Here is a 144,179-nt window from a genome sequence, read left to right as displayed (position 1 = left end):
ATCCACCACACACAGTATCCGTGATAGGGTTCGCAGGTGGACCAAGCACGCATTACGTCCTGACAAGTAATCGATGCTCGAAGTTTGGTCCACCAGCCGACTGGGTCCTCAGAGCCGTCCGCGAGGCGTGCATGTACACAGACATACAGAAAACACAGCAAGCGCTCTCCGAATCTGCAGGTGACTGGATATGCCTGGGTTACATTTACAGGCAATTTTAGAAAACAGAACGATATGTTATGTCACGGTCGCATGGATGGATCTGACATAAAATCGAAAGAAAAGCGAAAACTGATTAGCACATACGTATAAACAAACCTAATATACACCGAAATGTGGTGAAAATGAGGACGTGCTTGCTTATCTTCTGGTTCGCAGGGGGCGAATTGTACATGGAGTCAAGTATGCGGCAACAAGAGGAATGTAGGAAAACGATGATATCAAAGCGAGCAGAATCACGAAGATAGTCAATTTTTTTCTCGTTGAGTTCGTATTATAGTGTATGTCTACTGAGGTAGCAGTGATATTCGCGAGTTGAATTCTGTATTTGATGCTTTTCAGGAGGACAGAGAATCATTCACGTCTAAACTTACCCACATCTGTGTTAAATGATAACAGAGAATGTACGGGATGATCGATTGAGATAGATAACAAGGCACGATTTAAACGTTGTCTCATTTATTCTAGAGAAGGACAAGTTGCTGAAGGTCAATTTCTTTCCAGTGTTCTATCTGGATGCTTTAGTCACGTGATATAGCCTGGATTTTAATCGTATGCAGCTACAGTACTTTACACGTGATAGGTTGGATGATTTATGTAAAAATGTGTTGAACTACGTAGCGTATAAATATCACTCCGTTCTTGATCTTCTTAACTGTATGCTATTAAATTAAGGCATTTTGAGATCTGTTACTGTAGATCGATATAGTGTGCAAAGCTCCAAGACTTAGTTACATCTCTAGAAATGTGGTGCACTTGGAGGGGTTAGGACTAGGAAAGCTCTATTCAGTCCAGAGAAGTGAAGTGTAGCTATATTTGTCTGCTCGGTTGAGGATTAATTGGTTAGCGATGTTGCGGGGTAGGCTGGTCAATGGCGAGTAAGGTTGGTCTTTGAACATAAAATGGCGAGAATGCTCTGTGACTGCATATGGAGAGAGATTGATCGAGTACTATGCACGAGGTCTTAGAAATATGTATATCGTTGTCTGGCATGCTTTGATCGTTTTTATGTGTTCGAGAATAAAGTGTGAATGGACGAACTGAGCAGTCATCTATCAATGCTCACAACGATACTTGCAAAGTAGAGGAGGTATAGTTTAGCTATGATACTGAAAGTAGGAAAACATGATGTCACATGATTGGCCAGTGTTGGACCTACTGTAAAATTTTTCGCGATATCAGCTGTGATGGATAATATTACAGTAGATCGGTGGTGTCTTATCCATCGCATCCGAGCATTGGGTACCACGTAATGACTGAGTGACAAGGCTTGTTTGAGTTGGGGGAGACATTTTGGTTGATGGACCGCTAGTTGGGTTGCTAGCACCGTAAATTGTGATCTCGTACTTGTGTGCAAAATGAACAATCACTAGAAATGGAAAGCAGAGTTATCAACTATTGCGTCATTGTGACATATGAGTTTAAATGTAGAGGCCGTCAATCATTTTTGGGGGGTAGTTTGGAAAGTCGTCACAACACCACCAGGCTCTTCTAGTTTCCTTATGTTGTGGCTGTCCTTTATTTAAAATCATTGAATGTTTTGCTATCGACTGTAAGAATATGATTTTCAAGGTGCCAATTATAGTTTCCTGTGAGAGGCCGTGCATCAGTCTGTGTTAATGTCTGTGCAAGGCAGGAATTCTAGTTAGTCAGAGGTCTATGACACGCTAAAGTACTAGGACTGTGCTTAATATAGACGAGTATGAGGTGAATTTTATAATATTATATTAAAAATATTTTTGGTCTTCTAATATGTGAGTCTGGAGATGTCTGTAGAAACAGGAACAGGCTCTGATCAGGAAGACTGACGGGTCTCTGCGAAGGGGAAACGGCTCTCGAATTAGCTGAACTGTTCTGAGAGCGACTTTGGTCGACTGAGGGTGCCCTGATGTATAATGGTGATTTTGTAAGCTTTAGGTAAATGAAGTCTATCATTATTAAAACGAAAAGGTGCGCATCGGAATATTGTTATCATTCGTCTTTGCTTAAGTATATAATGTTAACTACCCCATCCTCATTGAGAGGAGTGTCTATGTCGGTAAAAGTATTTGCTTATTTGACTACATGCATGCGTAATTTAGTACGTTTAATTATTCATCGAATATGACTATCTGTGGAAAAAGGAATTATTAAGTTCTATTGAGCTGGGTTGTATGCGGGGGCGTAAATGCCTGTACAAAATTATTATTATAACGGGGTCGGTGGCATAAATGTAGAACAAGTTCTGTGAAAGCGTGTGTTGAAGAAGCGAGCGAGTGGATGACATAACTCATCTACGACAGTATCAATAGGACATGTAAATAAATGTCGGATAATCTAAATTGAGGTCTTTTTTTTCTTTTTAATCATATGTATGACTTCTGCTTGGAATTATGTTTGTCTATTTGTTCTAAATGCATACTCATCTGTTTGGAAAGGGAGAATGCTTTTTTATTATTAAGTAAGTTTTGATAGGGGTGAATAGGCTTTTATATATTTGAGTAATTAAGATTTGTGAGTGGAAATTGTCAGCGCAGCATGAATGACGTCGGGTTCGCTGGCTCGGGGAGACAATGTTTACATGTCGAGTAGCAGATGCAGGGGAAGTTAGAGATTTGCGCTATTCAGGAATCCATTTGTGCAGTGTATGTCATTAGACAATAGCTGGAGAGCAGGTATAGAGAGAGCCCACTTCGGCATGCTTGTCCTGGGGCTGAGCAGACGGCTGTTTAGATGGACAGATATGTGGCTTTGACATGCCACTGGCGGTGCTCGCATTTCCGGCGAATGGTCAAGACAAGGTCCTGTTGCACTGAGGTCGTTCTGTTTCTAGACAGGCTGCAGAAGGTAATGGATATGTCTTTCTCCGACTTAATTGCAGATTTCACATGCGCAAAGAGCTGGAAATGGGCTAAGCTCTACAACTTATTGGACGAAGCTTTGACAAAGAGATTTCAGCTTTATTTAAACATGTTCTGACATCCACATATTTCTTATTTAACAACGAATTTTTTGAACAGACGGACGGAGTCCGCATGGGTAGTCCCTTATTCCCTCTGGTGGCCAATTTATTTATGGAGGACTTCGAGGTGAAGGCGCTTGAATCTGCTGACTTGAAACCCACAGTGTTCTAGTGGTATGCTGATGACACCTTTGTAGTTTGGCCCCATGGTGAAGACAACTTGCAAGACTTCTTAAGACATCGGAACTCCCTCCACGATCAAATAAAGTTCACAATGGAAATTGAAAAGGAGGGATTCCTTCCATTTTTGGATGTTTTAGTTCGGCGCAGTGAGGATGGCACTTTGGAACATGAAGTGTATAGGAAGCCGACGCACACCGATCTATATTTACGTGCAAATAGCTGCCACCATCCTGCCCAGACAGTGAGTGTTCTCCGAACTTTGACTCAAAGAGCGCATATTATTTCTGACGGAAGCAGTCTGCAAGATGAAGTTTTTCACTTACAAAGAGTGTTTGAAGACAATGGGTAAACTCCACAATAAATACAGAGGGCACAGAAAATGAAACCGAAAGAGGCCATAAAGAAAGCAGAAGAAGATGAAGAAACCTTTAAATCTATGGCCTTCCTGCCATATGTGGGTAGCCTCTCATCAAAAATAGGACGCGTTCTCAGCAGACACAAAGTAAAAGTGATTTTTCGTCCTTCACTCAAGACAGCTGCGCTCGTGGTCTCCGTCAAAGATGATTTGCTGCTCCGAAAATCCGGAGTTTACAAAATTCCATGTGAATGTGGACTTTCTTACATCGGACAAACAACTCGTACTGTCCAAGAAAGATGTACAGAACACCGGAGGTACACACGACTTTTACATTCTAAGAAGTCGGCAGTGGCACTGCACTGTATTGATAATGGTCACAGTATGTTGTATGACAACGTCGAAATTTTGGGAACTACATCATCCTTTTGTGACCCGATAGGGAAGTAGGCAATTGAAATTCGCTTGACGGCGAATTTAATTAATAGAGATAGTGGTTTAAATCTTGATAAATCATGGAATCCAGCACTTGCTGTAAAAACTCGCAAAGACCTCGTCAAAGTGCAGGTCACAATGCTATATCGATTTGCCAACACAGATCAACTGCGGAGTCATAGATACAACTCGCGCATTATACACGTCTCTGCCGCCGACCAACGTCTCTGGCGCATTTGCATCTGTGGCCGCATGCGCAGTAGCAAGGTACGTTGTATGACAACGTCGAAATTTTGGCAACTACATCATCCTTTTGTGACCCGATAGTGAAGTAGGCAATTGAAATTCGCTTGACGGCGAATTTAATTAATAGAGATAGTGGTTTAAATCTTGATAAATCACGGAATCCAGCACTTGCTGTAAAAACTCGCAAAGACCTCGTCAAAGTGCAGGTCACAATGCTATATCGATTTGCCAACACAGATCAACTGCGGAGTCATAGATACAACTCGCGCATTATACACGTCTCTGCCGCCGACCAACGTCTCTGGCGCATTTGCATCTGTGGCCGCATGCGCAGTCGCAAGGTACGACAGTATAAAGGGACGAAGCGAGCACTGGAGCGGCAGTCTTGCGGCTCACTCTGAAGATGGCTGAACGTTATGCAGCCGAAAAATTAAAAGAAGAAGGATATTTCTTGCGGCTGCACACCCGAAACTTAATGGAACAGTTTTTGCGCCGCCAAAACCTGAAGATTCACATTAAACCTGATTTTTGTAACTTCCAGAAGAGCAGAGTACATTGGGATAACTATTTCTAGATCGAAAGGTAAGTCAGTTCCGTTCGAACCCACTAGCGAGAACAAAGAGAAAAGACCATTGGAGATGCAGTAACAGGAAATGTGATTAGAGTGTATTCTGGGATTGAAGAAGGGAAACTATTGTATCCTTTTCATGACTTTACCCCTCTTATCTTCAGATATCATTTTTAAATGACGAATGGTGGCCAGAGAAAAGTTGCTACCTCACAGCATCTCTGGACAATAGCTTTTCCTCTCAGTATAATTTGATGCCTTCATGTAAAAGTCCAATTTCAGAAGCTTCTCTGTCCTAGGGCGCCTGACTCAAATCCTTTAACATTGTCATTGTCCATGTCAAAGGAAGGTGCAGAGCACGTGATTTCTCCAGTTCTAATTCCTTGGATGCAGCTTTGGAGAGCTACAAAAATCCTTATGTTTTAAAAGCTTTAAAATAAACGATTGCGTATAAGAATTACAGAAACAGAATAGCAAACATACCGTGAAAAGTACTTTCATCAGCGTGATATCACTTCCTTCATTTCGGGATATTTCTCCCTTCTCAGAGAGCTTCTCGCACAAAGACATTCTAACATTGTCAGCTGCTTAGTTCAGCGACTATCGTTAGACTGGCTCATTCATCTAACAAGAGCATTAAGAAGACCACTTTTATTTACGTAAGTGAAATGTTCTTTCGCCGCATCAAAAGACCACGTACGTATGGACAATTGACGCATATATACTCCGCATTAAAATTATTTCCTAGCCTTGTATTTAGCATACGGCAGGAACAAATCAATCGTGAATATATCGCGCAGTGCCACGGCAATGTTGGTACCTGGATCAGTCGTGTGCTGCATGTCTTTCAAAGTAGAGTGGGTGATACCAAGAGACATAAATCGTCTAAATAATGCTCTTAGAATGTTGCCGCCCGTTTTTGGTTCACCTGAAAACTGAGTTGTAAACAAAATGCGAGATCTGAGAGTGCAGTTAATAAAACAGGTGACAGTACATGTGAGATAATTGTTTCTCCTCGCGCTGGATGTCCTCATTTCTGTAGTTGCTGAGTATTCACCTTCTGTTATATCAGCAATTACCTCAGGCATAATTATATGTCCTAGGCTTTTAGCACTTTTTCCATGTACCTCAACACAGTTGTGGGGTGAGATATAATGGCGTTTGCAGTGTCAACTATCATCTGCACAAGATCTGTAACACCTTCATCTCTTATAGTTCTGTACGACCTTATGTCTCGTGCCCACATAGCCACACTTTTATCGACAGTTATCTCCTGAGCAGATTTAGGAAGTCGTTTCTCGTCCACACAAGACCCTTGTTTATTAGACATGCATGTATGGCGAGAAATGTTTGAAGTGATACTTGACCCTTCAGCATGAGAGTAAATTTCACCGCACAGCGAACAGCAAACAAAATGAACGTTTTTCCTAACGCCATACACAATAGGCTTTAACACGGTCCAATTTGAACTTTTAAGGTTCGCTTCAGGATGCGTGGTTCTCTACTCACCACTCATTAGTTTTTCTTGTAGTTCCCTTTTTATTGACATGCGTTCCTTCTTCTGCAATGCATATTAGTTTCCTCACTCATTTTGTGCGTTACGACAAAAATGAGGAAATGACACCACTCCACTAAACACTGCTCCACTCACCGCTCTTAGGCCGTAGCTCGCAACTGTGGTGAGTACTACCAACAGCCCGTGGGCTGCGTCTCCATGCGCAGCTCTGCTAAGCCTGTCGCATACAGGGTCTTTCGCAACAACACTGCTCGGCCCTTGGGGTGACGTCAGGGACTCGCTCGGCCCGAGACTGCTGCAGCCCATTGCGACCGCAGCACGCGAGCCGGGCCACTGTGCACGACTCTACACCGTGCGCCCCGTCGGACGTCGATGCGGCTGAACTGGCAGCGCTAGGCAAGGCTCACACGGATGTCATGGCTACGCTCCTGCATGGGCTGTACCGCGATGTCCATCTGTACTGCAAACTGCACAACCAAAGCTCACTCTCAGCCTGTTCTCACCGACCGATTGACACCATACAAGCCAACTCCGATGTCTCTCCAGCAGTAGCAGCATCAATACCCACGGGCAGACACGTCACTGAACTGACTTACCCTCCTATCCTCAGAATAATGATACCTCTCAAATTTTAAGTTGGTGTATCTTGTACAAATATCTACCGAGCGAATGAAAATGATTTGTCAAACTGTTCATTTAAAACATGTCAGTTTGTGTATTGTTTTTCCTTGTATGCACCAATCTAGTAGTTTTGTTGTACTTACTACTTGAATGACCTTTTTTGTAATGGCGAGTGTCATAATCAAATGTATCATAGCCCAATATAAGACACCAAGAAAATTTTTCTTTTTTTATGTTTATGAAATGTGTTTATGTTTATGAAATGTGTGTGTGTGTAGCAGAGAGTCCACAAATGTTAATAAGTACTGGTAATACTTACTATGATGATAAAGAACAGAGAAGCCTTCACATTTTTTCTGCGATCTGCTAGGAAATATCGTCGTGTTTCTTATCGTCCATTGTTCTTCAGCTTTCGCTATGTAAGCATTTATCTTATTAGCTCGTAAGAACCATGAATATGTTTAAGTCTATTTAAATCAATACCTTTCAGATGTATTAATTTAACAAACTAAACATATCGCTTTGTATTAACGTCTTTATCAGCTTTGTGTGCATCTATTCATGACAGAAATGCAAAATTGCTGACTTGGAGCCAGTCTGCCATTGGTGTGATGCCTGTACCGACGCCGTCGCCGACGGCACCGCCATTTCGTGCCTTCAATCCTGACGTTGAACGCTGGCCAGAATACATCGTACAGCTCGAGGCACACTGCGCAGCTTACAACATGCCAGGTACAGAGCGGCTTGCGTTTTTCATTGTCAACGCGGGTGTTGTGTTGTACCGTGTGCTCGTGAAATTGTTTCCCACCACCCGCCCAGAAACTAAAACTTACGATGAAGTAATTGATGCTTTGAACTCCCACTTTCGTGATAGTGTAAATGTGGTAGCTGCACGCTACAAATTCTTTCGCCTCCGGCGTGGCTCTACTAGGCCAAATAAAGCTTGGTTATCGGGCCTTCAGGGACTAACTTCTGATTGTGACTTTAATTACTCGTGTGGACGCTCATATGCGGATGTAATTATTAGAGGCACTGTTGAGCAGAACGTGGCGTATCACTGCATCCGCGAACAAACCCTCAGATTTAAAAACCCGTCTTTGCAGGAAGTGGACTTGCTAGACAGACAAGATACATTAGACATGGCTACTTCTACGTTCCCCCGGGTGTGTGTACTGTTAGCACGGCACAACACGTGCCCTCCCACCCGCCAGCACGGCCAGCCACGCCGCGTCGCTCGCGCGCGAGTAAACAAATTTCACACCGGGCACACACTAAGAAACTGAAATCATGTCCGAACTGCTTTCGTGCCCACCCACGGGACAGTTGCGCATCCCGCCAAGCACTGTGTTATTTTTGTAATAAGAAAGTACATGTGAAAGCTGTGTGTAGTAAGAGAAACTCTAATTCACGAATTGTCTCGCGTGGCCGTCTCCGCAATGGCAACCGCCATGATCATGATTCACATTACCCTTTGGATGTTAATGCCATTTATTCAAAGCCTTCAGCTTCACGTACTTAGACAGCTCGTCGTGAGAATCAAGTTTTGCCAGTCACTTCCTCTCGCATTCAGCGTGTTGCTAGGAAACTTTTTGTGACTTTGCTCATTTGTGTTCGCTCTGTTCGCATGCAGCTGGACATTGGTGCGTCAGTTTCTTTACTGAAGAAATCGACGTAAGACTTGCTTTATTCACTCCCGCTTCATCCTTCACATTCCACGCTGACTACACTTACTGGACAGGAAATCTCAGTGCTTGGCGTGTGTAGTTTGCTAGCAACGTATGGTGCCACGACACGTACAGTGTCTTTCCATGTGCTCTGCTCTAGTGATGGTACGAATATTATTGGCATGGACACATTTGAACTTTTTGGCATCGCAATTCAGGACAATGTACTTTGCATCAACGCTATTGACCATGCAGGCAGTGTTGCCGCACTATGCGATGATTTTGCTGAACTCTTTTCTTATGGCCTTGGTTGTGCCACAGACTGTGCAGCGCATGTTGTAATTAAAGACAATGCCATGCCTATTTTCCATCGTGCGCGCCCAGTAGTGCACGCACTGCCCGACGCCGTAGCTTTTTAACTTAAGCATTTGCTAGACATTGATGTCATTGAACCTGTTTCTGCTTCGCCATAGGCTTCGCCTATGTGTGTGAAGAAACCAAACGGTCGTCTCCGTATATGTGATGACTTTAAGTCTACAGTATATCCACAGACAGTGGTAGCTACATTTCCCTTACTGTGTCCTGAAGATATTTTTGATAAGTTTGATGCGGGAAAATTCTTTTCCACTATTGACTTGCGGGACGCATACTTTCAGATTCCGCTCGATGAACAGTCGCAGCGCTATTTTGTGATCAACACCCACCTTGGATTGTTCAAGTTTCGCCGCCTTCCGTTCGGTTGTGCTTCGGCTCCTGCTATTTTTCAGTCTTATTTGCAGCAGTTGTGGGCCACTGTCCCTGGTTGCTCAAATTGTCTGGACGATATAGTGGTATCAGGTCGCACCCCTGACGAACATTTGCAGAATTTGCGTGAGTTATTTATTGCGCTTTTGCAGGCAGGACTAAAGCGTAACAGAGGCAAGTGCAAATCTTTTCAAACTGAGATTCAGTATTTAGGACATATGATTAACGAACAGGGTATCCATCCATCGCCCTCACATCTCAGTGCGATTAGAGACTTGCCAGCACCCAGGAACTTGAAAGGACTTCAGTCTGTGTTGGGCAAAATATCATATTATATTCGGTTTATACCAAATGCAGCGGAGATTGCAGCGCCTTTGCATCGCCTTCGGCGTAAGAACGTTCCTTTTGTTTGGTCTTCGGAATGTGACGATGCTTTCCACAAACTCAAATCTTCTTTGTTGAGTGATCGCTGTTTCATTCCTTTCGATCCCTCCAAACCAGTTGTTTTGGCTGTCGATGCATCTTCTGACGGCATCGGAGCGGTTCTCTCACTCCGCATTAAGTCCGTCGATAGCCCGATAGCTTTTGCCTCTAAGTTTTCAATTCTGCCCAGCAAAGCTATTCTCAAATCGAGAAAGAAGCTTTAGCTATTGTATATGGTGTGACAAAGTTTCATGATTTTTTGTACGGTCGCAAGTTCTATTTGGTCACCGACCATAAGCCTTTGACGTCGTTGTTCCACCCGTCAAAGCCAGTTCCGGACCATACTGCACAAAAGTTGCAACGTTGGTCTTTGTTTTTCTCTAACTGCACTTACGAAATTTAGTTTCGGTCCACAGTCTAGCATGGCGATGCTGATGCTTTGTCTCGTCTGCCTATCGGTCCTGACGAAGTGTTTGATTCTTCCGATTTGTCATGCATGTTTATTGATTCACAAGATAAGGAATTAGCTGATGGTTTTCCAGTGGATTTTCGTCGCATTGCTTCCGTGACTGCCACCGATACTTCTTTGCAGATTCTTTTGCAGTATATTCGTACTCAGTGGCCTCCATGTGCTACGCAGATTCGTGATCCACATGTTCGACCTTACTTTGCGCAATGTCACAACTTGTCTGTACACCACGGTGTTATTTGTTACGAACTGACAATGATCAGCCTTGTGTGGTTTTACCTCGTTCGTTTCGGTCGGAAATTCTCCGCTTGCTGCACGCTGCTCATTGGTTTATAGTGCGGATGAAGCAATTAGTGCGTCGTCACTGCACTTGGGTCGGCATTGATAAACGTATTGAGAATTTGCTTGCTAACTGTCGCTCTTGCGTGGAGCATCAATCTGCTCGCCGGCAGCGCTTCTTTGCGTGGCCGACTCCTACTGCGCCTTGGCAGCGCGTTCAAATTGATTTTGCGGGTCGTTTCTGCGACAGCCGTTTGATAGACATTGACGCGTACAGCAACTTTCCGTTTGTTCTACCTATCTCTTCTACTACATCTGCCAGTACTATTCGCGGTTTGACCACTATTTTCTGCATTGAGGGCTTTCCTGAAGTTATTGTCTCCGACAATGGCCCCCAATTTGTGTCCTCAGAGTTTGAAGCGTTCTGTGCTGCTAATGGCATTCGCCATCTGACCTCAGCCCCGTTCCACCCCTAGTGAAATGGCGAGGCTGAATGCTTTGTGCGTACGTTTAAGTCGCAGATGAGAAAGTGACGCGCCACACACTCTCACAAACACGCGCTCTGGTCTTTCCTTGTTTCATATCGCTCGCAGCCAATCAGAATCCGATCCCCAGTGGAACTGCTACATGTCCGCACCCATCTGTCGCTCCTGCAGCTATTGCGCCCGCCGCCTTGCGTTCCCACAGCTTCGCCGCGTTTTGGCTTGGCGCCGCATGATTTAGTGTTCTATCGAGTTTTCTCTGGCAGGCAGCGCTGGGAGCTGGGACGCATTCTTCGCCAGCTTGGCGCGCCTTATTTGTTATTTCAGGTCCCTCCAGCACTGACAAGCGACACCGGAACCAGAACCGTTCGTGCCGTCCTCGGTTTTCTGCCGTTGGTTGTTTTCCTGCAGGATTGGAGGCTTCACGGATTCCGCCACCTCAGCCCACGACTGCACTGGCGGCGCCTCCGCTGCTCGCGCCCCCGCCGCGGGCGCTCCTGCCGTTGTCCCCGTCGCCACTGCCGGTCAAGTCACCTGCTCGGGACGGGCGCCTCTCGCCGTCGCCACGTCCCCACCTCCGGCCGTCGCCGTCGCCGCCGCCGCCGCCACGTTCCTCCGGAACCGATGGACGCTGAGGCTGCCGTCACGCCGCTGCCGCCGTGGCCCATAGTGTTCGTTGCTCTGCCTCCTCATCCGAGCATACCCTGTGGTGGTGCGCGGCCTGGGCTGGCTTCGCACGGGGCGTTTTCCTCGCCCCCTCGCGAGCAATTCGGGGTCGCGGGTGGACAGCACGCCACGGCAGTTCCGCTGTCCACTGCGCTCCCCTGGGTCCCTCCACCTGTCGTCAGAAGCCCTACTCAATGACGGTGCATCGTTTCAGGGGGGAGGGATGTGGTATTGATAGCTACTATGCCACGGTGTAGGTAAAGTTCTTAAGTTGGTACTTCAACAGACACCGATGACAGCGCCCTCTAGCTGGTGCTGTGGAGGCCTACGAGCTCCGTGACAGATTCTGCCCATTTTGATCAAGAGAAGACGGCTGGGAGACTTTGCTTGCTATTGATACTATGTACTGCTTATGATGGGTCTAAGGGTTCGCATCTCAGTGCAAAGTTATGTATTAAGTTAATATTGTGATATAGTAAAACCATTTCTAAGACCAGTACCGAGAGATTTTCATCTTTTCCTGCTCGTACTCACTTCCTTCATTCGGCCAACCTTTCACTTTACAGCAGCAGACCCACGAGCTGCCTTCCACGCGGGATACAAAAGTGATATTGCCATGGATGTTGCAAAAGACTTAGTTAGTGGGCCAGCTCAGATCCGACAAAACTTCATTACGTAAGATGCAGCAATGCCACTGGCAGATTCCCACATTGTGTTCCAGGAATGGGGCTGGCACAGCCATTACAAAGACACAGCAGAAAGGCGTTTGTAGGCCAGTTAGTACACATCCAATCAACAGATTTCTTATGGTTTACATAGCTGCGAGCTGTGATTTGCAAAGCAAGAACGCACTGTCCCAACATAAATTACAGTTATATTCAGTCAAAGGTGTCTCAGACTGGTAGCTACTATTTACGAGGAGAGGTGTATGCCGCTCCTCGAGGCGACATGATGCTCCAAGCAGCAACCACGAGATTTGGCTTCCACTAATTGTGGGCCCCTGCTTCTGGTTTTAAGATCAGTGCTGTGGCTCAGCATCTTCCAGCCAGTGGACCACCTTCGGGCAAACCAACAGCTGCAAACAGCCTTCCGCCATTGAAGGCAGTCACTTGAGACCATGGACACTTGTTGCATCAGTTCCTTAACACTCGTTGTCTTCAGCACACGTTATGGAGGACGCTGCAACACAGAACGTTCTAGTTTGTTCTTCAGTAAAATGCATGACTAATAGCGAAGTTTTTTGAGCAGCCACCTATCATCATCCCGACAACAGTCCACCACCGCAACTCAGACCTCCACATGTACATCTACATCTACATGGATAATCTGCATATCACATTTAAGTGGCTGGCAGAAGGTTCATCGTACCACCTTCACAATTCTCTATTATTCCAATGTCGTATAGCGCGCGGAAACAATGATCACCTATATCTTTCCGTACGAGCTCTGATTTCCCTTATTTTATGGTGGTGGACGTTCCTGCCTGTGTAGGTTGGTGTCATCAAAATATTTTCTCATTCAGAGGCGAAAGTTAGTGATTCGAATGTCGTGAGAAGATTCCGTCGCTACGAAAAACGCCTATCTTTTAATGATTTCCAGCCCAAATCCTGTATCATTTCTGTGACACTCTCTCCCATATTACGTGATAATTCTAAACGTGCTGCCTTTCTTTGAACTTTTTCGATGTACTCCGTCAGTCCTATCTGGTAAGGATCCCACACTGTTCAGCAGTATTCTGAAAAATGACAGAATAGCATCGTATCCTCTTGTAGCGTAGTGTCTTCCTCAGTAGGTTTGTTACATTTTTTAAGTGTCCTGCCAATAAAACGCAGCCTTTCTTTAGCCTTCCCCACAACATTTTCTATGTGCTCTTTCCATATTAAGTTGTTCAAAAAATGGTTCAAATGGCTCTGAGCACTATGGGACAAAACTGCTGAGGTCATTAGTCCCCTAGAACTTAGAACTAGTTAAACCTAACTAACCTAAGGACATCACACACATCCATGCCCGAGGCAGGATTCGAACCTGCGACCGTAGCGGTCACGCGGTTCCAGACTGACGCGCCTAGAACCGGCCGGCGTTTATTTGGTATACATCTCTCAATTGCTGCCGATACTATTTCTTCGATTTTAAGCCACATCTGGTGTACACTTGCATTATTAATTTGAAATGAGTGGATATTATCTCAGGAAGGCGTGAAGTGAATTTTTTTCTCCTTTTTTGAATAGGTGTATTTTTCTCTCATTTTTCGAGAATTAGGGGATTACTATATTCAATCTCGCTACGACAACCCTGTGTTCACTAATCAGTATATCGGTTTTGATGCTCATTATTAACTCAGGATTATTTGTTGCTAAGAGGTCAAGTGTGTTTTCACAACCGTTTACTATTCGTGTGGGCTCATGAAGTAACTGCTGGAAATAATTTTCAGAGAACGCGTTTAGCAAAATTTCGGATGATATTTTATGTTGATAGGACTCTGTTGGATTCCTTTCATGTTAATTTCTTAAATCTGTTGTCATTTACATAATAAATTCCACTTCTGATTTTACTGTGGTGTTTCTGACTCTATCTGGGAGGAGACTGAGCAGTGGAGTATGTTACTTTTACACGTAATCAAGAACGATGTGTCACACTACTGCAATTTAAAACACAGTTTATATGTAATTCATGTCACACAGTCTCATACGGAACCCCTATCCGCTTTCTTTTATATATTGTATATGATGAGATACTGTCATTCCCCTTCCCTTCTGTGTGAAAGAATGAATGAGCAAATGTATTTCTAGTTGCGTGTTTGATGGTAGCAGACAAGCCTCTCTGCTAGATAAGAGTAGGACCAATGTCGGAACAGGTAGCTACGCTTTCTAAAAGCAAAGAGGTTTCTATTCTTAGTATGGTCCTGTCCGTCCCTCGTCATGTTGGAATAGGAAGCTGCCTCTCTGGTTACTTCCGTTTGTATCTGTGAAGCACCCTCGGTAGGGGCGCACGGCAGTCTGTCTGCGGCGAGTGTCTGAAGTGGTAAGATCTCCAGCTAAGTGCGTCTCTGCTAAGTCTGTAGGACAATGAATTTCTTAAGTTAAGCTTAAAATTTAATCACCTTTATTTCAGGTTTAGGTCTAAAATATCTTATGTTATCTTAAATTGCAATGCAGCGTAATTCTAGTGTGAAGTTCAGAATATCTTCCAGTAGCTGCTTTGTCACTATTTTGTCAGTAAAGTGGAACCACATGTTGATGAGCCATAACTCTAACTAAGATCATCAATCTTAAATGCGAATGTGCGTGAGATTATAACGTCTCGTGTTGACAATATTTTTCAATATAGCAACGTTTCTTTATGTTCAACCCACGTGAGGTGTACTTTGTGAGACCAGTACCAAGTGCTTATACACTTGTTTGACACATCATGTTAATGGTAAGAAGATAGTAACCAGTTCGAGGTTTTTCTGTTGTAAATTGCGTTTCGATGTAATTTAGCTTAATTATCAAAATTATTATGGAGTTACACTCTTTGTGTAAACCAAGTTGACCACGTGAAGCATGTGGTGTAATCATCAAAGTAGCCCTCAGCTATTCTTTTCGAGAAGATTTCACAGAGAGTTAGTATAAATTTAGTATACCAGTGCGTGGATTGCGCTACTAACGTAACTTCTTTGGGTGAAAATTGAATAGGTTGGTTGTGGTTAATTTCCTCTTGCATATGTTTCAACGTTCTTCGTGTGTTCTTTTATGAATGCAGTGTTGTATGCAGTCTCCCAATCTTGGCTCCATATTTGATGTGTTCCGTAAGATTACAAACCCACATCTTCACAATCCTAAATAAGGTACCAGTTCAGTTATGAATCAAATTTAATATGCTGAAATTTTAACGGAACAAAGATTAATGTTGAAATAAATGTCCAAATATAAACTGATTTATTTCTTTTTTTTTAAATTGTCTTTATATATATATATATATATATATATATATGTTGTTGTTGTGGTCTTCAGTCCTGAGACTGGTTTGATGCAGCTCTCCATGCTACTCTATCCTGTGCAAGCTTTTTCATCTCCCAGTACCTACTGCAACCTACATCCTTCTGAATCTGCTTAGTGTATTCATCTCTTGGTCTCCCTCTACGATTTTTACCCTCCACGCTGCCCTCCAATACTAAATTGGTGATCCCTTGATGCCTCAGAACATGTCCTACCAACCGATCCCTTCTTCTGGTCAATATATATATATATATATATATATATATATATAAAGACAATATATATATATATCACTGGTTGTCGTAAGATGACTATTAAAAGATTATAATTAATGCTGGTCTGATTGGGAATTTGGTAAGCTAGACAGACTACTTGGTGAAACAGTTGCTCAGTAATGCAAGGTTAACTTCCCCAGATAGCTCACAGCTTTTAACCCGCTTTTATTGTCGTGAATATCAGCACCGCTTTCAGAACAACTTAATGCATCAACATTACAATGTGCACTTCCGGAACTAAACATGTATTTTCGCCAATATATCGAGGGTAAATTAAAGTCACCACCAACTGTTATCGTATAAGTTTGGTACGTGTTTGAAATCAAACTCAAGTTTTCTTTGAACCTTTCAGCAACTGTATCATCTGAACTGGAAGGTCAGTAAAAGGATCCAATTATTATTTTATTCCGGCTACCAACAATGGCCTCTGCCCATACTAACTCACAGGAAGTATCTACTTCAATTTCGCGCCAAGTTAAACTACTTCTGAGAGCTACAAACACGCCATAGCCAACCGTGTTTAGCCTATCCTTTGGGAACACCGTTAGGTTCAAAAATGGCTCTGAGCACAATGGGACTTAACATCAGAGTTTATCAGTCCCCTAGATCTTAGAACTACCTAAACCTAACTAACCTAAGGACATCACACACAACCATGCTCGAGGTAAGATTTGAACCTGTGACCGTAGCAGTCTCGCAGTTCCAGACTGAAATACCTGGAACCACTCGGCCACCGCGGCCGTCACACCGTTAGGTTCTTCACAAAAATATCAACTGAGCTTATATCCAAAATTAGCCAGCTTTCAGTGCCTATAACGATTTGAGCATCAGTGCTTTCTATTAGCGCTTTGAGCTCTGGTACTTTCCCAACACAACTACGATATTTTACAACTGTTATAACACTGGTTCCTGTATCTACGTTCTTCCTGTGGTCAGCTTGCACGCTTTTTGACTGAAGACCTTCTTGTGTTTTCCCGAGGCCCTCTAACCTAAAAAACCGCCCAATCCACGCCACACAGCCCCTGCTACCCGTGTAGCCGCCTCCTGCGTCTAGTGGACACCTGATCTATTCAGCGGAACCCGAAACCCAACCACTCGTTGGCTCAATTCTAGGAATCAGCAGCCTACACGGTCACAGAACAGTCTGAGCCTCTAATTGAGACCCACCACTCGGCTTTGTACCAGAGGTCCGCAATCGGTCCTGTCGACTATCCTGCAAATGGTCAGCTCTGCATTCATCTTGGCAGCAAGACTGGCAGCCTTTACCACTTCTGTTAACCGCTAGAAACAAGAGAGAATCCCTTCTGATCGAAAGTGACACACATCATTGATACCGACGTGAGCAACCACCTGCAGTTTGCTGCACCCTGTGCTCTTCGTGGCATCCGGGAGGACCCTTTCCAAATCTGGAATGACTCCACCAGGTATGCACACGGCATGCACATTGATTTTCTTACCCTCCTTGTCAGCAAGGCCCTAAGGGGCCCCATAACGCGCCTAACGTTGGAGCTCCCAACTGCCAATAATCCCACCCACTGCGATTGTCCGGATCTTGCAGTCTGAGTGGTTTCCTTTGAAACAGGACAGGCGACAGCATCCGCCTCAGCGACAGTGTCAGCCACAGACAGCACCTGGAACCTGATTGTCAGAAAAACCGAAGAGGCCTTATGTGCGGCCGCTTGGGAAGTCTTTTGCTGCCTGCTTCGCCATGAGGTGACCTGTGCATTTTGATGTCAGAAGTGTGTGGCACCACGTAATTTCAGTGAAAGGAGGAACCTTACCACCAACCCTCCCTGCAGACGATGACTCTCGACTACCTCAGGGTTACAGTTTTGTCGACAGACAGCATCACTATGGAGTGGGTGATTGCATTGACTGTTCTTTTTTCTGCCCCTGCGAGTATCATTAGAGTCAGTCCACCTATTACCAGCTTTTCTGTTCTGTTTTCATATATGACATGTAGCAAGTAAACTCCGACTCTATTCTGAGGATGTGTACATATGAACGTTATTTTTACCTATCATCAATGGATGTGGCTCATTGTCTGGAAGGATATAAGGTGTTAATCATGTGTAGCTTCTTAGGAGGGGAAGATGAGATTTGTTTAGAAGTCGGAGTTTTGTGGTACTTTACGCAGTTTTGATTGGGGATATATTTCATTTCGAGTAATAAATGTGGATCATTACGTTTAAGCACGTAAAGTAGTAGTCATGAGTACATGCTCAAGCCGAAAACTTAAGTTACAGTAAGTGTTACAATGGAATTAGATTAAGTGTCCTTGTCGTTGTACTGTTTTGTTCTCCTCGTTTGTTGTTTGCATAATTAGTAGGTAGACCCTAGTGCAGAGGTTGCGAATTTCAGCAGCCTGGACCACATGTTCAGGGAAGCGCGTGTGCCGATGATTTTTTTGTTTTGCAGAGTGCAACTGCCGACAGTAATTTTATTGTAGACACTTAGGAGGTGACACAGAAAGCTATCAATAAGGCTGATTGTATTGCAGATGTTTTGGGTACTGAAATGGTACAGACGCATTTAGTATTTCCGAAGAACGCAGATTCGGCACCATCTGTGACGTCACTGCCTCCTCAGAAGGTGGGAGGAGAAGAAACAGGAAATGTGTTTGTAAGGTTTATGATTGGGCCGACAAGGCTTGTGCCAGTGGGTTAGGAGATTGACAAAAGTAACAACACTTGCAGTGTAATGGGTGATGCAGGCGAAGGCTGCTGTGCAATCCTAGGGCTAGACTTTCTCATCAAGCATCATACCAATACTGACTTGTGATGACGCGCGGTGGAACTCAGGGGGATAACGTCTAAGCTGGGGGAAGCTGTCACCACTGAAATACTGTCGCAAAGTTCGTTTATCATGATAGGACAAATGCGGGCAAAATCACTAAGGCTTAATCTGCATGATATAGTGCCACAAGGCACTGGGAAGTTGCTTTAAGTGACCGAAGGTGTTGCTAACTTATACGTCTCTGAACTTTGCCTTCGGGTAGGGAATCGTCGTTAAGTCCGCAGCGTTCAGTGACTGAGAGCACTTCTCCTGTCTATACTCACGTTGAGACGTTATCTGAATTCCGTCCTTGTGGCTGGGAATTCACGTTTCTTGTCTGTAGAATACAGAGAAAAAAATGGCTCTGAGCACTATGGGACTCAACATCTTAGGTCATAAGTCCCCTAGAACTTAGAACTACTTAAACCTAACTAACCTAAGGACATCACACACACCCATGCCCGAGGCAGGATTCGAACCTGCGACCATAGCAGTCCCGCGGTTCCGGACTGCAGCGCCAGAACCGCACGGCCACCGCGGCCGCCTATAATACAGAGAGGAGAAGATAATATTATATTATACCAGTCAAAGGACCGCCTTCTGCCGTCCTAGTGTTTAATGATTTTATCTTGTGGTCGTGCGGTAGCGTTCTCGCTTCCCACCCCCGGGTTCCCGGGTTCGATTCCGGGCGGGGTCAGGGATTTTCTCTGCCTCGTTATGGCTGGGTGTTGTGAGCTGTCCTTAGGTTAGTTAGGTTTAAGTAGTTCTAAGTTCTAGGGGACTGATGACCATAGATGTTAAGTCCCATAGTGCTCAGAGCCAATTTTGTTTAATGAGTTTTTTATTTTGTGGCTTGAGTTCTTCCATCGTCGCAGCCGTGTACGAGAACCATCACTCCGACGCAAGGGACGCAGTACATTCGGTGATATTGCTAACTGATTCGGCTTATTAGGGCTATAAAGGTGAACAACTGTGATAATGTAAGTTTCATTTCCACTGAGGTTGCACACCACTGTAGATCATCTTTGATAGTAGTGTCTTCTAGTGTTTGGGACGTAAATGATGCCAGTCATCTCACGTTATTTATATTAGATAGCGTAGCCATAAAAAGGGGCAGATTGGAGCAACTGACCGATAATGTTAGTCAGGAAATTCATTTGTATCTCTTTATGTCCATTGCACACCGACATATAAACATTTGTAATATATACAGGGATTTCAATCTACAATAATTGTATAAGCAGAAACAACATTAATATTTAGCCGTTACTAGTTCCCTTAAACATTTATTTATTTTTAAGTTGCAATTTATACGTTAAAGAGCAAAAAGGTGGAAAAATATCGCCATAAGAGATCCTAAGATCTGCTTCAGGGGGTAGTTAGACAAGAGCAAATCTTTATATTTGCGTTTAGTATTTTATACTGCGCACATTCATTTTTACATCCGCCTCGAGCAGCATCTTGGAAACCATACAAATACCTTCAAGAAATACAGGGTTATTACAAATGATTGAAGCGATTTCATAAATTCACTGTAGCTCCATTCATTGACATATGGTCACGACACACTACAGATACGTAGAAAAACTCATAAAGCTTTGTTCGGCTGAAGCCGCACTTCAGGTTTCTGCCACCAGAGCGCTCGAGAGCGCAGTGAGACAAAATGGCGACAGGAGCCGAGAAAGCGTATGTCGTGCTTGAAATGCACTCACATCAGTCAGTCATAACAGTGCAACGACACTTCAGGACAAAGTTCAACAAAGATCCACCAACTGCTAACTCCATTCGGCGATGGTATGCGCAGTTTAAAGCTTCTGGATGCCTCTGTAAGGGGAAATCAACGGGTCGGCCTGCAGTGGGCGAAGAAACGGTTGAACGTGTACGGGCAAGTTTCACGCGTAGCCCGCGGAAGTCGACGAATAAAGCAAGCAGGGAGCTAAACGTACCTCAGCCGACGGTTTGGAAAATCTTATGGAAAAAGCTAAAGCAGAAGACTTACCGTTTACAATTGCTACAAGCCCTGACACCCGATGACAAAGTCAACGCTTTGAATTTTCGGCGCGGTTGCAACAGCTCATGGAAGAGGATGCGTTCAGTGCGAAACTTGTTTTCAGTGATGAAGCAACATTTTTTCTTAATGGTGAAGTCAACAGACACAATGTGCGACTCTGGGCGGTAGAGAATCCTCACGCATTCGTGCAGCAAATTTGCAAATCACCAAAAGTTAACGTGTTTTGAGCAATCTCACGGTTTAAAGTTTACGGCTCCTTTTTCTTCTGTGAAAAAAACGTTAGAGGACACGTGTATCTGGACATTCTGGAACATTGGCTCATGCCACAACTGGAGACCGACAGCGCCGACTTCATCTTTCAACAGGATGGTGCTCCACCGCACTTCCATCATGATGTTCGGCATTTCTTAAACAGGAGATTGGAAAACCGATGGATCGGTCGTGGTGGAGATCGTGATCAGCAATTCGTGTCATGGCCTCCACGCTCTCCCGACTTAACCCCATGCGATTTCTTTCTGTGGGGTTATGTGAAATATGCAGTGTTTAAACCTCCTCTACCAAGAAACGTGCCAGAACTGCGAGCTCGCATCAACGATGCTTTCGAACTCATTGATGGGGACATGCTGCGCCGAGTGTGGGAGGAACTTGATTATCGGCTTTATGTCTGCCAGATCACTAAAGGGGCACATATCCAACATTTGTGAACGCCTAAAAAAACTTTTTGAGTTTTTGTATGTGTGCGCAAAGCATTGTGAAAATATCTCAAATAATAAAGATATTGTAGAGCTGTGAAATCGCTTCAATCATTTGTAATAACCCTGTACTTCCTAACACTTAAATTTATGTTAGATGTTAGCAAACCCCTCTTTTCGTTAATACTTTTCTTGCTATAGTCAGTCTTCATTTCATATCCTCTCTACTTTGGTCATCATCAGTTATTTTGCTGCACAATAGTCCGTTTAGTGTCTCATTTCGTAATCAGATTCCTTAACACTACCTGATTTCACCCCCGCAATACCAATAGAGATGGAAGGGGTACTTTATGCCTACCTTTTTAGAATACTGTAATCTACTCATGTACATTATATTTTAAAATTGTGAAAAAATATATTTGTGATTTTTAGTGATTTCTTGTACCAGATTCTGTAATTGTTTTAAAATTTTCAGTAAAACGTAGCGTTAAAATTTAGGTCTTGACAGTGGATGTGAATTTTCAGAACGGGTGTTATATTCGTATTTTCAGGTTTAGGACCCTTCTTACAGATAAATATATCTTTTAAAAGTGAGTTGTGCTTAAAAGAGAACGAAAATTAACGAAAGCAGTATATCTTAGTGTTGGTCGTATATTACGACACCCTTTTGTTGTACACGTTATGGAAAATCCGTTGGTACTCCTATGTTTAATTCGAATACGTTCCATTACCTTTCATTTAGTTCCATTGAGTAGTATCTTACAATCCCTTTCCAGGGCACTATCTATTCTGTTCAGCTGTAATTCCAAGTTCTTTGCTGACTCTGACAGAACTGCAGTGTCACCGTTAAACTTCAGAATGTTTATTGCACCTCCCAAGTATTTAATTCTGTTTACAAATTTATCCTTGTATGCTTTATTGCTTGTTCGGTGTAGATGTCGAATGGCATCGAGTGTAGGCTACCCAAATTTCCAGCCACATTACAACTCTCTTCTTTTTACCTGAGGGCGGCAAAATTCATATTTCAGTGCATATACGGAAAAAATTCAAACTTTCATTTAGCTCAACATGGATTCCCAAGGATTCACGTGTTACCAGTTGTGGAGGAACATTTAGGGACGAGCGTCTCTCCTATTTTCGAACACTAAATGTTTTTCTTGTGACTTCCAGAAGAGGAGAGGACATTGAAATATCTATTTCTAGATCGAAAGGTAATCCACTTCCGTTCGAACCCATTAGCGAGAACAAAGAGAAAAGACCGTTGGAGATGCAGTAAAGGGAAATCCTTTTCATGATTTTACGCCTCTTATCTTCAGATATCATTTTTAAATGACGAATAGTGGCCAGAGGAAAGTTGCTACCTCACAGTATCTCTGGACAAATAGCTTTTCATCTAAGTATAATTCGAGGCGTTTATGTAAAAGTCCGATCTCAGAAGCTCCTCTCCCCTGGGGCGCCCCACTCAAATACTTTAACATTGTCATTTTCCATGCCAACAGAAGGAGCAGTGTAGGTGATTCTCCAGTTCTAATTCCTTCAACGCCGCTTTGAAGAGCTACAAAAACCATTATGTTTTAAAAGCTATAAAACAAACTATTGCGTATAAGAATTACAGTAACAGTATAGCATACATACCGTAAACAGTTCTTTCATCAGCGTGATATCAGTTCCTTCAATTTGTGCTATTTTTCCATTCTCAGATAGCTTTTCGCACAAAGACATTCTAACATTGTCAGCTGCTTATTCCAGCTAGTATCGTTAGACTGGCCCAGTGATCTATCAAGAGCATTAAGAAGACCACTTCTCTTTACGTAAGTGACGCGTTCTTTCACCACAGCCAAAAGTCCATGAACTTAGGGACAACTGACGCATATACACTACGCATCAAAATTATTTCGTAGCCCTGTATTTAGCATATGGCAGGAACAATTCAATCATGAATAATCGCGCAGTGCAAAGACAATGTTGGAATCTTCATCATTTGTATGCTGCATGTTTTTCAAAGTAGTGTCGTTTATACCAACAGACATGAATCGTCTACACACAGTCCCTGCTACCCGTGTAGCCGCCTCCTGCGTATAGTGGACACCTGACCTATTCAGCGGAACCCGAAACCCAAACACCAGTTGGCGCAAGTCTAGGAATCATCAGGCTACACAGTCACAGAACCGTGTGAGCCTCTGATTCAGACCCACCACTCGGCTCTGTACCAGAGGTCTGCAATCGGTCTTGTCGACTATGCTGCAAATGGTCAGCTCTGCTTTCATCCTGCGAGTGTCTCGTCGAGTCAGTCCACCTTTCAATAGCTTTTCAGTTCTGTTCTCATGTGTGACATGTGGCAAGTAAATTCACGTGGGTTCTGAGGATGTGTAAATATGAACGTTATTTTTCTCTGTCATCAATGGGTGTGACTCATTATCTGGAATGGTATAAGGTTTTAATCATGTGAAGCTTCTTAGGAGGGGAAGATGAGTTTGTTTAGAAGTCGGAGTTTTGTGGTAGTTTACGCCGTTTTGAATGGGGAATGTATTTCATTTCGAGTAAAAGATGTGGCTCACTACGTTTAAGCACATAAAGTAGTAGTCATGAGTAGCCGCTCAAGCAGAGAAGATATGTTACAGTAAGTGTTAGGATAGAATTACATTAAGTGTTGTAAGGTGACATGATTTTGAGCCACATTGCAACTACCACTCCGGAAAGAAGACCATTTAATAGTATGAACATCGAGACAGGAAACCATTAACGATACTGACATCGGCTAGGGATCTTAATTTGTAGCAGAATACCTGCACGTTGGGCGGTAGTGAAGCGGACGGAGACGGGAGGCTGGCAGGAGAACGGGAAAGACACAAGCGAGGCAGGCAGGCCTGAGATATGTAGACAACATCGAACGTAAGCTCCTGGAAAACCCAGGCTGGTGGTCCGCGGCTTAGCGGGAGCCACGTGTCCGAGGACAAGGAGAAGACACAAGGGCTCGCTCACAAAACGCGTGGCGGCGTGTAGGTGGTTTTCCGAACGGCCGGAGCAGAAGCTTCTGGAATAGTCTGGAAACTTATAGAAGCTTTGGTCGATAACAAAACTGAGATTGGTCGGCGATCGGAAACGAACGCCTTCCAGCAACATGATTAGCCATACACATTAAAGGGGGGAATGAAAAAGAACAGGAGCTACGAAAAAGCGTTGCGACTGTGCAACACTTGCTCCTGGGGTGTCGAGGAGAGAGGTTGGTCCTGACCTCGTTACTGGGACAGAGTACTTGTAGCGAGTGCCTGAGGATCGTTTGGTGTTCCACGGCTGCCGCAGGGGTGCCTACGTAAGCTTTCGGTGAGGTAGAATTTATGTTATCTCGCTGAGGCGACAACCTTTGCAGCGATAAGCGTTAGATCACTGTAGCGGTCGTGCATTCGCAACGGCGGTTAGGGAAGTAAAGTAAATTGCTGATCACGTGTCTTTTTCGTTCTATGCTGAGGTTTCACGTTGCTAGTCGTGAGTGTAGTTCTAAATTTAATTCCAATTGCCATAGCTGATGTCAGTATTCCGCGCTTGGATTAACAACCGCGAATATATCACAGGAAAGACGATTACCAAATGTGAATAGGCAGAACTAAAATGTTGCTCGTACTGTGTAATCTTGTATAGGGTAAATTGCAGAAGAGTGAAGATTTTAACACGACTGAGAGTGTCATTTGATAGTTAGTACTTCCCTTTGTCATTTTATTATCTCCTTATTAGTGTATTTCATGTTTGCAACCACCTGGTGGAGGTAGTGTTTGTAGGTCAGCACATCTCAACATTCTAGCATATACTGAGGATATTGTTAGAAATCAACCAGATTTGCATACGACTAGTTGATGTCACATGTAGAGCAAAGGATAAGCTTACCATTCTGGAGAGCGTATGAGTGTCAGGGCAACTAATTAGCGTTATAAAATCCGTTGCGCAAAATTTTTCGCTAATACGTTCGGCTCCCAGGCTTACCCATCAGCAGAAAAGAGCAAAACATAAGCGGTAGCAAAATGGTTCAAATGGCTCTGAGCACTATGGGACTTAACATCGGAGGTCATCAGTCCCCTAGAACTTAGAACTACTTAAACCTAACTTACCTAAGGACAGCTCACACATCCATGCCCAAGGCAGGATTCGAACCTGCGACCGTAGCGGTCGCGCGGTTCCAGACTGAAGCGCCTAGAACCGCTCGGCCACTCCGGCCGGCAGAAGCGGTAGCATTCAGTGTCCTTGTCGTCGTACTTTTTTGTTCTCCTCGTTTATTGTTTGTGTAATTAGTGATGTATACCCTTTCAGAGAGGTTGCGAATTTCTGCAGCCTGGACCAGATGTGGAGGGAAGTGCATGTGACGATGATTTTTGGGTCTTGCAGAGTGCAACTGCCGACAGTAATTTTCTTGTAGATACTTAGGTGGTTGCACAGAAAGCTATCAATAAGGCTGATTGTATTGCAGATGTTTTGGGTACTGAAATGGTACAGACGCATTTAGTATTTCCGAAGGACGCAGTTTCTGCACCATCTGTGACGGCACTGCCTCCTCAAAACGTCGGAGGGGAAAAATGACGAAATGGGGTGTAATGTTAATGATCGGACCGACAAGGATTGTGCCAGTTGACCAGGAGATTGACAAAACAGACAACACTTGCAGTGTAATGCGTGATGCAGGCGAAGGCTGCTGTGCAATCCTAGGGCTAGATTTTCTCATACGCATCATGCCGAAACTGACTTTCGAAGACGTGCGATGGAACTCAGGGGGATAATGTTTAAGCTGGGGAAAGCTGTCACCAGTGAAATACCGTCGCAATTTTCGTTTGTCATGCCAGGACAAATACGGGCAAAATCACTAATGCTTAATGTGCATGATATAGTGGCGCAAAGCACTGGGAAGTTGCTTTAGGTGACCGAAGGTGTTTCTAACTTATACGATTCTGGACTTCGCCTGTGGGTAGGGAATTGTCGTTGAGTACGCAGCGCTCAGTGATTGAGAGCACTTCTCCTGTCAATACTAACATTGAGACGTTATCTAAATTCCGACCTTGTGGGTGGTCGCGTTTCTTGTCTGTAGAATACAGAGAGAAAAAGATAGTTTTAGATTATACTAGACAGAGGACCGCCTTCTGCCGTCCTAGTGTTTAATCAGTTTTTTATTTTGTGGCTGGAGATCTTTCATCGTCGCAGACGTGTACGACAACCATCACTCCGACGCACCGGACGCAGTGCATTCGATGATATTGCTAATTGCTTCGGCTTATTAGGGCTATAAAGCTGAACGGTTGTGATCACGTCAGTTTCATTTCCACTGAAGTTGCACATCACTGTAGATCATCTTCGAAATCAGTGTCTTCTAGTGTTTGGGACGTAGATGATGTCAGTCATCTCTCGTTATTTATCGCGTAGCCATAAATAGGTGCAGATTTGGGGCAGTTGATCAATCATATTAGTCAGGAAATTCATTTGTATCTTTTTATGTCCGTTGCACGTTGACATATAAACATTTGTAATAAATAAAGGGGTTTTAATCTACAGTAAATGTATAAGAAGAAACATTAATATTTAGTAGTTACTAGTTCCCTTAATCATTCTGTTACTTCTATGTTGTGATTTATACGTTAAAGAGCAAGATGGAGGAAATAATATCACCGTTAAGAGATCCTAAGACCTGCTTCAGGGGGTATTCAGACAAGGCCAAATCTTTATTTTTGCGTTCAGTATTTTCCATTGCGCACATTCATTTTTACACCCGCCTGGAGTAGCATCTAGGAAACCACACAAATAACTCCAGGAAATACTTCCTAACACTTAAATTTATATTTGATGTTAGCAAATCCCTCATTTCATTAATAGTTATTTTGGTATAGACAGTCCTTATTTTATATCCTCTCTACTTCCTCCATCATCAGTTATTTTGCTCCCCAATAGTCCTAGTGTCTCATTTCGTAGTCTGGTTCTCTTAACACTACCTCGCATTACCAAGAGGGAGGGAAGGGGTACTATATTCCTACGTTTCCAGAACACTGTAATCTAGTCATGTGCATTATATTTTAAAATTTTGAAAAAATACATCTTTATCATTTTTAATGATTCCTTCTAGACAGCCGGTGTGGCCATATGGTTCTAGGCGCTTCAGTTTGGAACCGCGTGACCGCTACGTTCGCAGTTTCGAATCCTGCCTCGGGCATGGATGTGTGTGATGTCCGTAGGTTAGTTAGATTTAAGTAGTTCTAATTTCTAGGGGATTGATGACCACAGATGTTAAGTCACATAGTGCTCAGAGCCATTTGCACCAACCATTTCATTTCTTCTGCCAGATGCCGTGATTGTTTTAAATTTTTCAGTAAAACTTAAAGCAAAAATTTAGGTCTTGTCAGTGGATGTGAATTTTCAGAACAAGTGTCATATTCATATTTTCAGGATTAGGACTTTTCTTACACATAAATACATCTTTAAAAAGTATGTTGTGTGTAAAAGACAACGAAAATTAACGAAATCCGTATATCTATATATTGGTCATTCACTACGCCCCCATTTTGTAGTACACGTTATGGGAAACACATTGGTAGTGCTAGGTTTAATTCAAATACGTTTCATTACCTTTCATTTAGTTCCATTGAGGGTTATCTTATAATCCCTTTTCAGGGCACTATCTATTCCAATCAACTGTTATTCCAATTTCTTTGCCGTCTCTGACAGAATTTGAGTGTCACCAGTAAACTTCAAAACGTTTATTGTTTCTCCCTCATATTTAATTCTGTTCACAAATTTATAATTGTTTTCTTTACTTCTTGTTCAATGTAGATGTTGAGTAACATCGAGTGTAGGCTACCCGAGTGTCTAACTCCCATCTTCAAATTGCACAACTAGAAATCCAGCGGATGGAGTAGCAGAATTTATGTGCTTCAACATGATTTGTTTTTTTTTTTTCTTTTGGGCGGAGAGGGGTGTGGGGAATCTGAAATACATGTCCAGCCTGTTTATACACCTCTTCTTTTTACCCGAGGACAGCAAAATTCAAACATCAGTGCCAATATGGCAAAAATTCTAACTTTCATTTAGGACAGCATGGATTCCCAAGAATTCACGTGTTACCAGTTATGTGGGAACATGTAGGAATGAGCGTCTCTCCTATTTCAGTGCATTAAATGTTATTTTTGTAACTTCCAGAGGAGCAGAGTACATTGAGATAACTATTTCTAGATCGAAAGGTAAGCCAGATCCTTTCGAACCCACAAGCGCGAACAAAGATAAAGACGGTTGGAGATGCAGTAAAGGGAAATGTCGTTACAGTGTATTGTGGGATTAGAGAAGTATGAGGAAGGAAAAAGATTGTATCCTTTTCATGACTCTACGCCTCTTATTTTCAGATATCATTTTTAAATGACGAATGGTGGCCAGAGGAAAGTTGCTACCACACAGTATATCTGAACAAATAGCTTCTTATCTAAGTATAATTTGAGGTGTTTATGTAAAAGTCCGATTTCAGAAGCTACTATGTCCTGGGGCGTTTGACTCAAATGCTTTAACATTCTCATTGTCCATGTCAACAGAAGGTCCAGTGTAGGTGATTCCTCCAGTTGTAATTCTTGGACGCCGCTTTGAAGAGCTACAAAAACCCTCATGTTTTAAAAGCTTTAAAATAAACGATTGCGTATACGAATAACAGCAATAGAGTAGCATAAATACCGTGAAAAGTTTCTTCATCAGCGTGATATCAGTTCCTTCATTTCGGGCTATTCTTCCCTTCTCAGAGAGTTTTTAACACATTCTCACATTATCAGCTGCTTATTCCAGCGAGTATCTTTGACTGGCTCAGTGATCTATCAAGAGCAACTTTTGTTTACATCCTCATAAGACCCATGTTTATTAGACACGCATGGATGGCGAGTAGTGTGTGAAGTGCACCTTGATCCATTAGCATGAGAGTAAATTTCACAGCACAGCGAACTGCAAACAAAATGAACGCTTTTCCTAACGCCATCCAAAATAGGCTTTAACACGGTCCAAACTGAACTTTTAAGATTCGCTTCAGGATGTGTAGTTCTCTACTCATCAGTCATTAGTTTTTCTTTTACTACCCTTCTTCTTGACATGCGCTCCTTCCTCTCCAGACCAAGGTTAGTTTCCAACATCATTTTGTGCGTTACGACACAAATGAAGAAATCCCACCATCCCACTAAACACTGCTCTACTCAAGGCTCGCAGTCCGTAGCTCACAGCTGCGGTCAGTGCTATCAACAGCACGTAGGCAACAGCACCCCAGCGCTTGCGCAAGGCACCGATGCAGTGACGTCACAGCCTCGCTCAGTGCGGAGCAGTGAGGCCGCGGCCCGTGGGCTGTGTCTCCATACGTGACTCTGCTTAGCCCATGGCATACAAGTTGTTTCGCAACAGCACTGCTCGGCCCTTGGGGTGACGTCAGGGACTCGCTCGGCTCGAGACTGCTGTAGTCCAGTGTTGCCGCATGACTCTGCACCATGCGGCCCGTCGGACCTCGATGCGGCTGTCCCGCCTGTACAGGCAGCGCGAGGCAAGGCTCGCACGGCTGTCATTGCTACGGTCCTGGATGGGGACGCGCCTCGATGCCCACCTCTGCTACGAAGAGCTCAACCAAACTCACACTCATCCTGTTGTCACCGACCGATTGACATCATACAAGCCAACTGCAATGTCACTCCAGCAGTGGCTGCATCAATTCCCATGGGCAGAAATATCCCTGAACTGACTTAACCTCTTATCCTCAGAACAATGATTTCTCTGAAATTTTAAGTTACTCTATCTTGTAAAAATATCTCCTGTGCCAATGAAAATGATTTGTTTATTTACAACATGTGAAAATGTGTATTGTTTTTTCTTGTATACACCAATCTTGTAATTTTGTTGTACAGATGGCTTAAATGACTACTCATGTAACAGCCATTATCGTAGTAAAATATATTGAAGAAAATGTAAGACACCAAAAAAATTTTGTTCCTTTATGTTTATGAAATATTTGTGTACCAGAAGGACCACAGATGTTAATAAGTACATGTAATACTTTCTACGATAATGAACAACAGTGAAGCATTCACATTTTTTTCTGCCATCAGCTTCCAGTTTCGTATCGTCCTTTGTTCTTCAGCTTTCGCTATAAACGCATCTATCTTGTTAGCTCTTAAGAACAATGAATATACGAGGGGCGTTTGAAAAGGCCCTGCAAGGATCCAATGCTGTTGTAATTTGTTGATCCCTTCGAAATAATAGGAATTGTCCAACGCTGCAAATAGCTAATAGTTGCTGCATTCACCTCCTCGTTTGAATAAAATATATGTTCCGCCAGCCATTTCTTCAAATTGGGGAACAAATAGTAGTCTGAGGGAGACAAGTCTGGAGAATAGTGGGGTATGCTAAACGAGCTGGAATCATATTCCCATTAATTTTGCCACCAGAATTGCTTAGGTTTGTCCTGGTGCATTGTCACGATGGGAAAGGACGGTCCTATAACAATGAATGATATTCACCTGTAATACTTTTACCCTTTTCCAAATAGTCGATGAGGATTATCCCTTGCGCATCCCAAAAGACAGTCACCATAACCTTTCCGGCCTAAGGAATGGCCTTCGCCTATTTTGGTGCAGATTCTCCCTTGGTAACCAATTGTTTAGATTGTTGTTTGGTCTCAGGAGCATAGTAAGGTATCCATGTTTCATCCACAGTGACGAAACGACGATCAAAGTCCTGCGGATTCTTCTGAACAGCTTCAACCATCCTTGCAACACTTCGCAAAATTCCGTTTTTGGTCAAGCGGGGGCATTCGCGGAACGCATCTTGCGGATAGCTTTCTCATGTCCAAATGTTCACGCAAAATATTATGTAACCGTTCCTTCGAGATGCCCGCAACACTAACAATCTAACGCACCTTAACTCTTCTGTCATCCATCACCTTATCATGGATTTTATCAATGATTTCTGAAGTCGTAACCTCCACAAGGTATCCAGAAATATCAGCATCAAATGGCTCTGAGTACTATGCGACTTAACATCTGAGGTCATTAGTCCCCTAGAACTTAGAACTACTTAAACATAACTAACCTAAGGACATAACACACATCCATGCCCGAAGCAGGATTCGAACCTTCGACTGTAGTGGTCGCGCGATTCCAGACTGTAGCCCCTAGAACCTCTCGGCCACTGCGGCCGGCTCGTACAGCATTACTTGTGTCCATATGGCCACTCCTAAAATTTTGAAATCACTTATAAACTGTTCTAATCGAAGGCGCAGATTCACCGTAATGTTTATCAAGCTTCTGTTTAGTCTCCTGAGGCGTTTTGCCTTTCGTAAAGAAAAGTTTGATCACCACACGAGATTCTTTTTCGTCCATTTTTTGACAATCACTCTACTTCCTTGACTCACACGAATGCATAACACAAAGAAATAGACCGACATTACTGAAACTTGGTGTGCGCTCTTTCCAAACATGCTACTAACTAAACATGACCTCGTTAGGCGCCGGTGGTGGCATCTCTCAGACTTTCCACAGACTTTTCAAATGACCCTCGTATTTACGTATATTTAAATTAATACCTTTCAGATGTATTAATTTAACAAACTAAACATTTCTCTTTGTATTAATGTCTTTATCAGCTTTGTATACAGGTATTCGTTAAAGAAATGCCAAACTGCTGACTTGGAGCCCGTCCTCCGTTGGTGTGATCCAAATACTGATCAGCATTTTATCAGATCTTTTATGGTGCACCAAAGAACCTACAGTCTTTCGGAAACGAAGTTCGATACTCAATTTACTATACCGCATAATGCGATTGGCCGATCAAGTTATGCACCTCCCTTACGAAAATTACATTGGAGCCACATCTGTAACTTTGCGTTTCTCTCGAACACCAACCTGGAGTAACAGGAAATCACAAGAGAAATTAACAACCACAGCTCGGTTAATCTCAATTGACATTACTGAGCTGACTACCTGCTGGTAAGTGGTAGGTGACCACGACTATTTTCTTTACATTCTCTATCTTCCTCCACCTTCGCAAGCAGGCAAGGTAACAGTTACAGCTCACAGCTTCCACTCCCCCATCCCCCATGATGCTATTGTTGGATAGGGACCACTCATACTGTGTTCACTCCATGTGTGGTTGCAGTTTAACGTCATACCAGACATACTTCTGTTTACAACAACAAAATTATACAAGAACCGTTACATCAGTTGGTTGCATCGGCCAACAGTGTGAGATAGGCAGCGCCGTTAATTTAAAACAATATAAATAAGTATTTTGCCATTTCAACAGCCGAGGGCGCTGAATCACATTAGTTCTAACTTACTCGCTACTTGTCCCAGTAAAGAACTCGCAAAATTGTGGACCAGAAGCCTACCTCTCCCTGCTGCCCCCTTCCGCAATGTTGTTATTGTGGTCTTCAGTCTGAAGTCTGGTTTGAGGCAGCTGCCCAAGCTAGACTATTCTGTGCAAGCCTCTTCAGCGCTGCACAGCTAACGCAACGTGCATCAGTATGAACCTGCTAACTGTATTCAAGACTTCGTCAAACTCTACAATTTTAACACCCCCCCCCCCCTCCCCAACACCCACATATACACACATCTCTCCATTACCAAACTGACAAGTCCTTGATGCCTTAGGATTTGCCAATGAGACGAAGTTGTGCCATAAAATTCTTGTTTTTCTCAGTTCGAATCAGTATCTTCTTATCAGTTATTCGATCTGCAGTGCCCCCACTATTTTTCGGCGCTACTGAGTAAAATTGTGGTTTTGCCATGGCTGTTGCAAAAGATCTTGGGAATGGGCCAGCTGAACGCCGACGTAACACCATTACGTCAGATACAGCAATGCCACTGTCAGATTCCGACATTGTGCTCCCGGAAAAATAGCTGGCACCGCCATAACGATGACACAGCTGAAATTCGTTGGTAAGCCAGTAACTACACATCCAATCAGCAAACTTCTTATCGTCTACATGTTTGCAATCTGTGATTTGCAAAGCATGTGCGCTCCATCCCAAAAGAAATTACCATTATTTTCAGTAAAAGGTAACTACTATTTAAGAGGAGAGGTGTTGCCGCTCCACGAGGCGAGATGAGACTACCAGCAGCCATCACGAGATTTGGCCTCCACTAACTGTGGGCCAATGCTGCTGGTTTTAAGATCAGTGCTGTGAACTTAGCATCTTCCAGCCTGTCGGCCAACTACCAGGTGCAATTAGCCTTCGGCCATAGAAGGTAGTCGTTTGAGACCATGGCCACCTGTTGCGTCAGTTCCATAACACTCGGACACAGCACGCACTAAGGAGAACGTTGCACCGCGGAATGTTCTAGTTTGTTCTTCAGTAAAATGTATGACTAACAGTGAAGTTTTTATGAGCAGCCATCGATCATAATCCCAACAACAATTCACCTCCTCAACTCAAACCTCCACGTGTAGAGGCACTCCATCGTGGACCTCCACATTATGATGTCATAAGTGTGTGTCACGTCTAAATATCAGTGACAGGGGAACCTTACCAGCCACCCTCCCTGGAGACAATGACTCTCGACTACCTCAAGGTTGCAGTTTCGTCGACACACAGCAACAGTATGCAGTGGGTGAGTACACTGGCTGTTCTAATTTTCCCCCTATGCGAGTATCATGTCGAGTCAGTGCACCTCTTAGCAGCTTTTTAGTTCTGTTTTCATGTGTGACATGTGGCAAGTAAACGCTGACTGTGTTCTGAGTATGTGTAAATGTGAACATTATTTTTGCCTATCATCAATGAGTGTAGCTCATTGTCTGGAAGTCTATAAGGTGTTAACCATGCATAGCTATGGAACCCAGGGGGATAATATCCAAGCTCGGGGACGCTGTCACCAGTGAAATACTGTCGCAGATTTCGTTTATCATGATAGGACAAATGTGGGCAAAATCACTAAAGCTTGATTTTCATGGTATATGGGCACATGGCACTGGGAAGTTGCTTTAGGTGACCGAAGGTGTTGCTAACTTATACGATTCTGGACTTCACCTCCGGGTAGGGAATCGTCGTTGAGTACGCAGCGTTCAGTGATTGAGAGCACTTCTCCTGTCTATACTCACGTTGAAACGTTATCTGAATTCCGTCCTTGGGGCTGGGGGTTCGCGTTTCTTGTCTGTAGAATACAGAGAGGAGAAGACAGTAATAGATTATACTAGTCAGAGGACCGCCTTCTCCCATCCTAGCGTTAATGAGTTTTTTATTTTGTGGCTGGAGTTCTTCCATCGTCGCACACGTGCACGAGATCCATCACTGCACTACATTCGGTTATATTGCTAATTGCTTCGGTTTATTAGGGCTATAAAGCTGATCAGCTGTGATAGTGTAAGTTTCATTTCCACTGAGGTTGCACATCACTGTAGATCATCTTTGAAAGTAGTGTCTTCTAGTGTTTGGGACGAAGATGATATCAGTCATCTCGCGTTATTTATATTAGATCATGTAGCCATAAATAGGTGCAGATTTGGGGCAGTTTATCAATAATATTAGTCAGGAAATTCATTTGTATCTCTTTATGCCCATTGCACATCGACACATAAACATTTGTAATATATAAAGGTGTTACAATCAAAAATAATTGTTCAAGCTGAAACAACATTTATACTTTAGCAGTTGCTAGTTCCCTTAATCATTCATTTATTTTTATGTTGTAATTTATATGTTAAGGGCAAGGAGGAGGAAATAATATCACCGTTAAGAGATCCTAAGACCTGCTTCATGGGGTAGTCAGACAGGGCCAAATCTTTATTTTCGCGTTCAGTATTTTCCATTGCGCACATTCATTTTTACATCCGCCTGGAGCAGCATCTTGGAAACCGTACAAATACCTTCAGTAAATACTTCCGAACATTAAAATTTATATTCGATACTAGCAGATCCCCTTTTCTTCGATAATACTTTTCTTGCTATAGTCAGTCTTCATTTTATATCCTCTCTACTTCGATCACCATCAGTTATTTTGCTGCCCAGTAGTCCGTTTAGTGTCTCATTTCGTAATCAGATTCCATAACACTTCCTGATTTAACCCACGTGATACCAAGGGAGTGGGAAGGGGTACTATTTGCCTACCTTCTCAGAATACTGTAACCTAGTCATGTACATTATATTTTAAAATAAAAAATATATATTTGTTATATTTAATTATTTCTTCCACCAGATATCGTAACTGTTTTAAATATTTCAGTAAAAATTAAAGGAAAAATTTAGGTCTTGTCAGAGGATGAGAATTTTCAGAACAGGTGTCATATTCATATTTTCAGGTTTTGGACACTTCTTACGCATAAATACATCTTTAAAATGTACGTTGTGCGTAGAAGACAACGAAAATTAACGAAACCCGTATATCTTTGTCTTCATCATATACTACGCCCACAGTTTGGTGAACACGTTATGGACAATCCGATGGTACTGCTAGGTTTAAGTCGAATACGTTCGATTACCTTTCATTTAGTTCCATTGAAGGTTATCTCATAATCCCTTTCCAGGGCACTGTCTTTTCCACTCAAGTGTTATTCCAAGTTCTTTGCTGTCTATGACAGAAATGCAGTGTCATCCGTACACTGCAAAATGTTTATTGCTTTGAGAGGCACCCATATGCCTTGCTCATACTGTGGCATCAAGCAGTCAGGCCTGCAAGATGATTGGTCTGCCATGTGAGTGGATTTATTCTAATTTATCGCAAAACACCAGTGACTGATTGTGAGCTCTAGTAACCACAACTAAGCTACAAATTAATCTCCGGATAACGCACATCTGACTATTAAAAATGTATACAACTCTGATTGTTCACTACGCACTGGCAATACCACATTTTCTTTCTCACCCAACGGATTTGATCAACACGTAGTCATCGCACTGAATATGAATGGCGCACACGTTATAAATTCTGGATATCATGACTACACACTATTCGAAGAACAAGGCCACCAATGTTTTTCTTTTAACTATCATTTTTATTCAGATAAATTCTATTATGGTTCACAGATAACCTATAAACACCATTACATTTTATACTACAATTACACATGAGAAACTCCGCCCAGAGGGCATGGCTATACATTGGTGATTCTCTATCTTATGGTTTTGTAATTATCTAACGCTACAGTGCACTTTCCTTACAGTACCCACCACGTGGAAATGCCCGTCTCTAATTTCAAGTCCCGCACACGCCATTTCTTAAATATTTCCAAATTATAGTACACACGCCAGTAATTCAGCTTAACTTTAGCACTCGAAAGTATTTCTACTTAGTACTAGCACTCGCAAGTATTTCAACTTATTGCTACACGTGTTTTCATTGTGACCGTTCGTCACTTCCGAAGAGTACTACAATCCCCTTTATATTATTTGCCTGACATTTAATTCTCCCCACAAAAGTTCCTGAAATAGATAAATAATAATTCCACACTAATCTTAAGTATTTCACATGCATACCATCTCTCCACTCTTTTGTCTTTTATGCAGCACACCTAAGACAGTTCTTACCAACACAAGATCCAGCGCCAGAGTGCTGAAACATGGCCGTTCTTCAGGCAGCTCGCACCTCCTTCAAGGTGGGGGAGCACCATGTTACCATATTGGTCAGCCACATTTCAGGTGCTCAAATCTCTGGTAAATTTCACCTCTTTGGTGCCACCATAGGTGACCAAAGGACCGTCTCAAAGATGATCGTATATTGCACATTCACTATCTGCAGTTAGCAGACGACCATACATTCATTCATTTCACAGGTCTCACCAAATTGGATGTAATGATTTATTTTGTGGGAGTGCACATGTGACCAATTAAATAAATAATTTGTCATTCTTTCCTACAGTGGTATCCGGCTTCGGTGTATTAAGTGAAATTGAGTTATTACCCACAAAAAAAATGTTTTTCTGACAAGAAAAACGAAGAATGTTGTACCTATTTTCAATGTTGGGCGGTACTGTACCCTTTCAGCTTCTCCCTAACATTCTCCGTAATATTCTGTTTACAAATTTGTCCTTGTATGCTTTACTGCTTTTTCGGTGTAGATGTTGAATGTCATCGAGTGTAGGGTACCCGAATGTATCACTCCCATCTTCAAATCGCACGACTAGAAATCTAACAGATGGAATAGCAGAATTTATGTGCTACAATAAGATTTGTTCTTTGATCGGGTGGGGCTGTGAAATACATGTCCAGCCTTATTATACCTCTCTTCTTTTTACCTGAGGACAGCAAAATTCATATTTCAGTGCATATACGGCAAAAATTCAAATTTTCATTTAGGACAACATGGAGTCCCAAGGATTCACGTGCTACCAGTTGTGGAGGAACATGTAGGAAAGAGCATCTCTCCTATTTCAGAACAATAAATGTTATTTTTGTAACTTCCAGAAGAGCGGAGTACATTGAGATAACTATTGCTAGATCGAAAGGTAAGGCAGTTCCGTTCGAACCCACTAGCAAGAACAAAGAGAAAAGACGGTTGGAGATGCAGTAAAGGGAAATGTCGTTAGAGTGTATTGTGGGATTGGAGAATTGTGAGGGTATCATATTCATGACTTTACGCCTCTTATCTTCAGATATCACTTTTAAATGACGAATGGAGGCCAGAGGAAAGTTGCTAACTCACAGTATGTCTGGACAAATAGTTATTCATCTAAGTATAATTTGAGGCGTAAATGTAAAAGTCCAATTTGAGAAGTTTCTTTGTCCTGGGGCGCCTGACTCAAATGCTTTAACATTGTCATTGCCCATGTCAAGAGCAGGTGCAGTGCAGCTGATTTCTGCAGTTCTAATTCCTTGGACGCCGCTTTGAAGCGCTACAAAATCCCATATGTTTTAAAACTATAAGATAAACGACTGCGTATAAGAATTACAGTAATAGAATAGCATAAATATCGTGAAAAGTTCTTTCATCAGCGTGATATCAATTCCTTCATTACGGGCTATTTCTCCCTTCTCAGAGAACTTTTCGCACAAAGATATTCTAACATTGTCAGGTGCTTATTCCAACGACTATCCTTAGAATGGCTCAGTTATCTATCAAGAGCATTAGGAAGACCTCTTTTCTTTACGTAGGGGAAGCGTTCTTTCGCCGCAATCAAAAGACCATGAACTTATGGACAACTGACGCATATATACTCCGCATTAAAATTATTGGATACCAAGGGACTTAAATAGTGTAAACAATTCTCTTAGAATATTACCGCCCGTTTTTGGTTTATCTGGAAACTGGGTTATAAAGAAAACGCGAGATCTGATAGTTCAGTCAATGAAACAGGAGACAGTGCATGTCAGATAATGGTGTCTTCTCACGCTCGCGCTGAACGTGCACATGTCCGTAGTTGCTGAGTATTCGCCTTTGGTTATATGAGCAATTACCTCAGGCATAATTATATGTCGTCGGCTTTTAACACTTTCTGCCACGTACCGCGACACAGTTGTGGTGTGAGATATAATGGCCTTTGCAGTGTCGATTAACATCTGAACTAGATCCATAAGACCCTCACATCTTATTGTTCCGTACGACCTTACGTCTCGTGCACACATAGGAACGCAATTATCGACAGTTAGCTCCTGAGCTGGTTTAGGAAGTCGATTCACGTCCACATAAGACCTTTGTTTATTAGACACGCATGGATGGCGAGAAATGAACGAAGTGCCACTTGACCCTTCAGCATGAGAGTAAATTTCACAGTACAGCGAACTGCAAAGAATAAGAACGCTTTTCCTAAATCCATCCACAATAGACTTTACCAGGGTCCAAAGTGTACTTTTAAACTGCTCCAGGCTGTGTGGTTCTCTACTCACCACTGATTAGTTTTTCTTTTACTTCCATTTTTCTTGACATGTGCTCCTTCTTCTCCAAACCACGTTTAGTTTCCCGCTCTCATTTTGTGTGTTACGAAAAAAATGAAGAAATCCCATCACTCCACTAAACACTGCTCTACTCACCGCTCGTAGCCCGTAGCTCGCAACTGGGGTCAGTGCTACCAACAGTTCGTAGGTGCAGCACACCAGTGCTTGCGCAAGGCACTGTTGCAGTGACGTCATGGGCTCGCTCAGTGTGGAGCAGCTGAGCCGCGGCCCGTGGGCTGCGTCTCCCTGCGCAACTCTTCTGAGCCCGTGGCATACAGGTGATTTCGCAACAGCACTGCTCGGCCCTTAGGATGACGTTAGGGTCTCCCTCAGCCCGATACTGCTGTAGCCCAGTGCGGCCGCAGCTCATGGGCCGAGCCTCTTCGCACTACTCTCCCAGCGGACCTCGATGGGGCTGCCCCGCCTGAAACGGCAGCGTGAGGCAAGGAACGCACGGCTGTCATGACCATTGTCCTGGACGGGCCACACCTCGATGCCCACCTCTGCTGTGAAGTGCACAACCAAAGCTCGCACTCAGCCTGTTGTCACCGATCGATTGACGTCATACAAGCCAACTGCGATCTCACTCCAGCAGTGGCTGCTTCAATTCCATCAGGCAGACTCGTCACTGAACTGACTTATCCTCTTATACTCAGAACATTGATACCTCTCAAATTTTAAGTTTGTGTATCTTGTACAAATATCTCACGTGTCTATGTAAACTATTTGTCAAACGGTTTATTTCAAACATATCAAATAATGTATGGTTTTTGTTGTATACACCAATCTCGTAATTTTGTTGTACACGACTTGAATGAGTACTCATGTATCAGCCAGTATCGTAGTCAAATGTATCGTAGACAAACGTAAGCACCAAGAACATTTTTCTTTCATTATGATTATGAAATATGTGTTTACCAGAGAGCCCACAAGTGTTAAAAAGTACATGTAATACTTTCTATGATGATAAAGAACAGAGAAGCCTTCACATTATTTCTGCAATCAGTTGGCGGATGCCTTCCTGTTTCGTATCGTCCTTTGTTCTTCTGCTTTCGCAGTGTAAGCATCTACACTACAGGCCATTAAAAGTAGTACAACACGAAGACGACGTGCTACAGACACGAAATTTAAACGACAGAAAGAAGATGCTGTGATATGCAAATGATTAGCTTTTCAGAACATTCACGCAACGTTGCCGCCGGTGGCGACACCTACGACGTTCTGACATGAGGAAAGTTTCCAACCGATTTCTCATACACAAACAACTGTTGACCGGCGTTGCCTGGTGAAACGTTGGTGTAATGCCTCGTGTAAGGAGGAGAAATGCGTATCATCACGTTTCCGACTTTGATAAAGGTAGGATTGTAGCCTATCGCGATTGCGGTTTATCATATCGCGACGTTGCTGCTCGCGTTGTTCGAGATCTAAAGACTGCTAGCAGAATATGGAATCATGGGGTTCAGGAGGGTAATACGGAACGCCGTGCTGCATCCCAACGGCCTCGTATCACTAGCAGTCGAGATGAGAGGCCTCTTATCCGCTTGGCCGTAACGGATTGTGCAGCCACGTCTCAATCCCTGAGTCAACAGATGGGGACGTTTGCAAGACAACAACCATCTTCACGAACAGTTCGACGACGTTTGCAGCAGCAAGGACCATCAGCTCGGAGACCATGGCTGCAGTTACCCTTGACGCTGCATCACAGACTGGAGCGCCTGCGATGGTAAACTCAACGACGAATTTGGGTACACGAATTTTTTCCGATGAATCCAGATTTTGTTTACAGCATCGTGATGGTCGCATCTGTGTTTGGCGACATCGCGGTGATCGCACATTGGAAGCATGTATTCGTCATCACCATACTGGTGTATCACCTGGCGTGATGGTATGGTGTGTCATTGGTTACACGTCTCAGTCACCTGTTGTTCGCACTTTGAACAGTGGACGTTACATGTCAGATGTGTTACGACCCGTGGCTCTACACTTCTTTCGATCCGATGCATTTCAGCAGGATAATGCACAACCCCATGGTGCAGGACCCGTACAGGCCGTTCTGGATACAGAAAATGTTCGACTGCTGCCCTGGCCACCACATCATGCAGATCACTCACCAACTGAAAACGTCTGGTCAATGGTGGCCGAGCACCTGGCTCGTCACAATACGCTAGTCATTACTCTTGATTAACTGCGGTATCGTGTTGAAGCTGCATGGCCAGCTGTACCTGTACACGCCGTGCAAGCTCCGTTTGACTCAATGCCCAGACGTATCAAGGCCATAATTACAGACAGAGGTGGTTGTTCTGGGTACTGATGTCTCACGATCTATATACCCAAATTACCTGAAAATATAATCACATGTCAGTTCTAGTAGAATATACTTGTCCAGTGAAACACGTTTATCATCTGCATTTATTCTTGGGGCAGCAATTTTAATGGTCAGAAGTGTATGTTATTAGCTTTTAAGAACCATGAATATATTGAATGTATTTAAATTAATAACTTCCAGATGTATTAACTTAACAAACTAAACATATCTCGTAGGCTAGGCGCAAATTGAGACGCGCATAGCACGTGTGACGTGACACGACACTACAGCGCGACACGCACGTGCCGCACGAGTCGCGCGGGTGTAGCGCATATTGCGACGCGTACACCATACTTCACACGCGCCGACTGAAGGCGCTCTGCGCAGACAGAACCGAAGCGCGCACAACCTGTTACATTCCTCAAACGATTTTTCAGAAACTATTCACTGAAAATAATTGATTTTTGCCTTACTTGTAACGTTATACGTGAGCTTCGTGGCGAAGTGCCCATCATCTCGCTAATAACAATTCTTATGGTGATGTACACATTTTGGTAAGACACTACGCAAAACTCAAAAAGTTTGCAAGGAAAATTAGGGGTCGCTATGATTTTGCGTTTGGTGCGTATTACATCATATGTTGCTGCGTATGAAATTTAGCTATCATGTCGAATTTTTGTTTGGACTTGGGAGGAGGTCTCTATCTGCCACCGATCTCGAGAAAATGGATCCTATGTAGCGCTCTCACTTCCGATCTCACGCCCGCGAGAATGAAGTACTCGCAACATTTCTCATATCTCCTAAACCACTAGAGACATAGAAACGAAAGTTTGGCGAATGATGGCACACAAGGAGGAAAGTGTTTTGTCAATTCTTTAACACATGGAACATCCTGTCTATGGCGATATATCAGTACTTAACTTACTTTTTATTTATTTCACTCCAGTGACTAATTTTTTAAGAGTCATCGACAGCTGGCGAAACAAGAGCTTCCTAGTATGAAAATAAACATGAAATTTCTTCTCTTACGTTACTGCAAACCGACACTATGAGGTTTTTCGTAAGCTATTGAGCTCTGTGACTGCCAATTACTTGTTTAATGAGACATTCCGTTTCAGAATTCTGTCTGAATAGCTGCTGTGAGGTGAGTTTGGCAAATTACAGTGTGACAAAGGAAGTACAATTAAACCTGTACCAACAGAAATGTGGCCGTTACTCGTAAATGGTGATGCTTCCTCGAATGAGAAAAGGTTAACTGCCGCAAAAATTGATTGCCAATTCTGTTGGAATTTTGGTGGAATCCCCGTAACCCATCGTATTTTTAAAAGTGAGTGATTGGAATGGAAACTTACCAAAGGATTTCATTCCGTCTCCTGATCTGAGCAATATTAAAATAATGACGAGCGTTCCTTCGGGTGGCAGAATGATAGGCACATGCCAGATACTGGTTACTCACCTACGGTTTGCCAAACTGACAATGTGTGATCGCGAATTATATAGTTGTTATTGAGAAAAATAAACCATTGATCTGTCGCACAACTCAATGGCCAGCGTAGTGTCAGCAGCGGAGGAAAACGCGCGAGAAAAGAATGCAGAAGCTAGCCATGTGTGCCTTGTGAGCTGAAGTTCGAAAAGCATTGTCATGAAAGAAGGTCTGCCTTTGTCAGCAGTACATTTCAACAAATTAAATCTATCTAATCATTATACTCTTTTAGGATATTCCTACTTTCGTTATAATACCGACCATTTTCTTCATTTGTGTAGCGTGTAGTATAATTAGTTTATTAATGCTAATAATGTGCATGCAACAATTAAAATGCTAAAGGCCTTACATTAATTCTATATACGTATGTTACAATTTTATTAATTATTACAGCATCATATATGTTAGCAAAGAATTCAAACTCATCTGTAATATCATAGTGCTTCAGAGTATTAAAATTATGAGCATTTTCATCATATTTGTCGGTAGCACACATTTTTCCATATTCAAATCTGACACCATCTGTTTGCGTATATTCGGTCGGCCACTTGCACATTCGACCAAACTACGGCCTAGTCAGAAGAACACGACGGCGTATCCAACGCCTCGGACGTGCACGGCGATTCCGGCCCATCGTCTTCAACCGACGATATGCAAATAGTCTCCGCTTCGGCCTCCACGTCCGACGTGTCCGACGCCATTTCCTCCTTAACATTTAAACAGTGAATTATATGGCAGTCGGCGCGTACAACATCTAGTCGTGAAATAAGAGCTTCGTCACCAATATTAAAGTCATTGGACACAAATATTACAAGTCCTCTATGCTTAATAATCATACCAGGTTTGTTTTTCACATTAACGGTGACAGGACGTCCTTCAACAATACGCTTCAAAGTACAAGCAAAAGGACGCCAACGCAACCAGTCAAATTCCTCAAACAATATAACATTGTGTATGCGAGGATCGTAACCTCAAAAACCAAATTCTGAACAAAAAGGCATATAAACATGTTGCCTAAGTGAAAGCACCTTTTCAATTAAGGTGATTGAACATACCACCTAGTATTACTATGTGTCTCCATATCCCTATATGGAGACACAAATATTAGGAAATCCACCTTAATTGAAAAGGTGCTTCCACGTAGGCAACATGTTTATATGCCCTTTTGTTCAGAATTTGGTTTTGGAGGTTACGATCCTCGCATACACAATGTTATATTGTTTGAGGAATTTGACTGGTTGCGTTGGCGTCCTTTTGCTTGTACTTTGAAGCGTGTTGTTGAAGGACGTCCTGTCACCGTTAATGTCAAAAACAAACCTGGTATGGTTATTAAGCATAGAGGACTTGTAATATTTTTGTGTCCAATGACTTTAATATTGGTGACGAAGCTCTTATTTCACGACTAGATGTTGTACACGCCGACTGCCATATAATTCACTGTTTAAATGTTAAGGAGGAAATGGCATCGGACACGTCGGACGTGGAGGCCGAAGCGGAGACTATTTGCATATCGTCGGATGAAGACGATGGGCCGGAATCGCCGTGCACGTCCGAGGCGTTGGATACGCCGTCGTGTTCTTCTGACTAGGCCGTATTTTGGTCGAATGTGCAAGTGGCCGACCGAATATACGCAAACAGATGGTGTCAGATTTGAATATGGAAAAATGGGTGCTACCGACAAAAATGATGAAAATGCTCATAATTTTAATACTCTTAAGTACAATGATATTACGGATGAGTTTAAATTCTTTGCTAACAAATATGATCCTGTAATAATTAATAAAATTGTAACATACGAATATAGAATTAATGTAAGGGTTGAACGCTTAACACTAGATGATAGAGCAAACAAAAAAATATTCGAAGATCAGGGTGCGTTAGAAAAGGTTAGATTAGCATGTACTAATAAATTGGGGCCGTTTAGTCTAAACCCGGATAAATCATCTGGTGTACCTGGGAGAAAATATAGTAGGCGTAATGCATTTAAGTTGGTAACATATTGTATGCCTGAAACAAGTGCTGAAATTGGTAAAGTAAAGTCATGGGTAGATTTAGAAAATCAAAATACCGCTGCGCACATCGTATACCGTTTGGCGTAAATACAAATTCCCTGTACGCGTCACTAAATTGAAGTATCAATTGATGCAAATTTGGCTCATAAAACCACAATTCTTCTAGAATAATAACAGCAGTGGCATAGTTTATCTTATTCCCGTAGAATGTTAATGCTAGATCGTCGATACGTTGCTGCGTAGTAGGACGGTGACAGGACGTCCTTCAACAATACGCTTCAAAGTACATGCAAAAGGACGCCAACGCAACCAGTCAAATTCTTCAAACAATATAACATTGTGTATGCGAGGATCGTAACCTCCTAAACCAAATTCTGAACAAAGAGGCATATAAACATGTTGCCTATGTGAAAGCACATTTTCAATTAAGGTGCATTTCCCAATATTTGTGTCTGCATATAGGTATAATTGCTTTTTACGCACCACTTTGGACCAAAAGGCCTCATCATACCAGCGGACCACGCGACCCGCCCAGCCATTATATGTCAGATGGCACTCGGTTAGGCAACGTGCAATACACTTCTTACCCTGAAACGATTCGAAGTACTTCTATATAAACCTAACACGAGACCAATTATTTACAAGAAAAGGATCTGTATAACCTTTGAAATCAGTACGTTCCGCCCAACGACGTTATCCTACATTAAATGACAAGGCCGATTCATTACAATTGGAAATAGGTTCAGCATCTGCTTTGGTTATATAATTCAAAGCATTTTTCCTACTACGGTATTTTTGTACATCGAATACACCAGTAATGGTACCAAACATAAATTCGAGGCCTGTTCTAACTTCTGGAAGTAATTTGGCCAATGATAATTTCAAATATGCATGTAGATGTGTGTTGTTACCTTTAGCGAACAATTCTTCCGCAACACAATATTCAAGTACCTTCCAGATAGCCAACACAGTGTTAATAAAATGTTGTTTACCACCAACAGACTCAGAATCCACTGTAATAAGAAAGACTTCTCCGCGCCTTTTATACCGGCCCCTGCTAGCAGTGTTGCAAGAATCTGGAGCATGTCCAAGCCGGGCAGGCACGTCTGAACCTGCGGGTGGCCTTGAAACTATTGCGCAATCGCGAAAACACTCGGCCCACAGGTAATACTAGGTGGGCTCGAGTCGCTTTCTAAAGGGGCCCAAATGGGGACGCTTCGAAGCGGGTGATCCTCCATCTCGGTGTAAGTGCGCTAGCAAGCGCAACAGCGGCCCCTCCCATCCGTCGTTAAACTTGTGTTGTGCAGCTTCTTCATGTAACCTGTCTGCCTCTGTACTATTATTTGAGTGATGTTCATCGGTTTGGGCTTGTTCATGACGATGGGTAGCATCTTCATACATTCTTCTTGTGTATCCCAATGCGGAACGCAAGTGGTACACCACATTGCAATTCCCAAAACATAAAAGAGCCTAGATAGCCACTGCCAACGATAGTGTAAACATAGTTCGTACATACATGTACATTGCCACCTTGGTTTTTCTTTTTTCAACTTGTGTACAAGCCTATACTTCTTTTCACCCTGCCAGGGAGACCTCACTGGACGTGAGGCCATTTCCTAGGATGGCCTACGGCTGTGTGTCTGAGAAGGACTGTGTGGTAACTATTGAGGCTATAATAATTGTACCACAGTGGTCTGTATCTACCCTGTCTGAAATCAAAATACCGCTGTGTACATCGTATACCGTTTGGCATAAATACAAATTCCCTGTAGGTGACACTAAATTGAAGAATCAATTGCTGCAAATTTGGCTTATAAAACCACAATTCTTCTAGAACAATAACAGAAGCAGCATAGTTTATCTTATTCCCGTAGAATGTTAATGCTAGATCGTCGATACGTTGCTGCGTAGTAGCAACCAGGAAGGCGAGGTGTAGGTCATCAGGATAATTTCTTATGTGTTCCCAATTGGCATAAAAAAATTCCTACGCAGACATGAGCTGTGACAATAATCTTCATTTAGAACGTGACAGTTCCCTTTCTTCTACAAAACGTCATATACACTCTATTTCTTACAATGAATGTAACATATTTCACTTCACTTTGTACTACATCATTTTTAGCAGGTTCGTCGCCTGCGATCTGTACACCGATATAAAATGGGTTTACTCCTTGAAACAGTTTATTCTTACATTTACATTCATTTTCTGAATCTACCCGTGACTTTACTTTACCAATTTCGGCACTTGTTTCAGGCTTACAATATTTTACGAACTTAAATGCATTATGCCTACTATATTTTCTCCAAGGTACACCAGATGATTTATCCAGTTTATGACTAAACGGCCCCAATTTTTTAGTACATGCTAATCTAACCTTTTCTAACGCACCCTGATCTTCGAATATTTTTTTGTTTGCCTTATCATCTAGCGTTAATCGTTCAACCCTTACATTAATTCTATATAGGTATGTTACAATTTTATTAATTATTACAGCATCATATTTGTTAGCAAAGAATTTAAACTCATCTGTAATATCATAGTGCTTAAGAGTATTAAAATAATGAGCATTTTCGTCATATTTGTCGGTAGCACCCATTTTTCCAAGAGGAGACTTTTTTGCATATCGTCGGATGAAGACGATAGGCCGGAATCGCTGTGCATGTCAGAGGCGTTGGATACGCAGTCGTGTTCTTCTGACTAGGCCGTATTTTGGTCGAATGTGCAAGTGGCGGAGTGAATATAAGCAAACAGATGGTGTCAGATTTGAATATGGAAAAATGGGTGCTACCGACAAATATGATGAAAATGCTCATAATTTAAATACTCTTAAGCACTATGATATTACGGATGAGTTTAAATTCTTTGCTATCAAATATGATGCTGTAATAATTAATAAAATTGTAACATACGTATATGGAATTAATGTAAGGGTTGAACGATTAACACTAGATGATAGAGCAAACAAAAAAATATTCGATGATCAGGGGGCGTTAGAAAAGGTTAGATTAGCAAGTACTAATAAATTGGGGCCGTTTAGTCTAAAACCGGATAAATCATCTGGTGTACCGTGGAGAAAATATAGTAGGCGTAATGCATTTAAGTTTGTAACATATTGTAAGCCTGAAACAAGTGCCGAAATTGGTAAAGTAAAGTCATGGGTAGGTTTAGAAAATCAATGTAAATGTAAGAATAAACTGTTTCAAGGAGTAAACCCATTTTATATCGGTGTACAGATCGCAGGCGACGAACCTGCTAAAAACGATGTAGTACAAAGTGAAGTGAAATATGTTACATTCATTGTAAGAAATAGAGTGTAGATGACGTTTTGTAGAAGGAAGGGAACTGTCACGTTCTAAATAAAGATTATTGTTACAGCTCATGTCTGCGTTGGAATCTTTTTATGCCAATTGGGAACACATAAGAAATTATCCTGATGACCTACGCCTCGCCTTCCTGGTTCCTACTACGCAGCAACGTATCGACGATCTAGCATTAACATTCTACGGGAATAAGATAAACTATGCCGCTGCTGTTATTGTTCTAGAAGAATTGTGGTTTTATAAGCCAAATTTGCAGCAATTGATACTTCAATTTAGGGACGCCTACAGGGAATTTGTATTTATGCCAAACGGTATACGATGTGCGCAGCGGTATTTTGATTTCAGACAGGGTAGATACAGACCACTGTGGTACAATAATTAGAGCCTCAATAGTTACCACACAGTCCTTCTCAGACACACAGCCGTAGGCCATCCTAGGAAATGGCCTCACATCCAGTGAGGTCTCCCTGGAAGGGTAAAAAGAAGTATAGGCTTGTACACAAGATGAAAAATGAAAAACCAATGTGGCAATGTACATGTATGTACGAACAATGTTTACACTATCGTTGGCAGTGGCTATCTAGGCTCTTTTATGTTTTGGACATTGCAGGATGGCGTACCAATTGCGTTCCGCATTGGGATACACAAGAAAAATGTATGAAGATGCTACCCGTCGTCATGAACAAGCCCAAACCGATGAACATCACTCAAATAATAGTACAGAGGCAGATGGGTTACATGAAGAAGCTGCACAACACGAGTTTAACGACGGATGGGAGTTGCCGCTATCGCGCTTGCCAGTGCACTTACACCGAGATGGAGGATCACCCGCTTCGATTGTGTCCCCATTGGGGGCCCCTTTAGAAAGCGACTTGAGTCCACCTAGTATTACTTGTGGGCCGAGAACGTGTTTTCGCGATTGCGCAAATGTTTCAAGGCCACGCGCAGTTTCAGACGTGCCTGACCGGCTTGGACATGTTCCAGATTCTTGCAACACTGCTAACAGGGGCCGGTATAAACGGCGCGGAGAAGTCTTTCTTATTACAGTCGATTCTGAGTCTGTTGGTGGTAAACAACATTTTATTAACATTGTGGTGGCTATCTGGAACGTACTTGAATATTGAGTTGCAGAATAATTGTTCGCTAAAGGTAACAACACACATCTACATGCATATTTGAAATTATCATTGGCCAAATTACTTCCAGAAGTTAGAACAGGCCTCGAATTTATGTTTGGTAGCATCACTGGTGTATTTCATGTACAAAAATGCCATAGTAGGAAAAATGCTTTGAATTATATAACCAAAGCAGATGCTGAACCTATTTCCAATTGTAATGAATTGGCCTTGTCATTTAATGTACGATTACATCGTTGGGCGGAAAGTACTGATTTTATAGATTATACAGATCCTTTTCTTGTAAGTAATTGGTTTTGTGTTAGGTTTATTGAGAAGTACATCGAATCGTTTCAGGGTAAGAAGTGTGTTGCACGTTGCCTAAACGAGTGCCATCTGACATATAATGGCTGGGCGGGTAGTGTGGTCCGCTGGTATAATGAGGCCTTTTGGTCCAAAGTGGTGCGTAAAAAGCAATTATACCTATATGGAGACACAAATATTGGGAAATCCACCTTAATTGAAAAGGTGCTTTGACGTAGGCAACATGTTTATATGCCTTTTTGTTAAGAATTCGGTTTTGGAAGTTACGATCCTCGCATACACAATGTTATATTGTTTGAGGAATTTGACAGGTTGTGTTGGCGTCCTTTTGCATGTACTTTGAAGCGTATTGTTGAACGACGTACTGTCTCCGTTAATGACAAAAACAAACCTGGTATGGTTATTAAGCATAGAGGACTTGTAATATTTGTGTCCAATGACTAATATTGGTGACGAAGCTCTTATTTCACGACTAGATGTTGTAAACGCCGACTGTCTTATAATTCACTGTTTAAATGTTAAGGAGGAAAGGGCGTCGGACACGTCGGACGTGGAGGCCGAAGCGGAGACTATTTGCATATCGTCGGATGAAGACGATGGGCCGGAATCGCCGTGCACGTCCGAGGCGTTGGATACGCCGTCGTGTTCTTCTGACTAGGCCGTAGTTTGGTCGAATATGCAAGTGGCGGACCGAATATACGCAAACAGATGGTGTCAGATTTGAATATGGAAAAATTGGAGCTACCGACAAATATGATGAAAATGCTCATAATTTTTATACTCTTAAGCACTATGATATTACGGATGAGTTTAAATTCTTTGCTAACAAATATGATGCTGTAATAATTAATAAAATTGTAACATACGTATATAGAATTAATGTAAGGGTTGAACGCTTAACACTAGATGATAGAGCAAACAAAAAAATATTCGAAGACCAGGGTGCGTTAGAAAAGGTTAGATTAGCATGTACTAATAAATTGGGGTCGTTTAGTCTAAAACCGGAAAAATCATCTGGTGTACCTTGGACAAAATATAGTAGGCGTAATGCATTTAAGTCCGTAACATATTGTAAGCCTGAAACAAATGCCGAAATTAGTAAAGTAAAGTCATGGGTAGATTTAGAAAATCAATGTAAATGTAAGAATAAACTGTTTCAAGGAGTAAACCCATTTTATATCGGTGTACAGATCGCAGGTGACGAACCTCCGAAAAATGAAGTAGAATAAAGTGTCCCCCAATGGGGACGCATTCGAAGCGGGTGATCCTCCATCTCGGAGTAAGTGCGCTGGCAAGCGCGACAGCGACACCACCCATCCGTCGTTAAACTCGTGTTGTGCAGCTTCTTCATGTAACCCGTCTGCCTCTGTACTATTATTTGAGTGATGTTCATCGGTTTGGGCTTGTTCATGACGACGGGTAGCATCTTCATACATTCTTCTTGTGTATTCCAATGCGGAACGCAAGTGGTACGCCATCCTGCAATGTCCAAAACATAAAAGAGCCGAGATAGCCACTGCAAACGATAGTGTAAACATAGTTCGTACATACATGTACATTGCCACCTTGGTTTTTCATTTTTCAACTTGTGTACAAGCCTATACTTCTTTTTACCCTGTCAGGGAGACCTCACTGGACGTGAGGCCATTTCCTAGGATGGTCTATGGCTGTGTGTCTCAGAAGGACTGTGTGGTAACTATTGAGGCTTTAATAATTGTACCACAGTGGTCTGTATCTACCCTGTCTGAAATCAACATACCGCTGCGCACATCATATACCGTTTGGCATAAATACAAATTCCCTGTAGGCGTCCATAAATTGAAGTATCAATTGCTGCAAATTTGGCTTATAAAACCACAATTCCTCTAGTACAATAACAGCAGCGGCATAGTTTATCTTATTCCCGTAGAATGTTAATGCTAGATCGTCGATACGTTGCTGCGTAGTAGGAACCAGGAAGACGAGGCGTAGGTCATCAGGATAATTTCTTATGTGTCCCCCAATTGACATAAAAAAATTCCAAAGCAGGCATGAACTGTAACAATAATCTTTATTTAGAACGTGACAGTTCCCTTCCTTCTACAAAACGTCATATACACTCTATTTCTTACAATGAATGTAACATATTTGACTTCACTTTGTACTACATCATTTTTAGCAGGTCCGTCGCCTGCTATCTGTACACCTATATAAAATGGGTTTACTCCTTGAAACAGTTTATTCTTACATTTACATTTATTTTCTAAATCTACCCATGACTTTACTTTACCAATTTTGGCACTTGTTTCAGGCTTACAATATGTTACGAACTTAAATGCATTACGCCTACTATATTTTCTCCAAGGTACTCCAGATGATTTATCCGGTTTTAGACTAAACGGCCCCAATTTATTAGTGCATGCTAATCTAACCTTTTCTAACGCACCCTGATGTTCGAATATTTTTTTTGTTTGCTCTATCATCTAGTGTTAATCGTTCAACCCTTACATTATTTCCATATACGTATGTTACAATTTTATTAATTATTACTGCATCATATCGACGATCTAGCATTAACATTCTACGGGAATAAGATAAACTATGCCGCTGCTGTTATTGTTCTAGAAGAATTGTGGTTTAATAAGCCAAATTTGCAGCAATTGATACTTCAATTTAGGGACGCCTACAGGGAATTTGTATTTATGCCAAACGGTATACGATGTGTGCAGCGGTATTTTGATTTCAGACAGGGTAGATACAGACCACTGTGGTACAATTATTAGAGCCTCAGTAGTTACCACACAGTCCTTCTCAGACACACAGCCGTAGGCCATCCTAGGAAATGGCCTCACGTCCAGTGAGGTCTCCCTGGCAGGGTAAAAAGAAGTATAGGCTTGTACACAAGTTGAAAAATGAAAAACCAAGGTGGAAATGTACATGTATGTACGAACTATGTTTACACTATCGTTGGCAGTGGCTATCTAGGCTCTTTTATGTTTTGGACATTGCAGGATGGCGTACCACTTGCGTTCCGCATTGGGATACACAAGAAGAATGTATGAAGATGCTACCCATCGTCATGAACAAGCCCAAACCGATGAACATCACTCAAATAATAGTACAGAGGCAGACGGGTTACATGAAGAGGCTGCACAACACGAGTTTAACGACGGATAGGAGGTGAGGCTGTCGCGCTTGCCAGCGCACTTACTGCGAGATGGAGGATCACCCGCTTCGAGTGCGTCCCCATTGGGGGCCGCTTTAGAAAGCGACTCGAGCCCACTTAGTACTACTTGTGGGCTGAGTACGCGTTTTCGCGATTGCGCAACCGTTTCAAGGCCACGCGCAGGTTCCGACGTGCCTGACCGGCTTGGACATGTTCCAGATTCTTGCAACACTGCTAGCAGGGGCCGGTTTAAAAGGTGCGGAGAAGTCTTCCTTATTACAGTCGATTCTGAGTCTGTTGGTGGTAAACAACATTTTATTAACACTGTGTTGGCTACCTGGAACGTATTTGAATATTGTGTTGCGGAAGAATTGTTCACTAAAGGTAATAATACGCATCTACATGCATATTTGAAATTATCTGAGGCCAAATTACTAGCAGAAGTTAGAACAGAACACGAATTTATGTTTCGTAGCATTACTGGTGTATTCGATGTACATAAATGCTGTAGTAGGAAAAATGCTTTGAATTATATAACCAAAGCAGATGCTGAACCTATTTCCAATTGTAATGAATCGGCCATGTCATTTAATGTACGAATACGTCGTTGGGCGGAACGTACTGATTTTATAGATTATACAGACCCTTTTCTTGTAAATAATTGGTCACGTGTTAGGTTTATTGAGAAGTACTTCGAATCGTTTCAGGGTAAGAAGTGTGTTGCACGTTGCTTAACCGAGTGCCATCTGACATATAATGGTTGGGCGGGTCGCGTGGTCCGCTTGTATAATGAGGCCTTTCGGTCCAAAGTGGTGCGTAAAAAGCAATTATACCTATATGGAGACACAAATATTGGCAAATCCACCTTAATTGAAAAGGTGCTGTCACGTAGGCAACATGTTTATATGCCTTTTTGTTCTGAATTTGGTTTTGGAGGTTACGATCCTCCCATACACAATGTTATATTGTTTGAGGAATTTCACTGGTTGCGTTGGTGTCCTTTTGCATGTACTTTGAAGCGTATTGTTGAAGGACGTACTGTCACCGTTAATGTCAAAAACAAACCTGGTATGGTTATTAAGCATAGAGCACTTGTAATATTTGTGTCCAATGACTTTAATATTGGTGACGAAGCTCTTATTTCACGACTAGATGTTGTACACGCCGACTGCCATATAATTCACTGTTTAAATGTTAAGGAGGAAAGGGCGTCAGACACGTCGGACGAGGAGGCCGAAGCGGAGACTATTTGCATATCGTCGGATGAAGACGATGGGCCGGAATCGCCGTGCACGTCCGAGGCGTTGGATACGCCGTCGTGTTCTTCTGACTAGGCCGTATTTTGGTCGAATGTGCAAGTGGCGGACCGAATATACGCAAACAGATGGTGTCAGATTTGAATATGGAAAAGTGGGTGCTACCAACAAATATGATGAAAATGCTCATAATTTTAATACTCTTAAGCACTATGACATTACGGATGAGTTTAAATTCTTTGCTAACAAATATGATGCTGTATTAATAATAAAATTGCAACATAAGTATATAGATTTAATGTAAGGGTTGAACGCTTAACACTAGATGATAGAGCAAACAAAGACGTATTCAAAGATCAGGGTGCGTTAGAAAAGGTTAGATTAGCATATACTAATAAATTGGGGCCGTTTAGTCTAAAACCGGAAAAATCATCTGGTGTACCTTGGACAAAATATAGTAGGCGTAATGCATTTAAGTTCGTAACATATTGTAAGCCTGAAACAAGTGCCGAAATTGGTGAAGTAAAGTCATGGGTAGATTCAGAAAATGAATGTAAATGTAAGAATAAACTGTTTCAAGGAGTAAACCCATTTTATATCGGTGTACAGATCGCAGGCGACGAACCTGCTAAAATTGATGTAGTACAAAGTGAAGTGAAATATGTTGCATTCATTGTAAGAAATAGAGTGTATATAACGTTTTGTAGAAGGAAGGGAACTGTCACGTTCTAAATAAAGATTATTGTTACAGCTCATGTCTGCGTTGGAATTTTTTTATGCCAATTGGGAACACATAAGAAATTATCCTGATGACCTACGCCTCGCCTTCCTGGTTCCTGCTACGCAGCAACGTATCGACGATCTAGCATTAACATTCTACAGGAATAAGATAAACTATGTATCTTCATACATTCTTCTTGTGTATCCCAATGCGGAACGCAAGTGGTACGCCATCCTGCAATGTCCAAAACATAAATGAGCCTAGATAGCCACTGCCAACGATAGTGTAAACATAGTTCGTACACACATGTACATTGCCACCTTGGTTTTTCATTTTTCAACTTGTGTAGAAGCCTATACTTCTTTTAACCCTGCCATGGAGACCTCACTGGACGTGATGCCATTTTCTAGGATGGCCTACAGCTGTGTGTCTGTGAAGGACTGTGTGGTAACTATTGAGGCTCTAATAGTTGTACCACATTGGTCTGTATCTACCCCGTCTGAAATCAAGATACCGCTGCGCACATCGTATACCGTTTGGCATAAATACAAATTCCCTGTAGGCGTCCCTAAATTGAAGTATCACTTGCTTCAAATTTGGCTTATTAAACCACAATTCTTCTAGAACAATAACAGCAGCGGCATAGTTTATCTTATTCCCGTAGAATGTTAATGCTAGATCGTCGATACGTTGCGGCGTGGTAGGAACCAGGAAGGCGAGGCGTAGGTCATCAGGATAATTTCTTATGTGTTCCCAATTGGCATAAAAAAATTTCAACGCAGACATGAGCTGTAACTATAATCTTTATTTTGAATGTGACAGTTCCCTTCCTTCTACAAAACGTCATATACACTCTATTTCTTACAATGAATGTAACATATTTCACTTCACTTTGTACTACATCATTTTTAGCAGATTCGTCGCCTGCGATCTGTACACCGATATAAAATGGGCTTACTCCTTGAAACAGTTTATTCTTACATTTACATTGATTATCTAAATCTAGCCATGACTTCACTTTACCAATTTCGGTGGTAAAGAACATTTTATTAACACTGTGTTGATATCTGGAACGTACTTGAATATTGTGTTGCGGAAGAATTGTTCGCTAAAGGTAACAACACACATGTACATGCATATTTGAAATTATCTGAGGCCATATTACTTGCAGAAGTTAGAACAGGCCTGGAATTTATGTTTGGTAGCATTACTGGTGTATTCAATGTACAAAAATGCCTTAGTAGGAAAAATGCTTTGAATTATATAACCAAAGCAGATGCTAAGCCTATTTCCAATTGTAATGAATCGGCCTTGTCATTTAATGTACGATTACGTCGTTGGGCGAAACGTACTGATTTTATAGTTTATACAGATCCTTTTCTTGTAGATAATTGGTCTCGTGTTAGGTTTATTGAGAAGTACTTCGAATCGTTTCAGGGTGAGAAGTGAGTTGCACGTTGCCTAACCGAGTGCCATCTGACGTATAATAGCTGCGCGTGTAGCGTGGTCCGCTGGTATAATGAGGCCTTTCGGTCCACAGTGGTGCGTAAAAAGCAATTATACCTATATGGAGACACAAATATTGCGAAATCCACCTTAATTGAAAAGGTGCTTTCACGTAGGCAACATGTTTATATACCTCTTTGTTCAGAATTTGGTTTAGGAGGTTACGATTCTCGCATACACAATGTTATATTGTTTGAGGAATTTGACTGGTTGCGTTGGCGTCCTTTTGCATGTACTTTGAAGCGTATTGTTGACCGACGTCCTGTCACCGTCCTACTACGAAGCAACGTATCGACGATCTAGCATTAACATTCTATGGGAATAAGATAAATTTTGCCGCTGCTGTTATTGTTCTAGAAGAATTGTGGTTTTATAAGACAAATTTGCAGCAATTGATACTTCAATTTAGTGACGCCTACAGGGAATTTGTATTTATGCCAAACGGTATACGATGTGCGCAGCGGTATTTTGATTTTCTAAATCTACCCATGACTTTACTTTACCTATTTCGGCACTTGTTTCAGGCATACAATATGTTACCAACTTAAATGCATTACGCCTACTATATTTTCTCCAAGGTACACCAGATGATTTATACGGTTTTAGACTAAACGGCCCCAATTTATTAGTACATACTAATCTAACCTCTTCTAACGCACCCTGATCTTCGAATATTTTTTTGTTTGCTCTATCATCTAGTGTTAAGCGTTCAACCCTTACATTAATTCTATATTCGTATGTTACAATTTTATTAATTATTACAGGATCATATTCGTTAGCAAAGAATTTAAACTCATCCGTAATATCATTGTACTTAAGAGTATTAAAATTATGAGCATTTTCATCATATTTGTCGGTAGCACCCATTTTTCCATATTCAAATCTGACACCATCTGTTTGCGTATATTCGGTCGGCCACTTGCACATTCGACCAAAATACGGCCTAGTCAGAAGAACACGACGGCGTATCCAACGCCTCGGACGTGCACGGCGATTCCGGACCATCGTCTTCATCCGACGATATGCAAATAGTCTCCGCTTCGGCCTCCACGTCCGACGCGTCCGACGCCATGTCCTCCTTAACATTTAAACAGTGAATTATATGGCAGTCGGAGTGTACAACATCTAGTCGTGAAGTAAGAGCTTCGTCACCAATATTAAAGTCATTGGACACAAATATTACAAGTCCTCTATGCTTAATAACCATACCAGGTATGTTTTTGACATTAACGGTGACAGGACGTCCTTCAACAATACCCTTCAAAGTACAAGCAAAAAGACGCCAACGCAACCAGTCAAATTCCTCAAACAATATAACATTGGTTATGCGAGGATCGTAACCTCCAAAACAAAATTCTGAAAAAAAAGGCATGTAAACATTTTGCCTACGTGAAAGCATCCATATAAACCTGCTAAAAATGATGTACTACAAAGTGAAGTGAAATATGTTACATACATAGTAAGAAATGGAGTGTATATGACGTTTCGTAGAAGGAAGGGAACTGTCAAGTTCTAAGTATAGATTATTATTACAGCTCATGTCTGCATTGGAATTTCTTTATGCCAATTGGGAACACATAAGAAATTATCCTGATGACCTACGCCTCGCCTTCCTGGTTCCTACTACGCAGCAACGTATTGACGATCTAGCACAAACAATCTACGGGAATAAGATAAACTATGCCGCTGCTGTTATTGTTCTAGAAGAATTGTGGTTTTATAAGCCAAATTTGCAGCAATTGATACTTCAATTTAGGGACGCCTACAGAGAATTTGTATTTATGCCAAACGGTATACGATGTGTGCAGCGGTATTTTGATTTCAGACAGGGTAGATACAGACCACTGTGGTACAATTATTAGAGCCTCAATAGTTACCACACAGTCCTTCTCAGACACACAGCCGTAGGCCATCCTAGGAAATGGCCTCACGTCCAGTGAGGTCCCCCTGGAAGGGTAAAAAGAAGTATAGGCTTGTACACAAGTTGAAAAATGAATAACCAAGGTGGCAATGTACATGTATGTACGAACTATGTTTACACTATCGTTGGCAGTGGCTATCTAGGCTCTTTTATGTTTTGGACATTGCGGGATGGCGTACCACTTGCGTTCCGCATTGGGATACACAAGAAGAATGTATGAAGATGCTACCCGTCGTCATGAACAAGCCCAAACCGATGAACTTCACACAAATAATAGTACAGAGGCAGACGGGTAACATGAAGAAGCTGCACAACACGTGTTTAACGACGGATAGGAGGTTCCGCTGACGCGCTTGCCAGCGCACTTACTCCGAGATGGAGGATCACCCACTTCGAGTGTGTCCCCATTGGGGGCCCCTTTAGAAAGCGACTCGAGTCCACCTAGTATTACTTGTGGGCCGAGTACGCGTTTTCGCGATTGCGCAAACGTTTCAAGGCCACGCGCAGGTTCCGACGTGCCTGACCAGCTTGGACATGTTCCAGATTCTTGCAACACTGCTAACAGGATCCGGTATAAACGGCGCGGAGAAGTCTTTCTTATTACAGTCGAATCTGAGTCTGTTGTTGGTAAACAACATTTTATTAACACTGTGTTGGCTATCTGGAAGGTACTTGAATATTGTGTTGCGGAATAATTGTTCGCTAAAGGTAACAACACACATCTACATGCATATTTGAAATTATCATTGGCCAAATTACTTCAAGAAGTTAGAACAGGCCTCGAATTTATGTTTGGTAGCATCACTGGTGTATTTGATGTACAAAAATGCCGTAGTAGGAAAAATGCTTTGAATTATATAACCAAAGCAGATGCTGAACCTATTTCCAATTGTAATGAATCGGCCTTGTCATTTAATGTACGATTACGTTGTTGGGCGGAACGTACTGATTTTATAGATTATACAGATCCTTTTCTTGTAAGTAATTGGCCTTGTGTTAGGTTTATTGAGAAGTACTTCGAATCGTTTCAGGGTAAGAAGTGTGTTGCACGTTGCCTAACCGAGTGCCATCTGACATATAATGGCTGGGCGGGTAGCGTGGTCCGCTGGTATAATGAGGCCTTTCGGTCCAAAGTGGTGCGTAAAAAGCAATTATGCCTATATGGAGACACAAATATTGGGAAATCCACCTTAATTGAAAAGGTGCTTTAACTTAGGCAACATGTTTATATGCCTTTTTGTTCAGAATTTGCTTTTGGAGGTTACGATCCTCGCATACACAATGTTATATTGTTTGAGGAATTTGAGAGGTTGTGTTGGCGTCCTTTTGCATGTACTTTGAAGCGTATTGTTGAAGGACGTTCTGTCACCGTTAATGTCAAAAACATACCTGGTATGGTTATTAAGCATAGAGGACTTGTAATATTTGTGTTCAACGACTTTAATATTGGTGACGAAGCTCTTATTTCACGACTAGATGTTGTAAACGCCGACTGCCATATAATTCACAGTTTAAATGTTAAGGAGGAAATGGCGTCGGACACGTCGGACGTGGAGGCCGAAGCGGAGACTATTTGCATATCGTCGGATGAAGACGATGGGCCGGAATCGCCGTGCACGTCCGAGGCGTTGGATACGCCGTCGTGTTCTTCTGACTAGGCCGTATTTTGGTCGAATGTGCAAGTGGCGGACCGAATATACGCAAACAGATGGTGACAGATTTGAATATGGAACAATGGGTGCTAATGACAAATATGATGAAAATGCTCATTATTTTAATAATCTTAATCACTATGATATTACGGATGAGTTTAAATTCTTTGCTAACAAATATGATGCTGTAATAATTAATAAAATTGTAACATACGTATATAGAATTAATGTAAAGGTTGAACGATTAACACTAGATGATAGAGCAAACAAAAAAATATTCGAAGATCAGGGTGCGTTAGAAAAGGTTAGATTAGCATGTACTAATAAATTGGGGCCGTTTAGTCTAAAACCGGATAAATCATCTGGTGGACCTTGGGAAAATATAGTAGGCGTAATGCATTTAATTTCGTAACATATTGTAAGCCTGAAACAAGTGCCGAAATTGGTAAAGTAAAGTCATGGGTAGATTTAGAAAATCAATGTAAATGTAAGAATAAACTGTTTCAAGGAGTAAACCCATTTTATATCGGTGTACAGATCGCAGGCGACGAACCTGCTAAAAATGATGTAGTACAAAGTGAAGTGAAATATGTTAACTTCATTGTAAGAAATAGAGTGTATATGACGTTTTGTAGAAGGAAGGGAACTGTCACAGTCTAAATAAAGATTATTGTTACAGCTCATGTCTGCATTGGAATTTTTTTATCCCATTTGCGAACACATAAGAAATTATCCCGATTACCTAGGGCTCGCCTTCCTGGTTCCCACTACGCAGAAACGTATCGACGATCTAGCATTAACATTCTACGGGAATAAGATAAACTATGCCGCAGCTGTTATTGTTCTAGAAGAATTGTGGTTTTAAAAGCCAAATTTGCAGCAATTGATACTTCAATTTAGGGACGCTGTTATTGTTCTAGAAGACCAATAACTAAAGGACTAGGAAGGCGAGGCGTAGGTCAACAGGATAATTTCTTATGTGTTCCCAATTGTCATAAAAAAACTCCAATGCAGACATGAGCTGTAACAATAATCCTTATTTAGAAAGTGACAGTTCCCTTCCTTCTACAAAACGTCATATACACTCTATTTCTTGTAATGAATGTAACATATTTCACTTCACTTTGTACTACATCATTTTTAGCAGGTTCGTCGCCTGCAATCTGTACACCGATATAAAATGGGTTTACTCCTTGAAACTGTTTATTCTTACATTTACATTGATTTTCTAAATCTACCCATGACTTTTCTTTATCAATTTTGGCACTTGTTTCAGGCTTACAATATGTTACAAACTTAAATGCATTACGCCTACTATATTTTCTCCAAGGTACACCAGATGATTTTTCCAGTTTTAGACTAAACGGCCCCAATTTATTAGTACATGCTAATCTAACCTTTTCTAACGCACCCTGATCTTCAAATATTTTTTTGTTTGCTGTATCATCTGTTGTTAATCGTTCAACCTTCATATTAATTCTATATACGTATGTTACAATTTTATTAATTATTACAGCATCATATTTGTTAGCAAAGAATTTAAACTCATCCGTAATATCATAGTGATTAAGATTATTAAAATAATGAGCATTTTCATCATATTTGTCAGTAGCACCCATTGTTCCATATTCAAATCTGTCACCATCTGTTTGCGTATATTCGGTCCGCCACTTGCACATTCGACCAAAATACGGCCTAGTCAGAAGAACACGACGGCGTATCCAACGCCTCGGGCGTGCACGGCGATTCCGGCCCATCGTCTTCATCCGACGATATGCAAATAGTCTCCGCTTCTGCCTCCACGTCCGACGTGTCCGACGCCATTTCCTCCTTAACATTTAAACAGTGAATTATATGGCAGTCGGCGTGTACAACATCTAGTCGTGAAATAAGAGCTTCGTCACCAATATTAAAGTCATTGGACACTAATATTACAATTGCTCTATGCTTAATAACCATACCAGGTTTGTTTTTGACATTAACGGTGACAGGACGTCCTTCAGCAATACGCTTCAAAGTACAAGCAAAAGGACGCCAACGCAACCAGTCAAATTCCTCAAACAATATAAGATTGTGTATGCGAGGACCGTAACCTCCAAAAGCAAATTCTGAGCAAAAAGGCATATAAACATGTTGCCTACATGAAAGCACCTTTTCAATTAAGGTGGATTTCCCAATATTTGTGTCTCCATATAGGTATAATTGCTTTTTACGCACCACTTTGGACCGAAAGGCCTCATTATACAAGCAGACCACGCGACCCGCCCTGCCATTATATGTCAGATGGCATTCGGTTAGGCAACGTGCAACACACTTCTTACCCTGAAACGATTCGAAGTACTTCTCAATAAACCTACCACGAGACCAATTATTTACAAGATAAGGATCTGTAGAATCTATAAAATCAGTACGTTCCGCCCAACGACGTAATCGTACATTAAATGATGAGGCCGATTCATTACAATTGGAAATAGGTTCTGCATCTGCTTTGGTTATATAATTCAAAGCATTTTACCAAACTACGGCATTTTTGTCCATCGAATACACCAGTAATGCTACCAAACATAAATTCGAGGCCGGTTCTAACTTCTGCAAGTAATATGGCCTTAGATAATTTCAAATATGCATATAGATGTGTGGTGTTACCTTTAGCGTCTCCATATAGGTATCTGACATATAATGGCTGGACAGGTCGCGTGGTCCGCTGGTATAATGAGGCCTTTCGGTCCAAAGTGGTGCGTAAAAAGCAATTATACCTATATGGAGACACAACTATAGGGAACTCCACCTTAATTGATAAGGTGCTTTCACGTAGGCAACATGTTTATATGCCTTTTTGTTCAGAATTTGTTTTGGAGGTTACGATCCTGGCATACACAATGTTATATTGTTCGAAGAATTTGACTGGTTGCGTTGGCGCCCTTTTGCATGTACTTTGAAGCGTATTGTTGAAGGACATCCTGTCACCGTTAATGTCAAAAACAAATCTGGTATGGTTATTAAGCATAGAGGACTTGTAATATTTGAGTCCAATGACTTTTATATTGGTGACGAAGCTCTTATTTCACGACTAGATGTTATACACGCCGACTGCCATATAATTCACTGTTTAAATGTAAAGGAAGAAATGGCGTCGGACACGTCGGACGTGGAGGCCGAAGCGGAGACTATTTGCATATCGCCGGATGAAGACGATGGGCCGGAATCGCCGTGCACGTCCGAAGCGTTGGATACGCCGTCGTGTTCATCTGACTAGGCCGTATTTTCTTCGAATGTGCAAGGGGCCGACCGAATATTCGCAAACAGATGGTGTCAGATTTGAATATGGAAAAATGAGTGCTACCGACAAATATGATGAAAATGCTCATAATTTTAATACTCTTAAGTACAATGATATTACGGATGAGTTTAAATTCTTTGTTAACAAATATGATGCGGCAATAATTAATAAAATTGTAACATATGTATATAGATTTAATGTAAGGGTTGAACGCCTAACACTAGATGATAGAGCAAACAAAAAAATATTCGAAGATCAGGGTGCGTTAGAAAAGGTTAGATTAGCATGTACTAATAAATTGGGGCCGTTTAGTCATAAACCGGATAAATCATCTGGTGTACCTTGGAGAAAATATAGTAGGCATAATGCATTTAAGTTCGTAAAATATTGTAAGCCTGAAACAAGTGCCGAAATTGGTTAAGTAAAGTCATGGGTAGATTCAGAAAATGAATGTAAATGTAAGAATAAACTGTTTCAAGGAGTAAACCCATTTTATATCGGTGTACAGATCGCAGGCGACGAACCTGCTAAAAATGATGTAGTACAAAGTGAAGTGAAATATGTTACATTCATTGTAAGAAATAGAGTGTATATGACGTTTTGTAGAAGGAAGGGAACTGTCACGTTCTAAATAAAGATTATTGTTACAGCTCATGTCTGCATTGGAATTTTTTTATGACAATTGGGAACACATAAGAAATTATCCTGATGACCTATGCCTCGCCTTCGTGGTTCCTACTACGCAGCAACGTATCGACGATCTAGCATTAACATTCTACGGGAATATGATAAACAATGTCGCTGCTGTTATTGTTCTAGAAGAATTGTGGTTTTATAAGCCAAATTTGCAGCAATTGATACTTCAATTTAGGGACGCCTACAGGGAATTTGTATTTATTCCAAACGGTATACGATGTGCGCAGCGGTATTTTGATTTCAGACAGGGTAGATACAGACCACTGTGGTTCAGTTATTAGAGCCTCAATATTTACCACACAGTCCTTCTCAGACACACAGCCGTCGGCCATCCTAGGAAATGGCTCACGTCCAGTGAGGTCTCCCTGGCAGGGTAAAAAGAAGTATAGGCTTGTACACAAGTTGAAAAATTAAAAACGAAGGTGGCAATGTACATGTATGTACGAACTATGTTTACACTATCGTTGGCAGTGGCTATCTATGCTTTTTATGTTTTGGACATTGCAGGATGGCGTACCACTTGCGTTCCGCATTGGAATACACAAGATGAATGTATGAAGATGCTACCCGTCGTCATGAACAAGCCCAAACCGATGAACATCACTCAAATAATAGTACAGAGGCAGACGGGTTACATGAAGAAGCTGCACAACACGAGTTTAACGACGGATGGGAGGTGCCGCTGTCGGGCTTGCCAGCGCACTTACTCCGACATGGAGGATCACCCACTTCGAGTGCGTCCCCATTGGGGGCCCCTTTAGAAAGCACATTATTTGTGACTGTTTTTCTACTGTTTCTGGCTTGTAGCGGAAATGTGATATTCACATGCATGTAGTACAGTGTGTCGCATTACATTATTATACCCATATCCAAGTATTCACAGTGAGATTTCTATACTTCAGATCTTCGACGCTTTTACCATTTTACCCCTTTCCAAATTTTTGTAACAGATCGTACAGATACGCCAGCATACGAGGCAGCGAGAAGATAACCTTGTTTTACTTTCCTGCCTTGCTTCTTAATCACATGATTTCATAATATTCCTTGCTTCCTTATTCACTACCCTCTGTCCCTTCTACATCCACATCTACATGATTACTCTGCAATTCACAATTAAGTGCTTGGCAGAGGGTTCATCGAACCACAATCATACTATCTCTGTACCATTCCACTCCCGAACAGCGGGCGGGAAAAACGAACGCCTAAACCTTTCTGTTCGAGCTCTGATTTCTCTTATTTTATTTTGATGATCATTCCTACCTATGTCGGTTGGGCTCAACAAAATATTTTCGCATTCGGAAGGGAAAGTTGGTGATTGAAACTTTGTAAATACGAGGGCGGTTCAGAAAGTAACCTCCAATTGGTCACAGTGCGGGTTGTGGGGGGAGTAGCGACGCCATTTGTGCGTTCACACACTCAACAGGTCAGTCGGCATCAAGCCGTGGTCGAGTGAACGTCGTACCTGCGCTAGTTTAGTTTTTGTGGCAGTTTGAAATGTGCGCTGCAATAGAAAACCCCGCCAATTGTGAAGTGCGTGCTGTCATAAGGTTTTTTACAGCTAAAGGATATTCTGCAGCAGCTATTCATCGTGAGCTTTGTGCCGTGTACGGACCAAGAGTTATGAGTGAAGGAGTTGTCCGTGAATGGGTACGTTTATTTAAAAGTGGACGAGAAAACGTTCATGATGAAGAGAGGAGTGGTAGACCATCATTGGTGACTGACGAACTCGTTCAGACAGTTGATGCAAAAGTTCGTGAAAATCGACGTTTCTCAATGTCGGAGTTGTCTACTGGTTTTCCACAGATTTCTAAGACTCTCTTGTACGAGATAGTGACAGCAAGATTGGGTTACCGTAAGTTCTGTGCATGATGGGTGCCCAAAATTCTTACCGACCACCACAAAACTCAAAGAATGGCCTCTGCATTAGACTTTCTGTCACGTTATGAGGACAAAGGAGAACCATTGTTAAACAGAATCGTGACCGGTGACGAAACCTGGATTAAGTACGTGAACCCCGAGACAAAAGAACAATCAAAGATGTGGGCACATTCAAATTCGCCTACCAAACCAAGAAAAGCCTCGCAAGATTTTTCTGCCAGAAAACTGATAGCAACGGTGTTTTGGGATGCCAAAGGGGTGTTGTTGGTTGAATTCATGGAACGTGGTACGACCATTAATCAAGACGTGTACTGTGAAACAATAAAAAAGTTACGACGGGCTATACAGAACAAACGCCGTGGTATGCTGACTTCCGGGATCGTTTTTTTGCACGATAACGCCCGTCCTCACTCTGCTCGCAGAACAACGGCCCTTCTTGAGTCCTTCAAGTGGGACGTTATCAACCATCCACCTTACAGCCCAGACCTGGCGCCAAGTGATTATCACCTCTTCATGCATTTGAAGAAATGGCTCGGGTCACAGCGGTTTGATGACGACGAAGAGCTCAAAGATGCGGTCACAGGCTGGCTCCAGGCACAAGCAGGTGATTTTTATGCAGAAGGAATTTCAAAGCTTGTGAAGAGGACGATAAGTGCCTCAATCGCTATGGAGACTATGTAGAAAAATAGTGCAAAGATGTAGTTGTAAGATGTATATATTAAAATATTTTTATTTAACTTGGTGTATTTTTTTAAATCAACCGGAGGTTACTTTCTGAACGGCCCTCGTAGTTCTCGCCGCGACGAAAAACGTCTTTGCTTTAAAGACTTCCATCCCAACTCGCGTGTCATATCTGCCACACTCTCTCCCCTATTACGTGATGATACAAAACGAGCTGCCCTTTTTTGCACCCTTCGATGTCCTCCGTCAATCCCACTTGGTAAGGATCCCACTCCGTGCAGCAATATTCTAACAGAGGACGAACGAGTGTAGTGTAAGCTGTCTCTTTAGTGGACTTGTTTCATCTTCTAAATGTCCTGCCAGTGAAATGCAACCTTTGGCTCGCCTTCCCACAATATTATCTATGTGGTCTTTCCAACTGAAGTTGTTCGTAATTTTAACACCCAAGTACTTAGTTGAATTGACAGCCTTGAGAATTGTACTATTTATCGAGTAATCGAATTCCAACGGATATCTTTTGGAACTCATGTGGATCACGTCACACTTTTCGTTATTTAGCGTCAACTGCCACCTGCCACACCATACAGCAATCTTTTCTAAATCGCTTTGCAACTGATACTGGTCTTCGGATGACCTTACTAGATGGTAAATTACAGCATCATCTGCGAACAACCTAAGAGAACTGCTCAGATTGTCACCCAGGTATATAGATCAGGACCAGCAGAGGTCCCAGGACGCTTCCCTGTTGAACACCTGATATCACTTCAGTTTTACTCGATGATTTGCTGTCTATTACTACGAACTGCGACCTTCCTGATAGGAAATCACGAATCCATTCGCACAACTGAGACGATACCCCATAGGCCCGCAGCTTGATTAGAAGTTGCTTGTGAGGAACGGTGTCAAAAGCGTTCCGGAAATCTAGAAATATGGAATCAACTGGAGATCTCCTGTCGATAGCGACCATTACTTCGTGCAAATAAAGAGCTAGCTGCGTTGCACAAGAACGATGTTTTCTGAAACCATGCTGATTACTTATCAATAGATCGTTCCCTTCGAGGTGATTCATAATGTTCGAATACAGTATATGCTCCAAAACCCTTCTGCAAACCGACGTCAATGATATAGGTCTGTAGTTCGACTGATTACTCCTATTACCCTTCCTAAACACTGGTGCGACCTGCACAGTTTTCCAATCTGTAGGTACAGATCTATCGGTGAGCGAGCGGTAGTATATGATTGCTAAGTAGGGAGCTATTGTATGACCGTAATCTGAAAGGAACCTAATTGGTATATAATCTGAACCTGAAGACTTGCCCGTATCAAGCGATTTGAGTTGCTTCGCAACCCCTAAGGTATCTACTTCTACGAAACTCATGCTAACAGCTGTTCGTGTTTCAAATTCGCGAATATTCCATTCGTCTTCCCTGGTGAAGGAATTTCGGAAAACGTCTTGCAAACTGAAAACATCGCGGAGGCATATGATACAATTCCAGCGGCCAATAGCTCACCAGTTACTGAAGTATGCATTTTTCTTGACAGAAGAAAAAAAACTATACGGATATAAATAACAGAAAAGCATAATGTACTAACGAAGAAAGCTGGAGCGTTTAATTGGCGAAAATTGAAACACAACCCAAAGGCAATAAAATTTAGTATACAGTAAGGCAATATTTATCGTATGGGCAATACTACCACAGCTCATATGCGCTGTGCCGATGTGAGCATATGGCCGGAGTACTTTTCCGCTCCCGCCTCAAATTTCCCAGGGTGCTAGCGAGGCACGCGCGACGCGCGGCGCGCGGCGCGAGAAACTGTGCAACAACCACAACGCCGCGCCACCTGGCGCAGGCACTTGTCGCGTCCCAGTCGCGTCGCGTCGCAATTTGCGCGGTCCCATTTGAACCTCTGATGTTACAAAAAGAAGCGCTGAGCTGCGCCGCGCCACACGCGCTTTACGCGTCTCAATTTGCGCCTAGCCTTAGTATAATGTCTTTATCAGATCTGTGTTCAGCAATTCGTGAAAGAAATGCAAACCTGCTGACTTGGAGCCCGTCCACCTTTGGTGTGATCCAAATACTGAGTAGCAATTTATCAGATATTTATGGTGCAGCAACGAAACTGCAGTCTTTCAGAAACGAAGTACGATACGCAATTAATTATGCAGCATAATGCGATTGAGCGATCGTGTTATGCAATTGCCTTATGAAAATTACATTGGAGCCACAACTGTAACTTTGTATTTCTCTCGAACACCAACCTGGAGAAATACGAAATCACAACAGGAATCATGAAGCAATGCTCGGTTAATTTCAATTCACATTACTCAGCTGACTACCTGGTGGTAAGTGGTAGGAGATCATGACTATTTTTTTTACATTCTCTATCATCCTTCCACCTAAGCAAGCAGGCAAGGTAACAGTTACAGCTCAGAACTTCCACTCGCTCATCCACCTACCAGAGAGGTTGTTGCTGTCGTTGGATGGGGACCACTTATACTGTGGTCACTCCATGTATGGTTGCAGATTAACGCCATAACAGAAACAATTCTGTTTACAACAACAAAATATACTACAACCGCTACTTCAGTTCGCTGCATCGGCGAATAGTGTGAGCTAAATAGTTTTCCACATACGGGAATGAGCGGCACCGTTATTTTAGAGTAATATAGAGAAGTCTTTTGCCATGTCAACAGCCGAAAGTGGAGAATCACACGAGATTTACCTCACTCAGTAGTTCTCCCAGGAAAGAACTTGCAAATTTATTGACCAGAAACCTACCTTTCCCTCCCATCTCCTTCCCCAATGTTGCTGTTGTGGTCTTCAGTCTGAAGACTGGTTTGATGCAGCTGCCCAAGCTAGTCTATTCTGTGAAAGCCTCTTCAGCGCTGCACAGCTAACGCAATGTACATCAGTTTGAACCTGCTAACTGTATTCAAGACTTTGTCTCCCTCTACAACCCCCCCCCCCCGGCCCCGGCAACAACACCCACATATACACCCTTTTCTCCATTACCAAACTGACAAGTCCTTGATGCCTTAGGATATACCAATGAAACGAAGTTGTGCCATAAATTTCTTGTTTTCCCCAGTTTGACTCAGTATCTTCTGATCAGTTATTCGATCTGCAGTGCCACCACTATTTTTTGGCGCTACTTAGTAAAATTGTGACATTGCCATGGCTGTTGCAAAAGATCAGCGCCGACCAAACACGATTACGTCAGATGCAGCAAAACCACTAGCTGATTCCCACATTGTGCCCCAGGAAAATGTCTGGCACCGCCATAACGACGACACAGCAGAAAGGCGTTGGTAGGCCAGTAACTACACATCCAATCAGCAGACTTCTTATCGTCTACATGGTTGAAAGCTGTGATTTTCAAAGCAAGTGCGCTCTGTCCCAACATGAATTACCATAATTATCAGTCAAAGATGTATCAGTCAGGTAGCTAATATTTAAGACGAGAGGTGACGCTCTACGAGGCGACATGAGGCTACAAGCAGCCACCATGTTACTTGGCCTCTACTAACTGTGGGCCCCTGCTGCTGGTTTTAAGATCTGTGCTGTCAGCTTAGCATCTTATACCCTGTGGACCAACTACCAGGTGCAACCAGCAATCGGCCATAGGAGGCAGTCGTTTGAGGCCATGCCCACCTGTTGAGTCAGTTCCTTAACACTCGCAGTCTTCAGCACAAACTATGAAGTACGTTGCACCACAGAATGTTCTGGTTTGTTCTTCAGTAAAATGAATGACTAATAGTGAAGTTTTTATAAGCAGCCATCGACCATCATCCCTACAACAATCCACCACCTCAACTCAGTCCTCCACATGTAGACGTCATCCATCCCGGACCTCCACATTTTGATGCCAGAAGTGTGTGTCACATATAATTTCAGGCCGACAAGGCTTGTGCTAGTGGATCAGGAGACTGACAAAAGTGACAACACTTGTAGGGTAATGGGTGATACAGGCGACGGCTGCTGTGCAATCCCAGGGTTAGACTTTCTCATCAAGCATCATGCCGAAACTGACTTTCGATGACGTGCAGTGGAACTCAGGGGGATAATTTTCAAGCTGTGGGAAGCTGCCAACAGTGAAATACTGTCGCAAGGTTCGTGTATCATGATAGAACAAATGCGGGCAAAATCACTAAGCATTAATCTGCGTAATATCTTGCCACGAGGCACTGGGAATTTGCCTTAGGTGACCGAAGGTGTTGCTAACTTACACGATTCTGGACTTCGCCTCCGGGTAGCGAATCGTCGTTGAGTACGCAGCGTTCAGTGATTGAGAGCACTTCTCCTGCCTATACTCACATTGAGACGTTATCAGAATTCCGTCCTTCTGGCTGGGAGTTCGCGGTTTTGGTCTGTAGAATAAAGAGAGGAGAAGATAGTATTAGATTATACTAGTCTGAGGATCGCCTTCTGCCGTCCTAGCGTTTAAAGAGTTTTTTATTTTGTGGCTGGAGTTCTTCCATCGTCGCAGCCGTGCTCGAGAAGCATCACTCCGACACACTAATGCAGTACATTCTCTGATATTGCTAATTGCTTCGGCGTATTGGGGCTACAAAGCTGAACAGCTGTGATCAGGTAAGTTTCATTTCCACTGAGGTTGCAAACCGCTATAGATCATCTTTGAAAGTAGTATCTTTTAGCGTTTGGACGTAGATTATATCAGTCATCTCGTGTTATTTATATTATGTCGCGTAGCCATAAGAAGGGGCAGATTTGGCTAGTTTGTCAATAATATTAGTCAGGAAATTCATTTGTATCTCTTTATGTCCATTGCACATCGACATATAGACATTTGTAACATATAAAGAGGTTTAAATCTACAATAAATGTATAATCAGAAACAAAAATTAATTTTTAGTAATTACTAGTTCCCTTAATCATTCATTTATTTTTATGTTGTAATGTATATGTTAAAGAGCAAGAAGCACGAAATAATATCAGCGTTAAGAGTTACTAAGATCTTCTTCAGGGGGTAGTCAGACAGGGCCAAATCTGAATATTTGCGTCCAGTATTTTCCACTGCGCACATTCATTTTCACACCCGCCTGGAGGAGCAGCTTGGAAACCATACAAATACCTTCCAGAAATACTTCCTAACACTTAAATTTATATTCGACGTTAGCAAATCCCTCGTTTTCATTAATACTTTTCTTGCTGTTCACTATTCATTTTGTAGTCTCTCTACTACGGCCATCATCAGTTATTTTGCTGCCCAATAGTGCTCTTGGTGTCTCATTCCGTAATCAGATTCCCTTAAGACTAGCTGATTTAACTCTCAGAATCCCAAGGGAGAGGGAAGGGGTACTTTTTGCCTACCTTTTCAGAATGCTGCAATCTAGTCATGTACATTATATTTTAAAATTTTGAAAAAAATGTATTTGTGATTTTTAATGATTGCTTCTGCCAGATTACGTTTTAAGTTTTTGAGTAAAAATTAACGCAAAAATTTAGGTCTTGTCAGTGGATGTGAATTTTCAGAACATGTGTCATATTCATATTTTCAGGTTTATTACTCTTCTTACACATAAATATATCTTTCAAAAGTATGCTGTGCCTAAAAGACAACGAAAGTAAACTAAATCCGTATATCTTTGTGTTGGTCATATATTACACCCCCCTTTTGTAGTACACGTTATGGTAAATCCGTTGGTACTGCTAGGTTCAGTTCGAATAGGTTACATTGCCTTTCATTAAGTTGCATTGAGGGTTATCTTATAATCCCTTTCCAAGCCACTGTCTATTCCAATCTCTGACAGAAATGCAGTGTCACCGGTAAACTTCAATATGTTTATCGCTTCTCCCCGATATTTAAGTCTGTTTACAAATGCATCGTTGTATGCTTTACTGCTCGTTCCGAGTAGATGTTGAATGAGATCGATTGTTGTTCTTGTTGTTGTGGTCTTCAGTCCAGAGACTGGTTTGATGCAGCTCCCCATGCTACCCTATCCTGTGCAAGCTTTTTCATCTCCCTGGAACCTACATCCTTCTGAATCTGCTTAGTGTATTAATCTCTTAGTCTCCCTCTACGATTTTCACCCTCCACGCTGCTCTCCAATGCTACATTTGTGATTTCTTGATGCCTCAGAACATGTCCTACCAACCGGTCCATTCTTCTTGTCATGTCGTGCCACAGACTTCTCTTTTCCACAATTCTATTCAATACCTCCTCATTAGTTACGTGATCTATCCATCTAATCTTCAGCATTCTTCTGTAGCACAACATTTCGAAAGCTTCTATTCTCTTCTTGTCCAAACTATTTATCGTCCATGTTTCACTTCCATACATTCCATTATCTTCGTTTTGCTTTTGTTGATGTTCATCTTACATCCACCTTTCAAGACATTGTCCATTCCGTTCAACTGCTCTTCCAGGTCCTTTGCTGTCTCTGACAGAATTAAAATCTCATCGGCGAACCTGAAAGTTTTTATTTCTTCTCCATGGATTTTAATACCTAATCCGTAATTTTCTTTTGTTTCCTTTACCTCTTGCTCAATATGCAGATTGATTAACATCGGGAAGAGGCTACAACCCTGTCTCACTCCCCTCCCAACCACTGCTTCCCTTTCATGTAACTCGACTCCTATAACTGCCATCTGGTTTCTGTACAAATTGTAAATAGCCTTTCGCTCCCTGTATTTAACCTCTGCCACCTTTAGAATTTGAAAGAGAGTATTCCAGTCAACATCGTCAAAAGCTTTCTCTAAGTCTTCACATGCTAGAAACGTAGATTTGCCTTTCCATAATCTTTCTTCTAAGATAAGCCGTAAGGTCAGTATTGCCTCACATGTTCCAATATTTCTACGCAATCAAAACTGATATTCCCCAAGGTCGGCTTCTACCAGCTTTTCCATTCGTCTGTAAAGAATTCGTGTTAGTATTTTGCAGCCGTGACTTATTAAACTGACAGTTCGGTAATTTGCACATCTGTCAACACCTGCTTTCTTTGGGATTGGAATTATTATATTTTTCTTGAAGTCTGAGGGTATTTTGCCTGTCTCATACATCTTACTCACCAGATGGTAGAGTTTCGTCATGACTGGCTCTCCCAAGGCCGTCAGTAGTTCTAATAGAATTTTGTTTACTCCCAGGGCCCTGTTTCGAGTCAGGTGTTTCAGTGCTGTGTCAAACTCTTTAAGCAGTATCATATACGTATTTCATCTTCATCTACATTCTCTTCCATTTCCATAAAATTGTCCCCAAGCACATCGCCCTTGTATAGACCCTCTATATACTCATTCCACCTTTCTGCTTTCCCTTCTTTGCTTAGAACTTGGTTTCCATCTGACATTCCTACAAGTGGCTCTCTTTTCTCCAAAGGTCTCTTTAATTTTCTTGTAGGCAGTATCTGTCTTACCCCTAGTGAGATAAGCCTCTACATCCTTGCATTTGTCCTCTGGCCATCCCTGCTTAGTCATTTTGAACTTCCTGTCGATCTCATTTTTGAGATGTTTGTATTCCTTTTTGCCTGCTTCATTTACTGCGTTTTTATATTTTCTCCTTTCATCAATGAAATTCAATCTTTATTCTGTTACCCAAGGATTTCTACTAGCCCTCGTCTTTTTACCTACTTGATAATCTTCTGCCTACACTACTTCATCCCTCAGAGTTACCCATTCTTCTTCTACTGTATTTCTTTCCCCCATTCCTGTCAATTATTCTCTTATGCTCTCCCTGAGTCCCTGTACAACCTCTGGTTTAGTCAGTTTATCCAGGTCCAATCTCCTTACATTCCCACCTTTTTGCAGTTTCTTCAGTTTTAATCTACAGTTCATAACCAATAGATAGTGGTCAGAGTCCACATCTGCCCCTGGAAATGTATTACAGTTTAAAACCTGATTCCTAAATCTCTGTATTACCATTATTTATATTATCTGATACCTTCTAGTACCTGCAGGATTCTTCCATGTTTACAACCTTCTATTATGATTCTTGAACCAAGTGTTAGCTATGATTAAGTTATGATTTGTGCAAAATTCTACCAGACGGATTCCTCTTTCATTTCTTACCCCAATCCATATTCAACTACTAGTTTCCTTCTCTTTCTTTTCCTACTCTCGAATTCCAGTCACCCATGACTATTAAATTTTCGTCTCCCTTCACTACCTGAATAATTTCTTTTATCTCATCATACATTTCATCAATTTCTTCATCAACTGCACAGCTAGCTGGCATATAAACTTGTACTACTGTAGTAGGCGTGGGCTTTGTGTCTATCTTGGCCACAATAATGCGTCCACTATGCTGTTTGTGGTAGCTAACCCGCACTCCTATGTTTATATTCATTATTAAACCTACTTTCGCATTATCTCTATTTGATTTTGTATTTATAAGCCTGTATTCACCTGACCAAAAGTCTTGTTCTTCCTGCCACCGAACTTCACTAATTCCCACTACATCTAACTTTAACCTATCCATTTCCCTTTTTAAATGTTCTAACCTACCTGCCCGATTAAGGGATCGGACATTCCACACTCAGATCCGTGGAACGCCAGTTTTCTTTCCCCTGATAACGACGTCCTCTTGAGTAGTCCCCGCATGGAGATCCGGGACTATTTTATCTCTGGAATATTTTACCCAAGAGGACGCCATCATCATTTAACCATACAGTAAAGCTGCATGCCTTTGGGAAAAATTACGACTGTAGTTTCCCCTTGCTTTCAGCAGTTCGCAGTACCAGCACAGCAAGGCCGTTTTGGTTAGGGTTACAAGGCCAGATCAGTCAATCATCCAGACTGTTGCCCCTGCAAATAATGAAAAAGCTGTGGCCCCTCTTCAGGAACCACACGTTTATCTGGCCTCTCAACAGATACCCCTCCGTCGTGGTTGGTCCTACGGTACAGCCATCTGCATCGCTGTGGCACGCAAGCGTCCCCACCAACGGTGAGGTCGATGGTTTATGAGGGGAGGACAACGAGTGTAGGCTACCCGAATGTCTCACTCCCATCTTGAATTGCACAACCAGAAATCCAGCAGATGGAGTAGCAAAATTTATATGCTTCAACATGATTTGTTCTTTGGTGGGGTGGGGCTGTGAAATACATGTCCAGCCTAATTACTCCTCTCTCCTTTTTACCTGAGGACTGCAGAATTCATATTTCTGTGCATTACAGAAAAAATTCAAACTTTCATTTAGGACAACATGGATTCCCAAGGATTCACATGTAACCAGTTCTGGAGGAACATGTAGGAATGAGCATCTCTCCTATTTCCGAACATGAAATGTTGTTTTTGTAACTTCCAGAAGAGCAGCGTACATTGAGATAACTATTTCTAGATCGAAAGGTAAGCCACTTCCGTTCGAACCCACTAGCGAGAACAAATAGAAAATACGGTTGGAGATGCAGTAATGGGAAATGTCGTTAGAGTGTATTGTGGGATTGGAGAAGTATGAAGTAGGAAAACTATTGTATCCATTTCATGATTTTACGCAACTTATCTTCAGATATCATTATTAAATGACGAATGGTGACCAGAGGAAAGTTGCTACCTCACAGTATCTCTGGGCAAATAGATTTGAATCTTTTCATTTAATTAAAATTTGAGGCGTTTATGTAGAAGTTCGATTTCAGAAACTTCTCTGTTCTGGGGCGCCTGACTCAAATGCTTTAACATTGTCATTGCCCATGTACACAGATGGTGCAGTGTAGGTGATTTCCCCAGTTGTAATTCCTTGGACGCGTCATTGAAGAGCTACAAATCCCTAGTGTTTTTGAAGCTGTAAAATAAACGATTGCCTATAAGAATAACAGTAATCGAATAGCATACATAATGTAAAAAGTTCTTTCATCAGCGTATTATCAGTTACTTTATTTTGGGCTACTTCTCCCTTCCCAGAGAGCTTCTTGCACGAAGACATTCTAACATTGTCAGCTGCTTATTCCAGCGAGCATAGTTAGACTGGCTCAGTTATCTACCAAGAGCATTAATTAGAACACTTTTCTTTACGTATGTGACGTGTTCTTTCGCCACAGTCAAAAGACCATGAAGTTATGGACAATTGACGCATATGCACTCCGCTTTTAAATTTATTTCGTAGTCCCATATTTAGCATATGGCAGGAACAATTCAATCGTGAATAGTCATGCAGTGCAGCGACAATGTAGGTACCTTGATCAGTAGCGTGCTGCATGTCTTTTAAAGTGGAGTGGTGGATACCAAGAGACATAAATCGTCTAAACAATTCTCTTAGAGTGTTACCGTCCGTTTTTGGTTTATGTGAAAACTGGGCTGTAAATAAAATGCGAGATCTGAGAGTGCAGTCAATGATACAGGAGTTAGTACATGTCAGATAATTGTTTCTTCTCGCGCTGGATGTCCACAAGTCTGAAGTTGCTGAGTATTCACCTTCTCTTATATGAGCAATTACCTCAGGCATAATGATAAGTCGTAGGCTTTTAGCACTTCATGCCATGTATCGCGACACATTTGGGGGTGAGACATAATGGCCTTTGCAGTGTCAACTAAAGTGTGAACAACATCCATAAGACCTTCACCTTATATAGTTCCATAAGACCTTACATCTCGTGCACACATAGCTACGCATTTATTGGCACTTATGTCCTGACCAGGTTTAGGAAGTCGTTTCTCGTCTACACAAGACCCTTGTTTATTAGACGTGCCTGGATGGGGAGAAATGTGCGAAGATCCACTTGACCCTTCAGCATGAGAGCAAAATTCACTGCACAACGAACAGCAAATAAAATGAACGGTTTTCCTAACACCATCCACGAGAATCTTCACCACAGTCCAAACTGATCCTTTAAAATTCGCTTCAGGCTGTGTGGTTCTCCACTCACCACTCATTAGTTTTTCTTTTAATTCCCTTTTTATTGACATGTGCACCTTCTTCTGCATACCAAGCTTACTTTCCGCGCTCATTTTGCCTAATGACCTAAGCAGTTAAGTCCCATAAGATTTTACACACATTTAAACATTTGAAATAACTCAGCTCTACTCACCTCTCGCAGTCCGTAGCTCACAACTGCGGTCAGTGCTACGAACAACCGTAGGCCGCAGCGCGCCAGCGCTTGCGCAAGGCACTGCACCCTGCTGAGCCCGTGGTATACAAGTTCGTTTCGCAACAACACTGCTCGGCCCTTGGGGTGACGTCAGGGACTCGCTCGGCCCGCGACTCCTGTAGCCCAGTGCGGCCACACGACTCTGCACCGTGAGCCCCGTCTGACGACCATGCGGCTGCCCCGCTGGACGGGCAGCACTACGCAAGGCTCGCACGGCTGTCATGGTCACGCTCCTGGACGCGCCGCGCCTCGATGCCCACCTCTACTGCAAACTGCCAAATCAGTTGTCACCGACCAATTGACATCATACAAGCCAATGGCGGCGTGACTCCATCAATGGTTGCATCAATTCCCTCGGGCAGACATGTCCCTAAACTACATTAACCTTGTTGTACATGACTTGAATGACTACTCATGTAACAGCCGGTATCGTAGTCCAATATATCGTAGGAAACTATAAGACACGAAGAAAAGTTTTCTTTCTTTATGTTTATGAAATATGTGTGTACTAGAATGTCCACAAATGTTAATAAGTACATGTAATACAGGCCGATAATGAAGAACGGAGAAGCCTTCACATTTTTTCTGCAATCAGCTAGGAGATGCTTTCCTGTTTCGTATCGTTCTTTGTTCTTTAGTTTCGCTATGTAAGCATCTATGCATCTGTCCTATAAGCTATTAAGAAACATGAATGTACGAGGGGCCATTGAAAAATCCATGAAAAAATAAATACTGCTTACAAGTTTGGGGTAAACAATTTCTATTTTCAACATTGTCTCCTTTTAGACGTACACGCTTCGTCCAACGCTGTTCTAATTTGTTGATCCCTTCCGAATAATAGGAAATGTCCAAGTTTGCAAAATAGCTACTAGTTGCGGCAATCACCTCCTCGTTCGAATAAAATCTTTGTCCCGCAAGCCATTTCTACAATTTGGGGAACAAATAGTAGTCCGAACGAGCCAGGTCTGGAGTACATGGGGGGTGGGGGATGTGAAACGAGTTGGAATCCTATTTCCATTAGTTTTGCGACCACAACTGCTGAGGTGTGAGCTGGTGCATTTTCTTGATCGAAAATGACGGTCCAATAACGATGAATAATATTCACCTGTAATAGTTTTACCCTTTTCCCCATACTCAATGAGGATTATCCCTTGAGATTCCGCAAAGACAGTCTCAATAACCTTTCCAGCCAAAGGAATTGTCTTCGCCTTTTTTGGTGCAGGGTCTCCCTCGGTTCTCATTGTTTGGATTCTTGTTTGGTCTCAGGAGTATAGTAATGTATCCATGTCTCATCCACAGTGACGAAACGACGCACAAAGTCCTGCGGATTCTTCAGAACAGCTGTAAACCATCCTTGCAACACTTCGCACAGTTCCGTTTTGGTCAAACGTGAGAAATCGCGGAACGCATCTAACGGATAGCTTTCTCATGTCCAAATGTTCATGCAAAATATTTTGTACCCGTTCATTCGAGATTCCCACAGCACTAGCAATCTCACTCACCTTAACTCTTCTGTCATCCATCACCATATCATGGATTTTATCAACGATTTCTGGAGTGGTAATCTCCACAGGGCGTCCAGAACGTTCAGAATCACTTGTGCCCATGTGGCCACTACTAAAATTTTGAAATCACTTATAAACTGTTCTAAGCGTTGGCGCAGAGTCACCGTTGTGTTTATCAAGCTTCTCTTTAGTCTCCTGAGGCGTTCTGCCATCCATCAAGTAATGTTTAATCACCACACGAAATTCTTTTTCGCCTAGTTTTTGACAATCACACGACATCCTTGATTCACACGAATGCCTAACACAAAAAAATATACCAATATGACTGACACTTGGTGTGCGTTCTTTCCAAAGATGCTACTAACTAAACATGACCTAAATAGGTGCCGGTGGTGGCATCTCTCAGACTTCGCACAGACTCTTCAAACGCACCTCGTATTCAAGTATATTTAAATTAATACCTTTCAGATGTATTAATTTAACAAACTAAACATATCTCTTTGTGTTAGTGTCTTTATCAGCTTTGTATACAGCTATTCGTGAAAGAAATGAGGCCGTCCGTTCGAACCCACTAGCGAGAACAAAGAGAAAATACGATTGGAGTTGCAATAAAGGGGAATATCGTTAGAGTGTATCTGGGGTTGTAGAAGTATGAGGAAGGAAAAGTATTGTATCCTTTTCATGACTTTACTCTTCTTATCTTCAGATACCATTTTTAAATGACGAATGGTCGCTAGAGGAATGTTGCTACCTCACAGCATCTCTGGACAAATAGCTTTACATCTAAGTATAATTTGAGGAGTTTATGTAAAAGTCCAATTTCACAAACCTCTCTGTCCTGGGGGGCCTGACTCAAATGCTTTAACATAGTCATTGTCCATGCCAACAGAAGGTGCAGTGTAGGAGATTTCCCCAGTTTTGATACCCTGGACACCGCTTGGAAGAGCTACGAAAACCCTTATGTCTTGAAAGCTATAAAAGAAACGATATGGTATAAGAATTACAGTAATCGAATAGCATACATAACGTAAAAAGTTCTTTCATCATCGTATTATCAGTTTCTTCATTTTCTGCTATTTTTCCCTTCTCAGAGAGCTTCTTGCACAAAGACATTCTGAAATTGTCAACTGCTTATTCCAGGCAGTATCGTTAGACTGACTCAGTGATCTGTCAAGAGCTGGAAGGTTGAAGGATGATAGAGAATGTAAAGAAAATTGTCGTTATACCTACCACTTACCAGCAGGTAGTGAGCTCAGTATTGTCAATTGAAATTAACTGAGCAGTGCTTGTTGATTGCTGTTGTGACTTACTGTTACTTCAGGTTTGTGTTCGTGAGAAACGCAAACTTACAGATGTGGCTCCAATGTTATTTTCATAAGGCAAGTGCATAACGCGGTCGGTCTACCGAATTATACTGTATAGTTAAATTAGTATCGGACTTCGTTTCATAAGGACTGTAGGTAGTTTGGTGCACCATAAAAGATCCGATAAATTACTAATCAGTATTTGGATCACTCCAATGGCTGATGGGCTCCACGTCAGCAGTTTTAAATTGGTTCAAATGGCTCTCAGCACTATGGGACTTAACATCTGAGGTCATCAGTCCCCTAGAACTGAGAACTACTTAAACCTAACTACCCTAAGGTCATCACACACATCCATGCCCGAGGCAGGATTCCAACTTGCGACCGTAGCAGTCGCGCAGTCCCGGACTAAAGCGCCTAGAACCAGTCTGCCACCACGGACGGCCTCAGCAGTTTTGCATTTCTTTCACGAATAGCTGTATACAAAGCTGATAAAGACATTAATACAAAGAGATATGTTTAGTTTGTTAAATTATTACATCTGAAAGGTATTAATTGAAATATACTTGAATACGAGGGGCGTTTGAAAAGTCTGTGCGAAGTCTGAGAGATGCCACCACCGGCACCTATTTAGGTCATGTTTAGTTAGTAGCATCTTTGGAATGAATGCACACCAAGTTTCCGTCATATTGGTCTATTTCTTTGTGTTTGGCATCCGTGTGAATCAAGAAAGTCGAGTGACTGTCAAAAAATGGACCAAAAATAATTTCGTGTGTTGATTAATCATTACTTTATGAACGGTAAAACGCCTCAGGAAACTACAGAGAAGCTTAATAAAGTTTGCGATGACTCTGCGCCTTCCATTAGAACAGTTTGTAAGTGATTTCAAACTTTTAGGAGTGGCCATATGGGCACAAGTGTTGTTGAACGTTCTGGACGCCCTGTGGAGATTACCACTGTAGAAATCATTGATAAAATCCATAATATGGTAATGGATGACAGAAGGGTTGAGGTGCGTGAGACTGCTAGTTCTGTGAGCATCTCGAATGAACGGGTACATAATATTTTGCGTGAACATTTGGACATGAGAAAGCTATTCACAAGATGCGTTCCGCGCTTGCTCGCGCTTGACCAAAAACGGAATAGTGAGAAGTGTTGCAAAGATGGTTTCCAGCTGTCCAGAAGAATCTGCAGGACTTTGAGCGTCGTTACATCACTGTGGATGAAACATGGATGCATTACTATACTCCTGAGACCAAACAATAATCTAAACAATAGGTTACCAATGGAGAATCTGCACCAAAAAAGGCGAAGACCATTCCTTCGGCCTGAAAGGTTATGACGACTGTCTTTTAGGATTCGCAAGGGATAATCCTCATCGACAATCAGGAAAAGAGTAAAACTATTACATGTGAATATTACTCATTATAATAGAACCGCCCTTTTCAATCATGACAATGCACCAGCACAAACCTAAGCAGATCTGGTGGCAAAATTAATGGAAATAGGATTCCAGCACGTTTCCCATAGCCCCCTATTCTCCAGACTTGGCTCCCTCGGACTACTATTTGTTCCCCAATTTGAAGAAATTTCTGGCGAGACAAAGATTTTATTCAAACAAGGAGGTGATTGCAGCAACTATTAGCTATATTGAAGACTTGGTCAATTCCTATTATTCGGAAGGTATCTACAAATTAGAACAGCGTTGGACGAAGTGTATAAGTCTAAATGGAGACTATGTTAAAAAAAATGGTTTACCACTAACATGTAAGCACTTTCTATTTTTGCACGGATTTTTCAAACGCCCCTCGTATATTCGTGGTACTTAAGAGTTAACAAGATGGATGCATACATAGCGAAAGCTGAAGAACATAGGACGATACGAAACAGGAAGGCATCTCCGAGCTGATCGCAGAAAAAATGTGAAGGCTTCTCTGTTCTTTATTGTCGTAGAAAGTATTGCATGTACTTATTAACATTTGTGCACTTTCTGGTACACAAATATTTCCTAAACATAATGAAACAAAAATTTTCTTGGTGTCTTACATTTTCCTGCGATATATATGACTTTGATACTGGCTGTTACCTGAGTAGTCATTCAAGTCGTGTACAACAAGGTTATGTCAGTTCAGGGATGTGTGTGCCTGTGGGAATTGATGCAGCCACTGCTTGAGTGACGTCGTAGTTGGCTTGTATGATGTCAATCGGACGGTGACAACCGGCTGAGAGTTTGCTCTTGTTGTGCTGTTTGCAACAGAGGTTGTCATCGAATCGCGGCCCGTCCAGGATTGTAGCCATCACACCCATGCTAGCCTTGCCTAGCGCAGCCGGTGCAGCTGCGGCAGTCGCATGGAGGTCCGACGCGCCGCACGGTGCAGAGTCATGCAGCCGCACTGGGCTACAGCAGTCTCCGGCCGAGCGAGTCCCTGACGTCACCCCAAGAGCCGAGCAGTGCTGTTGCGAAACAACTTGTATGCCACGGGCTAAGCAGAGTTGCGTATGGAGATGCAGCCCACGGGCTGCGGACTCACTGCTCTGCACTGCGCGAGGCTGTGACGTCACTGCATCAGTGCCTTGCGCAAGCAGTGGCGTGCTGCGTCCTATGTGCTGTTGGTAGCACTGACCGCAGCTGTGAGCTACAGGTTGCGAGTGGTGAGTAGAGTAGAGTTTAATTCAATGTTCAAATGTTTGTGAAATCTTTTGGGACTTAACTGCTAAGGTAATCAGACCAAACACCATTTCGTACAATGCAGATTCCCACATTGTGCTCCAGGAAAGAGGGTGGCACCACTGTAACGATGACACAGCAGAAAGGCAATGTAAGGCCAGTTACTACACATCCAATCAACAGACTTCTTCTGGTCTACATTGTTGGATGCTGTGATTTGCAATGCAAGAGCATTCTGTCCCAACATAAATTACTTTCAGTCAAAGGTGTCTCAGTCTCGTAGCTACTATCAACGAAGAGAGGTGTATGCCACTCCTCGAGGCGACATAATGCTTCAAGCAACGAAAACGAGATATGGCCTCCACTACCTGTGGCCCCCTGATGCTGGTTCTAAGATCAGTTGTGTGGGATTAGCATCTTCCAGCAAGTGGGCCAACTACCATGTGCTACCAGCCTTCCGCTATAGAGGGCAGTCGTTTCCGACCATGGCCACCTGTAGCGTCAGTTCCTTAAAACCCGCTGTCTTCAGCACACACCATGGAGGACATTGCACCACAGAATGTTATAGTTCATTCTTCAGTAAAATGTATGACAAACAGTGAAGTTTTTATGAACAGCCACGGATCATCATTGTGACAACAATCCACCACCTCAACTCAGACCTCCACATGTGGAGGTCATCCATCCTAAACCTCTACGTTTTGATGCCAGAAATGTGTGTCACGTGTATATTTCAGTGAGAGAGGAACCTTACCAGTCAACCTATGTGGAGACGATGGCTCCCGATTTCCTCATGGTTGCAGTTTCTTCGACACACAGCATTATTGCGCAGTGGGTGAGTGCACTGACTGTTTTATTTTTTTTTTTCCCTTCGAGTATCACATAGCGTCGGTGCACCTTTTACCAGCTTTTCTGTTCTGTTTTCATGTGTGCCATGTGTCAAGTCTCAGACTGTGTTCTGAGGAAGTGTAAATATGCACGTTATATTTGCCTATCGTCATTGAGTGGGGCTCATTGTGTGGAAGTGTATAAGTTGTTAACCACGCATAGCTTCTTAGGAGCGGAAGGTGATTTTTGTCGGGAAGTCGGAGTTTTGTGGTAGTTTTCGCCGTTTTTAATGGGCAATGTATTTCATTTGGAGCAATAAATGTGGCTCACTACTTTTAAACACGTAAAGTTGTAGTCATGAGTAACCGCTCAAGTGGAGAAGTTAAGGAACAGTAAGTGTTAGGATAGAATTAGATGAAGTGTCCTTGTCGTCGTACTGTTTTGTTCTCCTCGTTTGTTGTTTGCATGATTGGCGGAGGGATTCCCTGGCAGAGAAGTCTCGAATTTCTGCAGCCTGGACCAGATGTGGAGGGAAGTGCATGTGCTGATGATTTTGGTGTCTAGCAGAGTGCAACTGCCGACTGTAATTTTGTTGTAGATACATAGGAGGTGACGAAGAAAGCTTTCAATAAGGCTGATTGTATTGAAGATGTTTTGGGTGCTGAAATGCGGGTGTGGAAATGAATGTGCGCAATGGAAAATACTGAAAGTGAAAATAAAGATTGTGCCCTGTCTGACTACCCTGGGAAGCAGATCTTTGGATCTCTTGGCGGTGAAATTGTTTCCTCCTTCTTGCCTTTTAACATGTAAATAACAACATAAAAAATGAATGATTAAGCGAGCTAGTGACTACTAAATATTAATCTCGTTTCTGCTTATACATTTATTGTAGATTAAAACCCCTTTATATATTACAAATCTTTATATGTCGATGTGCAATGGACATAAAGAGATACAAACTCCAGCCAAAAAATAAAAAACTCATTAAACACTAGGACGGCAGAAGGCGTTCCTCTGACTAGTAAAATCTAATACTATCTTCTTCTCTCTGTATTCTACAGACAAAAAATGCGAACTTCCACATTCGCTGCGTACTCAACGACGACTCCCTCACGCTGCGTACTCAACGACGATTCCCTTCTCGGACACGAAGTCAAGAATCATGTAAGTTAGCAACACCTTCGGTCACCTAAAGCACCTTCCCAGCGCCTTATGCCCTATAACATAATAATTAGGCATTAGTGATTTTGCCCGCATTTGTCCCATCATGATAAACGAACCCCGCGACAGTATTTCACTGGTGACAGCTTCCGCCAGCTTGAACATTATCCTCCTGGGTTCCACCGCTCGTCATCTAAAGTTAGTTTCGACATGATGCTTGATGAAAAAGTCTAGCCCCGGGATTGCGCGGCAGAGTTTGCCTGCATCACGCAGTACACTGCAAGTGTTGTCACTTTTGTAAATCTCCAGATCCACAGGCACAAGCCTTGTCAGGCCGATCACAACACTCATAAACACATTTCCTGTTGTTCTCCTCCTTCATTCTGAGGAGGCAGTGCCATCAAATATGGTGCCGAAACTGCGGCCTTCGGAACACTAAATGCGTCTGTACCATTTCAGTATCCATCTGCAATACAATCAGCCTTATTGATAGCTTTCTGCGTCACCTCTCAAATATCTACAACAAAATTACTGTCGTCATTTGCACTCTCCATTACGCAAAGATCATCGGCACATGCACTTCCCTCCACATCTGGTCCAGGCTGCAGAAATTCGCAACCTCTCCGCCAGGGTATACCTCACTAATTATGCAAACAACAAACGAGAAGAACAAAACAGTACGACGACAAGGACACATAATCTAATTCTACCCTAACGCTTACTGTAACTTAACTTCTTCACATGAGCGGCTAGTCATGCTTAAACGTAGTGAGCCACACTTATTGCTCAAAATAAAATACGTTGCCCATTAAAAACTACCACAATACTCCGACCTCTCGACAAAAATTATCTTCCCCTCCTAAGAAGTTACGCATGCTTAACACCTTACACACTTCCAGACAATGAGCCACACTCATTGATAATAGGATAAAATAGCACTCATCCTTACACATCCTCAGAACATGGTCTGAGTTTACTTGACACATGTCACACATGGAAACAGAACTGAAAAGATACTAGAAGTGCACTGACTCGGCGTGATACTCGCAGGAGAAAAAAGTAGAACAGACATTGCACTCACATACAGCACACTGATGCTGTGTGTCGACCAAACTGCAACCCTGAGGTAGTGGAGAGTTATCGTCTCCAGAGAGGGTGGCTGGTAAGGCTGACATCAAAATGTGGAGGCCCTGGATTTATGACCTGTACACGTGGAGGTCTGAGTTGAGCTGGTGGAGTGTTGCCGGGATGATGATCCGTGGCTGCTCATAAAAACTTCACTGTTAGTCATACATTTTACTGAAGAACAAACTAGAACATTCTGTGGTGCAACATCCTCCATAACGTGTGCTGAAGACAGCGAGTGTTATGGAACTGACGCAACAGGTGGCCATGGCCTCAAACGACTGCCTTCTATGGCGGAAGGCTGTTTGCACCTGGTAGTTGGCCCACACGATGGAAGATGCTAAACTCACAGCACAGACCTTAAAACCAGCAGCAGGGGCCCACAGTTAGTGGAGACCAAATCTCGTGGTGGCTGATTGTAGCCTCATGTCGCCTCGTGGAGCGGCATACACCTCTCCTTTTAATCAGTAACTACGAGACTGAGATACCTTTGACTGAAAATAATGGTAATTTATGTTGGGACAGAGCGTTCTTGCTTCGCAAATCATAGCTTGTAACCATGTAGACCATAAGAAGTCTGTTGATTGTTTGTGTAGTTACGAGCTTACCAACGCCTTACTGCTGCGTCGTTGTTATGGCCTTTCCTTTAGCACAATGTGGGAATCTGCCAGTGGCATTGCTGCATCTGACGTAATGGTGTATGGTCGGCTCTGAGCTGGTCCACTCCCAAGATTTTTTGCAACAGGGATGGAAACATCACAAATTTACTCAGTAGAGCCGAAAATTAGTGGTGGCACTGCAGATCGAATACCTGATAATAAAATACTGAGTCGAACTGGGGAAGACAAGAAATTTGTGGCACAACTTCGTTTAATAGGGTATATCCTGATTCATCAAGGACTCGTCTGTTTTGTATATAATTTAATTGATGACAGTTGAAAATACAAATACGCATTAAATAAAGCAGGCAAAAGCTAAGCAGGGATGGCTAGAGGACAAATGTAAGGGTGTAGACGCGCATATCACTCGGGGTAAGTTAGATACTGCCTACTGGAAAATTAAAGAGATCTTTGGAGAAAAGAGAACGACTTGCATGAATATCGTAAGCTCAGATGGAATTCCAGTAATAAGCAAAGAAGGGAAAGCAGAAAGGTGGAAGGAGTATACAGAGGGTCTATATAAGTGCGATGTTCTTGAGGACAATATTATAGAAATGGAAGAGAATGTACATGAAGATGAAATAGCAGAGATGATACTGCGTGAAGAGTTTAACAAAGCAATGAAAGACCTAAGTTGAAACAAGGTCCCAGGAGTAGAAAACATCAAATTGGAACTAATGACAGCTTTGGGAGAGCCAGACCTAAGAAAACTCTACCACCTAGTGAGCAAGATGTATGAGACAGGTGAAATACCCTCAGACTTCAAGAAGAATATAATAACTCCAATCCCAAAGAAAGCAGGTGTTGACATATGTGAAAATTATCGAACTATCAGTTTAATAAACCACGGCTGCAAAATACTAACACAAATTCTTTACAGACGAATGGGTGAACTGTTTGAAGCTGACCTCGGGGAAGTTCAGTTTGGATTCCGTAGAAATATTGGAACACGTGAGCCAACACTGACCCTACAACTTACGTTAGAATAAAGATTACGGAAAGGCAAACTTACGTTTCTAGCATTTGTTGGCTTAGAGAAAGCTTTTGACAATGCTGACTGGAATACTCTCTTTCAAATTCTAAAGGTGACAGGGGAAAAATACAGGGAGCGAATTGCTATTGACAATTTGTACAGAAACCAGATAGCAGTTATAAGAGTAGAGGGGCACGAAAGGGAAGCAGTGGTTGGGAAGGGAGTGAGACAGGGTTGCAAGCCTATCCCCAATGTTATCGAGCAAGCAGTAAAGGAAACAAAAGAAAAATTCGGAGCAGCAATTAAAATCCATGGAGAAGAAATAAAAACTTTGAGGTTCGCCGATGACATTGAAATTCTGTCCGAGACACCAAAGGACCTGGAAGAGCAGCTGAATGGAATGGACAGTGCCTTGAAAGGAAGATATAAGATGAACATCAACAGAAGTAAAACGAGGATAATGGAATGCAGTCCAATTAAATCGGTGATGCTGCGGGAATTAGGTTAGGAAAAGAGACGCTTAAAGTAGTAAATGAGTTTGGCTATTAGGGGAGCAAAATGACTGATGATGGTCGAAGTAGAGGGTATATAAAATGTAGGCTGGCAATGGCAAGGAAAGCGTTTCTGAAGAAGAGAAATTTGTTAATATCGAGTGTAGATTTAAGTGTCAGGAAGTCGTTTCTGAAAGTATTTGTACAGAATGTAGTCATGTATGGAAGTGAAACGTTGACGATAAATAGTTTAGACAAGAAGAGAATAGAAGCTTTCTAAATGTGTTGCTACAGAAGAATTCCGAAGATTAGATGGGTAGATCACATTACTAATGAGGAGGTACAGAATAGAATTAAAGAGAAGAGAAATTTGTGGCACAACTTGATTAGAAGAAGGGATCGGTTGGTAGGGCATATTCTGAGGCATCAAGAGGTCGCTAATTTAGTATTGGACAGCAGCGTGGAGGATAGAAATCGTAGAGGGAGACCAAGAGATGAATACACTAAACTGATTTAGATGGATGTAGGTTGCAGTAGGTACTAGGAGATGAGGAAGCTTGCACAGGATAGAGTAGCATGGAGAGCTGCAGCAAACCAGTCTCTGGACTGAAGAGTACAACAATAACAACAAGAGCTAACAAGAGAGGTGCATACATAGCCTAAGCTGAAGCACAAAGGACGATACGAAACAGGAAGACATCTCGTAGCTGATCGCAGAAAAAATGTGAAGGCTTCTCAGTTCTTCAAAGTCATAGGGAGTATTACATGTACTTATTAACATTTGTGAACTTTCTGGTACGTGCATATTTGAAAAACATAAAGAAGGAAAAATTTTCTTCTTGTCTTACTTTTTCCTATGACACATTTGACTACAATACTGGCTGTTACATGAGGCGTCATTCAAATAGTCAGTACAACAAAATTACAAGATTGGTGTATACAAGAAAAAACAATACACAATTTGACATGTTTTAAGTAAACAGTTTGACAAATCATTTACATTGGAGTGGGAGAAATTTGTAAAAGATACACTAACTTTACAGGTTTCAGTGTTCTGAGGATAAGAGGTTAAGTCATTTCAGTGACGTTTCTGCCCATGGGAATTGATGCAGGCACTGCTTAAGTGACTTCGCAGTTGGCTTCTATGATGTCAGTCGGTCGGTGACGACTGGCTGAGTGCGAGCTCTGGTTGTGCACTTCGCAGCAGACGTGGGCATCGAGGCGATGCCCGTCCAGGACCGCAGCCATGTCAGCCGTACGAAACTTGCCTCGCGCTACCGGTTCAGCAGGGGCAGCCGCATCGAGGTCCGACGCTCCGCACGGTGCAGAGAAATGCTCCCGCACTGGACTACAGCAGTCTCGGGCCGAGCGAGTCCCTGACGTCAAACCAAGGGCCGAGCAGTGCTGTTGCGAAAGCACCTGTATGCCAAGGTCTCAGCAGAGTTCCGCATAGAGACGCAGCCCACGGGCCACGGCCTCGCTGCTTCACACTGAGCAAACACGTGACATCACTGCACCAGTGCCATGTGCAAACAGTGCTGTGGAGCGGCCTACAGGCTGTTGGTAGCGAGTTACGGGCGACGAGCGGTGAGTAGAGCAGTGTTTGATGGAGTGGTGGGATTTCTACTATTTTTTGGTCGCACACAAAATGAGCGCAGAAAGTAAAGGTAGTTTGCAGAAGGAGTGCATGTCAAGGAAAAGGAAGGTACGTGAACCATCACTCCGACGCACTGGACGCAGTACATTCGTTGACATTGATTACTTCGGCATATGAGGGCTATAAAACTGAACAGCTGTGGTCACATATGTTTCACTTCCGCTGAGGTTGCACTGTAGATCATCTTTGAAAATAGTGTCTTCAAGAGTTTGGGACTTACATGATATTAGTCATTTCACGTTATTTATATTACATCGCGTATCCATAAAAAAGGACAGATTTGGACAGTTGATAAATAATATTAGTCAGGAGCCGGCCGTTGTGGCCATGCGGTTCTAGGCGCTTCAGTCTGGAACCGGGCGACCACTACGGTCGCAGGTTCGAATCCTGCCTTGGGCATGCGGTGTCCTTAGGTTAGTTAGGTTTAAGTAGTTCTAAGTTCTAGGGGACTGATGACCCCAGATGTTAAGTCCCATAGTGCTCAGAGCCATTTGAACCATTAGTCAGGAAATTCATTTGTGTCTCTTTATGGCCCTTGCACATCGACATATAAACATTTGTAATATATTGCGAGGCATCCACATACCTTGCTCATACTGTGGCTTAAAGCAGTCTGGCCTGCAAGATGAGTGGTCTGACAACTGAGTGGACTCATTCTTATTTATCGAGTAACATGAGCTCTAGTACTCACAATTAAGTTACAAGTTATTCTCCTGTTTGAGTATTACGCAACGGAAACGGAAACGCACATCTGACTATTAGTAATTTACACAACTCTGACTGTTCACTACGCACTGGCAATACCACATTTTCTTTCTTATTTAACGGCTTTGATCAACACGTGGCCATCGCACTGAATATGAATGGCACACACATTATAAACCCTGGGTATCATGACAACATACTATTCGAAGGAAAAGGCCACCAATCTTTTTCTTTTCACTATCTTATTTATTCCGATAAATTCTATAACCTAAACACACAAATTCTATTCCCTACAGCAATAACACATGAGAAACTCCACCCAGAGGGCATGACTTTACATTGGTGATTCTCTATCCTATGGTGTCGTAATTATTTAACGCTACAGTGCACTTTCTGGATAGGATGGTGTATCTTTTGCTGTATCTCACACTTCGACTCTGACACCCATCATCACGATAATTTCCTCCAGACCGAGTGGTACAAAAAGGAACACACAAAACCCACTGCCTCTGAAACTATCTTGTTACTCTCCCATGCCAACCACACATACTTAAATTTCATGAAATACATCAGACATAACAACATACAATACAAAGAATAGTCACAAAGTTATAATCATATCACTTTCAGCTTTCCCACTTCAATTAGTATTTATCCCAGTTTCACACGACACTGCCTCACTTCGTAACTTTTCTTTCCTACTATGAACTCTGGAGGATATGTGCACGTCTTCCTGTGCAATGCAAGCCAAGTGGCGTTGCTGGATAGACGGCTGACTCACCTTGCTTCTCTCTCAGAGGATTATAGTTTGAATCAAGCGTCACACGGAAACATAACACGCAAAGTAATATTAAGAACATATTCATCACACACGCGAGTCCTCAACTGATACCATGGACGAGTACTTCTCTTTATCCACTGTTTCATATTCAGATTGAGACCCACACAGTACTCACCACGTGGAAGTACTTACCTCTAATTTCAAGTCCTGCACATACAATTTCTTAAATATTTGCAACTTATAGTACACATGCTAGTAATTCAGCTTAACTTACGCACTCGGAAGTATTTCAACTTATTGCTACACGTGGTTCATTGTGACCGTTGGTCACTTCTGAAGATTACTACGATCCCTTGCCTGACATTTAATTCTCCCCACGAAAGTTCCTGAAACAGAGAAATAATTATTCCAAGCTATTCTTAAGTATTCCACATGCATACCATTCTATCCACTCTTTTATCTTTACGAAGCACACCTAAGACAGGTCCTACCAACACAAGATCCAGCGCCAGAATGTCCAAAACATGGCCGTTTTTCAGGTCAGCTCGCACCTCCGTCGAGGTCGGGAAGACCATGCTACCCATTGCTCAGCCACATTTCAGGCGCTCAACGCTCAGGTAATTTCATCTCTTTGGTTCCACCAAAGGTGACCAATGGACCTTCTCAAAGATGATCATATATTCACATTTACTATATGCGGTTAGCAGACGACCATACATTCATTCATTTCACAGATCTCACAAAATTTGATGTAGGGATTTATTTTGTGGGAGTGCACATGTAATAAATTAAATAAATAAATTGTCGTTCTTTCCTACACTGGTATCCAGCTTCACTGTCTTAATTGAAATTGAGTTATTATTAGAAAAAAACGTTGTTATGACAGGAATAATGAAGAATGTTGTACCTATTTTCAATGTCGGGCAGTACTGTACCCTTTCACCACCGGCTACCCATGCAGAAAAATATGGCACGGTACTATCCTTGCAATGCGAGGGTAGTTCCGAACATTTTTTTAAGAAAACTGTATTCAAACAAACGTAGCAAGTCATCATAATAACCAGGAGGAGACGTTAGCCCCAGGTGACCTCAAATAGACGATCAAATACTGTTACTTTACCAAATTATTGACACAGTAATTGTATTAGTGTACTCTCCACAATCTGGAGTAACGTACACATCAAAATTTACAACAATTCAATTGACAAATAAAACATTACATAATACAAATAAAAAATAGTGTTGAGATAAAAATTTGCTTAGTTACCGGGATCTTTGTTATTTTTAAGAGTAATCCAAACTTCACTAATTCTGTAACAAATAAAAAATAATTGTACTCATGAAAATTTAAATAGCTCACCGTCCAAACCCAGAGCAAGTAATCTGACATTAATAAATTGCAGGGTAATAATTTATACACAGCAATGTCTAAATACAAAACAAGATCAACAAATGAAAAAAATTGCGGACACTAGTGACATGTAGAATGTCAGACTCCATACCATTACTCTAAAATGTGCATCAAACCTACAGAGATATTAAACTGAAAAAAAAAACAATGAAATATACCACAAGATACATACTGGTTACGTAATATAGTCAATCTAAGACATCATGTCATACCTCATTAACTATCATCACTTAAGCAATTGCCACCACTACTCGACTGTGAGTTAAACCTTATCCTTGTCCACCAGTACCAATACCTGCTGCAGAGCTAGTCAGTCCATCAACTTTGATCAAAACATACAGTAAATAGTTGGCAATAAGTGCTCGGTTCCACCAGTAGCTCTCGTATTTTACTCTACTGCTCATTTCTCTGTTGTTACATATTTAAACGACAAGAACTTGCATTTCGACTAGCCTCTGTTACACTTCAATGTGAAATATCACCACTGTGATAATGAAAATAAGTGGCTTCAGTCAACACAACAACAAGATTATTACTGTCCATGACATGAAAATGCACCAGTTAAATCCAATATTTGTTGTGCAATGCAAACTCTTGTCCCCTGTGAGAACCTTACTGACCAATGCAACAAGATCCACTACATTAGTATTACGCCACTGGCTAATAATTAAAGCATCCTTGTACCCAATATTCTAATAAACATGCTACGTGAACTTGATAACCCAGAACCAACAGAAAAACACACTAACTATTCTAAAAACATTTGTTAATGAAATACAATTACACTTGCTGTCCCTTCAGAAATAAAACTTATAAAAAAATTACACTTTTACAAATACAAACACATTATTCTCTATCTTGCGAGTCACTTGGAATCGTTTCATTCTGTGATTTTCTTGGGGTCAAAAAGTTGCTGATAGTTTTCCTAGAAACACTGTCTCAGTGTCAAAGCTCTCCCATGGTTACCCGGACGAAAGTCTTTAGGTCACTCAAATCGGCATTTTGAACAAGCAATGAACAGTAAAGTGTATCTCACATTAAACACAAATGTCATAGTCACTCTCAGAGTTCCATCCACACGAATCTGGTTGTCCAGAAATGGCCCTACAACTACTATTACCCACGGTCCCGTCCATTCAGTTCATGGTGTAATTAAAAGTCATAAGTTCCAACAAACAGCACTTATTCCCACACCAATTAAAGAAATATCTCCTACTACAAATGCAACTATCAATGTCCCACTTTAGTTTCTTGCGTTCATACAAAAATTGGTCACCAAACAACAACTGTCCTCTTTAAGTATAACAAGCATCCCACATGCAATTTACAAAGCACACTTAACAAGTCACTGCCAAAAGTTTATGGATCCCACCGTCCAGTGGTCAAGACAAAACAAAACAATCGTCCTGTCTGCTAAAGACAAAATTTTTTCACCACTCACAACGTGGAAACACCAGTCCCTCACTTTCCACGTTATTGAGACATACAAGCAGTCATCTTGTATCACAGCTCCACAGCCCAATACTAGTTAATAGTTGCTGTTGAAAAATGCATGCCGGACTTTGCTGCACGTCGGTCATTCTGTCATTCGAGCGCCACCGCCCGAGCCGTTCAGCAGAAAAAAACCACCAGCTGTTTCCTCCGCGGGATACTGTCTCCAGCCGAAAGGGTGGCGCAACTTATGAATGTCCAAGTGGTAGATGTGTGTCGCCCCAGGCCGTTGACCTGTTGTAGCGGTAGCGTGGAGTGTACCCCGACCAACAGTGGAGTGGGGAGTGCCGCAGCTCTGTCGCCTCTCCCGTGGCGACGTCAGCTTGGCCTCCTTCATTTTTATGTGGGTTTGGGCGCGCTCTGCGTGGGCACCTCAGCGCTACGACACTCAATCAGTCAGACCCTTCCGTGCATCTCGCAACATTACAGACAAAAGGATATTCTTACATTATTTAAATATTCATTGATTACATGTATGATCTATTAGATACATTGGAAATAAAAGAATCTTTGTTCTAAAAACATAAGGTCATACACCCTAGTTTTCTACACATACAACATCAACATTTATCCCTTTTCTATACAGGGTGTTACAAAAAGGTACGGCCAAACTTTCAGGAAACATTCCTCACACACAAAGAAAGAAAATATGTTATGTCGACATGTGTCTGGAAACGCTTACTTGCCATGTTAGAGCTCATTTTATTACTTCTCTTCAAATCAAATTAATCATGGAATGGAAACTCACAGCAACAGAACGTACCAGCGTGACTTCAAACACTTTGTTACAGGAAATGTTCAAAATATCCTCCATTAGCGAGGATACATGCATCCACCCTTTGTCGCATGGAATCACTGATGTGCTGATACAGCCCTGGAGAATCGTGTATTGTATCAGAGCCATCCACAATACGAGCACGAAGAGTCTCTACATTTGCTTCCAGGCTTTCGTAGACATGAGCTTTCAAATGCCCCCATACATGAAAGTCAAGAGGGTTGAGGTCAGGAGAGCGTGGAGGGCATGGAATTGGTCCACCTCTACCAATCCATCGGTCACCGACTCTGTTGTTGAGAAGCGTACGAACACTTCGACTGAAATGTGCAGGAGCTCCATCATGCATGAACCACATGTTGTGTCGTACTTGTAAAGAGAAATGTTCTAGCAGCACAGGTAGAGTATCCCGTATGAAATCATGAAAACGTGCTCCATTGAGTGTAGGTGGGAGAACATGAGGCCCAATCAAGACATCACCAATGATCGCCCAAACGTTCACAGAAAATCTGTGTTGATGACGTGATTGCACAATTGCGTGCGGATTCTCGTCAGCCCACACATGTTGATTGTGAAAATTTACAATTTGATCACACTGGAATGAAGCCTCGTCCGTAAAGAGAACATTTGCACTGAAATGAGGATTGACACATTGTTGGATGAACCATTCGCAGAAGTGTACCCGTGGAGGCCAATCAGATGCTGATAGTGCCAGCACACGCTGTACATGGCACGGAAACAATTGGTTCTCCCGTAGCACTCTCCATACAGTTACGAGGTCAACGTTACCTTGTACAGCAGCAACTTCTTTGACACTGACATTAGGGTTATCGTCAACTGCACGAAGAATTGCCTCGTCCATTGCAGGTGTCCTCGTCGTTCTAGGTCTTCCTCAGTCGCGAGTCATAGGCTGAAATGTTCCGTGCTCCCTAAGACGCCGATCAATTGCTTCGAACGTCTTCCTGTCGGGACACCTTCGTTTTGGAAATCTGTCTCGATACAAACGCACCGCGCCACGGCTATTGCCCCGTGCTAATCCATACATCAAATGTGCATCTGCCAACTCCGCATTTGTAAACATTGCACTGACTGCAAAACCACGTTTGTGATGAACACTAACCCTTTGATGCTACGTACTGATGTGCTTGATGCTAGTAGTGTAGAGCAGTGAGTCGCATGTCAACACAAGCACCGAAGTCAACATTACCTTCCTTCAATTTGGCCAACTGGTGGTGAATCGAGGAAGTACAGTACATACTGACGAAACTAAAATGAGCTCTAACATGGAAATTAAGCGTTTCTGGACACATGTCCACATAACATCTTTTCTTTATTTGTGTGTGAGGAATGTTTCCTGAAAGTGTGGCTGCATCTTTTTCTAACACCCTGTATACAGCCCACACTTGTGCTACTGATTGTACCTGTCGTCCCTCATACAAAACATGAAAGTGTATAAAAAAAAGGAATAAGAAACAATATATATAGGTCATAATTACAATATCAAATAGTAGACAACTTTAACATCCTATCACAATGAACATATTGGAAACTATTGATTCTAAAACTACAATATACAACGCACCTTTGTGCTTGTGACAGACTGAAATTAATACCCCTTGAAAGTATTCTAACAAAAAAATAAGAAACAATCTATACAGCTCACGATTACCTACCACACAATGTTAAATAGTAAACTACTTTAACATCCTAACACAATAAACATTTTGGAAACTGATGACTCTAAATCTACAACATACAATGCACCTTTATGCTTGTGACAGACAGAAATTAGTATCTCTTTACTTATTTTACCTTTTATTATATATTACAACATTTCTAGGAAATGTATGTACCATCCACATGACGTCATATCCTGACCTGCCATCGAGGTTCGTCCAAATCAAACGATAAAGGACAATAATGTTTTAGTTATGGATCGGTAGCATCCCCTTTACAGGAGTGTGCGCATTGATCACACTACTCTACGACTCTCACTCACCAGACATCACATTTTCCTTCTCATTCATACCATTAATACACCAACAGAATAGGTCTAGAAGTCAGCTAACCTTAACACCACCACTCTCACGACAACATACCATACCTTTGCTCCCTTATACTCAACCACATAACACATGGAGTTGTTTTGGAGATATCATTACAGTCTCCGAATTCGTCCTTTCACTCTGGCACCTCTCTCCATCGGCTTACCTCTGCATTCACTTTACCGATTATTCATCATGCTAAATATCAACTTAGAAATGCGACATTTCATCTAAGAACAAAAAATACACAAATTATTCATCCTGCAAAATAACTGTACACATTCTTGGTGTCGTTTTGATTAGTTATACTGGTACAAGGCTCAACAACAACAAAAAAAATTATTTTTCTCATATTGCAAATGTCATGGTAAGAATTAGATTTACACTTATATTACATCTTACGTCAGTATTCCACAACGTTCACTATCTGGATCTCATACTCCCTACATGCCCCTTCACGTTGTGCAGTTGTTCTCATCTCTTCATTCGTATTTCGGCTCTCCGTCCGTCCATTACTCATCATTTCCTGGTCTTCCTTCGCCATTCGCATCAATCTCGATTGCAGCATACCCAAGCCTCTCTGTAACATACATCTAAGACATCTCCACATTATTAATTCTACTCACCCTCATTTACCACTGTTTCATCACGTCGAGTCTCTCTTTATTAATCACACTGCTTCACGTCGCTTCTCTCCTTAAATATCACCTTTATCCACTACTATTTATCACGTCGCTTCTCTCTCTATCTACCGTCTTTATCCACTCAAAATCATCACGTCATTTCTGCTTGATGCTTATTCATATGACAAAAAATACGTACATACACCACTCTGTCGACTCCTGTTCATGACTCATTCGACCAGTCTATTCCGTCATACTTTCTGACATCCCGCCTGAAAATTCTTATGTTCGAATTGACCCTGCACAACGTTACACACCACAGATAAATACACTGACTATCTACCATAGCTTGCCTCCTTTCGATCTATCCTTAACTTTTCCATAATTTGATGTTAGAAATGTGATGAAGCCCACGCGATTGTTTTCCCTTGATCGTCTCAATCAGTACAGCAATTTCATGGACACTCCGCCTCACTCTGAATGGTCCACTATACACAGTAAATAATTTGCTAGTAGGGAATCTGTGCTTACATGAAAATTAAATGTGTGCAGAGAATATACAAGCCGGGGTAAGGTATAGCACAAGTGGTAGAAACTTTGGTGCTAGTGGCCTCTTTCCCTAACACCAGATTCCGAACAACCATATGCAGCACTTCATTATAACTGTCACCACGACAATGACATACTAGAGATCAGATGGCATCTAAAATAAAAACTTCGATCACAATACTGATGTTACCTGTAACAGCAGCATAAATGTACCCCATTCCATACAGATCACAATGTTGACTTTTTACATTACGTGTTAAGTACCTGCAATAGTCAAATCGCACTAATTAAACTGGACTCATTGGCATTATTACATAACATATTTAGCAACTGGTTTTTTTGTTTTTTTTTTTTTTTTTTTTTTTTTTGAGGAAACAGATCTGTTACTTTACTGTTATAAATCAAAATTTGCAAATTTTGCTCTGAGAGACCAGCCTAACCGATGCTATTACTGGTGTTTTTATTCTATGATCAGAAGTATGGTATTTGCGTTGCTACATATCAGTAGAGTATGTCTGCCACATAGACAGAAAAATGGTTCAAATGGCTCTGAGCACTATGGGACTTAACATCTTAGGTCATCAGTCCCCTAGAACTTAGAACTACTTAAACCTAACTAACCTAAGGACATCACGCACATCCATGCCCGAGGCAGGATTCGAACCTGCGACCGTAGTAGTCCCGCCGTTCCGGACTGCAGCGCCTAGAACCGCACGGCCACCGCGGCCGGCGCTACATAGACAATTTTCAGTGCCAGCGGCATGTGTTTTAAGGCAATATGCTAAGGGCTGATATGTTGGATTAGTTTCTCCTATCCATCAATCCATTATGACAAGAATGAAATGCCAGAATTCCATGCTCTCCTGTCATTCTGATAGTTTCTGCCGTTCCTATCCTCGACTCTGTTTGACCTATGAGTCATGTCTCCGTTTACTATGTTGCTCTCATTACCCAGTTCCTGTAACAAGTGCTGAAGTGACGCAGAATCGTCTAAGCCTCCTCTGTGCAATTTCACTGGCAACTTCGTTATACAGATCCTAATGAGCTCCCCAGGTTCGTATGGCACATCCAAATACCTATTTCGTCTCAACATTTCCTGATAGCACGCCACTGGATCTCTTATACCACCTTCGTTACAATTTGGCATCATCAATATGCTTTGCTTAACCTGGTCCTGCTTACTTTTCGACCAGAATTCACAAAATATAACTACTACAGTCTTTAATAACATCCTGCATTTTCGCTCTAGCATCGTCCCTCATATGGTTAGACACAAACTTCATTTTGAGGAGCGGTCCCCACGATGAAGGTAATGAATCTTGAAATTGAGACAGCCTTGGACTATACCCAGTTGGGTTTGCAACCTGTTTTATCCGACACAACCGTTCTTCTGACTCTCCGAGTTCGTCTTCCTCTTTCTGCCTATTTTCCTTTTTTGAATTTATCTCACTCTCCATTTGGAATCCACCTGGTGGTGTGTCACCTTCGCTACTGCACGTTATTTGCAACTGTGCTAGTTCTTCACTATGTTTCCTATTTATTTCTAATTGTGGCTCTTTAAACTGTAATAGTGATTGTATCTCCTCCTGGTCGGCATAAACCTCTCGCTGCGTACTGTCAGAACCTGTCTCGCCTCTTATACTGATCTTTTCTACATCTGCGCTAATCGTATTCATTCTGACCACCACCTCCACAACTTCATCCCTGTGTTTATTTAGCGCCACTTCCCACCGGGTGGCTTGAGCTTCCAAGCTGCCTAATGCCCTTTGTTTATCTGCAAGTAAGTCCTCCACTACCTCTTTGATTCACTCATCTGGCAACACGCCCCTAGGTTTTGTAATATCACTCTCTATCACAATTATTCGTACCTCCAAATTATTGGCTTTTTCTTTCATGGCGTCACATACTTGCTTCAACGCACCCAGATTCTTCCCCCCCTAATCTAACCGATTATAAACTGTGGACAGACCCTCATCGATAACTGAGTGTAGCTTCTTCATTGCCTCTTTATTTCCCTTATCCATTGCCTCCAATCTTTCCTAAGTATCTTTATCCATTGCTTCCAATCTTTCCTTATTATCTTTATCCATCACTTCCAATCTTTCCGTATACGCTTCCAATCTTTCCGTATAGGTTTCCAATCTTTCCTTATTCTCCCTATCTTTCTCCTTATTATCTCTATTCATCGCTTCCAATCTTTCCTTATTGTCTCTATCCATCCTCTGTAAAAACTGCAGTAGCACATTGTCATTTGCTACGTTCGGTGGTCTCACCTCGTATGCCTGAGAAACCGTAGCTTCGCTAAGGGTAGTTACACTTTCACTGCATACCTGACCTAGTCCCGGCTCGCCCGCATCAACGGGAAAAGCCCCCGTTTGTGGACAAAGCCCGCCGCTGTGGGGCGGCGGTTAAGTTTGTAAAAATAAAATGAATTGCTGTATAAATGCTTGCATGTTGAATCAGTTTCTGGCTTTTAGAATGTTGTTAATGCTATCTTTCGCCGTTCTCAACACGGGCTCTCTATTTACTTTTTAGAACCCAGAAAGTGATTTAACAAACGTGAAGTCTGTAATTAGAGTTCCTAGTGCCCACTTCATCTAAGAATACCATTATAGCTGCAGCTTATAGCTCTGAGGAATTAGGAGATTGTCCGGGATTTCTAATCAAAAACGATTTTCCAAAATAGTTGAGTATATTCTGAAATTCACTGATAAAAAACACAAGTATCCCTACAACCTAACTAACAGAGCAGTTCAGAGTCTAATGTGCTGATGCAACTATAAATATCCGAATTAAATGTTAAAAAGAATGCTCGCCATAATTCATAATTTGATGAGAGTATTTCATCAAACGCCACACTAAATAATTGGTAGAATGTCTGTCCCGCGACGGCACGTGAAAATACGACAATACGCAAACTGAAGCTAGATAATGAAAATCATCCCAGAATTAACACTTCACTTGAAATGTTTTCATGGTTCCGCGTATCTCTAGTAACTTAATACGGCACCCAAGGCTGTTTATAGCAGTGACACTGATTCGACGCGACTCCCGACACAGATGGCGTGTCATTCAGCGTCTGGAGAGAACAGGGGCCTTGCTTCCTCGCACAGCGTTCTTATATACGAGGGCCGTTCAGAAAGTAACCTCCGGTTGATTTAAAAAAATACACCAAGTTAAATAAAAATATTTTAATATATACATCTTACAACTACATCTTTGCACTATTTTTCTACATAGTCTCCATAGCGATTGAGGCACTTATCGTATCTCTTCACAAGCTTTGAAATTCCTTCTGCATAAAAATCACCCGCTTGTGCTTGGAGCCAGCCGGTGACCGCATCTTTGAGCTCTTCGTCGTCATCAAACCGCTGTGACCCGAGCCATTTCTTCAAATGCATGAAGAGGTGATAATCACTTGGCGCCAGGTCTGGGCTGTAAGGTGGATGGTTGATAACGTCCCACTTGAAGGACTCAAGAAGGGCCGTTGTTCTGCGAGCAGAGTGAGGACGGGCGTTATCGTGCAAAAAAACGATACCGGAAGTCAGCATACCACGGCGTTTGTTCTGTATATCCCGTCGTAACTTTTTTATTGTTTCACAGTACAGGTCTTGATTAATGGTCGTACCACGTTCCATGAATTCAACCAACAACACCCCTTTGGCATCCCAAAACACCGTTGCCATCAGTTTTCTGGCAGAAGAATCTTGCGAGGCTTTTCTTGGTTTGGTAGACGAATTTGAATGTGCCCACATCCTTGATTGTTCTTTTGTCTCAGGGTTCACGTACTTAATCCAGGTTTCGTCACCGGTCACGATTCTGTTTAACAATGGTTCTCCTTCGTCCTCATAACGTGACAGAAAGTCTAATGCAGAGGCCATTCTTTGAGTTTTGTGGTGGTCGGTAAGAATTTTGGGCACCCATCGTGCACAGAACTTACGGTGACCCAATCTTGCTGTCACTATCTCGTACAAGAGAGTCTTAGAAATCTGTGGAAAACCAGTAGACAACTCCGACATTGAGAAACGTCGATTTTCACGAACTTTTGCATCAACTGTCTGAACGAGTTCGTCAGTCACCAATGATGGTCTACCACTCCTCTCTTCATCATGAACGTTTTCTCGTCCACTTTTAAATAAACGTACCCATTCACGGACAACTCCTTCACTCATAACTCTTGGTCCGTACACGGCACAAAGCTCACGATGAATAGCTGCTGCAGAATATCCTTTGGCTGTAAAAAACCTTATGACAGCACGCACTTCACATTTGGCGGGGTTTTCTATTGCAGCACACATTTCAAACTGCCACAAAAACTAAACTAGCGCAGGTACAACGTTCACTCGACCACGGCTTGATGCCGACTGACCTGTTGAGTGCGTGAACGCACAGATGGCGTCGCTACTCCCCCCACAACCCGCACTGTGACCAATCGGAGGTTTCTTTCTGAACCGCCCTCGTATAAAGCCGCGGTGCGGACAGATAAGGGAACGCCTGATCAAATCGGCTCTCCCGACTAGCCGCTGGGCTAGTAACGCACCACTTCAAGCTACATAATAATTTACAGCTTCTTTTGCTGATGGCCGATGAAGCTCTTAATTTAAACGTGCATTCAGCACGCAGGTAAGTATTGATAATAAAATTTTGAAGTGGCTAAGTTAAATATTTTGGGCGAGAGAATTAATTAAATTACACTGCACGCAGTAGGTGAGCTCTGAACTGGCCCTTTTGAGATCCGCTATCGCTATAATTTTATAGGTATTCAAAAGAAACTTTTCACGTCTTCATAGTCATAGCGGACCTCCAACCTATTTAAATCTAAACATCCTAGCCTTATTTATTAGCCTACTTAATCTATCTTGCTTCCTTCAGTTTTGAGATGAAAACCAGAAAATCATGAATTTCCACTAAAATCTTAATTTGTGAAATCCAAAGTACTGTTTTTATTAAATCATTATGAAAGATGAATCTAAATATAAATTTTGAAGTCTCTAGCTCTTTTCTGTTGCGCCAATGATTTTTTCAGAAAAACATCCAAATTTCGAAAATGGCTGAAGTTATCAAACTGATATTTAACACACATTAATTTAGTATTATTCCTGACATGCTAGAAAAGTTTTAGGTCATTTGCTTGATTTTTAAGGTATTGCGCAACATTGATGATGTCAGAGCTAGTTACAGCAGACTGGCTGGTACACAATGGAAACTGATGTGAATTTACTACAGCGTGAGTAGGCTGCTTCCCTACATCACCCTCTACTTAAATTTTTTTGTTTATGAATGTTAATGAATGAAAAACAAATTTAATTACAAAAGGGAAGCAAGAGTACAGTTTAACTCCCTATGAAAAATCAAAATTGAAATATAAACATGTAGAAACATTAAAGAGAACTGATTACCTACATTAATTATTTAAATTGTAGGCATGTTCACTGCCTTTTAAACAATGTCATTACTCAAAATTTTAAGCAAAATCAATGAAATATTTTGGCATACATATTGCCTTAGACAAACAAACACATACAAATTGAAAAATTATGAAAATCTTAGATCCATTAAATACATTAAATACATTTTTACATACACAAATTCAAAGAAAATAACATGATACATAAACAGATGATTATCTCTTAGCAGTCTTTTCTAAACCTGAAAGAAAATTTCACAAATAATTTTTACACACGTGGTTGTAGCCGCTTTGGCTGGCGTCCTACACTTCCATTCACAAGGGTAGAGGAGGGGAAGTTGCTATGGTGTGCGTCCTTCACGTTCTCTCTAAATTACATGGGGGAAAGGGGAGGGGTCACTGTGAGTTGTGTCCAAGTCACTCCACGCTTTCACGCAGCTACCAGGCTGCCATTATCTGGTTTGTCCTGTAGAACAAACAAAAAGAGTGCCTCAGACTCTGTTCACTTAATATCTATGGGTGGGTCACAATGAAATGGGGATATATACATTTTATCCTTCAATATTTAGCTGGAACAAAGTTAACAGAGCTTTTTCAGTATTACTCTCGCGGTTACTTAACTGTCATAAAATCGTTAAACAAATGGCTCAAAACGCCTTTAGTCATGTATTAGAGAAAATTTATGCTCCTAAGGCATACAATCATAAATCATATTTAATCTGAATTTATTATTTCTGGGCCAGAACACTGAACCAATGCTCGGTACATTCCTGATACATTTGTATTTTAAGCACTTAACTGACTCATCTTTGATTACCTTATTCTTAGAGATAGTATGAGTATGATTAGTGGTTGTTTTCTCAGCTTCTTTGTACATGTGAGTAACTTTTGGTAATAGTACTGTTGTGAGTGGTCAAAACACACTACGTTTAGTTGACTACTAAATCCACTTATTGGTCCTCTGCTGTTGTCAGTTCCACATCTGCAATTAGGTACTTACTTACTTTGAAGTGTATTTACGCTGAGCTAAAATAATGTTTCACATCTGTCAGTATGTTATTTATTTATTTTGCTAGTGTATGTACTTATTTAACACTCACTCTATTAATATTTAAAGCATAGGATAGCACATTTATTTCATATTCATAGTGTACTGCAGCTGATTAGTTTGCTCACATGGCAATCCATTTCCACTCGATCGGACGCTGAAACCTCAGGTAGTCTCTCTCAGACCTACCACTAAAGTGCAAGTAATTATGGACGAGCGTAATGCTAAATTCCTTAAACCAATAGGACACCATGAGCTGCTCTGTCTCATCTAACATAAGGGTACCTATGGTCGCATTGACGCCTCCAACTCATAACCTCAATACGTGTAGGTGTATCCTGTCACACACTACACTAAAATAATGGCCAGCTCCAACCTTATAAATACTTCAGGGACGTGTCCTTCACGTCTCAACCACAAACACTGCTCAATTCTATTACACTGCCTTTCCTTGCTAGACCAGGTGAGTTTAATCTTACAACTTATCTGCATATTTTTCCTAACACTAAGCAATCTCTTTTACTATTTCTTAGTTAGCTCTAATGCATACACTATGTTTCACTACCACTTCAGATCCTGCTTGTACATAAATTCATATATCTTTTTAAATTACTGTTGGTGGACCATTTCCAATAAAACAACACTTTGTAGTTACTATATTACGTGGGTTCTATACATACTTGTTACTCAAATATATTTTATATCTTAATTACGTCATACTTCTCTATTGTTTGTCACTATTAGGTTTGTCACATTAGGTTTTTTTTTGTCACTAATCGGTAGATAGAATGGTTACATAACTCATGGCTTGATAGCCATGACAAATTTTCATGTCTGGAAAGAAGAGGTCGAAATTTTTGTGGATAGGAAAGATGAAGAATGAGTGAGACCTGAAATGGAAAGAAGATCTCACACAGCTGGGACTGCACAGCTGCCACACTGTGTAGAGGTTACAGAACAACCTCCTCCCTACAGCATTCATTGGTTTAATGCTGGCTTGATAGTCATAACGGAAAATTTTAATGTATGAAAGAAGAGGTCGAAATTTTTGAGGACAGGAAAGAGGAAGAATGAGTGAGATCTGAAATGGGAAAGAAGATCTCACACAGCTGGGACTGCACAGCTGCCACACTGTGTAGAGGTTACAGAACAACCTCCTCCCTACAGCATTCATTGGTTTAATGCTGTATTGATAACCATACCGGAAAATTTAATATATGAAAGAAGAGGTCGAAATTTTTGAGGACAGGAAAGAGGAAGAATGAGTGAGATCTGAAATAGGAAAGAAGATCTCACACAGCTGGGACTGCACAGCTGCCACACTGTGTAGAGGTTACAGAACAACCTCCTCCCTACAGCATTCATTCATAACCTTTGACTACGCCACGTCGATCTGAAAATACTTTATGATGCCTTTTTAGAACCTGTCTCAATTCTTCCTTTTGATTGTCTGAAATCTTATCGATCTCCTGCAATTTAGCTTCTATTTTGTCCACAATAATTGCTTCTTCTTCTTCTTCTGTGTTTAGCTTACTTGTACTAAGATTAACACCTTCGTCCCAATACCTCCTATTTTTCAGAACTCGTATAGGCAGCTCCCAAGTTTTATTATCAGTTACTACATGTTTATCACTAAAAGGTACTATAATTACTCCGGTTATTGGCAAGACCATTCTTAACTGGCTTTTTTCAAAGTCAACAACACACTGATATTTTGACAAGAAATCTATGCCAATTAAGACCTCAATACTGAGATTGTTTACAATTAAACATGGATGATCAATTAAATTACCATTAATGTTAAAGGGTAGTAAAGCTTCTTGCTTTACCGTTTTTGAAACCTTGCCAGTAGCACCAATTATTCTTAGTCCTGATACCCTCATGACTGTAAGCTTGTCTTTACCAGGTAATGCATCAAAGAAGGACTGAGATATTGCACTCACCTCACTTCCACTGTCTAAGAGACAACGTACATTGATACCCAACATATTCACTATTATTATAGGGTGGCTTATTCTAGGTTGTACAGGTGGTTCCTCAAATTCATCTAATAGTTCCTTTTGGATTTGTCTCCAACTAAAGTGATCAACATCTGTCTTCATTACATTTAGGTCACAGTGTGTAGGGGTTTCCTGAATTACATTTTCAGCTGCCTTTTCCAGGGGGTCTATTAATTTTAAATCGAAACACCGCACGACTTCATTACATTTAGTTTGCTGAACGTAACCCAAATTACTGTAGTCTGAGCGATTCTGCGCCTCCAGACCGGGCATAACACTAGTTACAGCTAAACCACTTTTACCATTATCGTCGGTTTCCTTCTCAAGTGACAACTGGTCACAGCTACTGGGTTCATCGACCCTTAACAGCCTACCCTCTACATTCTCACTTATCTCCTGTCCTAAATCTATTAGTACATTATCAACATCCCGCACAGGCACTTTAGATAAGAGCACATCATCTTCATCGTAAATATAAGCATGAATTTCTTCTGCTTCTTCACCTGTCAATTCAGTATTTTGTAGCTCCTCCCTATCGTTACATTGCTGCGCCTTCTCTTTCTCTTCCCACTTAGAAAGCGTCTCTAACACGGTATCTATCAAATACTGTGAATGATCTAATATTTCTGCTGTATTCTTAGGTGCTACCGACTCTTCATCCACATGTTCAGTTTGAGTATTCTGATCTGTCTTACCAATTCCCTTAACTACTGGCTTAGGAAAAGCAACCGCCTGGTGAGCGCCAGTGTCTTCATAGACGGGAACTAGTTTTCCTGCCTCGGCCTACTACAGTTTCCTTTAGTTTCATTATAGTTAGCTGGCATACCATTGCTTTCCGTACTGTTGTTTACATGCATATTTCTGTTTGGAACAAAATTATTATCCCTTGGACGCCATTGTTGGTTCTGATAATTATTTCCCCAATTCCTACCCCTCTTAGGATGGCGAATACCTACTGTTCTGATGTTTACATTGCCATTTTGCTCGTTCCTAAAATTACTATTATTGTTATTGGCATTTCGGTTATCACGTGCCTGCTCCTCATTGGCAGCAACACGTTCTACACGTTCCAAATACTCAATGAAACGATCCAGATTATCTCTAGGGGCAGATATAATTCTAGTTTGCCAATACCATGGCAGTTTGGCTTCAAGATCTAGTATAATCATTTCTGGTTTTAGCTTTTCGTCCAAATGTGACAAACGTGAAATCCATGACCTAGCAAACTCTTTAATGGACTCCTTGCCTGCATTGAAGCGTTTTCCACTCCAAAATTCTCTCAACACTTCATTTTGCTTATTGCTAGACCAATACTCATTAATGAAAGCTGTTTTAAACTCCGATAATGTTTTACACTTCAACATAACATCAGCTGACCAACGCATGGCGTCACCTACTAAATGGCTTTTAACAAATGAGATTTTCTCTCGCTCAGACCAAGTTGGTGGAATCACATCTTCAAAATCGTTCCAGAAATCTAGCGGATGGATATTTTTATCTGGATCGAACCGCAAGAACTGCCGACACCCGATAAAACCGGCGTTTGCAGCTACAACTTGCTGTATACTACCATTACCAGAAGTTACTGAAGCTACTTTACTCTCAATGTTAGCAATGTTAGTACTAATATTTTCTACTTTCATTTCAACATTATCTACTCTTTGTACAATATGAGTAGTATCAGTTTTGATTGCATCTATGTCTGCTTGACATATGTTTACTTTTATATTAACATCTTTAAATCTATCTGAGCACAGTTCAGATTCCGCCTCGATCTTTTCTGTTAACTTGTGCCCCAGCTTCGCATCTTCCATTTGGAAGTCCTTGCGAACCTCAGCAACTTCGGATTTTACTGTTTTATACATTTCAGAAAATTGTTGAGCAACCTTTTTCTTAATATCCTCATGGTTGTAATCAATTTTATAATTCAAACTGTCTAGATCCTCTTTCAACTTATTGCAACCAGCCTTGAAGGTATCGTCCATTACCTCCAATCGTTTATTAAAATTTGTTTGGCTGGCCACAATTTCAGACTTTAATTCAGCATTACTGTTTTTGACCTGTTCACTTATTTCGGACTTTAATTCAGCATTACTGCTTTTGACCTGTTCACTTATTTCAGACTTTAACTCAGCATTATTGGATTCTAATTTATTGTCCATTGCCTCGAACCGTTTATTAAAATTTGTTTGACTGGCAGCTATTGCTTGTAATATAACATTTAAATCAACAGCCCCAGCATCTTTGGGTTGCTCACTGGCTGGCTTTTTATCACACTCAGGTGATGAAAAACTAGCTCCAATACCAGAATCATCAAACTAAATGAAACTTCTGATTGATTAGTCATATCTAACTTCTCCTTCTTAAACTCTACCGTCTCTGATGACTGGGTCTCTATTATTGAATCATTGCCCCTTCGCACACTACTGTCAGGAGACAATACTTCATATTTCACTTTAACATTACTACTTTCATGCATGTTTATACTTGAAACGTTGTCTGAATTTACAGTTCCCTCAACAGACATAGGTTCTAATTTAAGTTTAAACTCAGTTTCTTTTGGCGGTTCCATCGCCGACAGTCTTTTAGTGCAGGTTAGTAAAATTTTTTAACAGCTTTTCACTTAACTTAGTTCCTTCTGCACGACGTTGTCGGCGCGGCGTACCAGGATTACTAATGCGACGTGGCACGTAGAACTGCAGACGGCACTCCGACGGCTGTTGTGTGTTTGCGTGACCCGCAATTGCAGGCGCAGTTCCGGCTGCTCCAGCGGACGACTGCGGTGTAGTGAAACTGGCTTCTCGCGATGCCGGCAGCGCCGCTAGACTCAGTTCCAGCTTCGTCAATCCAGAGGCGTTGTTAATCCAATTGCGTCGTCCACATACACACGTAACACATTCACTGTTCTATTCTCAGTTGCGTGTCGCATTTCACTCGTGAGTCCGAATAGTTAAAAATCACTTTCACTTAGTTGATTTCCTGGCTGATGCACCATATGTGGGGCGGCGGTTAAGTTTGTAAAAATAAAATGAATTGCTGTATAAATGCTTGCATGTTGAATCAGTTTCTGGCTTTTAGAATGTTGTTAATGCTATCTTTCGCCGTTCTCAACACGGGCTCTCTATTTACTTTTTAGAACCCAGAAAGTGATTTAACAAACGTGAAGTCTGTAATTAGAGTTCCTAGTGCCCACTTCATCTGAGAATACCATTATAGCTGCAGCTTATAGCTCTGAGGAATTAGGAGATTGTCCGGGATTTCTAATCAAAAACGATTTTCCAAAATAGTTGAGTATATTCTGAAATTCACTGATAAAAAACACAAGTATCCCTACAACCTAACTAACAGAGCAGTTCAGAGTCTAATGCGCTGATGCAACTATAAATGTCCGAATTAAATGTTAAAAAGAATGCTCGCCATAATTCATAATTTGATGAGAGTATTTCATCAAACGCCACACTAAATAATTGGTAGAATGTCTGTCCCGCGACGGCACGTGAAAATACGACAATACGCAAACTGAAGCTAGATAATGAAAATCATCCCAGAATTAACACTTCACTAGAAATGTTTTCATGGTTCCGCATATCTCTAGTAACTTAATACGGCACCCGAGGCTGTTTATAGCAGTGACACTGATGCGACGCGACTCCCGACACAGATGGCGTGTCATTCAGCGTCTGGAGAGAACAGGGGCCTTGCTTCCTCACGCAGCGTTCTTATATATAAAGCCGCGGTGCGGACGGATAAGGGAACGCCTGATCAAATCGGCTCTCCCGACTAGTCGCTGGGTTAGTAACGCACCACTTCAAGCTACATAATAATTTACAGCTTCTTTTGCTGATGGCCGATGAAGCTCTTAATTTAAACGTGCATTCAGCACGCAGGTAAGTATTGATAATACAATTTTGACGTGGCTAAGTTAAATATTTTGGGCGAGAGAATTAATTAAATTACACTGCACGCAGTAGATGAGCTCTGAACTGGCCCTTTTGAGATCCGCTATCGCTACAATTTTATAGGTATTCAAAAGAAACTTTTCACGTCTTCATAGTCATAGCGGACCTCCAACCTATTTAAATCTAAACATCCTAGCCTTATTTATTAGCCTACTTAATCTATCTTGCTTCCTTCAGTTTTGAGATGAAAACCAGAAAATCATGAATTTCCACTAAAATCTTAATTTGTGAAATCCAAAGTACTGTTTTTATTAAATCATTATGAAAGATGAATCTAAATATAAATTTTGAAGTCTCTAGCTCTTTTCTGTTGCGCCAATGATTTTTTCAGAAAAACGTCCAAATTTCGAAAATGGCTGAAGTTATCGAACTGATATTTAACACACATTAATTTAGTATTATTCCTGACATGCTAGAAAAGTTTTAGGTCATTTGCTTGATTTTTAAGGTATTGCGCTACATTGATGACGTCAGAGCTAGTTACAGCAGACTGGCTGGTACACAATGGAAACTGATGTGAATTTACTACAGCGTGAGTAGGCTGCTTCCCTACACCGCCTAACGGATCACGTAGGCGCGGGCCGCCGACCCATTCAGCCTCTTCTGAATGTTTGCCAATCTCGCTAATTAACCGAAGTTCGACATCTATTTCCTGCTCTACTATGCCACCTGCTATGTTCACCCCAGAATCACTCTCCTCCATGGTGACTACACTTTCCGACTGCGACCTAGTTACTACGGACATTGCGCAAAAAAAATTTATACAACGATCTTCCAGCCTTGGACGACGTAGCAATGAATTACATGAAACAATAAAAGATCCTCATCAATCCAGAAACAAATTGCAAACAAAAAATTTTACTTCTCAGCGCTATCGCAATGTATGTAAAAATCTTAACAAATCCCACAAAAAAAAATCTTAACAGCAAACCTTAACACCACAATCCTGGCAGGGTCGAAATTATGAGAGTCATTTACATGCCTTGCTCATACTGTGGCATAAAGCAGTCTGGCCTGCAAGATGAGTGGTCTGACAACCGAGTGGACTCATTCTTATTTATCGAGTAACATGAACTCTAGTACTCAATTAAGTTACAAGTTATTCTCCTGTTTGAATATTATGCAACGGAAACGGAAATGCACATCGCACTATTAGTAATTTACACAACTCTGACTGTTCACTACGCACTGGCAATACCACATTTTCTTTCTTATTTAACGGCTTTGATCAACATGTGGCCATCGCACTGAATATGAATGGCGCACACATTATAAATCCTGGGTATCATGACAACATACTATTCGAAGGAAAAGGCCACCAATATTTTTCTTTTCACTATCTTATTTATTCCGATAAATTCTATAACCTAAACACACAAATTTTATACCCTACAACAATAACACATGAGAAATTCCTCCCAGTGGGCATGGTTTTACATTGGTGATTCTCTATCTTATGGCGTCGTAATTATTTAACGCTACAGTGCACTTTCTGGATAAGATGGTGTATCTTTTGCTGTATCTCACACTTCGACTCTCACACCCATCATCACGAAAATTTCCTCCCGACCGAGTGGTACAAAAAGGAACATGCATAACCCACTGCCTCTGAAACTATCTTGTTACTCTCCCATGCCAACCACACATACTTAAATTTCATGAAATACATCAGACATAACAACATACAATACAAAGAATAGTCAAAACGTTATATTCATATCACTTTCAGCTTTCCCACTTCAATTAGTATTTATCCCAGTTTCACACGACACTGCCACACTTTGTAACTTTTCTTTCCCACTATGAACTCTGGAGGATATGTGCACGTCTTCCAATGCAATGCAAGCCAAGTGGTGTTGCTGGATAGACGGCTGACTCACCTTGCTTCTCTCTCAGAGGATTATAGTTTGAATAAAGCGTCACACGGAAACATAACACGCAAAGTAATATTAAGAACATATTCATCACACACGCGAGTCCTAAACTGATACCATGGACGAGTACTTTTCATTATTCTTTGTCTCATACACAGATTGAGACTCACACAGTACTCACCACGTAGAACTACTCGTCTCTAATTTCAAGTCCTGCACGCACCATTTCTTAAATATTTCCAACTTATAGTACACACACTAGTAATTCAGCTTAACTTACACACTCGGAAGTATTTCATCTTATTGCTACACATGGTTTCATTGTGACCGTTGGTCACTTCCGAAGACAGGTCCTACCAACACAGGATCCAGCACCAGAATGCCCAAAACATGGCCGTTCTTGAGGTCAGCTCGCACCTCCGTCGAGGTGGGGAAGATCATGCTACCCATTGGTCAGCCACATTTCAGGCGCTCAAACCTCAGGTAAATTTCATCTCTTTGGTTCCACCAAAGGTGACCAATGGACCGTCTCAAAGATGATCATATATTCACATTCACTATCTGCGGTTAGCAGACGACCTTACATTCATTCAATTCACAGATCCCACAAAATTGGATGTAGGGATTTATTTTGTGGGAGTGCACATGTAATCAATTAAATAAATAAGTTGTCATTCTTTCCTACACTGGTATCCGGCTTCACTGTATTAATTGAAATTGAGTTATAATTAGAAAAAATATGTTGTTATGACAGGATTAACGAAGACTGTTGTACCTATTTTCAATGTCGGGTGGTACTGTACCCTTTCAGTATATAGGGCGTTTAATCTACAATAAATGTATAAGCAGAAACAACATTTATTATTTAGTAATTACTAGTTCCGTTAATCATTCATTTATTTTTATGTTGTAATTTATTTGTTAAAGAGCAAGAAAGAGGAAATAATATCACCGTTAAGAGATTCTATGATCTGCTTTAGGGGGTAGTCAGACAAGGCTAAATCTTCATTTTCGCGTTCAGTACTTTCCAGTGCGCAGATTAATTTTTCACTCGCCTGGAGCAGCAGCTTGGAAACCATACAAGTACCTTCAAGATATGCTTCCTAACACTTAAATTTATATTCGATGTTAGCAAATCCCCCTTTTTCATTTATACTTTTCTAGCTATAGTCAGTCTTCATTTTGTATGCTGTCTACTTCGGCCATCATCAGTTATTTTGCTGCCCAATAGTCGTTTTAGTGTCTCCTTTCGTAATCAGATGTCCTTAACGCTACCTAGTTTAACCCTCGCAATACCAAGGGAGAGGTAAGCGGTACTTTATGCCTACCTTTTCAGAATACTGTAATCTAGTCATGTACAATATATTTAAAAATTCTCAGAACAATATATTTGTGATTTTTAATGAATTCTTCTACCGGATTCCGTAATTGCTTTAAATTTTTCAGTAAAGCTTAACGCAAAAATTTAAGTTTTGTCAGTGGATGTGAATTTTCAGTATATGTGTCATATTCATATATTCAGGTTTGGGACACTTCTTATGCATAAATATATCTCTAAAAAGTATGTTGTGCGTAAATGACAACGTAAAATAACGAAATCCGTATTTTTTTTTATTTTGGTCATATATTACACCCCTTTTTGTAGTGCACGTTATGGAAAACCCGTTGATACTGCTAGGTTTCAATCAAAAACGTTCCATTTCCTTTCATTTAGCTCCATAGGGGGTTATCTTTTAACCCCTTTTCAGGGCTCTATCTGTTCCAGTCAACTGTTATTCCAAGTTCTTTGCTGTCTCTGACAGAACTGAAGTGTCACCGTTAAACTTCAAAATGATTATTGCTTCTCCCCGATATTTAATTCTGTTTACAAATTTATCCTTGCCTGCTTCACTGCTTGTTCAGTGTTGATGTTGAATAACATCGAGTGTAGGCTACCCAAATGTCTCACTCCATTCATCCCATTGCACAACTAGAAATCCAGGAAATGGAGCAGCAGAATTTATGTGCTTCAACAACATTTATTCTTTGATGGGGTGGGGCTATGAAATCCTTGTCCAGTCTCATTACTCCTCACTTCTTTTTACCGGAGGACAGCAAAATTCATATTTCAGTGCATATACGGTCAAAATTCTAACTCTGATTTAGGACAACATAGATTCCCAAGGATTAACATGTTACCAGTTGTGGAGGAACATTTAGGAACGAGCCTCTCCCCTATTTCAGAACATTAAATGTTAATTTTGTAACTCCCAGATGAGCAGAGTACATTGAGAAAACTATTTCTAGATCGAAAGGTAAGTCACTTCCGTTCGAACCCACTCGCGAGAACAAACAGAAAAGACGGTTGGAGATGCAGTAAAGGGAAATGTCGTTAGAGTGTATTGTGAGATTGCAGAAGTATGAGGAAGGGAAACTATTGTATCCTTTTCATGACTTTATTCCCCTTATCTTCAGATATAATTTTTAAATGACGAATGGTGGCCAGAGGAAAGTTGCCACCTCACAGTATCTCTGGACAAATAGCTTTCATATAACTACAATTGGAGACATTTATGTAAAAGTCCAATTTTAGAAGTTTCTCTGTCCTGGGGCGCCTGACTCAAATGCTTTAATATTGCCATCGTCCATGTCAAGAGAAGGTGCAGTGTAGGTAATTTCTCCAGTTCTAATTGCTTGGACGCCGCGTTGAAGTGCTACAAAAACCATTATGTTTTAAAAGCTATAAAATAAATGATTGCGTATAAGAATTACAGTAATAGAATAGCATACATACCGTAAAAAGTTCTTTCATCTGCATGGTTTCAGGTCTTTTAGTTCGGGATATTTCTCCCTTCTCAGAGAGCTTTTCGCACAAAGTGTTTTTGAAGCTGTAAAATTAACGATTGTGTATAAGAATTACAGTAATCGAATAGCATACATAACGTGAAAATTTATTTCATCGGCGTATTATCAGTTCCTTCATTTTGTGCTATATCTCCCTTCGCATAGAGCTTCTTGCACGAAGACATTCTAACATTGTCAGCTTCTTATTCCAGCGAGTATCGTAAGCCTGGCTCAGTGATCTATTAAGAGCATTAAGAAGACCACTTTTCTTTACGTAAGTGATGTGTTCTTTCGCCGCAGTCCAAAGACCATGAACGTATGGACAATTAACGCACATATACTCGGCATCAAAATTATTTCATAGCCCTGTATTTAGCGTATGACAGGAACAATACAATCGTGAGTAATCGTGCAGTGCCACGACAACATTGGTACCTTGATCAGTTGTGTGCTGCATGGTTCAAATGGCTCTGATCACTATGGGACTAAACTTCTGAGGACATCAGTCCCCTAGAACTTGGAACTACTTAAACCTAACTAACCTAAGGACATCTCACATATCCATGTCTCAGGCGGGATTCGAACCTGGGACCGTAGCGGTAGTGTGGTTCCAGAGTGAAGCGTCCAGAACCGCTCGGCCACACTGGCCGGCATGTGCTATATGTCTTTCAAAGTTGAATCGTGGATACCAAGAGACATTAATCGTCTAAACAATTTTCTTAGAATATTAGCGACGTTTGTGGTTCATCTGGAAACTGGGTTGTAAACAAAATGCGAAATCTGAGAGTCCAGTCAATGAAACAGGAGACAGTACATGTCATCTAATGGTTTCTTCTTGCACTGGACGTGCACATGTCCGTATTTGCTGAGCATTCACCTTCTGTTACATGAGCAATTACCTCAGGCATAATTATGTTTTAGCTCTTTCTGCCATGTACCGCGACACAGTTGTGGGGTGAGACATATTGGCGTTTGCGATGTCAACTAATCTCTGAAAAAGATCCATAAGTCCGCACCTCTTACAGTTCCGTATGACCTTATGTCCTGTGTACACATAGCAAAGCAGTTATCGACAGATAGCTCCTGAGCTAGTTTAGGAAGTCGTTTCTCGTCCACATAAGACCCTTGCTTATTAGACACGCAAGGATGGCGAGAATTGTTCGATGTGCCACTTGACCCTTCAGCATGAGAGTAAATTGGTCTGCACAGCGAACAGCAAACAAAATGAACGCTTTTCCTAACACCATTCACGACAGGCTTCACCAGGGTTGTAACTGAACCTTTAAAATTCGCTTCAGGCTATGTGGCTCTCCACTCACCACTCATTAGTACTTCTTTTGCTTCCCTTTATATTCACATGTGCACCTTCTTCTGCATACCACGTTTAATTTCCGCGCTCATTTTGTGCGTTACGAAAGAATGAAGAAATCCCACCACTCCACTAAAATCTGGCGGTCTAAGGCACTCCAGTCATGGACTGTGCAGCTAGTCCCGGTGGAGATTTGAGTCCTCACTCGGACAAAGGTTCTGTGTGTTTCTCCTTAGGATAATTTGGGTCAAGCAGTGTGTAAGTTTAGGGTCTGATGACTTCAGCAGTTAAGTCCCATAAGATTTTAAACACATTTGAATATTTGAACTAAACTGTGCTCTACTACCCGCTCGCAACCCGTAGCTAACAACCGCAGTCGGTGCTACCAACAGCCTGTAGGCCACAGCACGCCAGCGCTTGCGCACGGCACTGGTGCAGTGACGTCACATGCTCGCTCAGTGCAGAGCAGTGAGGCCGCGGCCCGTGGGCTGCGTCTCCACGCGCGTCCCGTGGAATACAAGCTGTTTCGCAACAGCACTGCTCGGCCCTTGGGGTGACGTCAGGGACTCGCCGGCCTGAGAATGCTGTAGCCCAGTGCAGCCATACGACTCTGCGCTGTGCGGCCAGTCAGACCTCCATGTGGCTGCCCTGGCTGACTCGGCAGCGCTAGGCAAGGCTCACACAGCTGCCATGGCTATGCTCCTAGACAGGCCACGCCACCATGCATACCTCTGCTGCGTACTGCACAACCAGAGTCCGCTCTCAGCCGGTTGTCACCGTCCAATTGACATCATACAAGCCAACTGTGGCGTCACTCCAGCAGTGGCTGCATCAATTCCCACAGGCAGAAACGTCCCTGAACTGTCTTCACCTTGTTGTAGACGACATGCATGACTACTCATGTAACAGCCAGTATCCTAGTCAAATATATGCCTTCCTGTTTCGTATCGTCCTTTGTTCTTCAGCTTTCGCTATCTATATCCATCTATGCATCTATCCCGTTAACTCTTAAGAACCATGAATATACGAGGGGCGTTATAAAAGTCCGTGTTTGGGGTGAACCTTTTTTTATTTTTCAACATAGTCCCCTTTTAGACTTATAGACTTAGTCCAACGCTGTTCTAATTTGTTGATCCCTTCCAAATAATAGGAATTGTCCAAGTCTGCAAAATAGCTAATACGTGCTGCAATCATCTCCTCGTTTAAATAAAATCTTTGTCCCACCAGCCATTTCTTCAAATTGGGGAAGAAATAGTAGTCCGAGGGAACCAGGTCTGGAGAATATTGGGGCATGGGGGATGTGAAACGAGATGGAAACCTATTTCCATTAATCTCGCGACCACAACTGCTGAGATGTGTGCTGGTGCATTGTGGTGATCGAAAACGACGGTCCCATGACGATGAATAATACTCACATAGTTTTACCCTTTTGCAGATAGTTGATGAGAATCATCCATTGCGGATCCAAAAAGACAGTCGCCATAACCTTTCTGGCCGAAGGAATGCTCTTCGCTTTCTTGGTGCAGATTGTCCCTCGGTAACCCATTGTTTGCCGGCCGAAGTGGCCGTGCGGTTAAAGGCGCTGCCGTCTGGAACCACAAGACCGCTATGGTCGCAGGTTCGAATCCTGCCTCGGGCATGGATGTTTGTGATGTCCTTAGGTTAGTTAGGTTTAACTAGTTCTAAGTTCTAGGGGACTAATGACCTCAGCAGTTGAGTCCCATAGTGCTCAGAGCCATTTGAACCATTTTAACCCATTGTTTAGATTGTTGTTTGGTCTAATGAGTATAGTAATTTATCCATGTTTCATAAACAGTGGCGAAACGACGCTCGAAGTCCTGCGGATTCTTCTGAACAGCTGCAAACCATCCTTGCAACACTTCGCACAATTCCGTTTTTGGTCAAGCATGAGCACCCGCGGAACGCATCTTTCGGCTAGCTTTCTCATGTCCAAATGTTCATGCAAAATATTATGTACCCGTTCATTCGAGATGCCCACAGCACTAGCAATCTCACGTACCTTAACTCTTCTGTCATCCATCACCATATCATGGATTTGATCAGTGATGTCTGGAGTGGTATCCTCTACAGGGCGTCCAGAAAGTTCAGCATTACTTGTGCCCATATGGCCACTCCTAAAATTTTGAAATCACTTATAAACTGTTGTACGCGAAGGCGAAGAGTCACCGTAACTTTTATCAAGCTTCTCATTAGTCTCCTGACGCGTTTTTCCATTCATAAAGTAATGTTAAATCACAACACGAAATGCTTTTTCGTCCGTTTTTTGACAATCACTCGACTTCCTTGATTCTTATGAATGCCAAACACAAAGAAATAAACCAGTATGACTGAAACTTGGTGTGCGCTCTTTCCAAAGATGCTACTAACTAAACTCGATAGGCGCCGGTGGTGGCATCTTCGGACTTTGCACAGACTTTTCAAACGCCCCTCGTATTTAAGTGTATTTAAATTAATGCCTTTCAGATGTATTAATTTAACAATTTAAACATATCTCTTTGTATTAATGTCTTTATCAGCTTTGTATACAGCTGTTCGTGAGAGAAATGCAAAACTGCTGACACGGAGCCTCTCTGCCTTTGCTATGATCCAAACACTGATTAGCAATTTATCAGATCTCTTATGGTGTACCAAAGAAGCTACAGCCTTTCAGAAACGAAGTACGATACTCAATTAACTGCACAGCATAATTCGATTCACTGATCGCGTTATGCTCTTGCATTATGAAAACTACATTGGAGCCACATCTGTAACTTTGCGTTACTCTTGAACACAAACCTGGAGTAACATGAAGTCACATCAGGAATCAGCAAGCACTGCTCAGTTAATTTCAATTGACAATACTGAGCTCACTACCTGCTGGTAAGTGGTAGGTGATCACGACTGTTTCCTTCACATTCTCTATCGGCTTTCCACCTTCGGAAGCAGACAAGGTAACAGTAACACCTCACAAGTTCCACCGGCTCATCCACCTTCGAGAGAGGTTGTTGCTATTGTCGGATAGGGACTGCTTATACTGTATGGCTGCAGTTTAACGTCATAGCAGAGACACTTCTGTTTACAACAACAAAACAATACAAGAACCGCTACATCAGTTGGTTGCATCGGCCAACAGCGTGAGATAAATACCTTTTCGCAAACGAGAATGAGAAACGCCGTTAATTTAGAGCAATATAGACACGTCTTTTGCCATGTCAACTGCCGAGGGCGCTGAATCACACGTGATGTACCTTACTAATGAGTTCTCCCAGTAAACAACTTGCAAAGTTGTGACCAGAAGCCTACCTCTCCCTCCCACCCCCTTCCACAATGTTGTAGTTGTGGTCTGCAGTCTGAAGACTCGTTTGATGCAGATGCCCAAGCTAGTCTATTCTGTGCAAGCGCTGCACAGATAATGCAATGTGCATGAGTTTGAACTTGCTAACTGTATTCAAGATATTGTCTCCCTCTACAATTTTAACACCCCCCGTCTCTCAACACCCACATATACACTGCTCCCCATTACCAAACTGACAAGTCCTTAATGCGTCAGGATATGCACTATGAAACGAAGTCATGCCATAAATTTCTTGATTTCCACAGTTCGACTCAGTATCATCTTATTAGTTACTTTATTTGCAGTGTCACCACTATTTTCGGCGCTACTGAGTAAAAATGTGATGTTGCCATGGCTGTTGCAAAAGATCTTGGGATTGGGCAAGCTCAGAGCCGACAAAACACCATTACGTCAGATGCAGCAATGCCACTGGCAGAATCCCACATTGTGCTCCAGAGAAGGGGCTGGCAAAGCCATAATGACGACGCAGCAGAAAGGCGTTGGTAGCCCAGTAACTATACATCCAATCAACAGACTTCTTATGCTCTACATGGGTACAAGCTGTGATTTGCAAAGCTCCGTCCCAACATAAATTACCATTATTATTAGTCAAAGGTGCCTCAGTCTGGTAGCTACTATTTAAGAGGAGAGGTATTTCCGCTCTACCTGGTGACATTACGCTACAAGCAGTCGCCATGGGATTTGGCCTCCACTAACTGTGGGACCCCACTGCTGGTTTTGAGATCAGTGCTGTGAACTTATCATCTTCCAGCCTGTGGGCCAACTACCAGGTGCAACAAGGCAGTCGTTTGAGATCATGGCCATCTGTTGCGTCAGTTCCTTAACACACGCTGTCTTCAGCACACACTATGGAGGACGTTGCACCACAGAATGTCCTAGTATGCTTTTCAGTAAAATGTACGACTAACAGTGAAGTTTTTATGAGCAACCATGTGTCATTATCCCGGCAACAATCCACCATCTCAACTCAGACATCCACGTGTAGAGGTCATCCATCCAGGACCTCCACATTTTGATGTCAGAAGTGTGGGTCACGTCTAAATTTCATTGACTGGGGAACCTTACCAGCCACCCTCCCTGGGACGATGACTCTCTACTACCTCAGGGTTGCTGGTTCGTGGAGGCACAGCATCAGTGCACAGTGACTGAGTGCACTGACTGTTCTATTTTTTCCCCTGCGAGTATCACGTCGAATCATTGCACCTTTTAGCAGCTTTTGAGTTCTGTTTTCATATGTGACATGTGTCAAGTAAACGCTGACTGTGTTCTGAGGATGTGTAAATATGAGCCCGCATCTCGTGGTCGTGCGGTAGCATTCTCGCTTCCCACGCCCGGGTTCCCGGGTTCGATTCCCGGCGGGGTCAGGGACTTTCTCTGCCTCGTGAAGGCTGGGTGTTGTGTGCTGCCCTTAGGTTCGTTAGGTTTAAGTAGTTCTAAGATCTAGGGGACTGATGACCATAGATGTTAAGTCCCATAGTGTTCAGAGCCCTTTGAACTATTTTTTTTTTTTTTGTAAATATGAGCGTTATTTTTGCCTATCATCAATGGGTGTGGCTCACTGTCTGGAAGTGTATAAGGAGTTAACTATGCACAGCTTCTTAGGAGGGAAAGATGAGTTTGGTCGAGAAGTTGGAGTTTTGTGGTAGTTTTCGCCGTTTTTATTATGCAATGTATGTCATTTTGAGCAATAAATGTGGCTCACAACGTTTAATCATGTAAAGTAGTAGTCATGAGTAGCCGCTCAATGAGAGAAGTTAAGTTACGGTAAGTGTTAGGATAGAATTAGATTAAGTGTCATTGTCGCCGTACTGTTTCATTCTCCTCGCGTGTTGTATGCATAATTAGGCAGGAGAGGTTGCGAATTTCTGCAGCCTGGACCAGATGTGGAGGGAAGTGCATGTGCCGATGATTTTTGTGTCTTGCAGAGTGAAACTGCCGACAGCAATTTTACTGTAGATACTTAGGAGGTGACGCAGAAATCTATCAATAAGGATGATTGTATCGCAGATGTTTTGGGTACTGAAATGGTACAGACGCATTTAGTATTTCTGAAGGCCGCAGATTCGGCACCATCTGTGACGGCACTGCCTCCTCAGAAGGTGGGATTACAAGAAAGAGGAAATGTGTTTGTAAGGTTTATGATGGGGCCGACAAGGCTTGTGCCAGTGGATCAGGAGATTGAATAAAGTGACAACACTTGCAGTGTAATGCGTGATGCAGGTGAGGGCTGCTGTGCAACCCTAGGGCTAGACTTCCTCATCAAGCATCATGCCGAAACTGACTTGCGATGACGCGCGGTGGAACCCAGGGAGATAATGTTCAAGCTTGGGGCAGCTGTCACCAATGAAATACTGTCGCAGGGTTCGTTTATCATGTTAGGACAAATGTGGGCAACTAACTAAATCTTAATTTGCGTGATATATGGACACAAGGCACTGGGAAATTGCTTTATGTGAGCGAAGGTGTTGCTAATTTATACGATTCTGGACTTCGCCTCCGGGTAGGGAATTGTCGTTGGGTACCCAGCGTTCAGTGATTGAGAGCACTTCTCCTGTCTATATTCACGTTGAAACGTTATCTGAATTCCGTCTTTGCGGCTGGGATTACGTTTTTCTTTTCTGTAGAATACAGAGAGGAGAAGATAGTAATAGATTGTACTAGTCAGAGGACCACCTTCTGCCATCCTAGTGTTTAATGAGTTTTTTATTTTGTGGCTGGAATTCTTCCATCGTCGCAGACGTGCACGAGAACCATCACTGCGACACACGGGACGCAGTACATTCGGTGATATTGCTAATTGCTTCGGCTATTCAGAAATGAGGGTGGAAACTAAAAATGGCTTGCAGAAGAAGGAGCACATTTCAAGAAAAAGGGATGTAAAAGAAAAACTAATCAGTGGTGAGCAGACACCCACACAGCGTAAATCGAATCTTAAAAGATCAGTTCGGACTCTGTTAAAGCCTATTGTGGATGGCGTTAGAATAAGCGTTCATTTTGTTTGCTGTTCGCAGTTCAATGGAATTTACTCTCATGCTGAAGGCCCAACTGGCACTACGCACATTTCTCGCCATCCATGCGTGTATAATAAACAAGGGTCTTATGTGGAGCAGAAACGACTTCCTAAAATGGCTCAGGAGATAACTGTCGATAAAAGTGTGGCTATGTGTGCAGGAGACGTAGGTTCGTATGGAACTATGAGAGATGAAGGTCTTAGGAATCTTGTTCATACGTTATATGAAATTGTAAAGGCCATTATATCTAGCCCCACAACTGTGTCGCGGTACATGGCAAAAAGTGCTAAAACCCTACGACCTATATTTATGCCTGAGGTAATTGCTCATATAACAGAAGGTGAATACTCAGCAACTACAGAAATGTGGACATACAGCGCGAGCAGAAACAATTATCTGACATGTACTGTCTCCTGTTTCATTGACTGGACTCTCAGACCTCGCATTTTGTTTACAACTCAGTTTCCCGATGACCCAAAAACGGGCGGTAACATTCTAAGAGAAATGTTTCGACGATTTACGTCTCTTGGTATCCACCACAGTACTTTGAAAGACATGCAGCACACGACTGATCAAGATAGCAACATTGTCGTTGCAATGCGCCATATATTGAATTGTTCCTGCCATAAGTCAAATACAGGGCTACGAAATAATTTTAATTCGGAGTATATATGCGTCAATTGTCCATAGGTTCATGGTCTTTTGATTGCTGCGAAAGAACACGGTACTTACGTAAAGAAAAGTGGTCTTCTTAATGTTCTTGTTTGATAAATGAGCAAGTCTAACGATAGTCGCAGGAATAAGCAGCTGACAATGTTAGAATGTCTTTGTGCGAGAAGCTCTCTGAGAAGGGAGAAATACCTCGAAATGAAGGAACTGATATCACGCTGATGAAAGATCTTTTCACGGTATGTTTGCTATTCTTTTACTGTAATTCTTATACGTAATCGTTTATTTTATGCTTTAAATAAGATAAGGGTTTTTGTAGCTCTTGCAAGCGGCGCCAAGCAATTAGAACTAGAGAAACCACCTACACTGCTCATTCTGTTGACATGGACAATGACAATGTTAAAGCATTAGAATCAGGCGCGCCAGGACAGAGAAGTTTCTGATGTCGGGCTTTTACATTTACGCATCAAATTATACTAAGCTGAAAAGCAAATTGTCCAGAGATACTGTGAGGTAGCAACTTTCCTCTGGCCGCCATTCGACATTTAAAAATGATATCTGAAGATAAGAGGCGTAAAGTCATGAAATGGATACCATAGTCTTCCTTCCTCATACTTCTCCAACCCCACAAAGCACTCTAACGACATTTCCCATTACTGCATCTCCAACCGTCTTTTCTATTTGTACTCGCTATTGTGTTAGAACGGAACTCGCTTACATCTCGATCTAGAAATAGTTAACTCAATGTACTCTACTCTTCTGGAACTTACAAAAATAACATTTAATAATCAGAAATATTAGAGACGCTCATTCCTACATGTTTCTCCAATACTGGTAACGTGTGGATCCTTGGGAGTTCATGTTGTCCTAAATCAAAGTCTGAATTTTTGCCGTATATGCACTGAAGTATGAATGTTTCTTTCGTGTGGTAGATAGAAGAGAGGAGTAATGAGGCTGGACATGTATTTCACAGTCCCACTCCATCAAAGAACAAAACTTGTTGAAGCACATAATTTCTACTACTCCATCTGCTGGATTTCTAGTTGTGCAATTGGAAGATGGGAGTGACACATTCCGGTAGCCGACACTTGGTGGCATTCAACATCTACACTGAACAAGCAGTAAAGTATAGAAGGATAAATTTGTAAACAGGATTAAATATAAGGGAGAAGTAATAAACATTTTGAAGTTTACCGATGACAATGCTATTCTGTCAGAAACAGTAAAGAACTTGGAATAACAGTTGAATGGAATAGATAGTGCCCAGGTAAGGGGATTATAAGGTAACCCTCAATGGAACTAAATGAAAAGTAATGGAACGTTTTAGAATTAAACATAGCAGTACCAACGGATTTTCCATAACGTGTACTACAAAAGGAGGGCGTAATATATGACCAACACAAATATATAAGGATTTCGTTAATTTTCGTTGTCTTTTACGCACAACATACCTTTTAAAGATATATTTGTGTGTAAGAAGGGTCCTATACCTGGAAATATGAATATGACACCTGTTCTGAAAACTCACATCCACTGACAGGACCTAAATTTTTGCGCTAAGTATTAGTGAAAAATTAAAAACAACAACGTTATCTGGTAGAAGAAATCATTAAAAATCACAAATATATTTTTATCAAAATTTTAAAAATATTTTATTTATTTATTTAGCGTATGGCTCATAACATTACAGTAAAAATTACAGAAACAACATGATTTAAAAAAATCACATATGTATAAACAGAGCAATAAATAACAGTTTGTATATAAAGACACCGCCAATTGTAAATTTACACTCACGGAAGAGCAATCACAAAAGGACGATTTATATCTCTTGGTATTCACCACAGTCTCCACACCGTCGGATCTCGATTCAACTGCCCCGCCTGAACTGCCAGTGCGGGGCAACGCTCGCACGGCTGTCATGCCTACGGTCCTGGATGGGGCCGCGCCTCGGTGCCCACCTCTGTTGCGGAGTGCTCAAACAGAACCCACACTCAGCCTATTGTCACCGACCGATTGACATCACAGAAGCCAACTGCGACTTCACTCCAGCAGTGGCTGCATCAATTCCCACCGGCAGACACAGCACTGAACTGACTTAACCTCTTATCCGCAGAACATTGATACCTCGCAAACTTTTACTTAGTCTATCTTCTACACATACCTCCCGTGCCATTGCAAATGATATGTCAAACTCTTTACTTAAAACATGTCCAATAATTTATTGTTTTTTCTTGTTTACACCAATCTTGTAATTTTGTTGTACATTAGATGAATAAGTACTCATATTACAGCCATTGTTGTAGTCAAATGTATCGTAGACAAACGTAACACATCAGGAAATTTTTCTTTCTTTATGTTTATGAAATGTGTGTGTAGCAGAGAGTCCACAAATGTTAATAACTACATGTAATACTATCTATGATGATAAAGAACAGAGAAGCCCTCACATTTTTTTCTGCCATCAACTAGGAGAAGCCTTCCTGTTTAGTATCGTCCTTTGTTCTTCAGCTTTTGCTATGTTTGAATCTATCTTGTTAGCTCTTATGAATAATGAATATATTTAAGTATATTTAAAATAACACCTTTCAGTTTTGTGATCAGCTGTTCATGAAAGAAATGCAAAACTGCTTACATGGTGCCCGTCTGAATTTGGTGTGATCCAAATATTGATTGGCAATATATCAGATCTTTTATGCTGGCCGGTGTGGGTCTGCGATTGTAGGCGCTTCAGTCTGGAACCGCGTGACCGCTACGGTTTGAGGCCATGCCCACCTGTTGAGTCAGTTCCTTAACCTTAGATGTCTTCAGCACACACTATGGAGGACTTGCACCACAGAATGTTCTAGTTTGTTCTTCTGTAAAATGTATGACTAATAGTGAAGTTTTTGTGAGCAGCCATCGTTCATCATCCCGACAACAATCCACCACCTCAACTCAGACCTCCGCGTGTAGAGGTCATCAATGCTGGGCCTCTACATTTTGATGTCAGAAGTGTGTGTTATGTCTAAATTTCAGTGACAGGGGAACCTTACCAGCCACTCTCCCTGGAGGCGATGACTCTCGACTACCTCAGTGTTGCAGTTTCGTCGACACACAACATCAGTGTGCAGTGGGTGAGTGGAATGACTGTTCTTTTTTTTCCCATGCGACTATCTCTTCGAGTCATTGCATCTTTCAGCAGGTTTTCAGTTCTGCTTCCATGTGTGACATGTGGCAAGTAAACTCAGACTGTGTTCTAAGGATGTGTAAATATGAATGTTATTTTTGTCTATCATGAATGGGTGTGGCTCATTGTCTGGAAGTGTGTAAGGTGTAAACCATGCGTAGCTTTTCAGGAGGGGACGATGAGTTTTGTCGAGAACTCGGAGTTTTGTGGTAGTTTTCGCAGTTTCCAATGGGCAATGTATTTCATTTTCAGCAATAAATGTGGCTCACTGCGTTTAAGCGCTTAAAGTAGCAGTAATGAGTAGCCGCTTAAGTGGAGAAGTTAAGATACAGTAAGTGTTAGAAGAGAATTAGGTTAAGTATCCTTTTCGTCGTACTGTTTTGTTTTCCTCGTCTGTTGTTCGCATAATTAGTGAGGTATACCCTGCCGGAGAGGTTGCGAATTTCTGCAGCCTGGTCCAGATGTTCAGGGAATTGCGTGTGACGATGATTTTTGTATTTTGCAGAGTGCAACTGCCGGCAGGAATTTTATTGTAGATACTTAGGAGGTGACACAGAAAGATATCAATAACGCTGGTTGTATTGAAGATGTTTTGGGTACTAAAATGTTACAGACACATTTAGTATTTCCTAAGGACGCAGATTCACCACCATTGTGACAGCCCTGCCTCCACAGAAGGTAGGAGGAGAAGAAAGAGGAAATGTGTTTGTAAGGTTTATGATCAGTCCGACAAGGCTTGTGCCAGTGGATCAGGAGAGGGACAAAAGTGTAATGCATGATGCAGGCGAAGGATGCTGTGCAATCCCAGGGCTAGACTTTCTCATCAAGCATCATGCCGAAACCGACATCCGATGACGCGCGGTGGGTTCAAATGGTTCAAATGGCTCTGAGCACTATGGGACTTAACATCTGTGGTCATCAGTCCCCTAGAACTTAGAACTACTTAAACCGAACTAACCTAAGGACATCACACACATCCATTCCCGAGGCAGGATTCGAACCTGCGACCGTAGCAGTCGCGCGGTTCCGGACTGAGCGCCTGAACCGCTAGACCACCGCGGCCGGCTGCGCGGTGGGACTCAGGAGATAACGTTCAAGCTCGGGGAAGGTGTCACCAGTGAAATACTGTCGCATGGATCGTTTAACATGACAGGACAAATTGCGGCAAAATCACTAAGCTTTAATTGGCATGATATAGTGCCGCAAGGCACTGGGAAGTTGTTTTAGGTGACCGAAGGCGTAGCTAACTTACACTATTCTGGACTTCGCCTCCAGGTACGGAGTCGTCGTTCAGTACGCAACGTTCAGTAATTGAGAGCACTTCTTCTGTCTATACTCACGTTGAGACATCTAAATTCCGTTTGTGAATGGGAGTTGGCGTTTTTTATCAGTAGAATACAGAGATGAGAAGATAGTATTAGATTAAACTAGTCAGAGGACTGCCTTCTGCCGTCCTAGTGTTTGAACGAGTTTTTTTATTATGTGGCTGCAGTTCTTCGATCATCGCAGACGTGCACGAGAACCATCACTCCGACGCACTGGAAGAAGTACATACGGTGATATTGCTAATTCCTTCGGCTTATTAGAGCTATAAAGCTAAACAGCTGTGATCATGTAAGTTCCATTTCCACTGACGTTTCACACCACTGGAGGTCATCATTGAAAGTAGTGTCTTCTAGTGTTTGGGATGTAGATGATATCAGTTACCTCGTGTTATTTATATTAGAACACGTTGCCACCAAAAGGGGCACATTTGAGCAGTTGATCAACAATATTAGACAGGAAATTCATTTGTATCTCTTTATGTCCATTGCACATCGACATATAAACATTTGCAATGTATAAAGAACTTTTAATCTACAATAAATGTATAATCAGAAACAACATTAATATTTAGTAGTTACTAGTTCCCTTAATCTTTCATTTATTTTTATGTTGCAATTTATACGTTAAAGAGCAACAAGGGGGATACAATATGACCGTTAAGAGGTCCTAATATCAGATTCAGCAGCCAAATCTTCATTTTCGTGTTCAGTTTTTTCCATCGCGCACATTCATTTTTATACCCTATAGCGTCCCCAGTGAAATAATATTAAAAGAATTAAAAACAGTATTTACAAAGGAGAGACATTTAAAAATTGAATAATATACATTTTTATCATGAATCCGGATTATAATAATTTCTCTGTGTATGTTTTGATGGCAAAGAAATGATCTAAGGAGACGACAAGATACGCTCTTTTGTTATCTTTTGTTAATTTTTTTGTCATCTTCACTTCTTCTCTTGATTTGGTTTTGTGTAGATGGACATCTTGCAAGTAAGCATATTTGTACTAATTAAGCAAATAACATATTGATTTAATATTATTGTTCGCTTTTAATTTGTAAGAGATGATCCCCATTTCATGTCCGTCTTCCTTAAACTAGCCTGCATTCGAGTAATTTACAGTGCAACTATTGCAGCGGCCGATGCGTCATTACGTGGCGATATTAACTAATAAAATTTTTGCGGAAGCGAAAAATTCGCCCGCTATTGACATAATATACATTATACTCCACAACCGACCAACGCTGCAGAAAATACGCAGCTTTAAGATTCTTATCTTCAGTACAACAGCCGAGGGCCAGAGCCGGGACTCCGACTACAATGCAATGGTTAACGGAGGTAAGAAATAATACTGTCGTGCGTGTGTGAGCCGCAATTGTGATTAATAACTAAAGATTTTGTGCTTTAAAGTGAACTGAGTAGCTGAGGAAATTAATATGAAAAGTTTATTGTGGCTCTGAGCACTATGGGACTTAACATCTATGGTCATCAGTCCCCTAGAACTTAGAACTACTTAAACCTAACTAACCTAAGGACAGCACACAACACCCAGCCATCACGAGGCAGAGAAAATCCCTGACCCCGCCGGGAATCGAACCCGGGAACCCGGGCGTGGGAAGCGAGAACGCTACCGCACGACCACGAGATGCGGGCTGAAAAGTTTATTCCACTGTTCAACTTACGTGCTCATGTTTTAAGACTCAGTGAGTCTAACGTTCATTAACGTAACAAATAATTTACACTGAAGATTAATATTGTTGAAAAAGAGAACTTCACAAAAGTATTTTATTGTAAATCAAAACAAAAAGAAATATCCTTTCTATTAACGCCCACCACGTAAGTCAACAACAATAAAATCACCAATTAATTTTTGTGGTAAATAACATATTAAATTATGACGGCCGACGGACGCGAGAACCCGCCTAGAGTAGCATCTTGGAAACCATACAAATACCATCACGAAATACTTCCGAAACTTAAATTTATATTCTGTTCTAGCAAATCCCTCTTTTTCATTAATATTTTTCTTGCTATAGTCAGTCTTCATTTTATATCCTCTCTACTTCAGCTATCATCAGATATTTTGCTGCCCAATAGTCCTTTTAGTGTCTCGTTTCGTAATTAGATTTCCTTAACACTACCTGATTTAACCCTCACAATACAAAGGGGGAGGGAAGGGGAGCTGTATGCCTACCTTTTCAGAACACTGTAATCTAGTCATGTACATTATATTTTCAAATTTTGGAAAAAAATATATTTGTGATTTTTAATGATTTCTCCTACCAGATTCCCTAATTGTTTCAAATTTTTTAGTAAAGCAGAACGTTGGGTCTTCTAAGAGATGTTAACATTCAGAACATGTGTCATATTCATATTTTCAGGTTTAGGACTCTTCTTACACATAAATATATCTTTAAACAGCATGTTGTGCGATAAAGACAACGAAAATTAGCGAAATCCGTATATCTTTGTGTTCGTCCTATATTACGCCCTGCTTTTGTAGTACACGTTAGTCAAAATCCGTTGGTAGTGCTAGATTTAATCTGAATACGTTCCATTACTTTTTATTTAGTTCCATTGAGGGTTATTTTATAATCCCTTTCCAAGGCATTATCTATTCCATTCAACTGTTATTCCAAGTTCTTTACTGTCTCTGACAGAATTGCAGTGTCACCGGTAAACTTCAAAATGTTTAGTGCTTCTCCCAGATATTTGCTTCTGTTTACAAATTTATCTTTGTATGTTTTACTGCTTGTTCAGTGTAAATGTTGAACAACAAAGAGTGTAGGCTACCCCAATGTCTCACTCTCATCTTCAAAATGCACAACTAGGAATCCAGCAGATGGAGTAGCAGAATTTATGTACTTCTACATGATTTGTTCTTTTATGGGGTGGGCCTCTGAAATACATGTCCATTCTCCTTACTCCTCTCTTCTTTTTACGGGAGAACAGCAAAATTCGTATTTCAGTACATGTACAGCAAATATACAAACTTTCATTTAGTACAACATGGATTCCCAAGGATCCACGTGTTACCAGTTGTAGAGGAACATGTAGGAATGAGCGTTTCTTCTATTTCCGAACATAAAATGTTATTTTTGTAACTTGCAGAAGAGCAGAGTACATCGAGATAACTATTTCTAGATCGAAAGGTAAGTTAGTTCCGTTCGAACCCACTAACGAGAACAAAGAGAAAAGACGGTTGGAGATGCAGTAAAGGGAAATGTCGTTAGAGTGTATTGTGGGATTGGAGAAGTATGAGGAAGGAAAACTAATGTATCCTTTTCATGACTTTACGCCTCTTATCTGCGGATATCATTATTAAATGACGAACGGTGGCCAGAAGAAAGTTGCTACCTCACAGCATCACTGGACAAATACCTTTTTCATCTAAGTATAATTTGAGGCGTTTATGTATAAGTCCGATTTCAGAAGCTTCTCTGTCCTGGGACGCCTCAAATGCTTTTAATACCGACATTTTGCATGTCTAAAGAAGGTGCAGTGTAGGTGATTTCCCCAGTTCTAATTCCTGGGACGCCGCTTTGGAGAGCTACAAAAGCCCTTATGTTTCAAAAGCTATAAAATAAACAATTGCGGAAAAGAGCTACGGTAATCGAATAGCATACATTACGTAAAAAGTTCTTTCATCAGCGTTTATCAGTTCCTTCATTTTGGTCTATTTCTCCCTTCCCAGAGAGCGTCTTGCACAAAGACATTCTAACGTTGTCAGCTGCTTATTCCAACGACTATCTATTAAGAGAATTTAAAAGACGACTTCTCTTTTCGTAGGTGACGCGTTCTTTCGCCACAACCAAAGACCATGAACTTATGGACAATTGACGCATAAATAGTCCGCATTAAATTTTCTTCGTAGCCCTGTATTTAGCATATGGCTGGAGCAATTCAATCGTGAATAATCATGCAGTGCAACGACTCAGTTGGTACATTGATCAGTCGTATGCTGCATTTCTTTCAAAGTAGTGTGGTGGATACCAAGAGACATATGTCGTCTAAAAAATTCTCTTAGAATGTTACCGCCCGTTTTTGGCTCATCTGGAAACTGAGTTGTAAATAAAATGCAAGATCTGAGAGTCCAGTCAATGAAACAGGAGACAGTACATGTCAGATAATTGTTTCTTCTCGCGTTGGATGCGCACATGTCTGTAGTTCCTAAGTATTCACCTTCTGTTATATGAGCCATTACCTCAGGCATAAATATATGTCGTGGCTTTTAGCACCTTTTGCCATGTATCGCGACACATTTGTGGGGTGAGACATAATGGCCGTTGCAGTGTCGATTAACGTCTGAATAAGATCCATAAGACCTTCACCTCTTATAGTCCCGTACGACCTTACGTCTCTTGCACACATAGCCACGCATTTATCGACAGTCATCTCCTCAGTTGGTTTAGAAAGTCCTTTCTCGTCCACATCAGACCCTTTTTAGTAGACACGCATGGATGGCGAGAAATGTGCGAAATGCCACTTGACCCTTCAGCAAGAGAGTAAATTTCACTGCACGCCGAACAGCAACCAAATTGAACGCATTTCGTAACGTCATCCACGACAGGCTTTAACACTGTCCAAAGTGAACCTTTAAAGTTCGCTTCAGGCTCCACTCACCACTGATTAGTTTTCCTTTTACTTCCCTTTTTATTGGTATGCGCACCTTCTTCTGCAAACCACTTTTAGTGTCCGCGCTCATTTTGTTCGTTACGAAAAAAATGAAGAAATCCCACTACTCAAGTAAACTTTGGCGGTCTAAGTCGCTGGAGTCATGGACTGTGCGGCTGATCCCAGTGGAGGTTCGAGTCCTCCCTCAGGCATGGGTGTGTGTTTGTCCTAAGGATAATTTAGGTAAAGTAGTGCATAAGCTTAGGGTGTGATGTCCTTAGCAGTTAAGTCTCATAACATTTCACACACATGTGAACTAAGCTCTGCTCTACTCACCGCTCGCAGACTGTAGCTCACAACTGCGATCAGTGCTACCAACAGCCCATAGGCTGCAGCACACCAGCGGTTGCACACGGCCTCGGTGCAGTGACGTCATGGGCTCACTCAGTGTGGAGCAGTGAGGCATCGGCATGTGGGCTGCGTCTCCATGCGTGACTCTGCCGAGCCCCTGGCATACAAGTTGTTTAGCAACAGCACTGCTCGGCCCTTGGGGTGATGTCAGGGACACGCTCGGCCCGAGACTGCTGTAGCCCAGTGTGGCCGCACGACTCTGCACCGTGCAGCCCGTCGGACCTCCATGCGGCTGCCCCGGCTGAACCGACAGTGCTACGCAAGGTTCGCACGGCTGTAATGACTACGCTCCAGTAATGGCTACATCAGTTCCCTCAGGCGGACACGTCCCTGAACTGACTTAACCTTGTTGTACACAACTTAAATGCCTGATCATGTAACAGCCAGTATCGTATTCAAATATATCGTAGGAAAACGTTAGGCACCAAGAAAAAATTTTTATCTTTATGTTTACGAAATATGTGTGTACCAGGGAGTCCACAAATGTTAATAAGTACATGTAATACGGACCGATAATGAAGAATAGAAAAGCCTTCACATTTTTTCTGCGATCAGCTAGAAGATGACATCCTGTTTCGTATCGTCTTTTGTTCTTCAGCTTTCGCTATGTATACACCTACTTGTTACCTCTTAAGAACGATGAATATGCGAGGGGCGTTTGAAAAGTCCATGCAATAATAAAACCTGCTTACATATTACGGGTAAACGTTTTTATTTTTCAACATAGTCTCCTTTTAGACTCATACACTTCGTCCGACGCTGTTCTAATTTATGAATCCCCTCCGAATTATATAAATTGTCCAAGTCTGCAAAATAGCTAATACATGCTGCAATCACTTCCTCGTTTGAATAAAATCATTGTCCCAACAGCCATTTCTTCAAATTGAGGAACAAAAAGGAGTCTGAGGGAGCCTGGACTCGAGAAAATGGTGGGTGGGGGATATGAATCGAGTTGGAATCCTATTTCCATTAATTTTGTGACCACAACTGCTGAGATGTGTACTGGTGCATTGTCGTGATGGAAAAGGACGGTCCAATATCGATGAATACTATTCACCTGTAATAGTTTTCCCTTTTCCAGACAGTAGATAAGGATTATCCCTTGCGAATCCCATAACCTTTCCGACCGAAGGAATGGTCTTCTCCTTTTTTGGTGCAGATTCTCCCTTGATAACCTATTGTTTAGATTGTTGTTTGGTCTCAGGAGTATAGTAATGTATCCATGTTTCATCCACAGTGACGAAACGACGCTCAATGTCCTGCGGATCCTGCTGAACAGCTGCAAATCATCCCTACAACACTTCGCACAATTCCGTTTTTGGTCAAGCGTGAGCAATGGCGAAACGCAACTTGCGGATAGCTTTCTCGTGTCCAAATGTTGATGCAAAATATTATGTACCCGTTCATTCGAGATGCCCACAGCACCAGCAATCCCACACACCTTAACTCTACTGTCATCCATCACCATATCATGGATTTTATTAATGATTTCTGGAGTCGTAACCTTCACAGGGCGTCCAGAACGTTCAGCATCACTTGTGCCCATATGGCCACTCAAAAATTTTGAAATCGCTTATTAACTGTTCTAAGTGAAGGCGCAGAGTTACTGTAATGTTTATCAAGCTTGTCTTTAGTCTCCTGAGGCGTTTTTCTGTTCATAAAGTAGTGTTTAATCACCAAAGGAATTTTTTTCGTCCATTTTTTGACAATCACTTGTTTTCCTTGATTCACACAAATGCCTAACGCAATGAAATAGACCAATATGACTGAAACTTGGTGTGCGCTCTTTCCAAAGATGCTACTAACTAAACTCGATAGGCGCCGGTGGTGGCATGTCTCGGACTTTGCACGAATTTTTCAAACGCCCCTCCTATTTAAGTATATTTAAATTAATACCTTTCAGATGAATCAATTTAACAAATTAAACATATCTCTTTGTGATAATGTCTTTATCAGCATTTATATACTGCTATTCGTAAAAGAAATGCAAAACTGCTGACGTGGAGCCCGTCCGCCTTTGGTGTGATCCAAATACTGATTAACAATTTATCAGATCTTTTATGGTGCACCAAGGAACCTACAGTCTTTCAGAAACAATGTCTGATACTCAATTAACTATGCAGCATAATTCGATTGACCGATGCGTTATGCACTTGCCTCATGAAAATTACATCGGAGCCACATCTGTAACTTTACGATTCTCTAGAGCACAAACCTGGAGTAACAGGAAATCCCATCGGGAATCAACAAGCACTGCGCAGTTAATTTCAATTGACAATACCTATCTGACTACATGCTCGTAAGTGGTAGGTGATCACGACTATTTTCATTACATTCTCTATCATCCTTCCACCTTCGCCAGCAGGCAAAGTAACAATTACAGCTGGCTCATCCACCCTCGAGAGAGCTTGTTGCTATTGTAGGATAGGGACCACTTATACCGTATGGTTGCAGTCTAACGTCATACCACAGACACTTTTGTTTACAACAACCGCTACATCAGTTGGTTGCATCGACCAACTGTGTGGGATAAAAACCTTTTCACATACGCAAATGAGCAACGCATTTAATTTAGGGCAATATAGAAACTCTTTTGCCATGTCAAGAGCAAAGGGCACTGAATCACACGAGATCTACCTTACTCATGAGTTGTTCCAGTAAAGAACTTGCAAAATTGTGCACCAGAAGCCTACCACTACCTCCCACCCCCTTCCTCAATGTTGTTGATGTGGTCTTCAGACTTGAAGTCTGGTTTGATGCAGTTGCCCAAGCTAGTATATTCTGTGCAAGCCTCTTCAGCGCTGCACAGCTAATGCCATGTGCATCAGTTTAATCCTGCTAACTGTATTCAAGACTTCGTTCTCCCTCTACAACTTTAACACCCTCCCCTCCCCAATACCCACATATACTCACTTCTCTCCATTACCAAACAAACAAGTCCTTAATGCGTAAGGATATGCCCTATGAAACGAAGTTGTGCCATAAATTTCTTGGTTTCCCTAGTTCGACACAGTATCGTCTTATCAGTTATTCGATCTGCAGTGCCACCACTATTTTTTGCGCTATTGAGAAAATATGTGATGTTGCCATGGATGTTGCAAAAGATGTTGCTAGTGGGCCATCTCAGAGCCGACCAAACATCATTTCGTCCGATGCAGCAATGTCACTGGCAGATTCCCACATTGAGCTCCAGGAAAGGGGCTGGCAGCGCCATAACGCCGACACAGCAGAAAGGCGTTGGTACGCCAGTAACTACACATCCAAGCAACAGACTTCTTATGGTCAACATAAATACAAGCTGAGATTTGCAAAGCAAGAATGCTCACTCGCAACATAAATTACCATTATATTCAGTCAAAGATATCTCAGTCTGGTAGCTACTATTTAAGGGAAGCGGTGTTGCCACTCCACGAGACGACATGAGGCTACAAGCTGCTACCATGGAATTTGGCTCCACAAACTGTGGGCCCCTGCAGCTGGTTTTAAGATGAGTGCTGTGAGCTTAGCATCTTCCAGCCTGTGGGCCAACTACCAGTTGCAACCAGCCTTTAGCCGTAGAAGTCAGTCGTTTGAGACCACAGAATGCTCTAGTTTGTAGTAGAGTAAAATGTATGACAAATAGTGAAGAGTCTATGAGCAGCCATCGATCATCATCCCACCACCCCACAAACACTGCTATACCCATCGCTCGCTGCCAGTATCTTGCAACTGCTGTCAATACTACCAACAGGCCGTAGGCCCCAGCACTGGTACAGTGACGTCACGGGCTCGCTCAGTGCTGAGCATTGAGGGCGCGGTCCGTGGGCTGCGTCTCCATTTGCAACTCTGCTGAGCCTGTGACATAGAGGTGCTTTCGAAACAGCACTGCTCGGCCCTTGGGGTGACGTCAGGGACTCGCTCGGCCCGACAGTGTTGGTATCCAGTGCGGACGCAGCTCGCAGGCCAGGCCTCTGTGCACGACTCTGCACCTTGCGGCCCGTCGGACCTCAATACGGCTGTCCCGGTTGAACCGGTAGCGCGAGGCAAGGCACGCACGTCTAACATGGCTGCGCTCCTGGACGGGCCGCACCTCGATGCCCACCTGTGCTACAAAGTGCGTTACCAGAGCTCGCTCTCGGCCCGTTGTCGCCCACCGATTGACATAATACAAGCCAACTGCGATGCCACTGCGGCAGTGGCTGCTTCAATTCCCATGGGCAGACACGTCTCGGAACTGACTTACCCTCTTATACTCAGAACAATGATAACTCTCAAAATTTTAAGTAGGTGTATCTTGTACAAATAACTCCCATGCCAATGAAAATGATTTGTGAAACTGTTCATTTAAAACATGTGAGATTGTGTATTCTTTTTCCTTGTATGCCCCAATCAAATGGTTCAAATAGCTCTGAGCACTATGGGACTTAACATCTATGGTCATCAGTCCCCTAGAACTTAGAACTACTTAAACCTAACCAACCTAAGGACAGCACACAACACCCAGTCATCACGAGGCAGAGAAAATCCCCGACCCAGCCGGGAATCGAACCCGGGAACCCGGGCGTGAGTAGCGAGAACGCTACCGCACGACCATGAGCTGCGGACTATGCCCCAATCTTGTGGTTTTGTTGTACTTACGTCTTGAATGACTACTTTTGTAACGGCCAGTGTCGTAGTCAAGTGTATCGTAGAGAAACGTATGACAGCAAGAAAATTTTTCTTTCTTTATGTTTATGAAATATGTGTTTACCAGAGAGTCCACAAATGGTTAGTAAGTACATTTAATACTTTCTATGGTAATAAAGAACAGAGAAGCCTTAACATTTTGTCTGCGACAAGCTAGGAGATGCCTTTCTGTTTCGTATCGTCCTTTGTTCTTCACCTTTCGCTATGTAAGCATCTATTTAGTTTGCTCTTCAGAGCTATGAATATATTTAAGTATATTTTAATTAATACTTTTCACATGCATTAATTTAACAAACTAAACATATCTCTTTGTATTAATGTCTTTATCAGCTTTGTGTACAGCTATTTGTGAAAGAAATGCAAATGTGATGACGTGGAGCCCGTCCGCCATTAGTGTGATCCAAATTCAGATTAGCAATTTATCAGATCTTTTATGGTGCTCCAACGAACCTGCAGTCTTTCAGAAACGAAGTCCGATACTCAATTAACTATACAGCATAATGCGACTGACCGATCATGTTATGCACTTCCCTTATGAAAATTACATTCGAGCCATACTTGTAACTTTGCGTTTCTCTCGAACACCACCCTGGGTTAATAGGAGATGACGTTATTGAGCTGATTACCTGCTGGAAAGTGGTTGGTGATCACGACTATTTTCTTTGCAGTCTCTATCTTCCTTCCACTTTCGCAAGCAGCCAAGGTAACAGTTACAGGTCACAACTTCCATTCGCTCATCCACCTTCCCGAGACGTTGTTGCTATTGTTGAGCGGGGACCACTTATACTCTGGTAACTCCACGTGTGGTTGCAGTTAACCGTCATACCAGAGACACTTCTGTTTACAACATCAAAATAATACAAGAATCGATACATCGGTTGGTTGTATCGGCAAACAGTGTGAGATAAGTAGCTTTTCTCATACCAGGATAAGCAGCGCCGTTAATTTAGAGCAATATGGAAACGTCTTTTGCCATGTCTACAGCTGAGGGCGGTGAATCACACGAGATCTACCTTACTCGTGAGTTCTCCCAGTAAAGAACTTGCAAAATTGTGAAACAGAAGCGTACATCTCTCTCCCCTCCCTTCCCAAATGTTGTTGTGGTCTTCAGTAAGAAGATTGGTTTGATGCAGCTGCCCAAGCTAGTCTATTCTGTTCAAGCCTCTTCAGCACTGCACAGCTAATGAATTGTACATCATTGTGGACCTGCTAACTGTATTCACGACTTTGCCTCCCTCTACAATTTTAACACCCCCCCCCTTTCCCCACACCCACATATACACAGTTTTCTTCATTACCAAACTGACAATTCTTTGATGCCTCAGGATATGCCCTATGAAACGAAGTTGTGTCGTAAATACCTTGTTTTCCCCAGTTCGACACAGTATCTTCTTATCAGTTATTCGATCTGCAGTGCCCCCAATATTTTTCAGCGCTACTGAGTAAAATTGTGATTTTTACCTTGGCTGTTGCAAAAGATCTTAGGAGTGGGCCAGCTCAGAGCCGACCAAACACCGTTCCGTCAGATGCAGCAATGCCACTGGCAGATTTCCACATTGTGTTCCAGGAAAGAGGCTGGCACCGCCATAATGGCGACGCAGTAGAAAGGCGTTGGTAGGCCAGTGTTGTGTACATAGTTCCGCGTAGTCAGGTCGTACACAACTTTCCCACTAGAGCGCGCCCCACTAAGCACAACAGCGCAGGCGCTGCGCTCGTCCGTCTCTGCACTACGATTTGGCGCTGCCTTAGAGGCGGACCAAATTCTGCTTCCGCCAATCTGCGTATTAATGTGTAACGCAGCCAATGAGATTGCTGCTAACGTAGAACCTTCTCCTCGCGGATCACAGTCGCGCAGTGATACTTGAGTGCATGAGGTATTATAACGAGTGTACAGACCTCCCATTAGTCAGTCTGCATTAGTCTGTACGAGTCTGCATTAGTCTGTACCAGACAATAGCAAGTTTCAGTCTGCGCCTACTAAGATTATCGTATTCCTTTACATAGCCATGAAGATAAATGTGTAGACGCTTTGTCAAGTATCTACATCTACATCTATACTCCGCGAGCCACCTTACGGTGTGTGGCGGAGGGTACTTATTGTACCACTATCTGATCCCCCCTTCCCTGTTCCATTCACGAATTGTGCGTGGGAAGAACGACTGCTTGTAAGTCTCCGTATTTGCTCTAATTTCTCGGATCTTTTCGTTGTGATCATTACGCGAGATATATGTGGGCGGTAGTAATATGTTGCCCATCTCTTCCCGGAATGTGCTCTCTCGTAATTTCGATAATAAACCTCTCCGTATTGCGTAACGCCTTTCTTGAAGTGTCCGCCACTGGAGCTTGTTCAGCATCTCCGTAACGCTCTCGCGCTGACTAAATGTCCCCATGACGAATCTCGCTGCTTTTCGCTGGATCATGTCTATCTCTTTTATTAATCCAACCTGGTAAGGGTCCCATACTGATGAGCAATACTCAAGAATCGGACGAACAAGCGTTTTGTAAGCTACTTCTTTCGTCGATGAGTCACATTTTCTTAGAATTCTTCCTATGAATCTCAACCTGGCGCCTGCTTTTCCCACTATTTGTTTTATGTGATCATTCCACTTCAGATCGCTCCGGATAGTAACTCCTAAGTATTTTACGGTCGTTACCGCTTCCAATGATTTACCACCTATGGCATAATCGTACTGGAATGGATTTCTGCCCCTATGTATGCGCATTATATTACATTTATCTACGTTTAGGGAAAGCTGCCAGCTGTCGCACCATGCATTAATCCTCTGCAGGTCCTCCTGGAGTACGTACGAGTCTTCTGATGTTGCTACTTTCTTGTAGACAACCGTGTCATCTGCAAATAGCCTCACGGAGCTACCGATGTTGTCAACTAAGTCATTTATGTATATTGTAAACAATAAAGGTCCTATCACGCTTCCCTGCGGTACTCCCGAAATTACCTCTACATCTGCAGATTTTGAACCGTTAAGAATGACATGTTGTGTTCTTTCTTCTAGGAAATCCTGAATCCAATCACAAACCTGGTCCGATATTCCGTAAGCTCGTATTTTTTTCACTAAACGTAAGTGCGGAACCGTATCAAATGCCTTCCTGAAGTCCAGGAATACGGCATCAATCTGCTCGCCAGTGTCTACGGCACTGTGAATTTCTTGGGCAAATAGGGCGAGCTGAGTTTCACATGATCTCTGTTTGCGGAATCCATGTTGGTTATGATGAAGGAGATTTGTATTATCTAAGAACGTCATAATACGAGAACACAAAACATGTTCCATTATTCTACAACAGATTGACGTAAGCGAAATAGGCCTATAATTATTCGCATCTGATTTATGACCCTTCTTGAAAATGGGAACGACCTGCGCTTTCTTCCAGTCGCTAGGTACTTTACGTTCTTCCAGCGATCTACGATAAATTGCTGATAGAAAGGGGGCAAGTTCTTTAGCATAATCACTGTAGAATCTTAAGGGTATCTCGTCTGGTCCGGATGCTTTTCCGCTACTAAGTGATAGCAGTTGTTTTTCAATTCCGATATCGTTTATTTCAATATTTTCCATTTTGGCGTCCGTGCGACGGCTGAAGTCAGGGACCGTGTTACGATTTTCCGCAGTGAAACAGTTTCGGAACACTGAATTCAGTATTTCTGCCTTTCTTCGGTCGTCCTCTGTTTCGGTGCCATCGTGGTCAACGAGTGACTGAATAGGGGATTTAGATCCGCTTACCGATTTTACATATGACCAAAACTTTTTAGGGTTCTTGTTTAGATTGTTTGCCAATGTTTTATGTTCGAATTCGTTGAATGCTTCTCTCATTGCTCTCTTTACGCTCTTTTTCGCTTCGTTCAGCTTTTCCTTATCAGCTATGATTCGACTACTCTTAAACCTATGATGAAGCTTTCTTTGTTTCCGTAGTACCTTTCGTACATGATTGTTATACCACGGTGGATCTTTCCCCTCGCTTTGGACCTTAGTCGGTACGAACTTATCTAAGGCGTACTGGACGATGTTTCTGAATTTTTTCCATTTTTGTTCCACATCCTCTTCCTCAGAAATGAACGTTTGATGGTGGTCACTCAGATATTCTGCGATTTGTGCCCTATCACTCTTGTTAAGCAAATATATTTTCCTTCCTTTCTTGGCATTTCTTATTACACTTGTAGTCATTGATGCAACCACTGACTTATGATCACTGATACCCTCTTCTACATTCACGGAGTCGAAAAGTTCCGGTCTATTTGTTGCTATGAGGTCTAAAACGTTAGCTTCACGAGTTGGTTCTCTAACTATCTGCTCGAAGTAATTCTCGGACAAGGCAGTCAGGATAATGTCACAAGAGTCTCTGTCCCTGGCTCCAGTTCTGATTGTGTGACTATCCCATTCTATACCTGGTAGATTGAAGTCTCCCCCTATTACAATAGTATGATCACGAAACTTCTTCACGACGTTCTGCAGGTTCTCTCTGAGGCGCTCAACTACTACGGTTGCTGATGCAGGTGGTCTATAGAAGCATCCGACTATCATATCTGACCCACCTTTGATACTTAACTTAACCCAGATTATTTCACATTCGCATTCGCTAATAACTTCACTGGATATTATTGAATTCTTTACTGCTATAAATACTCCTCCACCATTGGCGTTTATCCTATCCTTGCGGTATATATTCCATTCTGTGTCTAGGATTTCGTTACTGTTCACTTCCGGTTTTAACCAACTTTCCGTTCCTAATACTATATGCGCACTATTTCCTTCAATAAGAGATACTAATTCAGGAACCTTGCCCTGGATACTCCTGCAGTTTACCAATATTACGTTAACTTTTCCTGTTTTTGGTCTCTGAGGACGGACGTTCTTTATCAACGATGATAATGTCCTCTCTGGTAAGCCGTCAGGTATTTTATCGTTTCGCCCAAGGGGGGGTCCCTCTAACCTAAAAAACCCCCATGTGCGTTGGAGTATCAGAGATATGTGAGAATAAGATTAACGTACCAAGACCAAAGGAACTTCAGACTGTCAGTTCTAAACAGCATCCAGAATCAATTTGCATAATGTATAATCTTTTTATTATTTCAATTAATGTGCGTGAAAATTAATCAAGTTCTGTTTAAAGTTTGTCAGTGTCAATCTGCTACTCTAAGTGTGCAAGTGGCATTTCTATCGTCTTACTTAACGGCAGGAGATAAACACGCCACGATAAGACCACAAGACACATTGCTGACACTCGCCTACTTCGTTAGAGCGACAAGTCAAATAATCTGATGGTGTGTGTACCGAAGGTCTTACAGTACGCATACCACAAAGGCGACAAGGTGACCGTTTAGAAAGCAATGGTATTATCGAACCTGTCACATGTAGCGCCTAGGCAACACCAATCGTTGTAATAGAAAAGCCTAATGGATCATTACGTATCTGTGGAGATTTCAAGAATACTTTCAATTCACAGTGCATTATAGATACATACCTGATTCCGAAACCGGAAGAACTGATGTATGAATTAGCATAGGGGTGTGTATTTCGCCAAATTGGATTTAAAGGAAGCATATCTGCAGATCCCTTTAGACAAAGATACACAAAAGTTTATGGTAATAAATACTCCGTTTGGTTTGTACAGATACAAGCCCTTTCCATTTGGTATCGCTTGCACACCAAGCATCTTTCGACGTTACTTGGAACAATTAATTAGAAACTGTCCTAACGCAGCTAACTACCTCGATGACATAATCGTCTCGGGAAAATCTCCTCAAGATGTACTAGATAAACTGGATGAACTGTTCAAGGTTCTCTGAAAGGCCAATCTCAGGTGCAACAACGACCAATGTATATTTTTTGTCAAGAAAATTCAGTATTTACGACGTATATTGTCAAATAACGGAATCAGTCAGACACCACAGCATAAAGAAGCAATACAGAAATTGCCAGCTCCGAAAGACTTAAAGCAACTAAGAACTTTATTAGGCCAAATTAATTATTACCGGAAATTCATACCGAAAACAGCTGCAATTTCCGAACCGTTGCACAGATTGCTTCGCAAGGAGTCACGTGGAATTGGTTCAAAGAATGC

This window comes from Schistocerca serialis, chromosome 3 (genome assembly GCF_023864345.2).
Source record: "Schistocerca serialis cubense isolate TAMUIC-IGC-003099 chromosome 3, iqSchSeri2.2, whole genome shotgun sequence".
NCBI classification, from domain to species: domain Eukaryota; kingdom Metazoa; phylum Arthropoda; class Insecta; order Orthoptera; family Acrididae; genus Schistocerca; species Schistocerca serialis.
Note: the sequence above shows the minus strand (reverse complement) of the source record.